Source organism: Malania oleifera, chromosome 1, assembly GCF_029873635.1.
Source record: "Malania oleifera isolate guangnan ecotype guangnan chromosome 1, ASM2987363v1, whole genome shotgun sequence".
Lineage (NCBI taxonomy): Eukaryota > Viridiplantae > Streptophyta > Magnoliopsida > Santalales > Ximeniaceae > Malania > Malania oleifera.
This window is the reverse complement of record NC_080417.1, coordinates 149,506,529-149,650,707: the sequence shown is the minus strand read 5'-3', so window position 1 is coordinate 149,650,707 and position 144,179 is coordinate 149,506,529. Positions and strand designations below refer to the sequence as shown.

At 36.3% G+C, this 144,179-nt stretch overlaps 3 protein-coding genes across 8 annotated transcripts; 2 read left to right on the top strand and 1 right to left on the bottom strand.

Annotated features, from left to right (window-relative positions):
* Positions 1-29,396: 29,396 nt before the first annotated feature.
* LOC131164416 (uncharacterized) lies at positions 29,397-64,664 on the top strand. Of its 5 annotated transcripts, XM_058121609.1 has the most exons (10): positions 29,397-29,849; positions 29,973-30,373; positions 31,097-31,483; positions 32,618-32,681; positions 32,866-32,925; positions 34,503-34,746; positions 42,370-42,526; positions 44,809-44,859; positions 48,889-48,981; positions 63,684-64,177. In XM_058121609.1, the coding sequence occupies exons 6-10, from the start codon at positions 34,544-34,546 to the stop codon at positions 63,753-63,755; spliced, it is 576 nt and encodes a 191-aa protein (XP_057977592.1). In that variant the 5' UTR covers positions 29,397-29,849; positions 29,973-30,373; positions 31,097-31,483; positions 32,618-32,681; positions 32,866-32,925; positions 34,503-34,543; the 3' UTR covers positions 63,756-64,177. The 5 variants fall into 5 exon arrangements, with proteins under 5 accessions (XP_057977592.1, XP_057977568.1, XP_057977577.1 ...); XM_058121585.1 differs by lacking the exons at positions 29,397-29,849; positions 29,973-30,373; positions 32,866-32,925 and adding an exon at positions 30,738-30,836 and having other exon boundaries at positions 31,097-31,246; XM_058121615.1 differs by lacking the exons at positions 29,397-29,849; positions 29,973-30,373; positions 31,097-31,483; positions 63,684-64,177 and adding exons at positions 32,227-32,356; positions 64,372-64,664.
* On the top strand, positions 64,511-98,615 carry LOC131164407 (condensin complex subunit 2-like). Of its 2 annotated transcripts, none has more exons than XM_058121572.1 (13): positions 64,511-64,600; positions 80,042-80,143; positions 80,258-80,375; positions 90,327-90,400; positions 90,468-90,528; positions 90,620-90,820; positions 90,923-91,209; positions 91,381-91,522; positions 91,615-91,871; positions 93,029-93,059; positions 94,913-95,064; positions 95,387-95,497; positions 98,017-98,615. In XM_058121572.1, the coding sequence occupies exons 1-13, from the start codon at positions 64,511-64,513 to the stop codon at positions 98,209-98,211; spliced, it is 1,821 nt and encodes a 606-aa protein (XP_057977555.1). In that variant the 3' UTR covers positions 98,212-98,615. The 2 variants fall into 2 exon arrangements, with proteins under 2 accessions (XP_057977555.1, XP_057977545.1); XM_058121562.1 differs by lacking the exon at positions 64,511-64,600 and adding an exon at positions 79,416-79,784.
* A 14,796-nt stretch (positions 98,616-113,411) lies between these two features.
* On the bottom strand, positions 113,412-115,088 carry LOC131164400 (probable glutathione S-transferase). The gene is made up of 2 exons (XM_058121548.1): positions 114,555-115,088; positions 113,412-113,856 (listed from the first exon to the last, which is right to left on the bottom strand). The coding sequence occupies exons 1-2, from the start codon at positions 114,882-114,884 to the stop codon at positions 113,491-113,493; spliced, it is 696 nt and encodes a 231-aa protein (XP_057977531.1). The 5' UTR covers positions 114,885-115,088; the 3' UTR covers positions 113,412-113,490.
* Between the last annotated feature and the right edge of the window lie 29,091 nt (positions 115,089-144,179).

Sequence of the window (144,179 nt, the reverse complement as noted above, 5' to 3'; positions counted from 1 at the left end):
TAAATAGGAATTTCCTTTACTTCCTCACAAAGTAACTTTAAATATCTCTCTCTCTCTCTCTCTCTCTCTAAACCTCTCCCTACTCTCTCTCTCTCTCTCTAGATTTCTTTGCCGATCGTTGATGGAATCGGGAATCTGAAGTTACCACGAGGATCGTGGAAGGATTCTCTACAATTTCTACAAATCGAAACATCGTTTCAAAGATTTTCAGGTTTTGGTGAAAAATCGAGGTAAGACTCGATTTTCATTTCTGATCCGGTAGTTTTGTAGGAAACTGTGTTGTGAGTATATTATGTACTGTGATCTGTAGGTTTTGGAACTCGGTTCGCTGTTTAGGGGCCTTGGAGTTCGGGATTTGTTATTCAGGGAAAAGGTAAGGGGAACTATGTTTATATTGGTTATTTTTGAAATCGAACTTGGTGGAACTGTGGTCCACGGTCCTGTGTATGTTTTAGCTACTCATTTGGGGGGATCTAACAGGGAAAACTATGGGTTTTTCATTATTACAGTTTTGGGAAAAGGGGGCGACGAGCTGCATCATTGGTTTTGTTGAAAACCGTGCGTATATGTTGATTTATACTGTGATATTGGGATGGTCGTGCCTTGACTTGTTTAAACTATATTTGTTTGAAAAACCATGATTTAGATTACCAAATGGGTGTGGTTTGTTTGGTTATATGAGCATGCATGTGTGTGTGTGTGATATGTTGAAATGCTAATAGGAACGCGGTTCTAAAATTGTTCTAGGTACTGAGAGTGTCCGTCTCTATATCCGAAGGCGTGTGTTTATCGCCTACCATATGGGCAAGAGTGTCCGACTCTATATCCGAGGGCGTGTATTTTACCGCCTGCCATTTGGGTAAGAGTGTCCGGCTCTATATCTGAGGGTGTGAGCCCATTTGGGCATATCAAGTCGAAGGGTGTGGATCCACCAATTATGCGTTGGTACGATGCTATGCGAGTCGAGGACTAGCCATGTGCCGGTGGCACCATGCTTCGCGAGTTGGCTACAGGCCAACGTCGGATTGTCGCGGACCGGCTTCGGGCCGAAAGGTGTGACGACACCAGGATTGTTGATCATGTGTATGTGTATGTGTGCGTGTATGCACTGTGTAAACTATATAACCTGTGTTCTTCCTTAGTGAGAGGTGTCTCGCCCCTGTTGTACGTACATTTTTATTGGTTCTTCGGGTAACCGGAACTAGCGTCTTGGTGTAGGGAGCATAGTGGGCGGTGTACCGCGTTTAGTGCTGGGTAAGTGCTAGGACTATAATTTTGGTGGGTTGCCATTTTTGGATGTGTTGGGCACCCGTTTGTACGTTTTGATAGAGCATTGTGTCTGCTCTTGTATAGACTCTGGTATGGTACTGCATATGTACATATGGTTTTTCTGCTGCGTATATGATTGTGTTTAGATGTGTTCAGGGTGCCTGAGAACCCCACGGGGTTGGACCCTCATCCTTTGTACTGTATTTGTGATGATTTGTATGATACAGGGGCAGGTTAGGTTACATTTTCACCCCTGGGTCCCATTTCGAGGTTCGGGACGTAACAGCTTGGTATCAGAGCTAACCAAGTTACTAGATCTTGTAGACTTGGTTAGGCTTAGTTGTGAGTACATACCAGAGTATAAGATGTGGATATGGGTAGAGTTGGTTAAGGGTTGTTCGATTGCTAGACCAGGATTTGTCGACGGTATTCCGTGTTTTTCCTGGGATGACGATTCCAGTAAAAGCAAGGCAGATCATTGATGACTTTCGTGTTGGTGTGATAGGACAGACCTAGACCTGGCAGGGAGTAGCTAATACGATTAGTGTAGATCATTGTGTTAACTGTATGTGTTGTAGGGATACTGATAGATTCCTATTGTGCTGCAGAATGGAGCCCAAGGATAATAACCTGGGAAGTGGCTCCGAGGAGACTGCGAGTGATGAGTCTCCTTCTGTGTCTCGAGGTTTGACAAGGCAGGTATTACGAGAGATCGGCCGAAGAATGAGGAGACGCGAGCGCTCTCCTACTGCTGCGGGGTGCACCATTGAGAGGTTCACACGCATGCATCCTCCGACGTTCTCTAAAGGACCTAACCTGATGATAGCAGAGGACTGGATGAAGAAGACTGAGAGGATCTTGGAGGTCCTGCATTGCACGGATAGGCAGCGAGTTCTTTATGCCACCTTCCAGTTGTCTAGGGAGGCGGGTCGATGGTGGACTGTGGTGAGTTTGCTGGAGAAGCATAGAGCTAGTCCTGAGGAGATGACGTGGAGCCGTTTCAAGGAGGTGTTCTTCAACAGATACTTCCCGGCTTCAGTACGTGATGCGAAGGCAGATGAGTTTTCTGCTCTGATTGAGGGGATTTTGACGGTGTAGGGGTATGCAGCTTGGTACATAGAACTATCTCGCTTTACACCATGTATGATCTCGAGCGAGTATGAGAAGACTCAAAGGTTCGAGAAGGGTTTAAGGAAGGATATCCGCAGACTAGTGGGTATGCTTCAAATCCGCGAGTTCTCAGTATTGGTTAATAAAGCCACAGTGATTGAGACCGGTATCCGAGAGGACGAGGTGGATCAGGAATCGAGGAAGAGGACAATACCTTCTGGTTCTCAGACAGGATCTTATCAGGGATTGTGGAAGAAGAGGAGTAAGGGCTCGGGTTATCGTCAGAATACCGAGCTCCGAAATTCTTAGATGAGCCAGACTAGTGGTCGTTGCACTAGATGTCACAGATGGTACGAAGGTGAGTGCTAGTGATTTGAGGGTAATTGCTATAATTGTGGCCGGCCAAGCCACATGTCTTATGATTATCGTGCACTGAGGCGACACGTGCCTGCAGTTAGTGGGGACCGAGGGAGCAATCAGATACCTTGGGGAACCATTCAGACAAATACAGCTTCGACCAGAGTATACTCTCTTACTCCAGCGGACGCTGAGCATGCAAGTAACGTGGTGATAGGTACCTTATTATTGCTTTCGAATAAAGCTTCTGTTTTGTTTGATTCGGGTGCAACCCATTCCTTTGTATCTGTGAATTTTGTGGGACGGTGTGGGGTTGAGACCAAAGATATGAATGAGGTGTTATTTGTTACTGCACCATCTGGGAGTGTATTTTTCTGTAGGAAGATGTTGGTAGACTGCCCAGTGGAAATTCAGGAGAAGCTACTACTGGCGAATCTTATTGTATATGACATGTCAGGATTCGATGTCATTCTGGGGATGGATTGGTTGTTCTCTAGTTATGTCGTGATCGACTGTCATAGGAAGGTGGTAGTTTTCAGACCTCTGGGAGAGCAGGAGTACGAATTCGTGGGATCGTGTGTGCGACCAGCGCCACAGATTCTGTCGGCACTACAGGTGAGGAGGCTACTCTTAGACGGATGTCAGGGATACCTAGCTTGTATAAAGGAACCGCCGCAGGATGAGTTGAGACTCGAGGATATTCGGGTAGTCAGCGAATTCCTGGATGTGTTTCCAGATGATTTACCTGGTTTACCTCCGGATCATGAGGTGGAGTTTGCGATAGAATTGCTGCCTGGTAAGGCACCGATCTCTAAAGTTCCGTACCGGATGGCTCTAGTAAAACTTCGGGAGTTGAAAGAGCAGTTGCAGGAATTATTGGACAAGGATTTCATTTGACCTAGTGTTTCACCCTAGGAGCTCCAGTATTGTTTGTTAAGAAGAAGGACAGATCGATGTGGATGTGCATTGATTACCATGAGATTAACAAGGTGACGGTGCAAAATCGCTATCCTTTACCTTGTATAAATTTTCTTTTTTATCAGTTGCGGGGCACGCAGGTCTTTTCGAAGATTGACTTGCAGTCAGGATATCATCAAGTGAGGATTAGAGCGGAGGATGTAGTGAAGATAGCTTTCCGAACCAGATATAGCTACTGCGAGTTCTTAGTCATGCCTTTTGAGTTGACGAATGCTCCAACGGTGTTCATGGATCTGATGAACAGGGTTTTCCATGAGTACCTAGATCGATTCGTAATGGTATTCATTGACAACATTCTGGTGTACTCGAGGAGTACGGAAGAACACGTGGAACATTTGAGGAATATTACAGATTCTGTGGGAGAAGAAGTTGTATGCTAAGCTGAAAAAGTGTGAATTCTAGTTGAGTCAGATTGCGTTCTTATGCCATGTGGTTACTGGGGATGGTATATCAGTTGATTCTAGTAAGATTGAAGTTGTGGTCGACTGGGTAAGGCCGAAGAATGTACAGGAGGTTCGGAGTTTTCTAGGACTAGTGGGTTACTATTGTCGGTTCGTAGAGGGTTTCTCTAAACTGACTGGACCTTTGACACGATTGACTAGGAAAGGAGTGCAGTTTGAGTGGATCAATAATTGCGAGCAGTGCTTTCAAGAGTTGAAGCACCCACTTGTTACTGCTCCAGTGTTGACCATTCCTTCGGGGAATGATGGGTTTGTAATTTATAGCGACCCGTCTCTGAAAGGCCTGGTATGTGTGCTCATGCAGCAGGGTAAGGTAGTAGTTTATGCTTCTCGGCAATTGAAGGAATATGAGAAGAACTATCCTACGTATGATTTGGAATTGGTTGCTGTTGTATATGCACTGAAGATCTGGCGACACTATCTGTATGGGGTGCGGTGTGAGATCTTCACTGATCATAAGAGCCTTAGATATTTATTCATGTAGAATGAGTTGAACATGAGGCAAAGGCAGTGGCTAGAATTGATTAAAGACAACGACTACATGATCAATTATCACCCGGGGAAGGCTAATATGGTAGCTAATGCGTTGAATCAGAAGTCAGGGCCTATGGCTGTATTTGCAATTTTAAATCAGTGTCACATTAGACGAGATTTGGAAAGCTCGGGTATAGAGTTGGTGGATGGTGATCATCAGACTTATCTTGCTAGTTTGGTGGTCCAACCGACCTTGTTTGAGCGTATAAAGGTCACGCAGGCTAGTGATGCAGAGTTGACAGAGGTTATGGAAAATGTAAAGACTCGAAAATTTAAAAAGATTAAAATAATTAATAAATAAATAAATAAAATAACAAATAAATAAATAAATAAAAGGAATGGCGTGGGAAAAAAAAGTAAAAAAATTAAAAGTAAAAAAATTAAATTAAATTGAGATTAATTAAATAATTAATAATTAGTTATTAAGTTAAACATTTTTTTTACGTTGGTTTAAAAAAAAACTAATTGAAATAAGAGAAATATATATATGTATATATGTATAAAGTAATGAGATAAGAAGGAAGAAGAAGAAAGAAGAAGAAGAAAGAGAAGAAGATGTCAGGCGGCAACCCCCCCTGAATATTTCCTACGCGCACCAACCACTTCCGTCCCTCTCTCTCTCTCTCTCTCTCTCTCTCAATTTCTCGGTGAGTTTGCGACGGATCGAAAAACGGAAGGTGCCATTGGAATCCTGGTTCCGCTGCCGACATTTTTACTCGAGGGGAATTTTCATGAGAACGACTTAGGTACTGCTCTTAGGGAAAGGTAATTTTTCCTCATTTTCTCAATTTCGCTATTAATATGTGGTTAAATCGACGAACGGACACCACCACGAGGTCCTAGTCGTCGTTGTCGTCATTTTGACGTAGGTAATTTTTCAATTGGGGTTTTCTAAGCCCTACTCCAAAGCGAGAGTGAGATTTGGAAAATTTGGCAATTTGGCTAAATTTAAGGATATTATTATTTATTTAGGAATTATGACCTTAGAAAATATTTAAATAATATTTTATTCAGGAATAATTTATTGGAATTAGGAATTTAATTTTAGGGTCCGGGTGAGCGCCGAAGGTATTTTTCGGAGTCCTTGTTGGCGTAGTTGAAGAAACCAGGTAAGGGAAAAAATGTATATTAAATCAGAATTTTTATGAATTTAATGAAAAAATAAATTATGTTATATGTACGTGTATATGTTTTGGTATGGGTAAAATGCCAACTATTTAAATTATATTTTTTTTGAGTTTAGGGTTGTTTATTAGACATGTATATGTGAAAATGAACTGATGAAAGTGAAAACATATTTTCAGAGTATTTATGTAAGAAATAAAAGGTATTTTTAGTATATAAACATTAAATGTTGGTTGGCTTATTTTACAGGCAGTGTATGAGTTTTATTGCTAAATTGTGTGGCATGAGTAAAATAGAATTTTGTGTGGAATTATGTTATATATACGAGATGCAAGATATACAAAAAATGAAATGAGCATGAAAATGATATATGAAATATGCTGCATGTGAGTGTTAATACAATCATGGAAACAACCACGATTGAAAAGATGCCGACCACGGCTGAAAGGATGCCGAAGCTAACCAATCACGGCTGAAAAGATGCCGACCACGACTGAAAGGATACTGAAGCGAACCAACCACAACTGAAAGGATGCCGAAGCTAACCAATCACGGCTGAAAAGATGCAACCATGGCTGAAAGGATGCCGAAACTAACCAACCACGGCTGGAAAGATGCCGAGTATTTATGAATTAAAATAAAAATGAGTATGAAATGAAAAGGGAAATGAATGGAATGGAAATGAAATGTGAAATGTGAACAATGTAAAATGGGAAAGAGTCACTTAAAGTGAAATGCAATGTAATGTTAAGCCATGAATATGAATAGATGTGTATAATTGAATAATGATAGAAAAAATGATGTATTTTGATATTAGAAGTATGTATGTACGTAGAACATGTTACGATTGGGCGAGGCGTACCTTTCGCCTAAGCGTTTGCTGAGTAAGGCGAGTGCACTAGTAGCTATAGATGTGGCAGTAGTCGCATAACGTACTAGGGCAGAGGGAACCTACTTGTATGGGTGGGTAGATTTCTCTATCCTTAGGGCCTTTTGTAAAAACCCCAAAAAGAGATATAAAAGATTAGTGAATTGATTTTCAAAAAAAAATAAAAAATAAAAAAATAAAAAAATAAAAAAAATAATATTAATTAATTAATTAATTAATCGGATTTAAAAGAAAAAGAAAAAAAATTAATTAAAATTTATTTATTTATTTATTTTTATAAAATATATTATTATTATTATTATTATTATTATATTAAATCACCTGAAGCTTCTTTGAAGCTTCAGGTGATTTCTTTAGTAAGATTCACGCCCCCCCCCCTCTTCTTCTATCTTCTTCTTCTTTTTCTTTATTTATTTATTTATTTTACCTGCAACCTGAAATCTCTCTCTCTCTCCTCACGTTCTCTCTCCCTCTCTCCTTGATTTCGTGACGGATTTTCGCCCGATCGAAAATCCGAAAATACCACTAGACTCCATTCGCCTTTGCCGTTATTTCTACCGGAGCGGATCGGTGGTAGGAGCGGCGTAAGCATATTCCCTGGGGTAAGCCATTTTTCCCTTTTTCTTTAATTTCTTGCAAAATATAAGTCCAATTGACGAACGGACACCACCACGAGAATCTAGGGATGATTCTCTACAAGTCTAGTGGGACGGAATTCTCGTGGGGGTGTCGGGCCAAAACCTCAAATTTGGGGTGCGGCGATTATTAAGGGGCTTATTTTTAATGAATTAGCATTAATTTAGAAATGCTAAAATATTAAGCATCTGAGACTGAAGTAGGATTTCTGAAATTTAGGGCTCGGGTGAGCGTCGCGGGTGTAATTTTGGGACCCGCAGGCAAAAATTTAGAAAATTAAGTAGGGATATTAAATAATAGTTTAAATATTAATTTGAGGTATATGGAGCCTATAGAAGTCTAGATGAGTATTATTTTGGAGTAATAGATTAATTAATCTGGGGAAAAATGTAAATTTCAGGAGTTGAATTTCGGGCGCTAAGGGCGTAGGATTTGGGTCCTAAGGAATTTCTCAATAGTCAGGTAAGGGAATAAACTAAAGCAGTAATTTTTCATACAAATTATTATTGATTATAAGTAAATTTATTTTCAGAAAAGCATATGTTATATTATGTATTACAAATGAAATGTACGATTGGGAAAATACTGCTATGATGATTAAAATGTATATGTATGTATGAGATGTAAGGAATTCACGATTTTAGAATATGAAGTATGACTTTTAACAGCATATGTGTGGCATGAATATTATTTTATGTGAAATGTATTATGATGTGAAAGATTTTACGAACCAAGCATGATTTCAGGTATTATGAAAATATGAGTTATGTTGTGATGGTTTTGACGATTATGTAATAAATGATGTATTTCCAATATATATATACCTGAAACAATTTGGTGCGAGGCCATATATTTATGTTATCGGAACGAGGCCGTATTTATGTTATTGGCGCGAGGCCATGTATTTATGTTATCGACACGAGGCCATATTTATATTATTGGCGCGAGACCATATTTACTATGATTTTGGCGCGAGGCCATATGTATGATTTCGGCGCGAGGCCGTATCTATGTTTTCGGCACAAGGCCGTAATGATGTTACGTGTGATCATGTATTATATGTTTTCACAATCAGGATGTTAGTTTAGTTCAGACCAGGAGCTCGGTACTGTAGCTGTGGGTTCATTTTGGCACGAGGCCTTATTAGTGCTACCGTCTCATGAGGGGATGGGAGATGGATAGTCGATGTGGCTTTCAGTAGAGTGTGGACGTCCACCTGGCAGTCCGGACCAGGGTGTGGCGGGCCCATCGTACTTACAAACATATTTGATTCGGCAGTGGTCGGCCAACCATTGTCGGGTCCCGCCTTCGGGCTACACAACCCGTCATGGGGGGTAATACATGACACCAGCTAGCTATTCATCCTGGGTTTGTTTTCAGTACTACAGTTATAACAGATGATTTTATGAATGATATGATTTATTAACATATGTGAAAATATATGTTTACCCAGTACGATATGATTATGTTTATAGAATTATGAAATGTACTGTATACGTACAAATGTATTAAATATTCATGTTGCCACACAACTGTATTTAGTTTATTTTCCCTTACTGAGAAGTGTCTCACCCCCAAACTTAATTAATTTTTCAGGAGCCCTCGAGAGACCGGCGGGTCAGGGCCGCCGTTGAGCTAGTGAGATTATCTTGTGAGAAGGGTAAGATTTTGTAATAGCGTCAGAGCTATTTTGTGTTTGACCTAGAGGTATTTTGATGTATGTGAGGATGTATAAAATGCTTTGGTTTTATATTTTATGATTGGATGTTTGAGATTTTATGTTTACTGCTGCTAGGTTTTCCGCTGTGTTTGACAGGTGTCCCCGCTACCCACGGGTTCGGGTTGACCACTTTATTTATTATGTGATATTTTATGTTAAAAAATTGAGGGACGTTACACCTTTGCTGGTAAGCTATTGTTGAACGGTGTGAGTATGAGATCAATTTATCACTTGAGGGCTTACTAAGTAAGGTGAGTGCTTTGGTATGCTTTAGCTGCGACCTTTGGGTTGCTTAAAAATCAGAGCAGAGGGGTGCTACTTGTATGAGCGGGTAATCACCCCCTATCCTCAGGTACTCTCGTGGGTTAAACATTTGCATGTGTTTGATTAGGTTCAGGGAATGATTTCAGAAATTATGTTAACAATTTTCAAATGTTAAATAATATGTCATATATAAACTCATGTTAGCCACACACTGTTTTAATATATTGTTTCTTCCCTTATTGAGATGTGTCTCACCCAAATATGAATTTATTTATTTTTTCAGGATTTCCTCGAGATCGAGCTTTGAGGGCTCGAGATTTTAATAGCATTATTGGGAAATAGAAAAAGGAAATGGTATATTTCTATGTTAATTTTGGGGAATGTAAATATTTATGTTTTATGCCTTTATGTTTTAAGGCTATTGAGTAAGGAATGATTGTGAAAATATTGAATTGTTTTGGAAGTTATGTAGATTTATGGAAATGCAGGTGATGGATGATTTAATATGGATTATAGTTAGAATTAGTAAACTCTGGTATATTGTTATATGGAGATTATGATTATGTTTTCCGCTGCGTATGTTATGGATCATGATTTATCAGGATATGATCAGGTATAACGCACCGGACCCAGATTTAAGGGTTCGGGGCGTTACAGAAAAGGTACAGCAGGGACTGGCTACAGAGTTTAACATCTCTGAGGGAGGTATGTTGACGTTTGGGACCATACTATGTGTTTCGAACGATGATAAGATCAGAAGGACGATTCTAGAGGAGACGCATCGTTCTTTGTATACGGTACATCTTGGTAGTACAAAGATGTATCGGGACTTGCGCGTGACTTTCTGGTAGTCTGGTATGAAGAGGCAGATTGCTCAGTTCATGGAGCAGTGTCTTACGTGTTAGTAAGTGAAAGCTGAACATCAAAGGTAGGCGGCGCCGTTGTAGCCTTTGCCTATTCCGGTGTGGAAATTGGAGCATATTTTCATGGATTTTGTGACCGAAATTCCACCAACGCTTCACGGGCAGAATGCTATCTGGGTGATCATAGATAGATTGACGAAATCTGCTCATTTCATACCGATAAAAGTTGGCTATCCTTTGAGTAGGCTAGCAGATTTGTACGTGCATAAGATTGTGAGAATGCATGGAGTACTAGTGTCCATAGTATCAGATCGAGATCCAAGGTTTACTTCTCGATTCTAGACAAGCTTGCAGGAGGCATTGGAGACGAAACTTACTTTCAATACAGTGTTCCACCCCCATACTGATGGACAGTCGGAGAGGACAATACAGATTTTTGAAGATATGTTGCGAGCGTGTGTATTAGACTTCAGTGGTAGCTGGATACAGTTTATGCCACTTATAGAGTTTGCTTATAATAACAGCGTCCAGTCTAGTATCGGGATAGCACCGTTCGAGGCTTTGTATGGTTAGAGGTGTCGATCGCCTTTGTGTTGGGATGAGGTTGGTGAACATCAGGTGTTAGGACCTGAACTTGAGCAGCAGGCGTCTGAGAAGGTGGGTTTGATCTAGGAGAGTATTAGATCAGCTCAGAGTCGGCAAAAGAGTTACGCAGATGTTCGCCACCGTGAGTTAGAGTTCGAAATGGGAGGTAAGGTATTTCTGCGTATTGCTTCGATGAAAGGGGTGATGAGATTTGGGAGGAAGGGCAAGTTGAGCCCGAGGTATATCGGACCATTCGAGGTACTTGAGCGAGTGGGTCCGGTAGCCTACAGGATTGGATTACCTCCAGCACTTTCGAGGGTCCACGATGTGTTTCACGTATCCATGTTGAGGAGGTATGTGTTGGATCCTTCACATGTTATTAATTATGATGAGTTGGATATTGGGGATGCTTTAGCATATAAGGAAATACATGTTCAGGTTTTGGATCGTAAAGTTCAGAAGCTTCATACCAAAGAGATACCGTTAGTGAAGGTATTGTGGCGAAACCACGAGGTTAAGGAGGCTTCTTGGGAACTGGAAACAGAAATATATCAGAAGTATCCACAGTTGTTTTGAGCACTTGTACATGATCCTACTGTGGGTTGGGATAGGTGGTTAGTCGTTGGGAGTGTGTGTGTATTGTGAACTTCTGAGATAGTTGTATATATAACCACGGTATTTCTCCGCCATAAGTGAGGGTATGTATGTGTATGTGTATGATGGGAATGTGCTGTAGTAAGCGCTAGTTTCTTGTTGGTAGTTCGTATGTGTGTATTCCGGATATGACTTTATGAATAAGAGATAGCAAATTTCGAGAATGAAATTTTTGTAAGGAGGGGAGATTATAAGAACCCGAATCGTGATAAATGGATTTAAATAAATAAGAGAGGGGCAAATTGGAAATTTGGCACATTTCATTGATGAAGTTAGATTTCGTCAATGAAGCCTTTGTTCTTCTCATCGACGAAATTCAGAAGCTCGTCGACGAGGAGAAACCGAGGAGTCTCGGAAAAATTGGTGATCTCAGATTCATCGACGAGGACACAGATTCATCGAAGAAGGTAGTGAAAGATTCGTCGACGAAGGCACCATTTCGTCGACGAATTGGGCCGGGTCAAAGGGCTATAAATAGGAATTCCCTTTACTTCCTCACTAAGTAACTTTAAATATCTCTCTCTCTCTCTAAACCTCTCCCTACTCTCTCTCTCTCTCTCTCTAGATTTCTTCGCGGATCGTTGATGGAATCGGGAATCTGAAGTTACCACGAGGATCGTGAAAGAATTCTCTACAATTTCTACAGATGAAAATCTCGTTTCGGAGATTTTCGGGTTTTGGCAAAAAATTGAGGTGAGACTCGGTTTTCATTTTTGATCTGGTAGTTTTGTAGGAAATTGTGTTGTGAGTATATTATGTACTGTGATTTGTAGGTTTTGGAACTCGATTCGCTGCTTAGGGGCCTTGGAGTTCGGGATTTGTTATTCAGGGAAAAGGTAAGGGAAACTATGTTTATATTGGTTATTTTTGAAATCGAACTTGGTGGACTGTGGTCCACGGTCTTGTGTGTGTTTTGGCTACTCATTTGGGGGGATCTAATGGGGAAAACTATGGGTTTTGCATTATTACAGTTTTGGAAAAAGGGGGTGATAAGCTGCATCCTTGGTTTTATTGAAAATCGTGCGTATATGTTGATTTATACTGTGATATTGGGATGGTTGTGCCTTGACTTGTTTAAACTGTATTTGTTTGAAAAACCATGATTTAGATTACCAAATGGGTGTGATTTGTTTGGTTATATGAGCATGCATGTGTGTGTGTGATATGTTGAAATGTTAGTAGGAACGCGGTTTCGAAATTGTTCTAGGTACTGAGAGTGTCCGACTTTATATCCGAGAGCGTGTGTTTATCGCCTGCGATGTGGGCAAGAGTGTCCAGCTCTATATTCGAGGGCGTGTATTTTACTGCCTGCCATGTGGGCAAGAGTTTCTGGCTCTATGTCCGAGGGTGTGTGCTTATCGCCTTCCATGTGGATCCACCAGTTATGCGTTGGTATGATGCCATGGGAGTCGAGGACTAGCCATGTGCCGGTGGCGCTATGCTTTGCAGGTTAGCTATGGGCCAACACCGGATTGTTGCGAATTGGCTTCGGGCCGAAGGGTGTGACGACACCTAGATTGCTGGTCATGTGTATGTGTATGTATGCGTGTATGCACTGTGTAAACTAGTAATGGACTGCATTTAACTGCGTGTATGTTGTATCATGATAATACTCAAATGTCACATACCGATATAACCCGTGTTCTTCCTTACTGAGAGGTGTCTCACCCTTGCTGTACGTACATTTTTACAGATCCTTCAGGTAACCGAAACTAGCGTCTTGGTGTTGGGAGCGTAGTGGCCAGTGTACCGCGTTTAGCACTAGGTAAGTGCTAGGACTGTAATTTTGGTGGGTTGCCATTTTGGGATGTGTTAGGCACCAGTTTGTACGTTTTGATAGAGCATTGTGTCTGCTCTTGTATAGACTCTGGTATGGTACTTCTTATGTATGTATAGGTTTTCTGCTGCGTATGTGATTGTGTTTGGATGTGTTTAGGGTGCCTAGAAATCCCACGGGGTCAGACCCTCATCCTTTGTGCTGTATCTGTGATGATTTGTAAGATACAGGGACAAGTTAGGTTACATTTTCACCCCTAGGTCCTATTTCGGGGTTCGGGGCGTGACAATATAACTTTGATTGCTTACTGAAAAAGGTAAGTGCCCTAATAGTAGTAATGGTACTAGAGCAAAAGGAAGCTACTTGTATGGGCTGGTAATCTTCCCTATCCTCGGCTAATTGTGTGTGTGTGTAAATTAAGAATGTTTTCATAAATGTGTTTATCTATTTAGTGAACTGGTAATTTTCTGTACACTAAATGCATGTTGGCCACACACTAACATTAACTTAGTATTTCCCTTACTGAGCTGTGCGTCACCCTTACTTTATGAACTATCTTTTCAGGAAATCTTAGAGATCGCGTCTAGCGGGCAAGAGGAACCGAGCTAGAGTGTAAATTTTATGTGGGTAGTGTGTAGATAGAGATTTTATTTTTGTTTAGTTTTATGGGATGAAGTCATGTGAAAAAAGATATATTTGTGTATAAAAATAGTTAGAACTCTAGTAATGTTATTTGAGGATTTTATATTTTATTTCCATTGCATATGTGTGTTTTATATTTGATGAATAAGGTATCAGGTACATTGACGTCACTAAAGTAGCACTCTGGGCCCACGTGGCGGGTCGGGGTCGTTACATCCCAAAACAAGCGTAAGTGAATAATTTAAGGTATTATTATTATTTTGAGGTATTTGGAGCTTAGGAAGTATTATAAGGGTATTTTTTTTTTTTCTGAGATTTGAGGAATTTGGAATTTTTGGAATACAGGGTCTCATTTTGTTTGTTTTAGGTCGAATCCCGAGGAGCAGGTAAGGGGAAATATTTTATAATAGCTTTTTAATAATTTTATATGACTAATTTTAGGTATAATTTCTATGCATTCAGGTATAATTTTTCTGAACCATACTGGTATTGAAAATACTATTTTTAAATAAATATATTATATTGGGAAAAATTGTGTAGTTGAAACCATTCTGATTAATTAAATGATTGTGTGCATTGTGGATTTGATGAACCATTGAGACTGCGAATATTGTTTGGCTGTAAATTTTTGTCTAGTTGAATTTACTGGTTGATTGCGAATACTAACGTTGTGTATGCTGTGGTAGAACTGTGGATGTGTTGAATAATTAGTTTGTTGTGGACTTGTGTTGTGGTTTATGTAAATTATGATATAGCGTTGGCAGAAAAAGGACCGTGGGGAGGTCCAATGTTATTTGTAAAGAAAAAGGATGGGCCTATAAGGATGTGTATAGATTACGAGGAAATTAATAAGGTGACAATCAATAAAAGGTATCATCTACCCCGTATAGACAATTTATTTGACCAGGTTCAGGGTACGTGGGTCTATTTCAAGATTGACTTTAGATCTGACTACTATCAGGTGAAAGTAAAAGTAGAATACATCTCGAAGACAGCTTTCAGGACCAGACATGGGCATTATGAATTCCTCGTTATGCCTTTAACGCGTCTGCCTATGAAGAATATCAAGTTTGAATGGGATAACGTGTGATGCCCCGATTTTTGTACAATTTTTTAAAATCAATAATAAATGAATTTTCACTCGTCATAAACAACATCCATAAATCGGTCACGTCAACAATCCTACTATCATTCATACGACCTAACCCGCATTGGGTATCAGGTAAAAAGTTATTTTATTTATAAAACCTAACAACAAAAGATAATACATGCTTAACAACCAGAATACAACACCCATAGTATCAACATACATATACAAATACTAACTCATACCCCAAAACAATACAACCCTAGGGAATCACACCTCCCTAGTCCACAAAAACTCACCCTGTGTGTGTCAGGGTCCCATCTCCCTATGGTGTCAGAGCTCTATTACTTGGCCTATCCCTTTTCCTTGAAAAATTTAGATAATTTTGGGTGAGACACATCTCAGTAAGAAGGAATAAATTATTTACAGTGTGTGGTCACATGAGTTCAGTTATAACATGCTTTACTTTTCAAAATAACATTTCACTTGAGAAAATACACTGGCAAATATATTCTCATAGTCATATAGATATACAACACAAGCTTTTATAAGTTTTAAAAATCATTTCTCAAAATCAATCATTCCAACACATTTTTACCTACGAAGTTCCTGAGAATAGGGAAGATTACCTGCCCATACAGGTAGCTTCCCTCTACTCTAACACGTTATGTAGCCGGGTATGACCACATCTGATACCTATCAGGGCACTCACCTTACTTAGTAAGCCCTCAGGCGAAGAGTTTCACTTCGCCTCAATTATTATATTGTTAATTCATACAGTACCATTTCTCAATTTTATCATTCTCTGTTTCTCAATTTCCATTCTTTCTTTCATTTCTCATTTTAACCAATTTTATCATTATTTCATTTTTCGTTTCCATTTTACTTTCCAGCTCATGAGTATCCTTGGTATCAAATACCAACATCGCGTCTATAACTCATGGCCACCTTGAGAATCTTTCTTTCCATTGCATACTTCCTCCCATGGTCAAGGTTGTGTGGCCTGAAGGCTGGATCTAACCGTGGTTGGCCGACCCGATTAGATCAAAATATCATATCGCGTTTGTAGTATGACTAACCAGCTTATAACCCTGATCCAGACTCAGGGGGCCCAACAATCCTACAAAATGGCACAGTCGAGTGTCACGCCACACGCTCCAAGAATCCTTGTGGTTGCACTAGACCACTAGCAAAGGTACTGTGCTCAATATCATAACCATCCATCAGGGTTCACAACCACGTATCCGCAATTATTATATAGTATTGGCATTTCATCAATCATATTCCAGTATATCACAATTCAGTTCAATATAAATATTCTCATCATTTTTTGTGCACATTTCATCATCTCGTAATAATATATATCATATTTCATGTATTTTCATATTTTCCCAAAATACTCATATCAATAATTTGTATAAACTCATTTCTCATGCAAATAATTTATACTCACATATAAATACCACATTTCATTATTTTCCACTAATCACATCAATCATTCTCATTTCAATATTTTCTCAGAAAATACTTATCGTTATATTTCACATTTTTCAAAACATGTCATGTGCCACACAGTTTTCATCTAATATTCATAATATATTAATTTCAGACTCCAAAGCATCACAAATTAATATTACTCAAATGCCACACAATTTATCTTATATTTATATTATAATAATTTTTAGGCAAAATAAAATATGCTCATTTTCATATATTAATTCAAACGGTAATTCTAAAAATACTGCTATAATTTATTCCACTTACATAATTTACTGAGAGTCTCGTTAGGACCCAAATCCTACGCCCTTGGCGCCCAAAATTTAACTCCTGAAATTTGCATTTGCCCTAGATTAATTAATTCATTTCCCCAAAATACTACCCATCTATCCTTCCCTAGGCCCCATGTACTCCAAATTAACATTCAACCCAATATTTGACACCCCTACTTAATTTTCTGAATTTTGCCTGCGGGTCTCAAAATTACACCCGTGGTACTCACCTAGACCCTAAATTTCAGAAATTCTACTTCAACCCCAGATGCTCAATATTTTAGCACTTCTAAATTAATACTAATTAATTAAAAATAAGCCCTTTAATAATCCCTGTACCCCAAATTTTGGGTTTTGCCCACGACAACCCCACGAGAATTTTGTCCCTCTAAACTTATAGAGAATCATCCCTAGATTCTTGTGGTGGTGTCCGTTCGTCAATTGGGCTTATAATTTGCAAGAAATGAGGTAAAAAGGGAGATTTGGGTTACCCTAGGAGATACGTCTACGCCGCTTCTACCACCAATCCGCTCCGGTAGAAATGACAGCAACAGAGAATGGAGTCCGGCGATATCTTCTAATTTTTGATCGTGCGAAAATCCGTCACGAAACTGAGGAGAGAGGGAGAGAGAATGAGAGGAGAGAGAGAGAGACTGCATAGGTCTCTAGAATGAAGAAGAAGAAGAAGAAGAAGAATGAAATCCTAAAACTTCTAAACTTCAGGATAAGATATAATAATAATAATATGTTATGACCGAAGGAGCCCATAGGTGGGCTTGATACACATGGGTGAACACCAACTTGATTCAAAAGCTCAAGCTATTTGGGTCTTGGGTCCATCCATGTATATAAGCACCCATCATTCACTTTAATTTTCTAATGTGGGACAAGCTCACAAGTAGAATTCTCAACAATCTCCCCCTTACTTATGAGTCCCAGCTGCTTCCCCTTGAACGGAAACCGTCTCCCTTCTGGGACAATTCTCCAACAGTTGCTCAAGTGGGTCTTACCACTAGCGCCTTACGTGCATTAGATTGCATTCCACGTGCCTCCGAACTAATCATACCTCTCACGTCTTGACCCTATTTAGATCCATCCATAGCCTAGATGATTCTTATTGGCCTTAGCCACACACTTGGTCCTCCAACTGTTAGTACGTCAGGAGAATTAGCTTCCTATCTCGACTTTTACGATGTCGCTCACCCAGAGTTACGAACCATTGGCTCTAATACCACTTGTTATGATCGGAGGAGCCCATGGGTAGGCTTGATACACATGGGTGAACACCAACTTGACCCAAAAGCTCAAGCTATTTTGGTCTTGGGTCCATCCATGTATATAAGCACTCATCATCCACTTTAATTTTCCAATGTGGGACAAGCTCACAAGTAGAATTCTCAACATAATAATAATAATAATAATAATAATAATAATAATAATAATAATAATAATAATAATAATTTATTAATAAAATAAAAATAAATTTTAATTATTATATTTTATTTTATTATTCTTTTCTTTTCTTTTCTTTTTTAATTTAATTAATTAATTTTTTTTTGGGAATCACTTCACTAATCTTCTATATCCCTTTTTGGGATTATTGCATAACGGTTGTGAACAAAACTTTTAGGAACTGAAACAGAGGTTTGTTACTACACCAGTGTTGATCATTTCGTTAGGGGGTGATGGTTACGAAATTTACAGTGACGCGCCTTTGAAAGGGTTCGGCTGTGTATTGATACAATATGATAGGGTTGTAGCTTATGCCTCCCGACATTTGAAAGAGTATGAAAAAAATTACCCTACCCATGATCTTAAATTGACTGTAGTGGTGCACGCATTAAAGATTTGGAGGCATTACTTGTACAGTGAGAGATGTGAGATATTCTTCGATCACAAAAGTTTGAAGTACTTTTTCACTCACAAGGAGCTGAACATAAGACAGAGAAGGTGGTTGGAATTTATTAAAGATTATAACTGCACCATTAGTTACCACCTAGGAAAAGCAAACGTGGTAGCTGATGCTTTGAGCAGGAAATCAATAGGACTAGCACTGACAGCTTTGGAGGTTCAGCATCCAATCTAGATGGATCTGGAGAGACTCGGTGTAGAGTTGGTAGAGAGTGATCCTTAGGCATTTATTGCCAACCTGGTAGTGCAACCTACTTTATAGGAAAGGATTAAGACAACTTAAAGAGATGACACCAAATTAGCAGAGCTAATAACTAAGGTACAAGACGGACACAAGGAGGGGTTCAGTATTTCAGATGACGGAGTTCTGCGATCCCGTACTAGATTATGTGTGCCTGCAGATGCTGATATCATAAGGACGAATTTAGAAGAGATTCACACTTTCTTGTACACGGTTCATCCTAGTAGTACTAAAATATATAGGGATCTGCAAGAGTCTTATTGGTGGAGCGGCATAAAGAAGGAAATTGTCGAGTTCGTACAGCAGTGTGACGACCCAAATAATAATGGTATTTAAATAATAAATAGGAAGGGAAATGGAAACAGTGACAGAAGGAGGCACTAGACTTCAAAGCGTTCGTCGACGACATTGCACTTTGGGAATATTAACCGAGGAAATTCATCAGGTTCTCGTTGACGAACATAGGGGATTCGTCGATGAGGGTACAAGAGGGCCTTGTTGACAAAGACAAGTTTCGTCGACGAGAAGATATTGAGAGATGATTTTGGGGAAATCTGAAATTCGTCAATGAAGGGGTAGGTTCGTTGATGAACTTTCTATAGGACTCGTCGACGAGGTGACGTGTCTCGTCGACGAATCTGACCCTATAAATAGTAAAATTTGGATTTTTAACGCAGATATTTAGAAAAAAAATCACTTTCTTTTTCTCTCCCTATGGTTTCTCTCTCCTCTCTCTTCAATTTCGACTCCGTCCTTCACTGGATCAACGATCTGAGGCCACCACGACGCTTCTGGGGAAGTTCTCTCCAAATCTGTTGGAGTGGATCGTTGGTGGAAGCAAGTTGGAATTCATCCCTAAGTTGAGGTAAGACCTTTTATTCGAAATTTGATCTTTCCATAGTTGAAAGAAATGATGTACTCGAATAAATACTGAAGTTTAGTTTTGGGAATTATCAATTTCAGGGTACTGCTTAGGGTTTCCTACAGGTGTAAAACTAGTATTATAGAGGGGCTTTTTAGTTGCCAGGTAAGGGGATAAATTAAAACAATTACCTTTCGTTGAAATTATTATTATTTAATAGTAGAATAATTTTCAGAAAGCATGCAACTATATATGAGTATAATTGAGAAAATGTAAGTTTGGGAAAATATTGCAATTGTACAGGAAATGTGTTTTCAAAACAAAATTTATGGTTTCATTTAATTCGTGTGGCATGAATATTATTTTATGTATATATTATAGCATGTTAAGTTAGATTTACTATATAAAGCATGTTGATAGATATTTTCAGGAATAACATGATAAACACAGTAAATTATGATTTCAGAATATATGATATGTTTGGCACAAGGCCGTAATTGATGATTGGCGCGAGGCCATATTTACTTATGTTATTCAGCGCGAGGCCGTATTTATTCATGTTTTCGGTGCAAGGCTATAATTATTATGTTAATGTAAGATTAGGAAAAATGCTATTAGTTGATTTGTGATAAACAATATATGTTTATGTACTATATGTTATCAAAACCTGGATGTTAGTTTAGTTCAGTTTCAGGAGCACGGTACCGTAGCTTATAGATAAGATATTTATGATCAGATTGGTGCTAACCACCCCACGAGGGGGTGGGAGATGGATAGTCAATGTGACTTTCAGTGTAGAGTGTAGACGTCCACGTGGCAGTCCGGACCAGGGTGTGGCTGGCCCATCATACTTACAGACATTTTTTACTCGGCAGTGGTCGGCCAGCCATTGTCGGGTCCTGCCTTCGGACTACCCAACCTGTCATGGGGTAATACATGACATCAACTAGCTATACATCCTGGGCAGTTTTCGGTATTATAGATTATATCAGATAATACATGATTAGTATGATTTCTTGGAAATATGAAATTATATGTTTAACTAACCATATTACGATTTATGTTTTATGCTATGTGAAATGTACGGTATATGTATTACAACATAAATACTCATGTTGCCACACATATGATTTTAATTTATCTACCCTTACTGAGAGGTGTCTCACCCTGAATATTAAATGATTTTTAGAAAATCAGGAAATACCGACAGGTTAGGGCCGCCGCTGAGTGAGTTGAGCTTTCCTGCTAAAAGGGTAAGTTCTAATCTAGGATCAAGAGATTTTTGTTGTAAGATCTTAGGTTTATTTTGGTATTTTTGGGAGATTGTATATAAACACAAATATTTGGGAGTGTAGATAACTATGGCGTTTAGATTTTATGGTTACGAAAATGTGATTTAAATTTACTGCTGCATAGGTTTCCGCTGTGTTTGATAGGTGTCCCCGATACCACAGGTTCGGGTTGATTATTTTATTTATTATGTTTTATTTTATATTAAAATAAGTAGGTCATTACAAGCAGTGTCTGACATGCTAGTAGGTAAAGGCTAAGCACCAGAGGCCGGCGGGCCAATTGCAGCCGCTTTACATCCCAGAGTGGAAGTGGGATCATATATCTATAGACTTTGTGACGGGTTTGCCACCGGTACCGCATGGTTAGAATGCTATTTGGGTGATCGTTGATAGATTGACGAAGACCGCTCACTTTATTCGTATTAAAGTCAACTACTCCATGGACAGACTGGCAGAGATTTATGTTCAGGAGATAGTCTGTTCTTATGGTATGCTAGTGTCTATAGTACCAGACCAAGACCCACGTTTCACATCATGGTTTTGGAGGAGCTTTTAGGAGGCTCTAGGGTCTCAGTTATATTTCAGCACGACGTTTCATCCTTAGACGGACGTCCATACTGAGAGGGTGATTTAGATATTAGAAGATGTGATGTGGACGTGTGTGCTGGATTTTTGGGGTAGTTGGACCTAGTATATGCCACTAGTAAAGTTTGCATATAATAATAGCTATTAGGCCAGTATTGGCATGACACCCTATGAGGCACTCTATGGTAGGAGATGTCGTTCTCCTTTATACTAGGATGAGATAGGTGAGAGGCGAGTGGTGGGGCCAGAGCTAGTGCAGTAGGCATATGATAAAGTTCGGCTCATCAGAGACATAATTAATGCAACTTAGAGCCGATAGAAGAATTACGCTGATACTCGCTGCAGGAAACTAGAGTTTGATGTTGGAGATCACGTGTTTTTGAAAATAGCTCCATTAAAGGGAATTATGAGATTTGGAATGAAGGATAAGCTTAGCCCTAGGTTTATTGGCCTGTTTGAGATTCTTGAGAGAGTGGGGTCAGTTGCCTACAGGCTAACCGTACTGCCCGTTTTGTTCATAATACACAACATATTCCATGTTTCCATGTTGAGAAAATACGTCCCAGATCCCTCTTATGTGATTAGTTATAGTGAGATAGAGCTTAGGGATACTTTGGCATATGAGAAGGTACCAGTGCAGATTCTGGACAGGAAAGAACAAGAATTGAGCAATAAGAAAATTTCTTTAGTAAAAGTCTCGTGGAGAAATCATACGATGGAGGAAGCTTCATGGGAACTCAAGAAGTAGATACGACATAAGTACCTGTATCTCTTCAGTGGGGATCAATAGTAATGTAGAAAAGTTATTGGTGAATATGTAAAATTTCTTTTGTGCAAGTTAGTTAAACGTAAAAAATTTTCTGGTAGTAGATAGTATTTTGGTTGTGGGAGAATTTTATTTTATGTGTATATGTAATCTCTCAGAACCTTGAATGTAACCACGGTATTCCTCCGCCACAAGTGAGGGTAAGTAATAAAATAAGTAACCCATTTTCTTTAAAGGATGGTGTCAATACAGATAGTAAATTTTGAGGACAAATTTTTTATAAATAGGGGAGAATGTAGAGACCCGAAGAATTATAACAATTAAATAATAAAAGAAGGAGAGAAAAAAGAATTTTCTTAAGGAATTTCGACAGGGTCTCATTGACGAGTGAAGAAGTGCTCGTTGACGAGTAGGGCTCTTGGCCTTGTCCGCGAGGACATGCATCTTGTTGACAAGAAGTTACCGAAAGGATTGTTTCCGGACTCTGAAACTCGTCAATGAGGAAAAGGTGTTCGTCGACGAGTTCCCTTCATTGACTCGTCGACGAGTCTATGTGGACAAGCTTTCTATATAAGTTTGAAAACTCATTTTCCTGCAAAGAAAATTTTACAGAAACCCTCTCTCTCTCTCTCCTAAGACTCTCTCCTCCTTCTCTTTAGAAATCTGGCCCCATTCTTCACTGGTTCAACGATTCGAAGCTGCCACGTTACTCTTGAGAGGATTCTCTACAAATCTGCTGGAGTGATTTGTTGGTTAGGCTACCTTGTGAACCATCCCAAAATTTGGGTAAGTTGATTATTTTAATATTTATTAAGGTATTTGATATTTATGGGTTGAGGAAAGGTATTAGATGAGTTTATACTGAAATTTTGTTGAGGCAAATGTAAATTTTAGGGTATTGAGTTAGGGAACACACAGGTGTAATTTTGGAGCAATTTGTGGGCTTTTCCATAAGTCAGGTAAGGGGATAAACTAAGTCAATATTTCCATGAAATTATTTATTAATATTCAACTTTTATTTTCAAGAAAATTATGTATGTTATAGAACTGAGTTTGGAAATACTGTTGTTAATAGGAAAAAAATTTTAATACAATTCAGTAGGGATTATGATTTTGTGTAAATTTTATGAATGGAACAATATTCACTTTTGTATGGCATGAATATGAAATTCTATGATTTTATGTAATATCAGAATATTATGTTTTTAGAATAAGCATATTATTACTGTTTTTCAGGAAGATATTAAAAATGGTACAGGGATTTCAAACTATGGATTTTATATGATATGTTGGCGTAAGAGCCATGGTTTTTATATGACATGTTATGCCGACGTAAGGGCCATGAATTTATATGATATGTTAAGCAAAATTTTATGAAAATATTATCATAACAGATACTATTATGAAATAGCCATGTATCATTATTTAGAAATATACTATATGTTATTAGAACTCGGATGACATAGTTTAGACTTTCATGAAGTACGGTATCGTAGCTATATGATCACGATCATGTATATGTTAGTACTACCACATGTCGTAAGGGACAGTGGGAGATCAACAGTCGATGTGGTTTTATGGTAGAGTAGGCATCCCTCTAGCATCTAGACCAGAAGGGGCATATCCATCGTACTTACAGACTTATGTTGATCTAGCGTGGTCGGCCAACCATTGCTAGGTCTCGCCTTCGAACCGTATAACCTAGTCATGTGGGGATAAGACATGACACTAGCCAGCTATCCATTTAGGGTGTTATTTTATGTACAGTTATATGAGATAATTTTTATGTATAGAAATTCAGTATGTTATACCATGTTATGATTGTAACGACCTGCTTATCTAATCATATAATAAAACATATTTATTATTATAGTCAACTCGAACTCGTCGGTAACGATGATACATTTAACATTCACAGCGAAAACCTAAGCAGCAGTAAATATAAATTACATTTTCATAACCATAAAATGCATAATACCAGAGTCAATTACATTCCCAACATATCATGTTTATATACAATCTCCAAAAATACAAAAATATTTACATATCTAGGAACCCACAACATAAATTTCATATCCCTAGATCAAAACTTACCCTCCTAGCGGGGTAGTATCAACCTATCTTAATGGCGGCCTCGATCCGCCGGTCTTTATGGGTTTCCTGAAAATTATTTAAGTTTAAGGGTGAGACACTTCTCAGTAAGGGAAAATAAACTAAATATAACTGTGTGATAACATGAATATTTGATGTTATAATACATACACAGTGTATTTCATATACCAGTAAATATTCATCATAACATAGTTGAATAGGCATATACTTTTGTATGATAAATCATACTATACATAAAATCTGCTATAACTAATAATACTATAATTTACCTAGAATGTATAGCTAGCTGATGTCATGCATTACCCCCATGACGGGTTGTGCAGCCCAAAGGCAAGACCCAAAAATGGCTGGCCGACCATTGCCAAGTTAAAAATGTCTGTAAGTACAATGGGTCCGCCACACCCTGGTATGGACTACCAGGTGGACGTCTACAACTTTACATTGAAAACCACATCGACTATCCATCTCCCACCCCTTTTACTTGCAGGGGCGGTTAGCACAAGTCTGAACATAATAATCTGATCTGTAAAACTATAGTACCGTGCTCCTGAAACTGAACTGAACTATCATCCGGGTTTTGATAACATATAATACATGATAATATACTTGTCTAACATAAATAGATTGATAGCATTTTCTATAATAACATACATACGACCTTGCGCCGAATACTTTTATATCTGCGGCCTTGCACCGAACATTCATAAATATGACCTTGCGCTGAAATCATACATAATACACGGTCTTGCATCGGCTATCAATCACGGCCTTACGTCGAACATTTCATACTTATCATTCTGAATAAATAATTCATTTATCATCTATTTTGAAATCATAACGTACTACATTATTTCATAATCTCTAAAAACATACCTTATTCGTAAAATTGTTATAACATAATACTTTTCATGCAAAATAATATTTATGCCACATAATGTTGAATAAAACCATACATTCTATTCTAAAATCATATTTTCTGACATTTCATAATATATATACATTTCAACATAATAGCAGTATTTTCCCAAATATTCATTTTTACTAATCTACTCATATATATATATATATATATAAAATAAATGCTTCCTGAAAATTTATTTGCTAATAAATAATAATAATTTGCATGAAAAATGACTGCTTTAGTTTATTCCCTTACCTGATTTTTGAAAAGAAACCCCTTAAAATATACTCGTCCTGCACTCGCAAGATTTCCCTTTCAACACCCTGAAAATGATAACTTTCAGAACTAAACTTTAGTATTTCTTCGTATAAAACATTTCCTATGACTATGGAAAGACCAAATTTTGAATAAAAAACCTTACCTTAAACCAGGAATGATTTTCAAACTAGCCCCACCGACGATCCACTCCAACAAATATGTACAGAACTTCCCCGAGAGTGTCGTAGTGGCTTTAGATCATCGAATTGACGTAAATCTGGCCCAGAAACTTAGAGAGAAGGGAGGAGGGACGAAGTGAGGAGAGAGAGAGAGAGAGAGAGAGAGAGAGAGAGAGAGAGAGAGAGAGAGAGAGAGAGAGAGAGAGAGAGAAGTTTTTGCACAATTTTTGGTAAAAAAATGAGAATTAGGCCTATTTATACTCTGGCCTTCGTCGACGAGTCACGTCACCTCGTCGACGAGGTTAAGAAGGTAATTCGTCGATGAATGTTATTCCTCGTCGACGAAATTCAGAGTTGCGAAATATATCCCCTCGGTATCTTCTCGTAGGCGAAGCGCACCCTCGTCGACGAGCCCAAAATGCCACGTCGTCGACGAACATGAAGCGTCCATTGATGAAGTTTGCTGCCGCCTTCTTTTACTGTCTCTATTTTCCTCTCTCTTTATTATTTAAATACCATTATTCTTTTGGTCATTACAATGATAAATTATGTTTTTTCCAGATATGATATAGACAGCTTTACCAAATATAATTTATGTACTGTTCTATGTACAATATGAAAATACTCATGTTGCCACACACTGATATTAGTTTATTTCCCTTACTGAGAGATGTCTCACCCTAACTTACAAAACATTTTAGGAAATTCAGCTAGACAGACGGACCAAGCTCTGCGTCAGTAGAGGCAGTTTATACCACCTCAGTAGGGGGGTGAGTTACTGAGTTAGGGTCAAATGGTTTTTGAATTATGATCCTAGACTTGTATTTTTGGTCCTTTGGGATGTATATATATATATATATACTTGACATATTTGTAGTACTCTGGTATTGTAACTGTTGGATGGTATGTATGTAATTTATGTTTCTCGCTGTTTAGGTATCAGAGTTGTATTTCAGGTATATCCCTAGTACCTATGAGTCCAGGTTAATTATGTTTTATCAGGATTATCATATTAAATGTTATTAGCATATAAAAAAAATTATGGTAAAATAGGTAGGTCGTTACAGTAACTCCCATCCGAACACAACTTATCATCTACTATGGGTTCAAATCTAAGATAAATTCTAGAGAATGTATTCTACCCCGAAAAAGATTGATTATTAATCAATTTGAAAATAACAAAAAGGATTAATAAACAAAAAAAAAAAGTTACTGGTGTAAAGGCATCAAATATTGACTTGCTCAATCAACTTGCCTAATCGAGCTCACTTGGACACTTGTGGCAACACGTGTGCGATTGAGTTGCCTAGCCACCTACTCGGGCGAGCTCCTTAGTTGACTAAATGGGCTAGCTACCTCGCCAAACTTATCATCAACTAAGCTCACCTCTAAGACCAACCTACTTAGTCAACTTGCCTTTTCCAATTTGCCTTGGTTGATCTGCCCTAGCTAACCTACTTTGGACTGCCCTGGCCGACCTCACCTGCTAAGCTCACCAAATGCTCATACACTCCATGTGTATACAACAACACATTCCATTAACTTAATTGTCCACCTTGTTGAAAAAATCCATGTGTTCCACGAAGTGAATTGGTAACTAACCACATTTTGACAAAGGGGTTTAGTCCTAAAGTAGTTAATTCTCAAGGAACCCATAAACAAAAAAGGGGAGAAAAGAATGCGATAAGTTCAAGGAATCAAGAGAAGAATGTTGACTCTAAGAAAATTGCTCATCTCTCTTTCTCACTTAATCTAAGACTTGCTCATTAACTTAGGCATTGCAGAAATTGCTCAGAGATCACTGAGACCTGCCAATAGCCTATTTTCATATTTACAAATTAGAAGTGACAAGAATTTGTTCACAAACCTTCTATTCAATCAACCTTTGAAGTGGTGATCTATTTTTAATCATCAACAACTGAAAATATAATCATGAAACACGAAATAAAGACATAATTAGGTGTCATAAACTTGAATATCTCGACACTTGAAATAGGCTAGGGGCATGGCACTTGTAGAAGACTCTTCCTCTACCAAGTCAACCGAAAAGTTGCATATAAAATCATTATCTCACACACCCTCGTATAAAGTGATAAATGAGTTATAATTCTCTCTCTTTTCGTTTTCCTTTTACATTCATGTCAAGAACTTGATAATAAGGAAAAGAGAGAAAGAAAACAGAGGAAGAAATCTGAAGTGAATAATTGAATTTTTTTTTAATAAATTTACAATTAGTAAGCTAATATTTATATACACTTGAAGTAATAACATAAATAACTGAAATAACAGATTCTGATTTCTCTGTCTTCTTTACTTTTAATTTTTTTCTATTTAATTTTAATTTCACTTTATCGATATGAGAGGCTATACTCCAAAAATTCACTTTGAAACACATAGCGTGTATATATTACTAGTCGTAATTTTATAAGTAACTTTTTTAAATAAAATCCTTATCCAATCATGAACTAAAAAAATAAGAGAATCATCTTGGGATATTATTGTGTGGAATTAATCTCGGGTTCTTGTGGAAAGACTTTACTGGTCAACGGCCATAATTTCATTGGCAATCAATACCAAGAGATTCCATAGGGCGTCCCAACATGACACTGGTTGAATAAGATACAGACCACAAATCGCACATCATAAGCAGGGATTCCAATTCCCAACCACCGCCCCCTGCGCAAACAGAAAGGACCAAAAGCTTATCACAATGCATTGTAATGGATGGACATTGGGCACGCCCAGTTCACCTCCCGCAACCAAACAGAGAACAAAGACAAAAGGAAATTTCCTGGGCGAGGATATTGTATCCAAACACATGTCTAGTCTGTGACTTAGCGAAAATACATCCAAACATTGAGGCCAAGTTGATAATGGAGGGACCCAAGTTTAAGACATTTATTGTGTGTTTGTTTTTCTTAAGGACCCATGTGAAGAATGCTTTTCCTTTTTAATTTAACTAAACAAGATCCAGAAACATTGGATTATATGATCAATTAGGGGTTTAAATTTTAATTAATGCTTTAATTATTTTAGAAGTTATGAGATCATCAAAGCTTATGAGATAAGCACAACTATATATTATGCTATGCTGGTGGGTCACTTCATTGATTAAACAGCGTGAATGATTAGCGCGTCACCGTTTTAGTTGAATGAAACGTGCAGAGGAAAGGTTAACGAGCAGCCCAACAAATGATGGTCTCACATAATCACTATAATTAGGTTTAGTCGACAAAAATGACGTGGATTAGCACTAATTGCTGATTCTTAACATATTTTTAAATTGCGTGAGACGACTGAGTGTCTGCATGGAATTATATTATGTAATTTTAAAATACTTTATATTATAATGCCGAGTCATGTATTATAAAGCTGAGTCATGTAATATGAAAAATTTGGTCAAAAATTGTTTAATTTTTTTAATAAAATAAAGCTAGAAATATGAGTAGTAAAATGGGCTAACGGGCTAAGTTCAGACGGATTCGAGTTCTGACTGATTCGTTTATTACCAGATGACAAATTGACAAATTTAAACCCGACCATTTAATAAATAGGCAGCCATTACCGTTTAAAATATAATTTATTTCTTCAAAAATTTTAAAAACATTTAAGAAGAGGACTTTGAATTCAAAAAACAATTAAAAAAATAATACAAAATTATGGAAAAATAAGAAATAATAATAAGAACTCAGATCTGGCACCGGAGTGGGTGTCCTCAGGCCAGCCGTAGGAGAAATGGAGAATTGGTGTCGGCCCAGTTTCGAATCTAGCGGATTCTCACTTCTCAACATCAATGCACTAACTACTGCCTCCTGGAAGCTCCATTCATGCCCACCTACGGAGTCGAGGAGGCATTCCATTCTTACTCCTCACTCAAGATCCTTCTCTCCCTGCTCTCAGTCAGTCCACGCCAAGGGGAAAAGGCTTGCAGACAGTGCGACTCCACTCTCTTCTTTCGGCCCTAATAGAGAAAACAAAAAACAAGAAGATTGCCGTTGTCGACCTGCTTTTTGTTGAAAACGGTGGAGATTCTTTGATTCTATTTCTTTTTGCCCAAATTCTTGGTTCCAGTTTATGGATTCATTATCTGAAGAGCACATTGTTGTTTTGCTAGAAGAGGAGGTGATTTTTGGCTGTTAATGCAGAGTGACGCGGCTTGATTTGAAGGTTTTTGGTGAAGGCGAGTGGGGGGTAGTCGGTAGACCGTAGAAGAGAGTCTGCACTCTGCCGTTTGCGAGTGTGAGTGGAGACTGGAGAGTGGCGTGGGGGGTACTACTGCTGCTGCAACGGGCCAACGGCGACGGCTGGTACTGGGTGAGGTGAGATCTGGCCATTTGGGTCTAGGTAGCACCATAGCAGGGAGAGGCTGAGACTGAGAGACGGAGAGGGACGGGTGCACCGTAGCAGGGAGAGGCTGAGAGGGACGGGGAGGTGACCCGACCCGAATTGCCAAACCCGTTTAATAAGCGAGTCAACTTATCATAAACCTAATTCCGATTTAAACGATTGTGTCACGAATCCCCATTTACCCACCCCTAACTATAAGGTTGGTTAATCAAAGCGTACAATATATTTTTGAAATTATGTTAATATTTAATATTTAAAATTTAAAAAATTATTTTATATGTAAGATAAGCATGTGTTATAAAAAAAAAGAGATTGCTTGAACTGTATAAACTTGTATTAATGTTTCTTAGTTTTCTCCATTCCGAACAATGTCAATAATTCTTTTTCATAAATTAAATAATTAAGTTTTACTCTATTAAAATATTTACTCTAATATCTATTGAAATGTTCTATATTATCACATGGGGGGGGGGGGGGGGGTGGTGGGTCACTTATAGAAGGGCCCTATGGTTGGTTGGTACAGTGCCCTTCTTCATGTGAGTGGTGTCCTTTTAATGGAAGCCCTTATCCCTTCCCCTGCACTCGTCCTTGAAATTCAATGTGCTGTCAGCTGCATGTCTGCATGGACGGTGATTTGCTTTTCGTGCCCGTCTCTGATTCTGGTGAGGATTGCTGTTTGGACTTTGTTTTGTTTTTTTACTTCCCTTTTTTAAAGCAAGGAAGTTAGGTTAATCACGTAAAACCACTTAATTGAAAATTTAGAGATTGTGTCATACATTTGAATTTATGTAAATTGAGATAGAATATAATGCTATATAGTCATGAATTTCATTTAATGTACAAAAATCCAAGCCCAAAATTCAAAATTTATGATCTGTTACTATGTGTAGATATCTGAATAATTATTGTTATTTAATAACAGAAGGAGGAAAGAAAAGTAGCGGGGATTCGTTGACGAGAATATACCGAGGGGATATATCGTAGTTTTGAATTTCGTGAACGAGAAGTAAGTATTTGTCGACGAATTGCCTTCTTGACATCATTGATGAAGTGACGTGACTCATCGATGAAGGTTAGTGTATAAATAGGCCTAAACCTCATTTTTTGCCAAAAATCATGCAAAAATTTCTCTCTCTCTCTCTCTCTCTCTCTCTTCAATTCGTCCCTCATCACTCTCTTTAAGATTTCGGGTCGAATTCTCGCTAATTCGACGATCTAAAGTCACCATGAGACTTTTGAGAAAGTTCTCTACAAATCTACTTGAGTGGATCGTTGGTGGAGTTATCTTGAAGTTCATCCCAAATTCAAGGTAAGACTTTTTATTCGAAATTTGGTCTTTCCATAATTATAGGAAATGTTGTATACGAAAAAATACTAAAATGTTGATTTTAGGATATTTAATAGGGAACCCTATGAGTGCAAGATCAGTATATTTTAGGGGATTTCTTTTTAGAAATCAAGTAAGAGAATAAACTAAAGCGTTGATTTTTCCATGAAAATTATTATGAAATTATTAGTAAATTTATGTTCAAAAAACATGTATTATATGTAAGTATCACTGAGGAAATGTATATTTGAGAAAATACTATTATTACACTATAATGTATGTTTTTAGTATAAAATGTCAGAAAATATGATTTCAGTATAGAATGTATGATTTTATTCAACATTGTGTGACGTGAATATTATTTTTACGCAAATTATATGATGCCAAGGTAATTTTGCAAATAAAGTATATTTCAGTGATTTTCAGAGATTGTGAAATAATGCAATACATTATGATTTTAAAGTACATGATAAACAAATTATTTATTCAGATTGATATGTATGAAATGTTCGACGCAAGGCCGTGATTAATAACCGGCGCAAGGCCGCAGATATTAAAGTAATCTACGCAAGGCCGCATTTATTTATGTTATTACAAAAAATGCTATCAATTTATTTACGTTAAACAGTATATTATTATGTATTATATGTTATCAGAGCCTAAATAATAGTTTAGTTCAGTTTTAGGAGCACGGTACCGTAGTTATAAAGATCAGATTTTTATAATTCAGACTTGCCCTGACAGTCCGAACCAAGGTGTGGTGGGCCCATCGTACTTACGAATATTTTTTACTTGGCAGTAGTTGGCTAGCCATTATCGGGTTCCGCTTTCGGGCTGCACAACCCATCATGGGGGGTAATACATGACATCAGTTAGCTATACATTCTAAGTAAATTAAAGTATTATCAGTTATATTAGACATTTCATGAACAATATGATTTATTAGAATTATGAATTTATATGTTTACTCAACCACGTTATGTTTAGTATTCTCCAATATGTGAAATGTACTGTATATCTACTATAATATTTAATATTCATGTTGTCACACAACTGTATTTAGTTTATTTTCCCTTATTGGGAGGTGTCTCACTCCCAGCTTAAATAAATTTTCAGGAAACCTAGATAGTTGGCGGACCGAGGTCGCTACTAAAGCAGTAGTTATTATCCCGCTAGGAGGGTAAGCTTTTGAATTAGGATCAGGAGATTTGTGTTGTGAGATCCTAGTTATATTTCAATGTTTTGGGAATTGTATGTAAATATGGTATTTGGTGGATTGTAGATAACTTTGATATTATGTATTTTATGATTTGATGGATGTAATTTATAATTACTGCTGCTTAAGTTTCCGCTGTATATGATAGGTATGCGTCCCCATTACCCACGGGTTCGGGTTGACTATATTATGTGCGTTTAATTATATGGTAAGTTAAGCAGGTCGTTACATTAGTAATGTGTAAATTGTTGAGGTTAGAGTTATATTTAATCTTATATTTATTTTAATTTTATGTTTATTTAAATCTACAAATGATGAATGTGAAATTGCTATTATCAATTTGCATGATTATTAAAATCAGTTTCAATTTTGAAGTCATCTGCTTCATATTGAAAATTTTTATTGTTATGGTTTTTAATTAATTTCATCATTATTTGAATATTAATTTAATTAATGTGTAAATTTTTTTGTTAGATTTTATTTCATCTTATGTTAATTTGAATATATAAATGATAAATGTGCAAATTTTATTTCAATTTGTATGATTGTTAAATGTAGTTTTAATTTTGAAGTCATATAAAGTGAGTATGTCATGTTGTACCTAATTATTTACAATTTATTGAATCTTACTAAATCACTATGATACAAGAAAGTATTGTGTATGTTTCAACAGTTTCAACAGTCTCTTCTTCATTTCCAACATTCATTGCAATTCCCTGCCTTTTGTAAAAAAGATAAAATACATTTGCATTCAAAATTTATTTCCTTTATAAATTAGATAAAAATTTATTCTCATGACAGAACTTCTTTAAAAGATAGTCTTTAGAAAGTTTCAGATTCAATTTCGTAATAAGGCAATATGAGTCAAAGCCAATTTCCTTCTAAATGATGTCAAAAAAGGTCATTAATTGACAAAATTGTGTTTCTAAAACTTGAATCTTTTTATAAACACAATTTGAACCTAAAAAATGAAAAACAAAGATACAAACTGCTAAGAGTCTATTTTATGTCGTTGTTGTTTCATATTTTTTGTTTTTATTTATTAACAATGAAAAAATAGATTAAAACATATTTGTTTTTGTCGTTAATTTTTTATTTCTGTTGCTGCTGGTTTTAAGTTGTTTGTTAAAAAACTGAAATAAGATTTTATGGTTTTTTAGTTGTTTTGACAAACTATTGCCAGAAATTGTAATATTTAAAAATATTTTTATAGATTAAATTATTAATTTTATACACTTTTAAATAAAAATAAAAATAAAAGACCATATAAATTTAAATATAATTAAAATAAAAATATACATAAATTTTAAAAAATAATAATAAAGTCAATCACAAAATACTTTTATCTTTTTTCAATTGTTATGTATAATAAGAATTTTATTGTAGAATAAAATTTGAAAGTAGAACAATTAAGTAAAATAATTATAATAAAATTTATTTTATCATAATATTTTTTCAATTTGTATTATTTGTAATTTTATTATTTTAATTATATTTTATTATATTTTGATTGAAAGATGGAAATGAGTTTTTTTTTATTTACTTTTTAATTTTTATTAGTGTTAGTTTCTAATTTTTAGTTTTTATTTTTAATTTTTAATTTTTATTTTTCTAATTTTTGTTGACAATAATAACCCTAACCCAACCCCGTCATGTTCGCAAGTATGCTACAAATGCTTCCCGAACTCGTGTTTTCAAACGCACTGTCTCATTATAAATCCTAATTTGATGTTGTATTTTCAAAAATAGATTTCAGCCAAACTAACCGCTACTTTGGGAATTTAGTGGGAACTGAAATTCGACGCTTTTGCACGCGGGGAATAAAGATGGCGGATCGCGCAACGGAGCACTTTCCTCCCTCGAGCGCTGAATTGCGAGGATCGATGGACGAAGTGATGACGGCCAGGGATGCGTCGACGAGTTCTCGATCATTGTCGTCTCAGCCGTTCCTTCCCTCTTCAAGCCTCCCTCTGCTCTCCGCCCTCCTCTCATTCTCTCTCGCTCAGTTTCTCAAGCTCTTCACCACCTGGTAGGTACTCTCTCTCTCTGTGGTCTCTTAATTTAACTTTTCTTGATTGTTGCGAGGCATATGTATAAATGTCAATGCCCAGTTAATCAAAATTTATACTTGCCTTCACTTTCCATGTCGTCTGAATTCGAATATATATATTTGGGCGTAGCGTGCGTTTAAATTTTTTTAGGGGGTGGCGTATTGTGCGTTTGATAAGGAAAAGGCTAAGGAGTGTCTGAGTTGATTGTTCAAGTGAAAACCGTGCATTTTCATGTCATTTCTCGTTTGGGATTTTAAGGGTTTGAGCTTGCAATTCTTGAAGGGTTTCGATCGCATTATTTTGTAAGATTTGACATGAACAAGCTCGTGTTAAAGCGTGTAAACTTACGAGTTGTGTATGTTAAAGCATATAAACTTATGCTCCACGCATTATCAAAATCTTAAATATCTGGAATTAGATTCCCATCAATGTAGGATTCCTATCTTTGGTTTGTTACTATTGTTTCTATGACATTTAGTCTTTTTTATTGCATTAGTACCATAGTTACCTGGAATGTGTATTCAGGGTTACGATATGGGTTTGGGAACAGGGTGTGCTTGTTAGTCACGCATGTGGCGGGGGGGTTGGGGGGTGGGGTGGGGTGGGAGGTAGGCTCAGTTAGTTTGGAGTTTTGGGTTGTGGTACACTTTGAAATACTTACTTGGGTTGCCTAGTTGGTATGCTATTTCAGATTGAAGCCTTGTATGAAAAATCATATTATACTAACAATAAACAAATAAATGTATATTCGGTTAAATGTCTATTTTTAGGAATAGAAGCGTCATAAAATAAGGATTTGATATCTTATAGAAGAAAATTTGTTGCAAAAATGCAAAAATTTCTATTAATTCATAACATGGAATTGTTGAGGAATGACCATTCCTATATTTCACCATGGGAAAGTCTTTTCCTATCCTATTCCATGTTGGATGGAATAATGAGTGGCTTTTTCAAAATTATTTTGTCCTAATGCAGTTTTTATTACATTACCATCTATCCTATTCCACCTGTAGAAATAGACATTCTATGAACTGTCTTATGAGTTGCTTCTTCTTCTTTTTTCTTTTCTGCTATATACATATTTTTTTGATTTTGTATTACACAATCAAAGTAACTTAATTAATTATTATCATTCTTCCACTCCACTTGGCTATGGTGTCAATTATGTAGGGGTACCCACATGATCGCATCATTCTGGATGTGAGCGGGTAAAGAAGTTAGTTCACAAGATTAGGGTTAGATTAGCAACTTCAAATATAGCGACACTCGCTGGTAAAAGCTTGGAGATAGTTGACACAATGATTAGAAAAAAAATTAAGATAGTATGCCTTAAAGAAACTAAGTGGGTAGGGGAAAAATTTAGAGAAATTGAAACATTAAGAATTCAACTTTGGTAGAAGAGAACGGCATATGAATTGGGTAAGAATCGTTGTAGACAAAGACGTATGACTCATTTGGTTTGGTAGAATAGTTATTCGTTGGAATAAGATGAAATATAGTTTAAATTTTGGTAACCAAGGGAATAGTTATTCCTAATTATTTCATTCTATTGTAATAAGAAAGGAATAGAATTCTCCATGATGAATTTTGAGAATAGTTATTCCTTGTCAATTGCTTATTATGGATTCATAAAATGTTTCACATTGTTATTTGTTTTATAGTAACAATATAATTTCTTATATAACTAATTATAACTAACCTACTAAAACTAATCTATTCTTGAGAATAGGCTTTCCGCAAACCAAACATAACTTTAGAATAGTGTTGTAGATATTAAAATTGTAGGAGATAGAATCATAAAAACCAAGATGATCTTAGGACAAGGGACAATAAATGTTATTGTGCTTATGCTCCTCAAATAGACTTTGTAGAAAACCTTAAAAGAGAATTTTGGGAAGATATGAGTGATATTATGCAAGGGATATTTGGGATTGAGAAAATATTCATAAAAATAGCAGATTTGAATGGATGCATAGGAAATGATGGCAAAAGTTATGGGAGGATACATGCTAGGCATGTACATGGAGATAAAAATGAGTCTAGTAATATAATCTTAGACTTTGCCATGTCATATGACCTTATTACAATAACTATAGGCTTTAAGAAGAGAGAAGAACACTTAGTAACCTTCAAGAGTGGATAAAATAAAAGTCATAGATTTTTCCTTAACCAGGAGGCTAGATCATTTATCATTTAAGGATTGGAAATTTATCAAGGTGAAAGTTTAACTACACAACCTAGATTTTTAATGTCAAATACATGCATTAAAAAATAGAAGAGAAGGGGTAGCATAAATTAATGTAAGAAAAGTATGTGGTGGAACTTGAAGGGAGAAAATATAATAAAATTTAAAGATAAAATAATCAAAATGGTGATTGGACAGTAAAGGATAGTGTAGATGTGAGCACTCTTTAGGGTAGGATAGTTCTATTAAAAAGAAAAAAAAGAAAGAAAGATTTTAGATGTGTTGAATAATTGGGTTAAGTGGAAGACCTAAACTCAATGATAGGTCTCTCCCTCTATATATAATATATGTCAAGTACAATTGGAATGACCATAGTACCCTTACTAACTTACACTTATAACAAACTTAACTCTTAACAATTAATAATAATGCTAAATGACTAAATAACTATTAACACTCCGCCTCAAGTTGGAGCATAATATTATATGTTCTTGGCTTGTTACAAATAAATTTCACACAAGCACCTCCCATGGCCTTAGTGAACAATTCAGCAAGTTAAAACTCGGACTTCACATGAGTGGTTGTAATGAGCTTCCGTAGAAGTTTCTCTTCGAATAAAATGGCAATCAACTTCAATGTGCTTTGTTCGCTCATGGAAGATAGGGTTGGAGGCAATATGAATAGCAGCTCGATTATCACACATCAACTCCATAGGCTGAGAATATGGAAAATCTAGTTCTTTCAACATGTTCTTCATCCAAACAAGTTCACGTGTACTGTGTGCCATAGCCCTGTATTTTGACTCAACCCTCAACCTGGCCACCACAGTTTGTTTCTTACTTTCTAAAGACACCAAATTACCATAAAAAAAGATACAATACCTGGTTGTGGATCTTCGGTTGGAAGGTGACTTGGCCTAATCTCCATCTATATATCCCTAAATATGAGTGTGACCTCGATCCTAATATAAAATACGTTTCCTTGGTGCACCTTTGAGATATCTCAAAATGCGAATTATTGCATCCCAGTGACTTGTTCTTGAGTAATCGAGAAACTGACTCACAACACTTGTTGCAAAGGATATATCTGGACGAGTGATTGTGAGATAATTCAACCTTCCAACAAGTATCCTATACCGACCTAGGTTAGGCAACAAATCACCCATATCTGACACTAAATTACTATTGGGATCTATGGGTGTATCAACAAATTTGGATCCCAATAGCTCCGTCTCATCTAAAAGATCAAGAACATACTTTCTTTGTGACAATACAGTTCCTATACGAGATCTCAATACTTCTATACCCAATAAGTACTTCAATGGTCTCAAGTCCTTGGTTTGAAACTACTCTGTAGGAAAAATTTTAGGTCTTGGATGCCTTGATCATCATCACTAGTGATCACAATGTCATCCACATACATAATAAGCAAAATCTTGCTAGATGGAGGATGACGATAAAAAACAAAGTGTAAAGCACATCGATGAAGGCTAAACTCAAGTACTACAACACTAAAACGGCCAAACCATACCGTTGGAGATTGTTTTAATCCATACAATGATTTCTTAAGTTGACATATTGAGCCTGACTCCCCTTGAGCAACAAACTCAGGTGATTACTCCATATATACCTCCTCGTGAAGATCACCATGTAGGAAAGCATTCTTTACATCCAATTGATATAGAGGCCAATGACAAGCGGTGGCTAAAGAAATGAACAGACATACTGAGGCAAGTTTAGTGACTGGAGAGAATGTGTTTGAATAATCTAAACCATACACCTGAGTATACCCCTTAGCAACAAGGCGGGCCTTCAAACGAGCCACAGAACCATTAGGATTAACTTTCACAGTATACACCCAACGACAACCAACCATAGACACTTAAGGAGGAAGAGGTACCAAATCCCAAGTATCATTATCATGCAGTGCACGCATCTCTTTAATCACTGCTGTTCTCCTCCCAAAATGGGATAGGGCTTCAGAAATAGATTTTGGAAGAGCAATGGAAGACAAAGTTCTAACAAAACAATAATAAAAGGGTGACAAGAAATCATAACAAATAAAATTAGAGATCATATGTTGGGTATAAGTGCATTTACCTTTTCAAATAGCTATAGGAGAATCAACATCATGGGAAATAAGATCATCTGATGAGGGAACTAGAGGCACAGTAGTAGAAGTTGAAGTAGGCACTTCCCCCTTGAGTTGCTGTGTGTATACCTACAATTGGGATGATCCAAGCAACGGGAATGACTCAAATTGGATGAAGATGTAGGAGGATTAGGCATAGATACTAGGTTTGGATCTGGAAGGTAAGGCAGAGGAAGAGACTCATTAAGGTCAACAAAACTCAAGGAATCTGAGTAGTATGGTGTAGACACAAAGAAGGTGACATCAGCAGAGACAAAAAATTGATGTAAAGTAGGACTATAACATCAATAACCTTTTTGAGTATAGGAATAGCCCAAAAACATACATTTGATAGCACGAGGATCCAACTTATCCATTCCTAGAATTAACTGATGGACAAAGGACACACAACCGAATATACGAGGAGGAAGGGAGAACAAAAGAGCCTTAGGGAAGATAACTGAATATGGGATTTTGCCGCCATGGACAGAGGATGGCATTTTATTGATGAGGGAGCAAGTTGTGAGCACAACATCACACCAAAAAACTTTGGGGATTTTCATTTGATACAATAGGGTATGAGTGACTTCAAGAATGTCTATTTTTCCGCTCTACAACCCCATTTTGTTGTGGAGTGTGGGCACTAGAGGATTGATGGATCATACCAGAGCTAGTCATATAAGTACTGAATTAGGCATTGAAGTACTCTTTAGCATCATCACTACAAAGTATCCTGACTGGCATATCAAAATGAGTCCTTATTTGGGAACAGAAGGCACAAAAGATATCAAACAACTTGGAACGATCTTTCATTAAGTATAACCAAGTCATCCTAGAGTAGTCATCAACAAATGTAATAGAGGACCGAAACCCCAACTTTGATGTGACATGACTAGGACCCCAAATATTAGAGTGGACTAGCATGAAAGGACTAACCACTTGTTTGTTGACTCAGGAAGCAAAGGGGACACGATGTTGCTTGCCCAATTGACAAGACTCACGCTAAAGATTAGAGACAAAAGTCAATGTAGGAACCAACTTTTTCAACCTGTCCAAGGATGGATGACCAAGGAGACAATGGATTTGAAGTGGTGTAGCTGCGATTGTGCAGGCAATGGGTGGAGAAGGCAACTCAAAGTAGTAAAGTCCACGAGCCTCACGCCCCGTGCCAATTGTCTTTCTTGTATTCAGATCCTGAATAACCACAGAATCAGACTAGAATGTGACAAAACAATTTAGTGACTTTGTAAGCTTACTAATGGACATAAGGTTGAAAGGAGATTTAGGAATGTATAAAGCAGAAGGAAAAGAGATGGAAGGAGTAGGATTTACTATTCCTATACCCTTAACAGCAATAGTGAACCCATCAGTAAGGGTGACTTGAGGTAGATTTTTAGGATATTGGAGATTAGAAAAGAAGTTGGTTGCGCCTATCATATGGTCAGTGGTAGTAGAATCGATAACCCAAGGACTAGTAGGAAGGATACCAGATGGCATGCAAACTGTAGGATTACCTTTCTGTGCAAAAGATGCAATGTGAGAAGATGCTTGTTGAGACGACTGATATTGTGGAAACCTTGAATACTCCTCCTCTGATATAGTCATAGTACGCGGTTCACTCAAACAAGTGATTAACGAAGGAACCATACTTTTGGGATTTGCGAACTCCATCCCAACATTCACAAACTCAGACCAATGACCACAAGATTAATTGTTGGAACAATCAAAACAACCATGAACAAGGTGACCAACCATGAACAAGTCACAAATAAATCAGTACAAGACTGCCACAGCACCAAGAAACTCAAACACAGCCCCAAGAAAGCAACTCACAGAACTGAAACAATTGGAGAAGTGAACCACTAAAACTACCATGGAGAAATCACCAAGTAACTTATATAACACTGCCATAGCCTCACAAAAAAAAAAAAAAAAAAAACAGCCTATGAGCACTGTCACTGCTCCAAGAAAGTCACCAATGACTGTTACTAACACTGAACAACAACTGAAAAATTACCATGAGTCCATGGTTAAACAAAGATAGGGTCTTTGAGCAAAACGCATGTCCAACAACTTGATATTTTGATATATGGAAGGAATTAGATCATTGAATAAAAAAAACACAGCAAATCCCACTGTTTCAGACCCAATAAACTCAATAACCATTGATTAACTGCTTCACGAAGCATCAAACAACCATTCCTTGGGTGCTGCACTTGACCAATTAAAAAAGGTGAGATATTTGTGCACAAAACATCACGAAAAACTCCAAAAACATGTTAATAGAGAGATTGGATCACTGCTGGATCATTTCAGGTCAAAACCATGCCTGAAAGTGGCTTCAGGCGACGGCGGGTGGGGTCGGCCCTGGTAACCTTTGTCTGGCGCGTGAGGGCACGTGAGACATTGGCTGGAGGTGGGATTTCAGTGGGGGGGATATCGGCAGTGTCTGTGGATGGCTATGGTGTTGGTTTTGACAAATCTATAGTGGATTTGATGTTCTCGAACTGGCAGTGTTGCCCAGAAAATTCCAGCTACTGGTCTGAATTTCTGCTGCTGCTGGCTTTTTTCTAGGGTTATAGTATCACTGAAAAATCTTCTATGATGATAGATATGCAGCGGATTTTGGGTTTCAGGCTTTGGTTTGATGGTGGTGGTAACACTTAGGGTTTAGGTTTTAGAATCGTGCTCTGATACCATGTTGAATAATCAGGTTAAATGGAAACTTAAACTCAATGATAGGTCTCTCCCTCTGTTTATAATATATGTCAAGTACAATTGGAATGACCATAATACCCTTACTAACTTATACTTATTATGAGTAATAATGCTAAATGACTAAATAACCATTAACAAGATGAATCTAGAGAAAGATTATTGGCTTGTAAAGAGAGTTGGTGGTGGGATCAAGTTATCATGATGTCCAAAAAGCTGTGAAGACAACAAGAATTTGGTTTAAGACAAGAAGAATTTCATTTAAGACATGGCAAAAATATAGAAAGATGGAAAACTTTGAAAGAAAGAGGAGAGATCTGGTTAGCACCATGTTTTATTGGACCTTGGAGGGATGTGACATTGCACTGGTTAATGGGCATATTACCAATTAAAACTGCTGCATCCATTGGTCAAAGTTGTGTTGCTTAAAATCTGTATTGTATGGCAAACTGAGTGGGTTAATGTTTGCAAAGCATTAGCAGATAGCAGGTTAAATGTTCTGGTTTCATCTTGTTCTCCTTTTTCCCAGACTTTTACTTGCTTGGTTTCTCCCTTTATTTTGAATGTGCAGGTTCAAGGAGAAGAGATGGGATTCCAAAAGGATGCTGGTTTCAGGTGGAATGCCATCGTCCCATTCGGCAACTGTGGTAGCTCTTGCAGTGGCCATTGGGTTACAAGATGGAACTGGAGGGTCAGCTTTTGCTGTTGCTGTGGTTTTGGCGTGCGTTGTATGCATTTGTTCACTTTTTTTTTTGTTTTTTTTCATTCTTTTGCATTGCTATGGTTACTTATGCTTATCTTTGTCATGTATCTGAAATGTATCAATTCTCAATAGAATAAATTAGCGACACTACTTCCTCTGTTGCCTACCATTTTGTATGGACTAAAGGCCTGTGATGTAGGATGAAGGAGGTTGTTGGATGGATCACTTTGACCAAATGTGGAGAACGATTTCCAAGAATTTTCAACCCAAATGTGTTTTAGTTAATTTGTAGTTGTTGTATATGTTTAGCTTAATTTGTAGTAGGCCTATCCACTTAGGTGTATTTGGGGTTTGTTTGTAATTAATATGTCTTTTAGGGATTCATTTATAATTTATTGTATTTTAGTCTTTCCTATAAACTAATGTGCGGACATTATGTATATACTATTTGTGAATTGTATTGGAAAACTTAAACGTGTGTTTCCCTTTATCTCCTTCTTCACCCTCTTTTCCCTCTCTCCTTCCTTCTTCCTCTTCTTCCCCTCTCCTTTCCTCTTTCCCCATTTCTTTCTTGGCTGCAACTCCAACTGCTGTTCTGCATCAGCTGGATATCAACCTTTGTCACCCTTCCCTAGGTTAGGAGAATTTTGTTCAAATTAGACCTTACTGTTGATCAAGCATCAAAATTTTGGAACTCCTCAGTCTTCTTTTAGATCTTAATATTTTCTGTGTCTTCCACTGTGGATACCCCTTAATGATGTGCATACCACATTGTGGATAACCCTTTATTATGTGCATGGGTTGATTTAAGTAATCTAGCATATGTTTTGTGCTATGCCCCAAAGAGATTGATTTGCTTGTTTAGAAGTCATTTTTTTTTTGTAAAGCTTTAAAATATCAACCTTTAATTCAGTTATTTTATTTAAAAAAATTCAGTTCGGCCACCAGTTGGTCATGGCACCTTTGAGTGAAATGAACAATTAATGGTGAGGAGCAGTTTGAGATCTCTGATCCTCAGTATGCCTTCTATAAAATCCTGTATTTCGTGCTGTAGTGCTTTGCATTTTTTTGTGGAGTGGCTAGGGGCATTCATATGGAATTCATAGGAAACCCTAGGATGGTGCCACTTCAAAGATGGTCGTATAGTCAGAGGCACTGGAACAATCTTGCCTTGGGAGGCCGGTTGGCGGTATATGTCTGTCAATGGCAAGGACAGTGGACTGAAGCTTTGTTTGGGGGTTTGGTTGTATGGTGTTAGGCATAGCTTCTGGACTGTTGGGGTAGATTGATACAAATGTCTTGGCCTTGGGAACTGTATTGGGGAAATATATGGTTGAGAATAGATTGAAAATTGAGGATGGATGGTGGGCTGGGCATGAAATTGATGAATGGGTTGTGGGCTTGGTCTTGCCCCTATATTGCTCCCCTGATTAATGACATTAACCTCTTCTGCCTCATCTCCACTTGTTGGTTTTTAAATTTCTTAATAATTTTGTCATTTCTCTGATCCTTAGTATGCCTTCAGAATGGAGCTACAGTGTTGAATTTTTTTAGCAAATTAGACATTTCTTGCAATTCTCTTCATTATTAAAAATAAAAAAGTTAATAGATCCTTGGATGAATTTGATGCATTCTATTCTTTGTCAGAGAATCTTTATTTTATATTGGCAGCTACCCTTAAATTTTTATTAACTATACAGCTCTCTCCCTCTCTCTCTCTCTCACACACACACACGAGCATGCACACACATACCGACAACAAACTAATCTTGCTTCTTGTGCTTGAATTCGTAAGTATTAATATTTTTACTCTATTGTTTTTATTTTTATAATGTTTGTAAGTTTTAAATTTAAAATATACTTACATATTCAATGTCATTTTAATTAATAGTATTTATCATTCTTATTTTCTTTTCAAGGTGGCGGGCCTTCAATTTGAGGGGTTAATTTTGTTTCTGATGAAATTCCTATTCTATTAGTAAAGAATGATGTGACATGCCCGAAATCATATTTTTTTATAAAATTAGCATGTGGTGAATTAGTTTTTATTGGTAAAATTAGAACTCTGGCATGTAGTGAATACTTATGTTGTCTTTCATTATAAAGGAGACGTGGTCAATGATATATGAACGACCTATATTTGAATATATTATCTTTATGTTATATAGCATGATTTGGATGTATTTATCCTTGCTAAACTGCCCTTTTCCAAGTTGGAATTTTCTGGTTTAATTGAACATTTATATTGCTGATTTATACAGTAACTGTCCTTGCATTCATATGGGATTTGGGTTTTGGTTTTTACAGGTAATGTATGATGCTACTGGTGTTAGACTACATGCTGGGCGCCAAGCTGAAGTAAGATTTACTCCATAAGAAAGCATTAACAAATAATTTTTGGGTGGCTTTATGTAGTTTGTAATATCTTGGTACTATCCTCCTCGACGATAATTCACTGGATGTGGCCTTCCAAACCACATCGCCCCAACTATGCTTTATCACTAGTGTTTGATGTTGACTAGTGACTTTTAATTCTATTACACCATTTTGCATGATCTAGTATCATATGTTCAGTTTACACCTAATAGCATCAACTATCATGTTCTTTCTATTTTTAACTCTTTTTTTTCCCACTGTTCTCCAATTAATTTCTTCATTAATATTATATCGCATTTTTTTATTTTGTAATTTTTTTCCCTGCATAATTTTTGTTCTTTTTGATGAATTATTTCAAATTAAAAAATTGAATTTTTTTATTACTTTTAATTCTTGTAGCTCACCATCAAGTTTTGATATACTTCTATTCACTGTTTAATTGGAGGGCTCAGGTAAAGTTCACGTGTAAGCATGCTATCCCGTTGCAATCTAAATTGAAATACTATGATCAAGAAAGATTGGAAGCAGCTTTCCTGTTGGATTTTATGTCCTCATGTTAGAAATTGCTAATAATGGAATTACTGATTCTGTGAATTAAATTGGCATGGATATTTGCAGTCATGTAATGGTCAGATAAAAGCAGATGGATTGTGGTGTTGGGAACGAAAAAGGAGAAGAGTTTGGGCTTGATCCGAGTATTGTTTTGAACTAGAGCTTCGTAGATGCAATTGAATCTACAAAGAACCTTTTGAGATTTAGCTCTAAAAGAATATGAGTGCAGGAAATTTCATAGAGCAACTTACTATTTGTTGTTTTGTTTCTGTTTTTTATTTTTTCAGGTGGCCCTCTTGTCCTGTTAGGTTGTAATTTCTCTTTTTAAATCTAATATACCTTCTTTTATTATAAAAAAACAAAAAATTCATAGAGCAACTAGATTTGGCCCAAGGCTGAAGATGGATGTGAAGAATATTTGGAACTGCTCTCCAACTACCCATGGATTCCAATCCCATTGCCCGTAATATGGTAAGAACTAAGAATAGAATGGAGAGGCCAAAGAAAAAGTCCTATGTATAGACATGAAAGCTCTAGCAATGGAAGCACTCTATCCTATTTTTATTTAAAGAAGAGCGATTCCACTCATCATGTCCTTTGATCCACCTCTCACAAAAACAACAAAAACAAGCCTTAAGTCCCACTTGGTGGGGTTGACTATATGAATCCTTTTCTCCAGTTCATATGATCAAGGGCATTTTGTTTGGCTAGTTTAAGAGTTACTAGATCCTTTCAGACTATCTCATTCTAAGTTATTTTAGGTCCACCTGGTCCCCTTCTACTATTAGTAACAATAACTCTCTTACCTCATTGGAGCACTACTTGGCCTACAATTCAAATGCCTAAACCATTTAAGTCGCCTCTCTCTTATCTTGTCTTCTATTGGTGTCATGCCTAACTTATTGCGAATATGCTTTTTCCTTAATTTAGCCTTTAAATTTATACTATTCACCTATTGACCTACCTTAGCATTCTCATTTCGACGACTTTTACTTTGTGGATATGCTATTTATTAGTTCCCCAACATTTAGACCCACGTAGTGTGGTTGCCATCGTACAGAACTTTCCTTTTAATTTTAAGGATATTCTATGGAATATGGTTACACAACACGCCTGAAACACTCCTCCATTTCACCTAACCTTCTTTAACTTAATGTATTACGTCCTCTTCAATCTCTTGCATGATAGATCCAAGGTATCAAAATCAACTAGTGCTATTAATTTCTTGATTATCAAGTTTAATCTTTCCTACTCTTACATGGCTGAAGTTACATTTATATTCTGTCTTTTTTTCCAACATTCCTAGTCATCAAGAAACACTTCACTCATTCACTTCAATTTACATAATTTTCATTAGTGAACAAAACACAATTGACAAGATAGACATTATTACCAATGAAAAGATGATTGCATGATTCTGGAAGAGAATATATGTCTGTTAGATTACCACTTTACCTAAAAGCTTAAGCTATTAGGTTGTGGGCCAACAATTTATATCAAGCTTTAACACTCCCTTGGGCCTTGCACGTGCAGTCTGACAGGTCATGGAGAGTTGAAGACATGATAATATCACCCGTTATAGGGAATACAATAATTTTTTAAATAGCACACAATAAGCGCGGGCAACAAGACTAGAACCCAAGACCTCCTGGTAACTAGCTCTGATACCATGTTAGATTTCCACTTTACCTAAAAGCTTAAACTATTAGGTTGTGGGCCAACAATGTATATCAAGCTTTAACAATGTCCATGGGATTCTCTCAATATCTTGTGGTTGCATCCTTGGGAGGCTGATGGTTCCAAGCTGAAACAAGCAATCAAATGAAAACCCTCCTCTTCAGGGGCTTGTGGTTGTGCTAAATTGGGTAATCAAATAGATTAAATGTTTTAAATTTGTGTTATTTTTTCTTCACACACGCACACTATTAATGAAAATAAGTTCAGGCAGTTTTTAACGTGCAATATTTGGTCATAATATTACCTTTAAACATTCACATATAACCACTTGAAATTAAATATTCAACAAAAGAAGTGCGCATAATTTAAAGATGAATATTTAATAAAATCACACATTTAACCGTATATACATTTGTAAGCGCTTAAAACTACTCATAACTTCAAAAGTTTTATAGTTTTTTGATATTAAATAGTGTGTGATACTTGCACAAGCATGGTGTGGGATCAATTGCTAGTATATATGGATTCAATGGGTTCGCTTCATGTTGTGAGCCCCATATTAAAGTTTGTTATGTTGTATGAAAATATATTCTACTTATGCGTGCTCATGTTCAAAATGCCACATGCAAGGAGATGCCTATTAGTTGTATTTTCGGAAGCAAATGCGCGTTGTGGGGCATTGATGCACTATGAAAGTGAAGGATGGCCTGTGGATTTGGCAATGAATGATGTAGATTAGTCAGCTGTCAATTCTTTGATCAAGGTGTGCTACTTAAAAGTCTTAAAGCAGCCGTTGTGCCTGTAACCATTCCACATTAATTTCTTCATCTCACCGTTGTGCCTGTAGCCTTTCTACGATAATTTCTTCATCTCATTTTTAATAAGGCTCAATAACATTCTCTGATTAAGGGAACTATGTTTGATCAAAACTCGAATGCAGTGGTAGTGTCAAAATTCTCAAGCATTATCCTAATATTGTAGACGGTTATTGATGAGTGCTAAAATGGCATGGTTGGACAGTTTGATCCCATTTGGAGGCCAAGACCAAAGAAAGGGTCCTGAAGCTTATTCCATAAGCCCAATCATCTAGGGTTAGGTTTAGCTGAATTATATTTGCATTTCACCATGTGGGTTTGGGAAATGATGCATCTTTGGGATCTTATTAGTGATGGATTTATTTGTAATTTCCTACAAGTTATCTCATAAGCAATACTAGTGGTTGTTTTAGGTTAACTACAATTGGTTGTTGGATTTTTTGAACTGATTAAGGTTTATTTTGCATCCTTTATGTTATCTCTTTCCATCTCTCTCTATACAACGTCAATTATGTTATCAGCATGAGAAAATGAGCAATCTGGAGAGCAATTAATTCTTGAAATTATGGAGTATATAAACTATTTTGCATAATTGGAAAAGGAAAACTTGACATGGTATTATCTCAACTGGCTGCCTCAGCTTAATTTGCTTTAAGCAAGCTATATTTTACCCAATTTATAATTTTAGAATCATCTTAACATAAAATTTGCATAGTCTTTAAGGACTTCAAAAATCGAATGTGGTTATTTTTTGCTTACTATCCCATTCCTTTTCCTTTTTCTTCCTAAAATGATTTTGTTTCCCTTTTATGTTTTTCAATTGTCATTTTTTTTTTCAAGAGAAGATGGACCCAATAATGTTTCCAAAATCCGTTGATATTCTGATTCTTAGGATTTGCTGTGTGTGTCTGTGTTCGTGCTTCATTTGTCATGATGCAGATTTAATTTTGTTTTATGCTTGTTGCAGTTATTGAATCAAATTGTGTGTGAGCTACCTCCTGAACATCCTGTCTCTAATGTCAGACCTCTGCGAGATTCTCTTGGTCATACTCCTCTTCAGGTGTGTTGTGTGCAGATTCATTTGGTCTCTTACCAAATATTTAGTGAATAGTAGTTATTAGCTAATCTCATGACTGTTTATGAGTTTACGTTTGATCTATAATATCATCTTAAGAGTTTCTAGATCAAAATCTATTTCCTCATTTATTGTCTTGTTGGATGGTGAATTATTTTTAGTGATGGCTTCATTTAATAGTTTGATGAACTGCCTTTGCTTTCCCTAGTGGTTGAATAGCTGTATGTTGACATTAGATTTTGAACAGAACCATTATGATTTGTCAGTTCGATCTGGCATAATGATTTTTGAACATTTTGGGAGGATATGTGTTGTTTGCATTGCATACAAAAATGGATTGGATTTCACATGAGAAAAATGGGGGTGGGAGTTGCATTGGTTGTTTCAAAATTTTAAACAAATTCAAATCAATTTGCAATGTGGATGCAACAAGCAACTAATCAAAATACATTGATACGTGCAACAAACAACATAAACAAATTAAAAGCAAGATAGGGAGGAGAGTGGAAACAATATTTATGGTGGCCCAGCCCACATTGAGCCTATGTTCGGTCCCCAAGATTCAAGGCCAATCATCTTATGGTGAATATCAAGCCAAGCATATGTTCTTTCTGAATGCTCTAACAAGGACACAACCCATCCCTAATCACTAAGGTCTCCTCACCTGCACGAGGATATTTGATCCTCAACCACTGCCCTCACAAGAACCTCACTTCCTCACTTTGGTTCTCCACCCAGTTATAAACAATGATGTGCCTCAACATTACAAGTATTGAAGTTCTCTCAACGACATTGGTCTTACAAATGAATGACCTCTCAAATATGAAGCTTATTAGGCTCAAGAAGAAAGCATGCAGGAAGGAACACTTTTGAAGTTAGGTTTAGATATTGAGCTCTTCTTGGAAGTCATATAATATCGCAAAGTTGATGCTCTTCTCTTCTTTCTTCTCTTGGTTTTCTTTTCACCTATTGCGTATTTGAACTCTAATCTTCAAGGCTATATCAGTTGTAACTTGAATTTTTAAAAATAGTCCTTTCAGACTTTACTAAATAATATATTCGTTGTAGTTCAGTTTGTGTACTAGGTTCCAATTTTACTGTTAGGTTAAAGTTGAATTGGGTCTACAATCTAGTCTTGTATTCAGAAATTTGCTTTAGGAAGCCATCAAAGCTTCCGATCAGGAAAATTTTCATTCATTAGCTGTAGATATGATTCGCATGTGTAGGGAAAATCCAACACCAAAAATTCCCAAATTCTGTGAGAAACAAAATAGAGAAAGAAACACATGCCAAAGAAAAATAATCACATGCACAAGACAATATTTACGTGGTTCGGCAATTTTTCCTGCGTCCACTGAGTTGCAGGGATTTCACTATTATTAGGGAAGAATACAGAGTGTGGTAGTATAGTTTCTCTCACTCTCTCTTGGAGAAAACTACGTGCACAAACCCTAATCACCAAAGCAAACAACTTTGTATTGCGCACACAAGAGCTCACAAATCTCTAGGCCACTCTACACACATGATCGATCATTAGACTTATATAACTTAGGGTTTACAAGGTTTAAACTTTCAAAATAGGAAAGTTTTGTCGAAATCTCGCACAGAAGATCGTCGCTTCGACCTAGTCGCACCCCTGTATTTCCATGATCGCGCCCTGGTCGAGGCTCGTGGGAAATTAGGGAATTTAAACTTCAGCATCCTCAACCTAGTCGCACCGTTAAGTCTTGCTGGTTGAGATGATGGTTGAGACTTGTAGGATTTCGTCCTTCAGGAAATCTCAGAATTTTGACTTGATCGCCCTTCAAGGTCTTCTTGGTTGAGCACTTAGGTAAGACTCTTTGTATTTCTGGCTCAGCTAGCCCAAGCCTTCTCCATGGATCAAACACAACTAGGCTCCACAAAGCCTAACAAATCTCCGACTTGGAGACTAGTTGAATCACCAACATCAACTGTAATCCTTCGAAAGAACAATCCCCCATCCCTGCAACTCATCCTCCTGTCCTTGGGCTAGAAGACCAACTGAAGCTGCACATAGCTTCAGCTTCTCAATAGTGACACCCTTAGTCAACATGTCTGTCAGGTTCTTAGATCCACAGATCTTCTCAAGTATTACTTGCTTATCTTCAACAAGATAACGAATAAAGTGATATTTTATCTGTATATGTTTTGACTTTGAATGAAAAGCCGAATTTTTAGCAAGAAAGATTGCACTATGACTATGACTGTGTAGAATGCCCATCTTCTGTTTCTTACCCAATTTATCTAAGAAACCATGTAGCCAAATCATCTCCTTTCCAGCTTTAGTTGTTGCTACATACTCGGCTTCTGTAGTAGACAAAGTAACAATCTTTTGTAGATTTGAGGCCCAAGATATAGCTGTACCACCCAGAGTAAATACAAACCTAGTAGTACTCTTTCTACTATCGGTATCATTAGAAAAATCAACATCTACATAACCCTGCAGTTTCAAACTTGCACCTGTGAAGCAAAGACATGTATCTGATGTACCCCTCAGATATCTCAAAATCCACTTGACTGCTTCCCAATGCTGCTTTCTTGGCCTACTCATGAATCTGCTCACAACTCCCACTGCATGTGCAATGTCTGGCCTTGTACACACCATAGCATACATCAAGCTGCCAATAGCTGAGGCATAGGGCACCTTGCTCATATGGTCCCTTTTTTCTTGTCTTTGGTGACTGTTCTTTACTTAGTTTGAAATGACTACCTAAGGGTGTGCTCACTGGTTTAGATTCATTCATGTTGAACCTGATGAGAATTTTCTTCACATACTCTGATTGTGAAAGCTTCAATGTACCGCCTTGCCTCTAATGATTCTCATTCCAAGGATTTGCTTTGCAGCTCCCAAATCCTTCATTGTAAATAGTTTTGACAATTGCTTCTTCAGATTATTAATCTCCTCAATGCTAGACCTTGCAATGAGCAATCATCTACATACAACAATAGAATGATGTAAAAATTGCCAAAGAACTTAACATAGCAACAGTGATCAGCTTCACATCTCTTGAACCCAATTCTATGCATAAAACTGTCAAATTTCTTATACCACTGTCTTGGAGTTTGTTTTAGGTCATACAAGCTCTTTCTCAGTTTGCAGACTAGATTTTCTTGTCCCTAGACAATGAATCCTTCTGGCTGAATCATGTAAATGTCTTCCTCCAAGTCACCATGAAGGAATTCTGTTTTCTCATCTAACTGCTCAAGATGTAGGTTTTCTGCAGCCACCATTCCTAGTACTAGTCTAATTGTTGACATCTTCACAATTGGAGAAAATATTTCTGTGAAGTCAATGCCCTCCTTCTACTGGAATCCTTTGACAACTAATCTGGCCTTGTAGCGCTTGCTACCATCGTGCTCATTCTTTATTCTGTATACCCATTTGTTGGGCAAAGCCATGTAAATGTCTTCCTCCATGTCACCATGAAGGAATGCCTTTTTCACATCTAATTGCTCAAGATGTAGGTTTTCTACAGCCACCATTCCCAGTACCAATCTAATTATTGACATCTTTACAATTGGAGAAAATATTTTTGTGAAGTCAATGCCCTCCTTTTGTTGGAATCCTTTAACAACTAATCTGGCCTTGTAACGCTTGCTACCATTCCCAGTACCAATCTAATTGTTGACATCTTCACAATTGGAGAAAATATTTTTGTGAAGTCAATGCCCTCCTTCTGCTGGAATCCTTTGATAGCTAATATGGCCTTGTAGCGCTTGCTACCATCATGCTCATTCTTTATTTTGTATACCAGTTGTTGTGCAAAGCCTTCTTGCCTACTAGCAATTCAGTTAGTTCCCATGTCTGGTTCCCCAACAAGGAATCCATCTCATCCTTCATGACTAACTCCCACGTGCTTGAATTTTCATCCTGCAAGGCTTCATCGTAACACTCTGGCTCACCACCATCAGTCAATAGGAGATCATTTAGAGCGGGTGAATAACACTGTGGAGGTCTAATGGTCCTAGAAGATCTACGGACCGCAGCTATAGGTGTAATTTGATGTAGCCGTGATTCTACATTCTTCTGGACAGTACTTTCAGTCAACTCATCTAAGTTAACAAACTCAAATTTCTTCTGATTTATCTCTGTGACATCTGGCACTGCAGTTGACTTGTCTTTGTACATAACCTGTTCATTAAATATCACATTTCTAATTTTCTACTTCTGATGATTTTCTTGTTTTGTTCATCCCAAAACCGATAGCCAAATTTCTCATCACCATAACCAATGAAAAAACATATTTTAGACTTTGCATCAAGTTTACTATGAGCATCGGAATCAATATGAACATAAGAAATACAACCAAAAACTTTTAAATGAGAAAACTTTGCCTCTTTATCACTCCAAACCTCTTGAGGAAGTCTGAACTTCATAGGAATTGAAGGTCCTCGGTTTATCAGGTAAGCTGCAGTACTAACAGCATCAGCTCAGAAAGTTTTTGGTAGTCCAACATGCAACCTCATACTCCTAGCACACTCATTGAGAATTCTATTCATGCGCTCAGCCACACCATTTTGCTGTGGTGTCCTAGGAATGGTTTTCTCCATCCTGATTCCATGTGCAGCACAATACTCATTGAACCCTCCATCTATGTACTCTCCTCCATTGTCTGACCTCAAACATTTTACTTTCAAACCTGTCTCTGTCTCAACCATAGCCTTCCACTTCTTAAAAGTTTCAAATACATCAGATTTATTTTTTAGAAGATAAACCCATACCTTTTTGGTTGAGTCATTAATGAAAGTAATGTAATACCTTGAACCTCCAAGGGATGCAACCGGAGAAGGCCCCCACAAATCAGACTCCAATTTTTCAGCCTTCGATGTCCTGCCAGTTTTCAAGAAACTCACCCTTTTTTGCTTTCCTAAGATGCAGCTTTCACACAAGTCAAAATCAGCTGACTTCAATTCCGGTAGTTTCCCTTTTGATAGCAGCATCTTCATCCCTTTCTCACTCATGTGACCAACTTTGCGGTACCATAAGCTTGTATCAGTACTTGTTTCAGCAACTGCAATTGTGTCTCTTGGACTTTAAAGTACCAGTCTTCTTTCCATGGGCCAATACTCTGGCTCCCTTTGTAACCTTCCAAGTGCCATCAGCAAACAACATTGCATGTCCTTCATCATCAAGTTGTTCAATAGAAATCAGATTCCTCCTCAGGTCAGGAATATATCGTACCTTCTCCAGTAACTAGACAGACCCATTGGGCAACAACATCCAGACGTTTCCCATACCCACAACATCCAAGGTTGTGCCACCAGCCAAATACACCTTACCGAAATCACCTGTAACATAGTTTTGTATGATTTCTTGGTGTGAAGTGGTATGAAACGAAGCTCCTGGGTCCAAAACCAAATCATCAAGTGGAATATTTATTGCAAGTAATGCATCCTGTACCTCCTCTATTACAACATTAGCAGAATCATCTTCATTCTTCTTCTTGAGACTTTTGCATTACCTCCTAAAGTGACCCGTTTTCCCACAGTTCTAGCATTGTCTTTTTTGGCCAGATCTAGATTTATTTCCATTCCTATTAGAATTTCTAGATTTTGATCTGCCCTGATTTGATTTTTGTCATTACCTCTGTCTCTTGTCTCAAGGTTTAGGGCAGAACTAGATCCTAAGGTTTCACCTGCATCCTTTTTGCGAATCTCCTTAGCCAGAACTAAATCTCGTATGTCATTATACTTTAGTTTTTCTTTTCCTGTGGAGTTGCTTACAACCATCCTCATTTCCTCCCAATTGTGTGGCAACGAAGCCAAAACGATCAGTGCACAAATCTCATCATCAAAATCAATTTCTACTGACGACAATTGATTTGTGATGGTGTTAAACTTGTTTAGATGTTGTGCTACTGATGCATTCTCTGTCATCTTCAAATTAAACAGTTTCTTCATCAGATGTACCTTGTTGTTTGCTGATGGCTTTTCATACATACCAGACAAAGCCTTCATCAAATTTGTTGTGGTCTTCTCCTTTACAACATTGTGTGCAACAAACCTAGACAGAGTTAATCTGAATACTCCCAGTACTTGTCTGTCAAGGAGAGTCCATTCCTCGTCCTTCATAGTCACGGGTTTTTCTCCTAAAAGCAGTAGATGCAACTTCTTCCCATAGAGATAATCCTCGATTTGCATCCTCCAGAATCCAAAGTTTGTGCCATTGAACTTTTCTATTCTAGGTGCCTTTTCTACTTCCTCTGCCATTGCTCCCACTCAAACCTAACATGGCTTTGATACTTGTTGTAAGGAAAATCCAACACCGAAAATTCTCAAATCCTGTGAGAAACAAATTAGAGAAAGAAACACACATCAAAGAAAAATAATCACACGCATAGGACAATATTTACGTGGTTCGGCAATTTTGCCTACGCACACGGAGTTGCAGGAATTTCACTATTATCAGGGAAGAATACAGAGTGCGGCGGTACAGTTTCTCTCACTCTCTCTTGGAGAAAACTGCGTGCACAAACCCTAATCACCAAAGAAAACAGCTTTTTATTGCGCACACAAGAGCTCACAAATCTCTACGCCACTCTACACACATGATCGAACATTAGACTTATATATCTTAGATTTTACAAGGTTTTGAACTTTCAAAATAGGAAAATTCTGCCGAAATATTGCACAGAAGATCGTCGCCTCAATGTAGTCGCACCCCTGTATTTCCATGATCGTGCCCTAGTTGAGGCTCGCGGGAAATTAGGGAATTTAAACTTCAGCATCATTGACCTAATCGCACCGTTAAGTCTTGCTGGTTGAGATGATGGTTGAGACTTGCAGGATCTCGTCTTTCAAGAAATCTCAGAATCTCGACTTGGTCACCCTTCAGGGTTTTCTTGGTCAAACACTTGGGCGAGACTCTTTGTATTTCTAGCTCAGGCAGGCTTGGGCCGATTCTCTCCATGGATCAAACACAACTAGGCTCCACAAAGCCCAACAATAAGGTTGCTTGAATAAGATGTAGTAGAGAGAAACTTGAATTTGAAATCCATTGCCAACTCATAATATTAGGGCGAATTTTGTTCCTTTTTTATTTTAAAAGAATTTCTTCTTTTAAAAGGTAAAAGTTGCATGTAACATGTTCCGTAGACAAAATTTTCAGCTTTTAAAAAAGTTATCTTTTAGCTTTTTAGGGAGCTTTTAGAAGTTGCGAATTTGAAGCTTTTAAAAGATAGAGTTGATTCCCCCCCCCACCCCCCCCAAAATAGATTCCATAGGCATCCTTAGTAGCAGTTGTTGTTGTGTGTGCTTTTTTATAGATAGTGCAAAATTACACCTGTGATTTACATTTCCAAGCATGACATATCCATTTTGGTTGTTTTCAAGATTTAAGGCTTCTTACAGCTTCTTTTCCAAATACTCAAGATCCCCTTTTTCTTTCTGGCATCTTGATGTATGACAGGAAGCGGGTAATTTGATGGATCACTTCGACCCATATGGATTGAAGAATAGGGTCAAGGGATTTTGGGTCCTAAACCCATATGTGTTTAGTTAATTACTAGTTCTCACTAGGTGAGGTTGGCTAAATTAATAATTTTCCACTAATTCACCCAATAAAGGGCATTTTTCTCAACTGCATATTCTTAGTCCTCTTTAATTTCTCCTTCCGCTTGCATAAAATAGATCCAATGCATCGAAACTTGCTAGTGCTATTGATTATTAATTTCTTGATTATCAAGTTTAATCTTATCACCAATATCCTCCTATGTGACTGAAATGACATTTCATATATTTGTCTTATTTTTACTTATCTTAAAACCTTTAGATTCTAAAGTTGTTTTTCATTGTTGTAACTTAGATTCTATTTTGCTCTTACTTTCATCAATCAAGATAATATCGTCTGCAAACACACCACAAGATCTAGTTTTGAATATTCCTAGTGAGCTCATTAATCACTAAAGCGAAAAGATAAGGACTCAAAGTAGAGCCTTAATGTACACCTATTGTGATTGGAAATTCTCTACTCCCCTTTTGTAGTCCTAATGCTAGTCATTACTTTATCATACATATCCTTAATGACCGTTGTATCTACTATCTACTACATACTCCTTTTTTTTCTTTTTATAAAACTCATTGAAGAACTTCCCTAGGTACTCTATCATAAATTTTCTCTAGGTCAATAAAAATCATATGCAAGTCCCTTTTCTTTCCCCTAAACTTTTCCATTCTTCTTAAAAAATAAATAGCTTTTGTTGTCTATCTCCTAGGCATAAAACGTAGTTGATTCTTTGAAACCTTCATTTTAAATCTTATTCTTTGTTCAATTATCCTTTCCCACAGTTTCATCACATGACTTATAAGTTTAATTCCACGATAGTTATTAAAATTTGGAATATCGCCTTTGTTTTTTTATATAGGTAGTAACATGATTTTCTTTCATTCTTCCAACATTTTCTTGGTTTTTTTAATAGTGCCAAATAGATTGGTTAACCATATACTTCCATTGTCCCCTAAACATTTCCAAACTTCAATTGGATGTTATCCAATCCTATAGATTTGCCATTTTTCATCTTTTTTAAAGCCATCTTAACTTCAGTGACTCTAATTTTGCGCATAAATCTCGTATATGTAGTCTTTTTGTCATTTGTCACTTCTAAGTTCAGGCTTTCAATTTGGTTTTCATTAAACAACTTATTGAAGTATCTCCGTCACCTTTCTTTTATGTCTTTTTATTTAATCAATACATTATCGTTTTTGTTTTTTATAAATTTTACATCACCTAAATCTTTGCACTTTCTTTCTCTAGCTCAAGCAAGTTTATATATGTCTCTTTCCCTTTGTATCTAATTTAGCATATAAAGCATTATAAGCTGTATGTTTAGCTTCAGTAATCGCCCATTTTTATTTTTTTCTTGTCTCTTTGTATTTTTCAAGGTTTTCTATATTACTACAATTTTGCCATGTTTTGTACCAACTTATTTTTGTCTTTATGACTTTTTGGACATCTTGATTCTATCACCTACTTTCTTTACTGCTCAAGAATCTTTTTTTTTTGGATTCACCTAGAATCTCTTTTAGCTATCTTTTTTAATAGAACTAGCCATCCTATTTCACAGTGTGCTCACATCTACCTTATCCCCTACCATCCAATCACCCCTCTTGATCATTTTATCTCTAAATTTTACTATATTTTCTGTTAGATTTTTGCTTTACCTAAAAGTTTAAGTTGTTAGGTTGTGGGCTAACAATGCATTGCATACCAAGTTTTAACATTCCCTCGCATATGCAGCCTGATAGCACATTGAGAGATAAATATACAATAATAACACTCATTATCGGGAGTGCAATAATTTTTAAAATAACACATAGTAAACGTGGGCAACATCCGACAAGACTAAATCCTGGGACCTCCTGGTTACTAGCTTTAATACCTGGGTTCTAGTCTTGTTGCCTGCATTTATTGTGTGGTATTTTAAAATTTGTTGTATTCATTGTAATGGGTGTCATTGCCGTGTCATTGTGTCTCTACATGCTAATTGAGTTGCATGTGCGTGGGAGCATTAAAGCTTGGTATACATTGTTGGCCCATGACCTAACAACTTAAGCTTTTAGGTAAAGTGGTAATCTAATATGGTATAAGAGTTGGTTACTAGGAGGTCCTGGGTTCTAGTTTTGTTGCCCGTGTTTATTTTATGGCATTTGAAAAATTATTGTATTCCCTATAATGGGTTTTATGTCATGTGTTTATCTCTCTATTTGCTATTGGACTTGCCTGTGTAGGGGAAGGAGTGTTAATGCCATGGTCTTAAATTTCCACGAAATTGTCAAAATTTCCGTCAAAATTTCCAATTGCCGTCACCCTCGAAATCGAAATGGTAGTCGATTTCCGTCTTGCATAATTTACGTCGAAATCTCAACGAATCATCCAACAATTTTTGAAATCTTGAAATTTTAGCAAAGCTTGTCACAATTTTAACTATACAATGAAATTTCGTCAGAATTCAAATGAGAAATTTAGGAGTGAAGTGAAATTTCTATCTTAATTTATTTTATTTATTTTATCGAATAAAAAGATTATTACAAGTGTTTTTGAAATTATATGAAAAAATAAACATAGAGTAACATTTTATTTAATCATTCATGTCCAAATTATCATTTTTTGTATAATAAATAATATTTAAATAATTTATGTATTTCATTTGTATTAATTGAATATGTTTAATGTACATTATCTCACAAATATTTTTTCTGATACATATACTATTTTGCAACTCTTCCACCTCATACAAAACATATATGTATTTAATTTGTAATATATTAGTCCTAAAACTTATATTATTATGTTTGTTAACCATTTCTAAAGTTTCACAAAGAATTCCATGCTTTACTACTAATTTCCGTTATTTTTTCAAATCGAAATTAAAATCGAAATTGCATTGAAATCGAAATTTCCATTGAAATTTCTGTAATTTTGGAGCTTCAAAATTTGAGTCAAAATTGAAATTTAATACCTTGGTTAATGCTTGGTATAAATTGCTGGCCACGACCTAACAACTTAAGTTTTTAGGTAAAGTGATAATCTAACAATTTCTTCCTACAAGCCCCATGATCTAGTCCTCCTGTGTTGATTTATTTTGCCTTTTATCTTCCAATTTTTAGTACATATATCTAATACTGGGATTCTATGTTTTGTAGTCAAACTTTTACATAACTTACAATCCTTACATGATAGTTGATCTCCTCTCCTAGTTAAGAGGAAATCTATTTAGCTTTTATTTTGCCTGCTCTTGATAGTTATTTAGTGTCATTCTCTTTTCTTAAAGTAGGTATTCAATATAACCAAATTGTAAGACATGGAAAAATCTAAAATTGCATCACCAGGTTCATTTTTTATCTCCATATCCAAGGCCTCCATGTATCATATAATACCTTTATTGTCCTTTCTAGTGTCTCCATTCAAATTTGCTCGTATGAATGGTTTTTACACCTTGGTATCCCTTGTATGAATGTATAATACCTTCCAAATCTTCCCAAATTGTATTTTTAAGGTTCTTTGCCAAGCTTAGTTTGGGGGAGTGTATGCACTAATAACATTTATTATCTCTAGGCCTAGAGTTATCTTGATTTTTATGATCCTATCCCCTATTTTTTTAACATCTACGGCATTATCGTTTAGGTCTTTCACTACAATGATTCCCACTCTAATTTTTATGTTTTTCTTTTCTAGTGTACCAAAGTTTTAATCTTGATTTTTCAATTTCTCTAGCTTTCTTCCTTATCCATTTAGTCTCTTGAAGGCAGATTTAGTTAATTTTTCTTTTGAACATTGTGTCCACTATATCCATACTTTTGCTTGAAAGTGTTCCTATATTCCAAGTTGCGAATCTAATCCTAGTTTCCTGTAACTATCTTCTTAACTCTCCCCTGTCTAGAATGACCGAGCCTAGCCCACACTTGTCCATTTTTCAAGTTGTCAATCTAATCCTGTTTCTTGTACTATCTTCTTAACTCTCTCCTGTCTAGAATGACTGAGCCTAGTTCACACTTGTCCATTTTTCACTGCGTCCGGGTGGTATAAGTGCAATGTGTCACTTGTCGGGGACACCCCTGTGAATTATTTGGTAAGGATTCATGTCATAAAGATCTAACAAGTTTTATGCTGGCTGTCAGCTACCTAATGCAACCCTCTTCTCTATCTAAAATTTTGTGAAGAATTGCTGCAGCTCTGTATTGAAAATTATAAAGTCATATGCATAATTTTTTGTTAATCCAGGGTGGAAAAATGACTAGTGCATTAACTGAAATGCATAAGATGTGAAAGTTCTAACTTGAAAACACAGTGTGAATTGTTTTTGAAGAAAGAATGCTGTTAAAAACTTAAATGCAAATGTTTAACTTGAAAACATAATACCCTAAGTCAGTGAGTGGTTGATGCAAACTGTTTTCAAAAATTCAATGCAAGCAAAACTAGAATCCCACATCCTATTCTAAGTAATCTATTAATTCCCTAACCTGCGTCCAGTTCACAATTATCTAAATAATGCCCTAGATCCAGGTCTAGAAACCACAACATATATATCAATGAAATGAAAAAATCTAAAGCATGTGAGTTCAAGGTGTCATTTGAAGCTAGAATAAAATCAAAACCTGTGCATAAGTAATTATGAGAATTAAAGTAGACCCAAGAGTTGTAAATGATTTGTGTCTTGAGAATTGAGATCAGAAAATGTGAAGTTTAATGCATTGTTAATCCTACAAATTGAAACACAAGACCCAATCTGCCAGCCAACAGCTACAAATTGTCCTCCGGATTCACAGAAAGAGATAGGATGTTCGAGAGATGGTAGTCCAGATTGTGAGAAAAGAAAATCGAGAAGAGAGACAGATTTTGAGAGGGAGAAGATCTCACTGGTAAGTACCTTTTTGACGTAGGAAATTTGATGCTGCTAACATTAGTCGAAGAAAATTTAAGCAATGAGGGATTGCAAGAATTCTTCCATCTAAATTGAAGAATCAAATCCAAGAATATTGAATAAACAAAACAAGCATATTGAATCTAAACAAGATTCTTCAATCTAAATTCAAGAATCAAACTATAAAATCTTTATTGCTTCTTCATGATTTTAGGGCTGAAGAAACAAGAATCTTTGGATTTGTTTGGGTCTTTGGGAGAAAAGAAAGGAAAAGAAAGGAAAGAAAGGCGGTTTAGAGAGGGGATCTGCTTGGTTAGTGAGAAAACAAAGCCAAAAAGAGAGAACAGAATAAAGGAAAATGAAAGAAAAGAAAAAGAAAAGAAACCTTTAGAAGTAGAAGTAAAAGAAAGAAAAAGAAGAGGAATTTGAGTCAAAGTAGATGAAAGAGAGGAGAAGTGTTAGGAAAAAGGAACCTATTTGCGAAGTAATCGTAGATCCAGATCCGGTTGAGGGGGGGTGGCGCAGTAGAGAGACAGCTGCAAAAATAAAGAATAAAAGCAATTTGAAAATAAAAAAATGCAAGAATGTGTCATCCTGCAATATAGGATTCCGGAAAACTGATCCTGGTGCTGCTGGTGACTGGCGACTTGTGACTGGCGATTTGCTGCGGGTTGCTGCCTTCAAAAAATTGAAGCAAATGAAATCTGAAATTTTCTCGGCGAATGGAACATGTACTGGATGAAACCGTGGAAATGCAAAAGCCATTGAAGTTTTGGTGGCTCAGAATTGAAACTCTTCAAAACGGGAGATTCCCCTTGAACAATATCACAAAAAACACACTCACTTGATTCTGTTCTCAGAGCCAAACAATAGACGGCCACCATCGTTGGCACCAGCAACACAATTGAAAGTTGAGACAAGCACGAATGGGCAGTGAGAAGTCAGGCGAAGATGAGTGTTCTGCCATGTTTGAATGCTTTCTCCAAATGTAAGACAGAGAAGAAGAAGAAGTCCGATTTCGATCTAAAATATAAACAAAAAACATCAAAGGCAGGTATGTTGGGTATAAGGTGCAATAAATGTAATAAATAGCAACCATAACAAACATATTCAATTAATATAAATGAAATTCAAAAATCATTTCAAAATATTGTTTATTACACAAATACAGATAATTTAGACATAAAAGGTCAAATAAAATGTTGTAGATAATAATGAAGTTAATAAAATGTTGCAGATAATAACTAAGTTCAGTTTTTCATGTACGTTCAGAAGTATGAAAGCTATAATTCATATGCCCTGTAATAATCTTTTCAACAATAAAAGAGGGGAGAAATCTCAAATTGGGTTTTAAATCTTAAATTTTAAATTCAGGGAAATTTCATTCCATAGTTGAAAATTTGACAGATTTTGCTTAAAATTTGAGATTTTGATAAATTTTGATGGTTTGTGGAAATTTTGACGAAAATTAAAATGGAAATTGGCTGCCATTTTGATTTTGAGGGTGATGGAAAGCAAAAATGTTGACAATTTCAAAGAGATTTAAAGCCATGATGGTGGCTGAATATTTTAAATCTATATTAGTGTTCCCCTACTATAATGAGCACCCATTTCAAGAATGTGTCATTTTTTTCACAAAAGATTCACTTTTTCAAAGAAAGGATTCTTGTTATTTTTTCCCCAGCTAACACTGGCATTCAATCTTGCTGAAGATTGGAGAAACCAAAGCACCCAAAGCATCCAGAAGATAACTCACAACACTGCAAAAATATCATTCCATTCCATATCAAATCATTAGTCATACAATTATCAAGGGAAATGTGAGAATTTTGTATTGTCAAATGACTCAAATCACTCATAAAATGGCCAAAACTGCAGAATACCATAATCTCCTCTCCTCCCAAAACCTTTAAAAGTAGTCAAAAGGAAAATTCCAGAAGAGTTGGGACACACTAAACACTCACCAAATAAACAAGCTTGTCTCCAAGACTTCAACACAACAGCACAGTGAATAGATGAACATGAGTCTCACCACTAGTAAAAGCACAATACACTGGAGGCAAAGCCTTGTGGGGCCTTCTAGTTTGCAACAGATTGTTGGGTTGAAGTCTATTGAGGACTGAACGTGAGTAGGTTATCTGCTCTTGAAGTTGATCCTTTTGCACCCAGAAACAAAATAGAAGGGGAATCTAATATTTTATCGATAAAAAGGTATGACTTTGTATGAATTCCAGAATAAATTATCTTGATCTACATAACACCATTCATTCTTGCAAAAAAAAATCTGTGTGTTGTGATTGGGTGCAGGTTGTAGCTGGGGCTGTGTTGGGATTTCTAGTGGCCTACCTTATGAGAGGCTCCAGTTCAAAAATTTTATAGCCAATGGCATTTCTTTAGAGTCTTTTTCTGGACATATACCTGGCATTCAAGGAGTTTCGTAGTTGCAAAAATGAATCAAATTAAAATGAAGTTGTTCCAGTGCAGAGAGGCAATATTTAAGTGCAGGAACTGGGCAGATGTTTGCGCTTACCAGGGCATGTTCACTTTCTTCTGCTGTTCTGCACCCCACATACTAGACCAAAAATATGCAGTTGTGCCTGGAAAGGTTCTGTCCCATCCATGTATTTTCCATACTCTGAATGATTTGAAATTTCCTGTTAAGCTCCATGGACCGTGATACTGAAATTTTTCAAAGCAATGGTGAATTGTGATTCCAATCTGAAATTTCCTGTTAAGTTCTATTGTGCCAAGATATTGAAATTTCTCAAGCAATGGTGAATAGTGATTCCAATATTTAAAAACCTGTGGCCCCTGTTGATGTGAAAGCCTAATTTTCAATTGATTTGGAATTTGGTGAAGGATTAGGTCTATTTTTAGTGTCACATTGTTATTTTTCTTGCTGTTGAACTTTCATACCTTCAAACAAAAGTTCATATTATCTGTGCAGTCAATTGGTATATCTGACCGGTTGTACAACTTGATCTTTTGTAAATAGCTTTGTGCCAGGTTTTAGAGTCTGCAGCTACGGCTCTAGGTTGTTTGGGAGTACCTGCTACTATGACACCGAGTGAAGGTTGATGGATTAGAATATAAGGTTGAGTTTCGGAGCTCGAATTTGATTTGTGTGGATTTGGATGAGAGTCAATACAATTTTTGTGTTGAATTTGATTCAAATCTTCGTGAATATAAGTTCAAATTTCATCTTCCATGCTATCAAACATGGGGTGAGTGCTTATTTTGAAGTTATATAAATTATAATGTTATCATATTGTTATTGAGGATTACTCCCCTTAGTTTTCTCACAAAAATAGTTACATGCGGCAAAAGAAAGCATAAATTGTCTTTCAATTGAACGTACCAAAATGAGTTCATCATATGCCAATAAATAAATAGGTAAATGAACAAACCCCATCTTCATTGAAATTGGCACATTGGATGTACTCTAGTTGGGCTTTATGATTTTCAATAATTATGGTCACGAGTTTTTCAGGATATGTGAATTATGTCTCACATATTAAGGGAAAACATGAAAGAAATCAAGGTGCATTAAGGCAGATGAAAACCGTTGACGATTTGGCTCGGTACAGACTGCACAGATTTTGAATTTTGATTTGTTTGGGCATTATTTTGGTTGAGTTTCGAGGGGAAACTTTCGAGGACGCTTATATATACACAGAATAAATTCTATATAGTGTGCCTCTTGTGCCTTGGTGTGTTTTTGTGCCTTTTGTGTGCCAAGGGTATCAATGGTTGATTGAAAGTATTCTTGAGAGGATTCATCTATTGTTCATGTAACTTGGACAAAGAGATAGTGAATTCTTGTCGTTTACTTTCATTGATGTAGGTTTTGCTAACCACGTAATTCCTGGTGTCATTGTTCTTATTATTGCTTTCTTTATTTTATTATGGTTGTGGAAGCATTCTGTATTCGCTATTTAGATTGTTGCAAGTGTATGTTTGATCCTTTAGATAATATACATATTCCACTGTGCATTGTTTGAGAGGCATTATTTCACAATAGGATGCGAGTGAGAAAAATAAGAAAAACATGTATTCAAATAGTTATTTATAGATTTTTTTTATTGTAAACTTATTCATCATTTGAAAATTCATTTTAATTTTGAATTTAAGGGACTTCTTTGGAATACCATTGAGAAAAAAGTTACATGGAGTCTTTTTCACAAAATTTTTAACGTTTTTAAAAAAAATATTTGATATGCTAAAATGAATTGTGAGTGTAATAAATAAAAAAAATATATGATAAATATGTAAATACATTAAGATTAATTTTTATTTGTTCTATTTTATTTTTGCATATCATTAATCGTAGCGATGAAGAAAAAGAAAACAAGAAATGTATAATTGTACAGTAGTATTAGCATCTTTTTCCCTCCCTAATTTTGTATAGACAAACAGATTTTCATATAGGAAAATATTTTTAGTATTATGAAGATTGTACTCTGAAGTTATCATTTTGTTTTCAACAATATAATATGTGAAATTGGTTAATTCATTGAGAGAAAAAATTGCAATGAGATAAGTCTGATATCCATTTAGACTTAGCAAAGTAGACGGGGTTGGATAACTCGTGACGGGTGAGATAAATTATTGGGGTGAGGAAATTACAATTTATATTCGACTCAATTAAGTTACAAATTTACGGTGATTCAGTTTGTGGCGGATGATGAATAATCTGTCATTTCCATTATAAGTATAATTTTTTTGACCAACTAATAAAAAATTATTTCGTAACATAATAACTAAATTAATTTAAAATTATAATTTGGTATTTTTTAAAAATTTAATAAACCAATCATAAGATAAAAGTATGTCTTAATAATTATAGTAAATTGTAAATTAGTTAATAACCAATCACAAAATTGCATACATATTTTTTTTTTTATTTTTTAGGTTATGAATTCAAGATTTTTATTTTGATCATGAAAGTATTTGAGCTTAAGCTTAAGTGAGGGCTAACCAATTATAACTCGATTTAAATTCGGTTTGAATTAATGAATTTTTACTTGATTTGCTAGGTCTATATTTATCTATTAACTTTTTTTTTTGAGATAAATCATATTTTACATCCATTTAGATCAAGAATTTTATTTGAAAAAATGAAAAGAAAGGAAAAAAAAAAAATTTCATTTTCGATTATATTTTCCCTTTATGAAAAATACTAAAACAAATATAAATTTATTCTAATATAGTTAAATAATAAGAAAAGTCAATCATTAATAATGTTTAAAAATTCAAAAATCTAGTAAATGATTTATTATATGTTGCGGGATAAAAATGATTGGGACCTGCGATGTTGCTCTCCGGCTTTTGACAAAAATTATATGTTGCGGGATAAAAATGGTTGGGACCTGCGACGTTGCTCTCCGGCTTTTGATGACCTGAAAAGGGTGAAAATAAAGTAGGCTTGGAGGACCCGAGGTGTACTCCGGGGGATCACTCTAATGCCTAAGTAAGGAAACGCTTCAAAGAGGTTGAATGTAACAGTAAATTGGATTAAAAATGACTTACCTTGGCCTCTTACCCGAGTGCCTACTTATAGTGGCTGAAGTTGACTCGAGGGTGTATGGCCATTTATTGGTTAGTTATGGCATGGACGTGAATTGCTCTGGCTTTTAAGGAGTCGATAACAACTTTCGATGGCGCAGGCGTGAATCGCTCTGGCCTGCATGGGGTTGACCCCTTCAGAGCAGTTATCCTTGAGCGATAATGGCTTTGATTGCTGTTGCACCTTAATGCTCCTTTATGACAGATGGACTGTTTTGCCCCTGATATATATATTTAGGGTATATCAGTTGTCCACCCTTAGTTTCAAATTTTTGGAACTTGTTCTTGAAAGTTCGAAAGTGGTCCCATCTTCTTTTTCTTTTCTTTTTTTATCGAACCGAAGTGGAGGGAGATGGCTGATCCAAGCTGATGTCAAGCTAAGTTCGACTGATTTGAGCCGATATTAAGACGCACCCAATTTTGACGAGCCGGATTGGAGGAATGCGTCTGATCTGAGCCGATGCTGAGTCGATGTCGAGCCAGATTAGAGAGAAACGACTAATCCGAGTCGATGCCGAGCTAAGTTCGACTGATCCGAACCGATGCCGAGCTAAGTTCGACTGATCCGAGCCGATATTAAGATGCACCCAAATTTGATAAGCCGAATTGGAGGTATGCGGTTGATTTGAGCCGATGCCGAGCCGGATTAGAGGGAAATGGCTGATCCGAGCTGATGCCGGGCTAAGTTTGGCTGATCCAAGTTGATATTAAGATGCACCAGGCTTTGACGAGCCATATTACCGAGCAGCTTCTTTGGGAACTTTTGTTCCAACCAGCTTTTCTCGAGAATTTTGCTGATCAACTTCTCTTGGGGAACTTTGTCCCGACCAGATCATCTTGAGAATTTTGCCGAGAAGCTCCTCTTAAGGAACTTTGTTCCGACTAGCTGTTCTCGAGAAATTTGCCGAGCAGCTTCTTTGGGAACTTTTGTTTCGACCAGCTTCTCTCAAGAAATTTGCCGAGCAGCTTCTCTTGGGGAACTTTATCCCGACCAGTTCATTTCGAGAATTTTGCCGAGTAGCTCCTCTTGGGGAACTTTGTTCTGACCAACTGTTCTCGAGAAATTTGCCAAGCAACTTCTTTAGGAACTTTTTTTTCGACCAACTCTTCTGGAGAATTTTGCTGAGCGGCTTCTCTTAGGGAACTTTTCCTAATGACCCATGCTCATCTTTTGGTGAATTTGTTATGGCTTCATGAGCCTTAGCTGATCAATTGGGCCGGTCGTCTTTACCTAATGAGCCGTACTCATTTTGTTGGGCATCTTCTTTGGGTCTCATAAGCGTTGCACATCAGTTGAGCCGATCTTCTTTGCCTAATGAGTTGTACTCATTTTTTGGACATATTTTGTGTCCTTATGAGCCTTAGCTCATCAGTTGGACTGGTCTTCTTTGCCTAATGAGCGGTGCTCATTTTTTGGGCATCTTCTTTGGGCCTCATGAGCATTGCTCATCAGTTGGGCCTGTTTCAAGACGGGTTTGCCCGTAGTGGTATACTTTTGAAGTTCCAAGAGTCTCCATAATTTCGCTTTCACCTGCAACTTTCAAAATTTTTCGTTAAGTGAGTCGTACCTTTGGGGTATCGTGATTTTCCTCGGCATTTCACGTCTTTTAAGTGTCCCATCTGATTGGGAGGCGTGCGTGTAGGGAGCCTTTGTTAGCATGCGAGTATTGAATGATATCTTCTTCGGGTTGCGAGCCCATACGGGGACTTGCAGCCTTTTCCTCGAGAGATGGGATAATTAATGATCCTTCCTCCTCTGGATTCGCGCTTTTGTGGAGATTCATGCCAACTTTGCTCTATAAAAGGCGCTTGTTGGCCCATTTGCTCCCTGTCTCAACGGAGAGAGGTTCCCTTGCTATTAGGTACGCTCTCGCTCCACCCTTTTCCTTGTATCTTTTCCTTCTTTATCTTGGCTTTGTGTGCTGATTTTTCTACTATGTTCTTCATACGTTCATAATGTTCTTCATATCATGTTTGAATGTTCTTCGCGTTCTTCATTTCCTTTGGACGTGTTCTTAGCAAACTGTTTGAAATATGCACTACTGATCCAATTTTTTGTATTGTGTAAGTTGTTTGTCCTTTTGACACTGTAAAATTTTGACTCCATGACTTCTTCCGAGGCTCAGTCCAGATCTTCCGTAACCATTAGGAATGCTCGGTCTAACCTTACCCTAGTAGAGCTGCAAACCGTACATCGTTTATTCGTTATCCCTGACACCATCCACCTTAGGCTACCCACCAGCTCCAAGTCCGCTCAACAGCCCGGTCCAAATGAGATCTGTCTATATACTGATTACCTTGACCTAGGTCTTAGGCTTCACTTCTTAGCTTTCTTTTCCAATGTGCTTCGTTTCTACAATGTTGCTCCTTCGTCGTTGGCCCCCACTTCTTATTTGAAGTTGACGTGTTTCTCCATCCTTCTCCTCAAAGAAGGTCATCAAGCCCACTATGCCTCTGTTTCGGAGCTGTTAGCAAATGAGGAGACATACTGTAGAGAAGAACTTGTATTATTTCAATGCCCTTCCTGACTACAAGCTGTTCACCCTTTGTAGCTCCTCCATTCATGATTGGAAGTTTCAGTTCTTTTTTGCATATGGGGGAGCTAGATTATCACGGGCCCCGTGTGTGGTCCACTCCTCTGGATGGTGATTTTCTTCCTTTTATGCTTTATTTATTCTGCAGAAGCCTAAGTTATATTATTGTATAAACATACCCTTCGTTTCAGCCCGCTTGCGACACTTAGCTCCCACTTTGTAACGACCTGCTCCTTTTTCACATATATTTTTTTTTATATAAATAAATTATCATCACATCATACATTCCAACTCAGCAGGTCACAATCCACCTGGGCCCGTGGGCACTAGGGATATAACAAAACATACAGCAGAAGCCTACGCAGCAGAAAGTATAAAATCATATACATCTCATCATAATGTGCATAACACATACCAGAGTCACTACAATTACTATCTCACAGTATATACATCTCAAAAATGAAATCTAGGGACAATCCCCACAAAACCTAACTGTCCCTACCAAAAACTTACCCTTCCAAAGAGGGCAAACAACTGATCTAGATCAGCGGGGCTTTTCTCGCTCTCCTATTAGGGGCTCCTGAAAAATGTATAAGATTTAGGGGTGAGACACCTCTCAGTAAGGGAAATAAACTAATACTAGTGTGTGGCAACATGAGTATTCTGTGTTCTACATATACCATACATAACATATTCAATACTGTTTATCAAATTTGGGAAAACATATGCATATCAAAACATGGTAGAACATACTGCATTTTCATAAACATTTCTCATCTCATATCATAATAATAATAACATAAAAACAATCCTAGTGGTTAGCTGGCTGTTGTCATGTATTACCTCAACATGATTGGGTTGTGTGGCTCGAAGGCGGGACCTGACAATGGTTGGCCGACCACTGTCAAGTCAAACAGTAGTCTGTAGGTCCGATGGGTCTACCCAGACTGGTCCGTACACCAGGGGTGATAACAGCACACTTCTTGAAAATAACCACATCGACCATCCAATCTCACACCACTCTGTACAGCGGCGTTAACACAGATATCATGATCACGAGGACCATGGACAAATAGCAACGGTACCGTGCAAGTGCTAGCCTAGACCAAGCCAACCAGGTTCTGATATCATATACATATACTAAAACCATGATACATAAATATCTCATATCATTTATTTTCACATCAATCATATCATTTCACATATATACGTGTATCATGAAAATCATCGGCCTGTACGCCGGTATTACACATTTTATCATAGCTCGGCCCGTACGCCGGCAAATCACATAGCACAGCCCGTATGCTGGCAAACCACATAGCACGGCCCGTACGCCGGCAAATCACATAGCACAGCCCGTACGCTGGCAAATCACATAGCACGGCCCGTACGCCGGCAAATCACATAGCACAACCCGTACGCTGGCAAATCACATAGCACGGCCCGTACGCTGGCAAATCTCATCCACATAGCACGGCCCATATGCCAGCAAATCACATATACATATAAAAATATCTCGGCCCGTACGCCGGTTTTCCATCATAGAAATCCATATCGTCCCCATTCCAAAAAAAAACAGTATTTCACAACATTTTTATACTCATGCCACACTAAACAAATTTTCTACGTATTCAACATATCATCATTTAAACAGTATTTTCCAAATATAAATCATATATATAAATATATTTATTTTTCTTGAAACCAGATGCTACATATATATACATACATTTTTTCAAAACAAAACTAGCTTAGTTTATCCCCTTACCTGATTCCTGAAAAGCCCCTAAGAAAATCTTCCCCGTACCCACAAGGTTCTCAACTCAACACCCTGAAAATGAAAACTCGCAGAATTAAAGTTTAGTATTTTCGTACGTACAACATTTTCTATAACTACCACTAAATCAAATTCGACTTAAAAAGTCTTACCTCAACTTAGGGATGATTCCCAACGTTCCCAATCAATACCCTGGAACTGAAAATTTCCAGTATTAAAGTTCAGTATTTTTACGCGTATATCACTTTCTTCAACTGTCGAAAATTCAAATATTGAATATAAAGTCTTACCTTGGATTTAGAATGAAATCCAACTTCGTTTCCCTGATGATCCGCTCCGGCAGACTTGTAGAGAAATTCGCCAGGAGCGTCGTGGTGGCTTCGGTTTGTCGATTCGGCGTAAAACTAGCCCGGAATTGAAGAGAGAGAGAGAGTCGTAGGAGAGAGAGAGAGGAGAGAGAGAGAGTGAAACGAGAAGAGAGAGAGTGCACTCACGCCCATCAAAATCCAATTCAATTTGGATTTGACTTTCAAAGCTTCTTAAAGAAGCTTGTGTTAGTTTATATATATATATATATATATAATAGTAAACCTTAATTAAAGTAAAGCTTCTTGAAGAAGCTTTCATACTTTATATATATATTTACCTTTAACCTATATATTAAATGCATATCATAATAACTTACTTATATATATATATATATACACACACACACACACACACATATATATATATATATATATATATATATACATGCTTTAATATATATATATATATATATATATTTGTTCCTTATCATACTATTCATTTTACTTGTTAATTTAATTAATTAATTTTATTTTATTATTTTATTATTATTATTATTTTTTTAAATTTTATTTTTTTCCTGGTTACTACACACTTTGTCTCGATTAGAGGAAGCTATCATTTGAGAGTTGCGGGCCAGTGCTCAGCAGGGGCTTATTCCCCACGAGCAGCTACTCAAGGAGCGAGTCCTTGTGTAGTGGGGGCTGAGTCGCGTTTCTCATGGTCTATGCTTTTCTCAAGCTTTTTGCCTATTATATGTGTACAATGTTTTATTTAACTTTCGCTTACCTTTCCCTTTTTTATTTTCGTAGCTATGGACTTTAATAAGTACGAGGCCATAATGGCCGAGGCCAAAAAGCAAAGAGCAAGCAAGAAGAAGAAGAAGAGGCTAGACTTACTAGGTGAGTCTTCTCAGATAGAGGAAGCTCCTGTTGCCCAAAACGAGCCTCTCCCTGTCTCATTGGCCCCACCCATGGCCACTTCTTCTGGAGGACCTATCTTCTATGATCCTACTCTGTCTAGTCCTACCCTTCGTCGTGCGATGCACGTAAGACCTTGTGGAGGTGAAGCTAACCCTTCCCGAAAACCTGCTCTCTAGTATTCGACATACCACCTATCAGGTAGCTTAGGTCTTGAGATTTGATTTTACTGCTCATTGTTGTGTATTAATTTCGATCTTGCTTGCAACTAGCTACTATGTCCCTAGCTGCTGAGGATAAGGTGGCCGAGATGTACCGGCTCTCCATCGAGTCACGTGAGAAATACGTTGCTGCCCAGAATGAGCTATTTGAGGCAAAAAGTACTGCTAACCGTCGCGAGAAGGTTCTCCAAGAGGAGATAGTGAGGATTCGAAATGAGGAGATTCCCGTTGCTGCTACTGCGGTTGCCAGTGCTGCAGTATTCGACTACCGAAGCTCTAAGAAATTCATCCTAGACACTTCCAAGTCTTACCAAATAGGCTTTCGGAGATGCCGAGAATAGGTGAAGACAATGCACCCTGACGTTTCTTTAGTCGAGGTAAGCTCATATGACTATGAAAATGAGAGCCTAAAATTAGGGGATGAAATGGATGAGACTGAAGAGTTTGTGGAGGAAGGCAGAGAAGGAAGCAATGCTGGTGATTAAAGATTATGAGTTCGATATTTTATTGCTTTTAAAATTGTACTATGGCTTTTGAAGCCTTTTAAAACTAATTGTACAACTTATGCAACGAAACTTTATGAATAGTACTTTTTCAACATATCAGAGTTCCATGTGTGTTTTATCTTCCCTCCCTCTAAGTCCTACAAGGTGTATGTTCCCAGCTTGACTTCTGTCACCACTCGGTATGGCCCCTCCCTATTCGGCTTCAGCTTGTTGGGTCTAGACTCTGCTGGGTTGGTTCGCATCTTTTTGAGGACCAGTTCTCTTGGGTGGAATGTTCGTGCTTTAACACGAGTGTTGCAGTACCTGGCCACTTTTTGTTGGTACATGACTATTCTCATATGTGCTTGCTCCTGCCTCTCCTCAAGGAGGTCTAATTCCGCCCTTAGTTATTCACTATTACTCTTTTCGTCAAAATGTTGCCTTCGCTAGGAAGGGATCCCGACCTCAGTAAGAATGATTGCCTCTGCTTTGAAAGCGAGCATGAATAGTGTTTCACCTGTTGCTGCTCGTCGGGTCGTGTGGTAAGCCTAGAATATAAAAAGGAGCTTTTCCACCCATCTGCCATGTGAAGTTTTGAGTCGCGTCCTCAAACTGTGCAGTATCGTACGATTTATGTTTTCTACCTGACCATTGCTTTAGGGATGTGCAACTAATGCGAATAGAAGTTTTATGGACAGGTCAGCGCAAAATTTCTAGAAGCACTCATTGTCAAACTGTCTCCCGTGATTCGTGACTATGGCCCATGGGATTCCGAATCAGTAAACAACCAAAGCCCACACAAATCGGGTGATGTTTCACTCGGTTATGTGAGCTAGGGCTTAAACTTCTACTCACTTGGTGAAGTAATCGATCGCCACCAACAAAAACTTCCTTTGTCCAATCGCTTGAGGCAGTGGTCCTAAGATATCCAGTCCCCATTGGGCGAAAGGACACGGACTGGGTAGGGGGGAGAGAAGGCTGGACGACATGTGTGGTGTTCCTGCGCACTGCTGGCAGCTGTCGCTCCATTTGACTGTCTCGATTGCATCCTTCCTTATCATGGGCCAATAGAATCCTTGTCGTAGGGCCTTGTGGGCTAAGGCTCTGCTAGCAAGGTGATTTCTGCATACTCCTTCATGAATTTCCCTTAGAATTTATTCTCTCTCTCCGGTACTTAGGCACCGTAGGTATGGCAGTGTCAAGATCTCCTGTACAACTTTTTGTCTGTGAGCGTGTACTTTGCCGCCCTCCTTCTTACCTTTATGGATTGCTTCTTGTCTTCTGGTAAGGATCCATCGTGAAGGTACTGCATCAAAGGGGTCCTCCAATCCTCTTCGTTATCTTCAACTACCATCAGGTTGACACTGAACTCCTCATAAGAGGGTTTTCTAACCCGCTCCAAGTAGGCTGCACCCTTCTAGTCTAGTTTTGTAGCTGAGGCTATTCGGGCCAATGCATCAGCCTTTGCGTTCTCTGTTCGTGGCACGCGCTCTATCTCGAACTGAGCGAACACTTTGATGTGTTCTTGGGCTTTGGCTAAGTATTTCTTCATTTTCTGATCCTTAGCCTTAAGCTCTCCCTTCACCTGTTCCATTACTAGCTGGGAATCGCTCGCTACATGAATTCGTGCTACCCCCAGTGCCTCCGCCAAGCGTAGCCCTGCTAACAGGGCTTCATACTCGGCATCATTGTTGGTTGTTGCGAACTCTAATTTCAGTGTGTATAATGTCTCCGCACCTTTTGGTGCTGTGAGGATTAGTACTGCTTCTCCCTTGGTAGCATTAGACGACTCATCTACATGTAATGTCCACACTTCTGAGTTCTCTTTTGTTTCGTAGAATTGTTCTGCCATGAAGTCAGCCAATACCTGGGCTTTGATGGCAGGATTTGGCTGATATTGTATGTCAAACTCCCGTAACTCAATCGACCACCTCATCATTCTCCTAGAGCTCTTTGGCTGTTGTGAGATCTGTCTCAATGGTAGGTTAGTCAGCACGATTATCCTGTGCACCTGAAAGTATGGTCTTAGCTTCTGAGCTGCACAGATAATAGAGAAGGCTGCTTTTTTCGCTGTGCTGTAATTCACCTTAGCTCTGTTCAGCACCTTTATGGTGTAGTAGATTGGTTTATGCTGCCTTTCTTATTCTCTAACCAAGATTGAGTTGACCGCATGTGGAGTTGAGGTCACATATAGTTAGATATCTTCTCCTGCTTTCGCCTTCGTTAGTAGTTAGGGGGGGGGGGAACCAAGGTAATGTTTGAGTTGATCGAAGGCTCTGCTCTGCTCCTCCCTCAATTCAAATCCTCCTTTATTTCACAGTGCCTTGAAGAAAGGTAGATCTTTATCTCCCGAACAGGACACAAACCTGCTGAGGGAGGCAATTCTTCCTGTCAAGACCTGGATCTCCTTCTTTATTCGAGGGGCTTTCATCTCCAGCAACGCCTTTATCTTGTCGGGGTTGGCTTTTATCCCCTTGTGTGTCACCATGAAGCCTAAAAACTTCCCTGTAGAAACACCAAACACGCATTTGGAAGGATTTAATTTCATTTGATACCTGTGCAGTAGTTCGAATGTTTCCTTCAAATCCTTGCAATGCTCTCTTGCTTTCAGGCTTTTCACCAGCATATCATCTACATACACTTCCGTTGTTTTTCCGAGTTGGTTTTTGAATATCTTGTTCACCAGCCTCGAATAGGTTGCTCCTACATTCTTCAATCCAAAGGGCATCACTCGGTAGCAATAAAGTCCTCTCTCTATGATGAACGATGTTTTCTCCTCATCCCTTTGGTACATTGGGATTTGGTTATATCCCGAATACGCATCTGTAAAGTTCAAGAGCTTATGTCCAAACGTCGAGTCCACCGGCTGATCAACTTGAGGAAGGGGGAAGCTATCTTTTGGACATACCTTGTTCAAGTCCATGAATTCGATACACGTCCACCACTTTCCATTCGATTTCTTTACCAAAATCACATTGCTCAGCCACTCCATATAGTTGACCTCCTTGACGAATTTGGTCTGCACCAGTTTCGTTACCTCCTCATCTATCACCTTGATTTGCTCCAATGCGAAGCTTCTCTTCTTCTGCCTTACGGGCTTATGGTTGGGGTCTACCTACAACTTGTGTTCTATGATTATTGCAAGGTCAATCCCCGGAATATCATCAGCTGACTAGGCAAACACATCCGCAAACTCGTTCAACAGTTTACTCAGTTCCGTTTTCATAGGGTCGAATAGGCGACTTCCGATCTGCACACACTTCTCTTGATTACCGTTTATTAGTATGTGTGCAAGGTCATCATCAAGCGTGCTAATTTGTGGTTACTCTCCCCTCACCTCCAGGTCTTCAATGGTCAAGGTTTCCCTTGCTTTAGTTTTTCCTTTTAACGTCATCACGTAGCAATTTCGAGTTGCTGCTCGATCTCCCTTGATCATTCCCGTCCTGTGTGGGGTATGAAACTTCATCTTTAGGTGGTAAGTGGATGTTATGGCTTGAGCCGCATTGAGCGATGGGCGGCCCAGTATGATGTTGTATACTGATGGTCGATCAAACACCAGGAAATCCGTCAATGAGGTGATTTGCTGTGGGGTCGTCCCCATGGTCACTAGTAGCGCGATTGTTCCCATGGGATGTACTACGTCTCCACCAAACCTAACCAATGGTGTGGAGATTGGTTTGAGGCGTTCCCTATTGATCTTAATTCCTTTGATCACTGACCAGAACATTATGTTGGTTGAGCTCTCGTTGTCTATTAGTATGCGCCTCACTTTGTAGTTGGCCACTAGAAGGGATACTACTAGAGCGCCGTCATGGGTCTGTTGTACTCCTTCTTCATCTTCACCACTGAAGGTGATAGCGTCTTCCTATTTTAATCTTTTTCCGTTTGATTTTATTTTCTCCGTCAAGAGCACCTGCTTGGCATACCTCTTTCAAGCGCTTTCACTGTCACCGCCACTAGTGGAGCCGCCAAAGATTAGAGCGATTTCTCCAACGATCTATTCTTCTTTATCATTCTCGTTTGGCCTTTTCTGCTCACGAGCTTCCCCTTGACGATCTCCTTTCTTAACGAACCTTGATAGATGACCTTTTTATATCAAGGTCTTAATTTCATTTTTCAGTTGAATACACTCCTCGGTATTGTGCCCGTGATCCCTACGGAACTTACAAAACTTTGACGTATTCCGTTTATATGAGAGTGTTCGCATAGGTTCAGGCCATGAAACATACTCCTTTTTTATGTGCATCAACACATTGGTTCGCGGTGCGTTTAAGGGGGTATAAGTTTGAAATTTACTGGTGTGCCCCATAGCCTGAGAGCTGGCCTGCAAAGTGCTGTTTTCTTGTCTTTTCCCAGGTCTAGAAGGTTCGCCGATCTCTCTGTTACCCTTCCTTTGCTACTCAATCCGATTTCCTCTCGTGTCCATCATCTCTTCCAGGTTGACACATTTCTGTGCTCTGGCCATCAACTCTCCCATGTTGGTTGGGGGCTTCTTCCCCAATGAGTACAGGAAATTTCTTGGCTAAAGAGCCGTGGTCAGGGTTGCTAATGCCACTCCTATGTCCAGGTTGCGAATCTCCAGGGTTGCGGTGAGGAAGCGGTGCATGAAGTTTTTCAACGTCTCCCGTTCTCTTTGGACCAAGCTCATCAGATGAGCCAACGTTTTGACAATTCCCTGACTGCTGATAAAATGGCTGGTAAACTGCTACTCCATCTCAGAGAAATAGCCAATCAACCAAGCTATAGTGTTCGGTACCAATCCTTGGCACTACTTTCAAGGGTGGCTGCAAATGCCCGGCACATGATGGCGTCAGGCGCGCCTTGCAATTGCATCAACACCTTGAAAGTGTCCAGATGATCAATTGGGTCAGCCAAGCCCTCATACCTTTCGAAAGTCGGCATTTTGAACTTGCTAGGGAGCGGAACCTCCATCACTTCTTTGGTGAACGGCGGCTTCGAGGATTTTAAAAAGGTTTCTCCGTAAGAGGGGTTGGTTTGCCCCTCTTTCATCATCTTCTCTATTTGATCTATTTTTTTGATCCTCTCCTCTAACTCATTTGATCTTTGCTCATTTACTCCTACACTGTTCGCGTCTTCCACCTTCTTAGTGAGGTTAGTTTTTTCCTCACTCTCTTTCGGGTTCTCTGCTTTCTTAGGTGAGCCGGGGTTGACCTGTTGTTGGCAGGGGGCATGTTCTTCCTTACTCTTTTGCTGTAAGAGTAGGTTGAACATATCCTCCATCTTCTTTTGAGAGGCCTCCATTCTCCTTTGGAAAGCAAGGAATTCCTCCCTGGTGACCCTCGAATGATCTCCAAGTATGGAATGAATGGACTGGGGTGATTCTTTACCAGCGGCAAGGCCGGAGCTTGAGTCGTGGGTTGTTGTCATATTCGAGAATCGAAGGTCAAAAGCAAGATGAGCACCTCTCAGAAGCGGTTGCCACGGACGGCGCCAACTGTTGCGGGATAAAAATAGTTGGGACTTGCGACGTTACTCTCCGACTTCTGATGACTTGAAAATGGTGAAAACAAAGTAGGCTTGAAGGACCCGGGGTGTACTCCGGGGGATCACTCTGATGCCTAAGTAAGGGAACGCTTCAAAGAGGTTGAATGCAATAGTAAATTGGATTAAGAATGACTTACCTTGGCCTCTTGCCCAAGTCCCTACTTATAGTGGCCGAAGTTGACCCGAGGGTGTATGACCATTTATTGGTCAGTTATGGCGTGGACATGAATCATTCTGGCCTTTAAGGAGCCAATAACAACTATCGGTGGCGCAACGTGGATGGCTCTGGCTTGCATGGGGTTGACCCCTTTAGAGCAGCTATTCTTGAGCGATAATGACCCTAATTGCTGCTGCATCTTAATGCTCCTTTATGACAGATGAACTGTTTTGCCCCTAATATATATTTAGGGTATATCGGTATATTTTTTTCCTTTATCATTTTTTGTAATTTATTTTTCCCTTTCCTCATTATTTTCAAAACTTCAAACGAGGCCATCAAATGGTATAGTTGTGATGTGATTAATCATTCACAAGAACATAATCATATTCAATTGTCGTTGAAATGGCTTCCCATCAACGCTTATACTGGTATCTAGTGTGTAGGCAAGCCACACCATAACTTTTCCGCTCGGTTTCAAATAAAGGGAGGGAACAACGGCATCGATCTTCCCAAAACGTCATAGTTTTACTTGATCTTTTCCCTAAACGACAACGTTTCATTTTAAATCCTTCCGGAAAATCCCCTCTATGTGCTGCGAGTAACTGCTCCCTCCTTCGCCGCACTCTTTCCCCTCACAATCGATTGCAGAGCGTTTGGAAACAATGGCCGAACCCCTGAGCCCTAACCCTTCGACGGCGGCACCGAGGCAGAAAGCTTCCGTCGCGATGCGTCTCCAATCTCCGACGAGCCCATTCTTCCTCGGCTCTAATGACGACCAACTCGAACGCGCTCAAGCACGCGCCGCACGCGCCGCCGCTATTCGCCGTAAACCTGTTGCTCGCTTCGCCGCTCCTCTCTCCCCCCCCGATCCTTGTCTCTCCAGAGAACAGATTATCGATTTGTTCCAAAATTGCGTTAAGCTCGCTAGTGAAAATGTCAGTAGTTTCTTCCCTCTCTCTCTCTCTCTCTCTCTCTCTCTGTCTCTCTCACACACACACACACACACACACACACACACACACACACAAATGTGCAAGTCTCGCCTTACCATATTTAATAGTCGAGTAATTTCCTTATAATTCCTCTCTCTCTCTCTCTCTCTCTCTCGTAATTTGTAGAGTTTCCACTCCATCGTTGTTGTTGTCTTTCTTTGTAATGGCAATCGTATTGCATTGTATATTTGGTAATGCAGAAAATAAACCAGAAGAACACATGGGAGCTGAAGCTTATAGACCATCTTAGCGAAATTATCAAAGTCGAAGTAGAAAATGACGCAGAGACTAACTTCCAAAAGGTTCGAACCATTTCCATGCAAATTTGTGGGTACAGATATTTTGTGCTACATGTTATTGATTAGGCGTTGATTAGAACATTTAATCAATTAACTAAATTTTCCTTTAATGGGAAGGCAAGCTGCACGTTGGAAGCCGGCGTGAAGATATACTCCTTGAGGGTGGATTCGGTGCATGCGGAGGCATATAAGGTCCTTGGAGGGATCAATCGAGCTGCTCAAGAAGACGGACATGGTTAGTCCCACATTATCTACTAACCAATAATTAAATAAAATTAAGCCATATTTAATTTCATGTCTTATTGTGAATTGCATATGGTGGCCCTTTATTTATGGGCGTCCAGAAGTTTTTTGTGTGTTCCAATCTTCTACACAATTTGGAGGTAATGCATGGTTTGTAATTGGTTATTTAGCCATATGCAACTATATTATTGGTTCCACACTTTATCCTACTGAAGTAGAAATTTCTATTTTTCCGAGGTTGAGGGAAAAATTTATAGTTTTAGTGAATAAAATTCTGTTATTTAGATCTAAGTCAATTTTCATCCATCCCATGTAATTTTGACAGTTATTTCTTTCTAACTTCAAACTTGATTTGTGCTTCACAAAAATCCCAGCTTGCTTGATTGACTCTAGTTCACCCCTCAGTGGCAGCAAAATGTATCTTAATTTTGAAACTTCTAGATATTATTATGTGTGTGTGAACACTTTAGGTGTTGAAACTGTATCGGTGTTCACTTTGATTTTTTTAGCACTTGGTTTTTTTTTTGTTTTGTTTTGTTTTGTTTTTGTTTTTGTTTGTTTGTTTTTTTTTTTCACATGAACATTGGTTGTCTCAAGACATTATAAAACAAAGTTTAAAAGCCTACTTGCACTTAGTTTCTAGTTTTCTTTTTCTTTTGGAAGGAAATATTTGGCCTTCTCTGAAAGAAAATCAGTGTCAAGTGTGTAATTTTTTTTTACATAAACAAAGAAATTTATTAAGAAGGAAGATTTTTTTTTTTAAATTTTATGTGTAATTACATAAAAATGACAAAATGACCTCCACAATGGAGAAAAGAACAGTAAAGACAACATATTGGTGAAGCACAGCACTCCGATTCCTTTTCATATCTACCAAAGACAGTCCTTGAAAGCCAGTGAAAGGAAGAATCCCAAGTAAAGCAAGAAAAATAATTATACTCTAAAGAGTCTAAACCAAATTGGTACCCTCTTTTCTCCTTTAAAAATCCTAGCATTTGGCTCTAGTCCAGTACACCAAATAATCACTAAAACACCCAATCCCAAAAAAGCTTCTTTGCTTTACAATTGCCAAAATCCACAAACTACTGAAACCCCTCCAATGAAGATTGGTATACTTAACTCTCATAATGAATAACAAACATGAAACAATCTATTGAACATATTCTAAGAGAAAGAACAAGGCAAAAAAAAAAATAAAAAAAATATGAGCATTGGTCTCGCAATTCAGGAAAAAAAAAAGAAAGAAAAAGCAATTCCAGAGATAGGGCTTTATTTGGCCTTTTTACCTGCAACAAATCATTGGTGTAATCCAATTAAGAACAACAGACCAAGTGAAAGCCCTGATTTTCAAAGGGGTCTTAGCTTTCCAAATAAAGGAGTATAAAGGTAACAGTCAAACACTATTTTGATGTGGTAAATGAAGGAAAAGCAATTAGCAAGAAAAAACACCCTGTAACGTCCAAGGTCCAAACCCTTTTGTCAAAATTTTGGAGGGACAAGCTGTAAAGATATGTCCCACATGAATGTTGAGATATATTGCTCATATGATAAGGGTAATGAATGGTCAAGTTTATGGATTAACTAAAGAGATTGACTTTTAAAATACTGTGAGATTTAATGATTGGAAGTTGAAGAGTTTTCCTATATGACTACAGTTATGGGGAGTAGCTGAATGGTAATAAAATAATAGAGATATAGGAATTGTCCTCTCTCTACCTATGCTCTCTTTTCATCAGCATTTCTCCCATATAATTTGGTGAAGCACAGAAAGAGATCGGGTTAAGTGAGACCCATTTGTATAATAGTAAATTGATAATGGTGGCAATGTTATGAACCCATTTGTATTGGGTGAACAATTGCATTTATGCATGCATGGGCTCCCGGATTTTACATAAAAGTAAGCAAGTAAAATTCTCATTGTGGGAACTTAATTATCTGCTTTGAACTTTGACAAATTTTTGCTGTGTGAGTTATCAATCAATGTTTATATTATGGTTAGCATGTTGTCACCAAAATGATCTTGGTAGGAAAAGTTATAAATATTGAATTGAATTATGATTTTGCAAAAATTATTACGGAATGATTATTTGATTATTATGGTTGACCCAAAGGTGCACCAACTTTCAAGTAATCATTAAATTAATCAGGATAATTGATAGAATGATAGTGAGATTGAAATGGACGCCCAAAGGTGACAAACCAATTGAACTTTTAGGGGTTATCAATTATGCCTAGGTGGGTGAAAATCACCATTAAATGTGAATATTAGTATATTGCATAAGTTAATCCAAAGATTGAACGCAATTTACTAATGGAAATGTTTTTCTCAAAGCATTAATGTTGTGATCATTTTATTGCAGTGTCATTCATGTTTCACTTCATTCACTTGCTTCTTTTGTTCCAATCTTTAATGGAACTAATTTCTCTGACCGGAAGGAACAGATTCAGTTTCACCTTGGTGTTCTGGATCTTGACTTAGCACTGCAAATTGATAAATCGGCTGCTATTACTGAAACAAGCAGTTCGGAGCAACAAACTTTGTCTAGGTCATGGGAAAGATTGAACAGATTAAGCATTTTTTTTATGCGAATGTGTATTGCAAATAATATTAAGTCAACGCTTCCTCAAATTGAAAATGCAAAGGAATATTTTAAGGCTGTGGAAGATCGGTTTCATTCAACGGACAAGTCCCTTGTAGGGAGATTGATGGCTGAACTTACCACCATGAAGTTTGATGGTAGCCAAGGAATGAATGAACATGTCCTTGAAATGACCAATCTAGCTGCCAAACTCAAATCTCTAGGTATGAATGTTGATGAAAGTTTCCTTGTTCAGTTTATTTTGAATTTTTTGCCTCCTCAGAATGAGCCATTTCAGATTCACTATAACACTATTAAGGAAAAGTGGAATGTGAATGAATTGGCGAGTATATTAATTCAAGAAGAGGCAAGACGTAGACAACAAGGACAACATTCAGTTAATGTTATGAGTCATAGAGTTGGAAGTAAAGGAAAGAAACCGAAAAAATTTTTCAAGAAAAATCCATTGAAGGTTGCGGGACCTTCTCATGGCAATGAGGCTCGCAAGGGGGAACATAATGAACCGAAATATTATTTCTATCATGACTATGGACATTTAAAGAAAAATTGCCCGAAACGTAGAGTTTGGTTTGAAAAGAAAGGTAAGCTATTAGCTTATGTGTGTTTCGAATCGAATGTGACACAAGTTCCTTCTAATACATGGTGGATTGATTCTGGTTCTACTATTCATATTTCAAATTTGAGTCAAGTCTTGGGAAATGGAAATCAAGTACCAGTTGTTGGTGTTGGAACTTTTCGTTTGTTTTTAGAGTCAAGTCACTGTTTGGACCTATTTGATACTTTTTATGTTCCAACTATTTCTAGAAATTTAATTTCCATGTCAAGACTTGATTATGATGGTTATGCTCTATATTTTGAACATAAAGGTTTTCGTTTGTTGAAAAATGGCTTATGTGTTGGTTCTGGTGTTTTATCTGAGGGGTTATATAAATTTAATCTTAATGAAAATCTTGCTGAAACACTGCTCACCCTGCATTATAATGTTGGAACTAAATGTATCAGAGTTAATGAAAAATCCTCTTTCTTGTGGCATAAAGACTGAGTCATATATCCAAAGAAAGAATGAAGAGATAGGTAAAAGATGGAATTCTTTCAAACCTTGATTTTACTAATTTCGATGTATATGTGGATTGCATTAAAGGAAAGCAAACCAAACATACAAAGAAAGGCGCCACAAGAAGTGGAAAACTTCTGGAGATTGTCCATACTGATATTTGTGGGCCTTTTGACTCATCGTCTTTTGGTGGAGAAAAGTACTTTATCATTTTTATTGATGATTTTTCATGTTATGGTTATGTTTATTTGTTGCATGAAATGTCTCAAGCAATAAGTGCCTAAAGACATATATTGCTGAAGTTGAGTGACAATTAGATAGAAAGGTGAAAATCATTAGATCAGATAGAGGTGGTGAGTATTACGGAAGATATGATGGAATAAGACAATGTCCAGGACCGTTTGCCAAATTCCTAGAAGACCATGGTATTTGTGCACAATACACAATGCCTGGTACGCCTCAGCAGAATGGTGTAGCTGAAAGGCGTAATTGTACTTTTATGGAAATGGTTAGAAGTATGTTAAGTAACTCCTCAGTACCCATTTCATTGTGAATGGAGACCCTTAAGACAGCCATTTATGTGCTTAATAGGGTTACCAGTAAGGCAGTTCAAAAAACTCCTTTTGAATTGTGGACGGGAAGGAAACCGAGTTTAAGACACTTTCATATTTGGGGTTGTCCAGCAGAGGTTAGGATCTATAATCCACTTGAAAAGATGTTGGATTCTAGAACTGTAAGCAGGTACTTTATTGGTTTCCTAGAGAAGTCCAAAGGGTATAGGTTTTACTGTCCTAACCATAGTATGAGAATTGTTGAAACTGGAAATGCCAGATTCTTTGAGAATGGTGAAATTAGTGGGAGTGATGTATCACGTAATGTGGTCGTTAAAGAAATTCGGGTTCCTATACCGATGTCTAGACCTTCAACAGAAATTGTTGTTTATCTAGTTATTGAATAGTATGATAACATAGAACCACAATCTTGTGATCAATCACTCCGTAATGAGAATGTTACTAATGAACCAGTTGCAGAACAATAGCAAGGAATAGCATTAAGGAGATCTCAAAGAGAAAGGAGGTCAGCTATTTCAGATGATTATTTGGTATATCTGCAAGAATCTGATTATGATTTAGGGACAAGTAAAGATTCGGTTACATTTTCACAAGCCATTGAAAGTAATGATTCTACAAAGTGGATCAATGCTATAGTTGATGAGTTGAAATCAATGGAGCAAAATAAAGTTTGGGACGTCGTTGATTTGCTTGAAGGTTTTAAAACAGTCGGGTGTAAGTGGGTTTTTAAGACCAAATACGAATGCAATGACAATATTGAACGATATAAAGCTAGACTTGTTGCAAAAAGTTTCACTCAAAAAGAAGGCGTTGATTACAAAGAGACGTTCTCTCTTGTATCGAAAAAGGACTCTCTTAGGATCATAATGGCTTTGGTGGCTCATTTTGATTTGGTGTTACACCAAATGGATGTGAAAATTGCTTTTCTGAATGAGAATTTAGATGAGGAAGTTTATATGGATCTAACTGAAGGTTTCTCGATTGAAGAAAAGGAGCATATGGTATGCAAATTAAAGAAGTCAATTTATGGATTTAAACAAGCTTCCAGACAATGGTATCTTAAGTTTAATGATACCATCACGACCTTTGGATTTAAGGAAAATACTGTTGATAGGTGTATATATCTAAAGGTCAATGAGAGCAAGTTTATTTTCTTTATTCTGTACGTTGATGATATATTGCTTGCTAGTAATGATCTTGGTTTACTAAATGACACCAAGAGATTTCTTTCTATGAACTTTGAAATTAAAGATATGGGTGAGGCAACTTACGTGATAGGAATTGAAATATTTCATGATAGATCACGTGGATTGTTAGGGTTGTCTTAGAAGGGATATAGCAATAAAGTTCTAAAAAGATTTCATATGGCTGAATGTGCGGCCACTCCTACTCCTATTTGTAAAGGGGACAAGTTTCATGAAAAGGATTGTCCACAAAATGCATTAGAAAAGAAAAGAATGGAAAATATTCCTTATGCATCTGTTGTTGGAAGCTTAATGTATGTGCAGGCCTGTACGAGACCGGATATTAGTTTTGCAGTTGGAATGGTCGGGAGATACCAAAGTAATCCTGGAATGGAGCATTGGAAAGCTGTAAAGAAGGTTTTGAGATGCTTGAAAGGAACAAGACACTGTATGCTCACGTATGGAAGGTCAACTCAGTTGGAGGTGATTGGTTACTCCGACTTAGATTTTGCTGGTTGTGTTGATAGTCGAAAGTCAACTTTTGGTTATTTGTTCCTATTAGATGAAGGAACAATATCATGGAAAAACGCCAAACGAACTATCATAGAAACATCTACTATAGAAGCTGAATTTGTGGCATGCTTTGAGGCCACAATTCATGCTTTGTGGTTATGAAATTTTATCTCGGGACTTGGAATTGTCAAGAGTATTGCTAGGCCACTGAGAATTTATTGTGATAATTCTGCAGCAGTCTTTTTCTCCAAAAACGACAAATATTCTTATGGCGCTAAGCACATGGAGCTCAAATATTTGGCCGTTAAGGAGGAAGTTCGGAAACAAACAATGCTTTTTAAACATATTATGACCGAGTCCATGATAGCAGATCCTTTAACTAAAGGGTTAGCACCAAAGACATTTAAGGAACATGCTGATCACATGGGTCTTTGTTGTAATCCCTAATGTATATTTGTGGATCTTTATGTATTGTTTTATAACATTTATAGAGATATTACTAATGGTGTTTCTGACATTTTTCCTGCTTACCATCAATTACGTAATTATGGAGATGGGTTATTGATAATAGGAATTGTCTTTGACAAAGACATTATGGGGACATTACAGTTACTTCTTTTTATGAATTATAATTAAGTAATTTGCTAGCATTGTAGTACATGGAAGGGAAGATGTCGCTTTATTGATATTTACCACCATGACTTTAGTGAGTTATTTAAATATGATATTATTGTAATCTCACTATAGTATGGATAAGTTAATGTTATGCCCATATTATGGTTATCTTGTTAATCTGAATTAATGTCATTCATGTGGGCCAAGTGGGAGAATGTAAAGATATGTCCCACATGAATGTTGAGATATATGTCCCATATGATAAGGGTAATGAATGGTCAAGTTTATGGATTAACTAAAGAGATTGAATTTTAAAATATTGTGAGATTTAATGATTGGAAGTTGAAGAGTTTTTCTATATGACTACTGTTATGGGGAGTAGCTGAATGGTAATAAAATAATAGAGATATAGGAATTGTCCTCTCTCTACCTATGCTCTCTTTTCATCAACATTTCTCCCATATAATCTGGTGAAGCACAGAAAGAGATTGGGTTAAGCGAGAGAAATGATTTCTACTTGTGTTCGTCCCGATTGATTTACATCATGGCTGATCCCGGTATGTTGGTTTATGGATTTATTTATTTTCCGCATAAAGGTAATACATATGAAGATCATGATAATTAAACATCATATTTCGGCAAATAACAGCAAAATAATAGAATAAATTCTTACATAAGCCAAATCTAGGGCACACAGCAAATGGACAAGGAGCATTTGATTGGATGTATCATTTGCTCATGAACCAAAGGTGAATAAAATCAAATTCTTGTGTTGTATACAGGGTATCATATAGAAAATTGTGTCATACCCCAAAAAAACAAAGCAAACTTAATTTTGGTCTCCCACAATAACCCACATGATTTGACAAAATTAATAGTCTAGATTTTAAATCCTTAAGAATGAAGAATGCAAGAAAACTACAAAGCCTATAGTTATTCGAGAGTGGAGCTTTAGTTTATAACTGGGTGTTTGGTAGACATAACCTGTGCGTATATAACATTCTAAAAAGAGCAGATAATTTTTAAATAAAAGTAATGTTGAGTAGTTTTAAGTGGTTACAAATGTGAGTGGGTAGTTTTTAAGCAATTCTTAATTAAGTTTTATCCTTTAGATTCTGTTCCTTCTCTCTCTTTGATATTACTTTAGGGGAAAAAATAGTAAGGATACAAGGGAGAGACCAAATATCATCCCTTTCTATAGGATTATAGATTATACCATAGAAGATTTCCCTTTGGCCTTCGAAATTATGAATGTCCTCCTATCCACTAGTTACACTCGCAGGGGAAAACTTTGGCAACCAGAGGTGGCTTTTGTGTAGCCAGCTGGGTCCCAAAATAAGCTCAACACCCCATAAAACTAATGAAAAAATAGGGAACAAACCTATGGAGGGGGTTTTGGGATTCTCCAACAGACAATTTAGCCTAGAGTTTTGGCTGAAAGAGAAAATAAATATTGGCAAAAATGTGAGAGGATTTAGTAAACTTACATGCCTCTTCTCTCCGTTTCTTTTTATTCAGTCCCCTTTTCTCCTAGGGATTTCCTGAATCGTTATCTTTTTTCCTCTGGTTCAACCTTTTTAAACTTTTTTTTGCTAGCAGTTTATGGGGGACATGCATCATCCCTTTTGAGGGTGGTTGTACATGCATCTTAGTATGGACCTATGGGATAGTGCTGCGTCCCTAATTTGCTTGGTCGTTACAAGGCATTGGTGGTGAATGGTGAGCATCTCTCTTCTTGGTGACATTTCCTTGCCACATTTGAAGAAGACTGAACCATTCTTGGGAGCATGTCTCTTCTTTGTCTTCTTCGGCTTAGTTGCCAAAGAAGATTTCTATGGCAGAAGGAGACACCAATAACGATGGGCAGTGCGTGGCAATCCCACCACCATACATCATTTCTGACAAGTAGAATGTATGAAAATATATAGCGGAGTTAGTGCCTGCTGTTCTTTTTATTCACACTGAGGCACACAAGTTATTTCTTTGCACAATGGTCATAAATTGTCCAATTTCTAGAATTTAATTTCATTGTTGATATTTTTATTGATATTATCAACTAGACAAAGATGGGAACATTTGATAGGATAAAAATTTCCTGACAATTCCACCAGGCACTGGTCAACTTCATTGCACATTTGCACCTGATGGTACATGGAATGATTTCTTTCGGAAGAAGTCTAATTACTCCATAATAATGTCTCTTTGGAGCTTCTCTCGTTGTATCTGTGCCATTGGGCCTTTTTAGAATATTATGCAAGGAATCAATTTCGTAATATTTGAGACTTTTATGGAGGTAAATTGATCAAATATTCAATTCTTTGAGGTAGACAAGTATGTGCAAACTCACCAGTAAATAAAACAATTCCTGGGAGCATAAGAAATCCTCCCTTTACAACAATAACAAAAAATTACACTAGGAGATATCATAATCTGAAATCCAACTCAATGAAGCAGAGCCAAGCAGTCCTTCTTGAGAAACATGACGGAAACATCCATTAGCCAATGCCCAGAGTGACGCAAGATAAACCACTCTGTTCCAAACCCAATTATTAGCTGTGGCCACCCCTTGGAAAATTCTGGCATTTTTCTCCAACCAAACACACCAAATAGTGCATCGCCACTAGGCTTTCCTATCCTTCCCTTTTCAAAAACCTCTAAAAGTGATGCAGAAAAAAGGCTTCAAAGTTGAGGGACAAATCCAGTCTTCACCATATATATCAAATAATTTATTATAGACTACTCAAGTAAAGGGGCAATGGAGAAACAAGTTTGAGCAAGTCTCCCCACTACTCCAACAAAGGACACAAACATCCGGTGACAGGGCCTTATTAGGCCTTCTTTTCTGAAGCACATCATTAGTATTAATTCTGTCAAGTACCACAGTCCAAATAAAAGATTTTATTTTTGAGGGAGCTTAGCTTTCCAAAGCGAAGTTTACAAATCAAAAGGATCCTCACCAGGCTTGTGAGTCAAATAAGAGAAAAACATTTACAAGAGAAATCCCCAGAAGGATCAAACTCCAGACCCTTTTATGATTTCCGAAATGAACGTTAAAAGAATCAAGCAAACTGGTTAAAAGAACCCACTCATCAATCTCTCTATCATTGAGATTTCTCCCAGAATGGAAATTCAAAGAGAAACTATCCTGTTGCCAAAAAAAAAAAAAATCAGAAATAGGGGTATCATGAGGAATGGAGACTCGAAAAAGATGGGGAAAAGCAATAGCCAACGGCATCTCCCAAATCCAAAGTCCCTCCCAGAAACAAATTCGCTTCCCATTACTCACCCATGTTCTGGGTTTTAGGAAAGAAATAATCATAAATCTGAGATATAAACTTACTGAATTTTCCTTGACCTTTTTGAATCTTCACAGTTTCAGTTTCCTAATGTTCTAGTTGGTGGCAGAAACTATGGCAGAAGGTGGCAACAGTAATGATGGGCAGGAGAAGGATCGGCCTAAGAAAGAGTTGGAAAGGAAGGTTATTATTATGGTTTATTTAATGTGGTAATATAATTGATTGCAGACTCAATCAAAATCTTTTCCAGGTTTCACCTTTGTCAACCCTGGAGTCATCTTTTGAGTCTATCAATGTCAAGAAATTTGATGGTTAGGCTCTAGATTACCTCTTTTTTTTTGCCAGTTATAGAGCCCCTTCCTTTTTCTTGATGTATGTTTAATTTTCCCACTTGTCTTCCAGTTGCATTTGCAGTGGATCCTCTTTATCATCAGACATCTGCACAGTTTGATGAAGGTGGAGCGAAAGGTCTTTTATTGAATAATCTTGGAGTATATGGAGGATGTCGAGTTCTTTTTGATTCCCTAGAAATACCAGGAAAGTGCATATCATGTTCAGTCCAAAATAATTATTCGGATATGGTTGACATATCTTTTGCCAAAGGTACATGAGATTGCTACTGAGATTGATTGAATTTTATTACAACATGTGCTTACAGGTCCAATTAATTTTCCTGCTTTATTTATGTATTTGTTTTCTTTACAGATTCCATTGAGCAGATGTTGATTAACACATCTAGGGATACTGAAATATCTCCAACTCTCAGGGATTTAGTTGGTCAGTTTGATGAAGATAGTCGAAGGCCATCGCATACATATAACGAAGGCCAGAATTATGAGGGAAATGATGATGCAATTGATGATAATGGGGTTGTTTTGGATGGAGATCCATGTGGAAACCATAAGGCATGGACATTTCTACATGATGAGGCGACAAATGTGGTTCATGAGGGATTCAGTTATAAAGATACAAGTGGTCAAAGTCATCATGAGGTATTTCCTAGATGCTACATCACCATGGGCTCATGTCATTTGGATTATAATATTTTTATATTGCAATTTTTTCTCTTATTTGATCAAAATCTTGAGATTATTTAACAAATTCCCTTAGGGGGTAAAATGAGAATGGTGGAGCCCTTGAAGAAGTCTGTTTTATTTGTGTAGGATAATGATCCGTTTGGATCTTATGAACCTGATATTGATAGATTCGAGAAAGTTGCATCATTTTTGTTTCAAGGTTTGGGACTCGTTTCAAAGCAGAATGCATGGGCGGGTCCTGAACATTGGAAGTTTCGGAAGTCTAAGGGTTCGTATTGGGATGGAAAAGATTTTACTTTCTGTTTCCCCTTTTTTGGGGATCAATTAATTTGGCTGTTTAGCGTGATATCTCTTTTGTAGGTTCAGAGGATGTTCCTGATACAGAACAAGAATCAGTCTTTACAACAGAGAGAACAAAGAGAAAAAAACTAGCCAAACTTGACATTGATTTTACAGCAGCTTTGGGCGCTGAAGTGCATGACAACTTTGCTCCCCCAAAAAATTCAAAGTTGCTGTTGCGAAGCACAAATAGGGTGCCTTGTGGTAACAAACTTCCAGAAGATTGCCATTATCAACCAGAGAATCTAGTTAAATTGTTTCTTCTGCCCAATGTTATGGTAAATATAAATTTACCTGTAAAATTTATAAAACTGTTGTTTGGTTGCTGTTTTACAAGGCTACAAGTGTCTAATTTTGTCCTGGCCGTGCCATGCTGAGCTCATCCAGTTGCCAATGCCGTCCACAGTATTGCTTTCCACTTCAGTCTGAAGTAAATGAGCTTTGGGGTGGTTTGGGCTGATCCAAGTTTAATGCCCCATAGCAACACGATATTTTGTCTATACAGAAACATAATATATCATAATATAGCTAGTTGTAGACCTATGCGATGCACAAGTTTTATTTATTTTGTTTTTGTGTTTTTTGTAAATTTATTTTTATAATATCACTATTTATGTGTGTTTCTAACACTTAGTTATAAATAGAACTTTGTTATATTTAATGTATTTGCTTAATATAAATCACATTGTGCCTTGTGTAAATATGACAGCCTCTGTTCAATTTTTTTTGTTTTCGATACATATATTATATATGTAAAATATAAAATAAAGAAACATGAATTGTTTTCTTCTTAATAATATCATTGCTTCATTAAAAAAGAAAAAAGAACAAGGAAACATGGCACACTAAATAAATTGGAGGTTATGAAACTTCACATAAAATACATTGAATATTTAAACTATATGTCAGCCTTTTGAGATTTAGTCATAAAACAACATTTAAACATAAACATTATTTAATACATACTTATTGTAGATAATATTGAAGAACATTTATTATAGCTTTTAGGAGCATCTAATGCACAGTTAAACAAAATTCAATCTAAATAACATTTCATATATATTTAAATACTATTTAATATAAGCAACATTTAAATTTTGATTTGTGGAAACATTTAATTTATATGTGTGTGTTATACTGTATATATGTTTTTATAATTTTGTATGATATAACTGTATGTCACCTATAAGCGCATCAAATGCCAACCGTTACGGTAAAAAAAGTGGTGCACTTTTTGTCTTATGTCAAAATGAATCCACTTGAAACTTTTGTTTGCTATATTGAGCATGAGCTTGTACTAGTCTATCCATGCTCGTGATTGAGTGGACTTGGGCATCCCTGTTTATTTTATCGCCTTCTTTTGGTCACTGTTTCTGTTTATCAAATTTTTTATTGTTAACTGTGGCTGATGACAAAATGTATGTTTTGGTTGTAGTGCCTTGGGAAGAAAAGAAGGAAACATTCAGGTATGGATTTTTTCGTAGTGTGAGATGCTTTAGTTTGTATCCATACAACTTCCAAGAAAATTATTTTAGTGCTTCATTAATGTTAGTATTGGCAAACTATTCAGATTATGAGCAAGCAATGATAATTTGTGTCCAAATAAGTTGCTAGAAAATTATTTTAGTGCTTCATTTATGATAATAGTGGAAAACTATTCTGATTTTGAGCCTTGGTACAGCACAAAATGGTCCTTACTGCTTCTCCGGCTTAAGAGATTTCAGTTATTGATTTCTTTAAGTTTTTTGTCCCCATTTGAGCCAAATTCTCATTTTTAGAAGTAAGAGCTAGATTTGATGCATTTGGCGAAATGCTTTTTTAGCTTTTAAAAATCACCTTTTAAAAGTTGTGGAGCTTTTACAAACTTAAAAATTTGTGGCTTTTTAAAAGCAAAAAAAAAGGCAGTTTTTCTAGGCAAGAATTATTCTGTTTCATCAATATCCTTTTTTTTTTCCCAAATATTAAAAAATTGCCTTTTTATTAAAAGACTGGACAGAGTAGCATTCTTGGCATATTTTAGGTGCATTTGTGTGTTTTTATTTTTTTTTTTGGGGGGTGGGGGGGTGTGGGGGTTTGTCACTGTCCGATCTTCAAAGAGAGTGGAAGGCAGCTCTATTGTAATTTTCTTGGATTTTTCTCTTTGCTTTAAGGAGGACATGTTATACTCCTATCTTTATACCTTGTTTGTTCTCAATTAGTATATATTTTTTTGATAGCAAAAGATATTTATTAAGAAAGAGAATAGAGAGGATTACAACCTAGAAGAGGACAAGATATCCTCAAAGCAGAATAGTTAATGTAATTTTTTCTTATCCAAAATTAAAATACTGTATAAATAATATGTTCCTTTTAGTCATTTCAAACATTTCAGGAGGTTATAACTTTTTTACTGAGCATTCAGGTTTCAGGAATATATATATTTTTGAACAGCTACTTTTTAAATGGGCAGTCAAACAAGTATTACACAACCTTAATCATCTCCTTTTCATCAGCCACATGGGGCCTAACTAAGCCTGCAGCTCATTACCTCAACTTATATGTCATATTTTGATATTATATTTGAACAATGTCTAAACTACATAATAAAGTGGCGCGTCCTTAAATTGTGAAATTAGTGTATTATTCATTTGCATGTAGGGTGTTGTTCGAAAATTAATTATTTTAATTGTTTTTTCGTAAATTATTTTTTTCCCAATTACATTTGATTATTACGTATGTGTATCTTGAGTAATACTAGGTATTATTTCATGCTTTGCAATAAAAATAAATCATTTGGGAGCATGTATTTCCAGCCTTGATTGTTATTAGAAACAAATCAAATTTGTGTAAAATATTTTTTAGATACTCTAATGCTGCATTTGGGAGCATGAATTTCCGGTCTTAGATTTGGATTTGCGTGGATTTGGACAAAATTCAATACAATTTGTATTACATTTTGTCTAAATCCACACAAATCCAAATCTAAGGCCTCTCTCAGACGCAGGGTAAAAGTGATTTTAGATATCTTTTGTTTAATATAATCTTTACTAAGAATGTTTGGTCTTATTTTTTGAAAGACAAGGGCATTTTTTTCAAGAAAATGATTTGCACTATTTGTACTTTTTTATATAGAACATATTTGTTTCTATATGTTTTCAGAAGTTATGAGATTCATGCAACAAAAATTATAAGGAATTAATATTTTCATTCCCTTTGGTGCATTAAGTTAATCTCTGCTGATGAGTTGAGATTCTGTGAGAGCCGCTTATAAAACTGTAAATATTGTATGAAGCATATGGATTATGCTCCTTGATGATATTCTTGCTTTGTTCATTTTCAGGTAATAACTCATGGCAAAGAAGCAATGGTTCTGATGAACCGTTTCCATCCTGGGATAATGGAGGTGTGGCTTGTGGCCAGTATGATGATGATGGATGTGTTCATAGTGATGATCTGGAAGCTTCTGCTGCACTCGTCTCTCCGCCTCGTCAGGTTTGTTTATATTATCTTGTCTTGATAATCTTTTTTTTCCGGGGTACAAGCAGTCAGCATCCTTTAGGCCATTAGGTGTAGTTAGAGCTGTTTTGCAATGTTTAAGTGTAGTGAGTAAATGTACTCTCTCTCTCTTTCTGCAAGAGGAGTCATCTGTAAAATGGAAGTCTCTATCCTTACCAAAAAATGTAGCATATATGATTAATGTTCTTTTGATTATCCATGAAACTTCTTAGCTTTAAACAGTTCATTATTGGGCTTCATTTGTTAAAATTTACCTTGTAGTTTGAATTGATTATCTTTTTTGTTTGGATTAATTTAGGTAAATAAGATTGAAGTTCAGTATGATAAAACTTCTACACAAGTTGATGTACACGCGCTGAAAGAAACTCTTTGGAATCACATTCAAGATTCTATTCACATGCCTGAAATGGTGAGCCTACTTTCTGCACTTGTTTGAGATTTAACCCACATTTTTTTTTTCATTATTTTTCTTTGGTGCTAAGAACTTTAGAGTCAATTTTTTCTTAAGATCTATAGGAATCTGATGTGCTCCTCTTTTATCAAATAATCAAGTTAATGAGCATTATATCATATTTTACACATTGAAAACCTCTTGTGGAGCATACATTTGTTGGTGTAAATACAGACCTGATTTATTTCTTTAATCCAAATTTTAGGAGCCAAAGAAATCCTGAATTTTGAAGGCAATATAATCTTTTATTATTCTGTGTAAAATGAAGTGTGCATTGCAAAAATAAGATGATCTGGATGTTCTTCAATAACATGAATAAAAATTGATTGAGCAGAGGCCCTGCTGAACTGGTTAGGATGCTGGTTTACTATTATAAATTTCAGTAATTCCTAATAAACATGCAGATCTGAAACAATTATAAGAAGTCTATTTTAAGCCATTTCCCCTCATTTATCTTTTTTTTTGGCATTGAGGGCGGGCCTTGGATCAACGGTAAGGTTGCTCCTTTGTGATCGGTTGGTCATGAGTTTTGAGTCCAAGGAAATAGCCTCTCTACATAAAAGTAGGGGTAAGACTCCACTCATTGTGATGATCCTCCCCTTACCCTTGCGAAGCGGGAACCTTATGGCCCGGGGACGCCCTTTATCTTTTTTTGTCATTCTCTGTTAATCTTTGCTCAGAAACTTGATAGTCAAGAAATCAATAACACTAGTAGATTTTGATATCTTAGATCTATTATGCAAGCTAAAAGAGAAATTGAAGAAGACGTGACGCATAGAGTCAAGTAGGTTTGGTAAAATGAAGAAGTGCTTTGAGTGTGTTGTATAATCATAAAATACCCTTAAAATTAAAAGAAAAGTTCTATAGGATGGTAGTAAGACCAACAATGCTATATGGATCAAAATGTTGGGCAAATAAGAGACAACATACTAAGGAGTAAAAGTTGCTGAGATGAGACTGCTAAGGTGGATGAGTGGTATAACATTAAGAGATAAATTAAGGAAAAATATATTCGTAGCAAGTTAGGCATAGCTCCCATAGAAGATAACAGAGGGATGATTTAAATGGGTTAGACATTTGCAACGTAGACCAAATAGTGTGCCAATGAAGAGTGAGCTAGTTATTGTGATGGGCAGTAGAAGGGATAGGAGTAGGGGTAGACCTAAAATTACTTGAAATGAGGTAGTGAATAAGGATTTAATAGCTCTGACTTTGTTGGAGGAAATTGTCCATGATCGCGTAAATTGGCAAAAAGTGATTCATATAGCTTACCCCACCTAGTGAGGCTTAAGGCTTGGTTTGTTGTTGTTGTTGTTGTATACCCTTGGCATTTCACATTTTAGATCATGGTCCACAATCCTATTCTTATTCCATGAACCAGAATATTTCCACTTCTGACTAACATTGACATGGAACTTAAGATCATTTTGCTGGTGAAGAAGTAGAAACTGAATGGACAGGAGTCACAGGACTAAGTGAAAGACAAGTTCTTAAATGTTTAATGCATTTTCACAACATAAACGAGTGAGTTCCTAATTTATTGCGACATAAGATGTTCAATTCATGATTTGTTATTTCTTTTTTGTTAAATCCATGCTACAGATTTCATTAGTATATTTCGGAATTAAATTACTCATTGCTAACCATTCAAGACCCAGCCCAAGTCTTGAGGCACCTTTGTATGAATAGCATATGATTTCCTGCATTATCTAGTGCATATGAAACATAGAATGAAGATTTTATCTTCAAAACTGCCAATTTCATTTACTTTAGATGGAGTTAGAAACTGCTGGAACTATAGTCAGAAATTACTGTTGTCATAAATGTCATAAACTTAAAATGGTCAGGTTTAAAAGTGGTTCAGTTTTTGGACAATTAATAAGCTTTGTTGTTCTCAGGTTTTCACATGAATGGAGTCTAAACACCTAGATGGCTGTTCTAACCATTTTGCTTCAAGCATTAAACATTTTTATTGATTCGGCGATGGTTTTCGGGGTTGGCTTGTTGAAAATTATTAACGCACCTCAGTTTCTTTCTTAACAGAGTTTTGAAAGGGATTGATGTTGCTTACTGAAACTTTCATGACCATTTTAGAGTTTAATTCCATTCTTATATACCTTTTCAGCCTTATTTAAATTTTAATTTTTTTAAACATAATATTTGGAGGCAGTATAAATTATTTCAGTTTTATTGTTTTGATTGCATCCAGAATACCCTGTACTGAATAATTGCATTTATGGATTTAACACTGCTTTTACACACCATGGTTTGAGTCATATAATTCTTAAAATGGGATTTGAGTCATCTGAGATGATTCCAAATGTTGTTAGACATCATGATTCGAGCCATATAATTGCATTTATGGATTTTACGCTTCTTGTATTTGTATGTTACTTTATTCTGTGATTAGGAAGGGCAGAGGTATACTGCGCGGCTAATTGCAAAAAATGAATTTATTTTGGATTTCTTATCTTCAGGTGTGCAAAGAAACAATATCTTTCAAACATGTTTTGGCCAGATTCCCTGGTTTCTGCCAAGCTGCGGCGCTGGAGGATATTTCCCCCCATCTGTGTTTCATCTGCCTTCTGCATTTAGCCAACGAGCATGGCCTGAGCATTAGTGATTGTGCCAGCTTGGATGATCTTAGCATACGAGTCCCCTCTGTGTGCTGAAACATGGTGGAGTTATTTGGGCGATGACATAGTGATGATTTTGTTCATTTTAAAGAAAGAAGTGGGACAGGAAATGTAGAGTTTTTCTAATACCAAGCTTTTGGGGCCTTGGAGGCAAAGCAAAAGGGGAATGCAAGCCCAGTAGGCCAACCTAGTTCCGCTTTGTGTAAATTTGTATGAAATAGTGTAAATGGTGCGTGAAAAGAAAATTGGCTAAGTTGCTGGGTTTTTGGTTCAGCATATCTGGTTTACATATATCTGCAGCTTGATGCACATTTCGTGCAAATAAGCCAGTCTACTAGTTCTGTAATTGTTTGATTGTAAAGGAGTGTAATATTATTGTAAATCATTGATCTTAAAACATCATGCAGTGAAGCGATATGGAATAAAAAAAATTCATTCATGTAAATTTGTTATGCATATAAATTAATTAATTAACTATATTTATTTACTTATTTATTTATTTATGAATCAGGGAAAGAGATGGATCCCCATCCCCATTTCAAGTCTTTAGTTTATTTTGCTTTATTTTATTTATTTGACATTGTCAAACGTCGTTAAAGAAAAACTCGTCGTGGTTGGGAGTTGGTGGTACAGAGGAGCAGGGGTAATATTTGTTGTGTGGTGCAGGGGATGGTGATGGATGCCATCACTGTCCCATAAAGCATTAGAAAATAAAGTAGAGAAAGATGTTGAGAGAGAGAGAGAGCAGGGTGTTGTTATTTTTGTGTATATAATCTACTAGGAATTTGTAGAAGGTAAGCATGTGAAAAGGAATAAAGGGGAAGACACTTCGATTACAATGGTGATTAACTTACTATTATCCATTGAGATTATCTGTCTTCCACTCCATGCCAGGAGAGAGAGAGAGAGAGAGAGAGAGAGAGAGAGAGAGAGAGAGAGAGAGAGAGAGAGAGAGAGAGAGATTATCTCAACTGTTTTTGTTTTTGGTTTTTTTTATAGAAAAAAAATTGTGAATCTCTAATCTGAGAGATGTGAAATACAAAAGGGATTTGAAGATCATAGGGCCTTTTTGACTGAAAACCATTCATTTGAATAAGAATGTAGTAGCCGAGCAGGTTTTGGGTCCAAATCCTTTGTCATCTAACTTTTCAACCAAGGATAAAAAGGCGGTACCCTGTGGGCCCTTCTAAAAAAAAAAAAAAAAAAACAGAAAGACAATTACATATTATCTTTAATTTTAGGGTAAAGTATAGATATTACTTATAAAAACACAAACTAAAATTTGATAGTTTTAGGTGACAAATCAAAATCTCAAAATTACCCTTATGTTTAATTCAAAAAAAAAAAAAAAGAAATTTCGTTACCAACTCTTAGAATGCGCAAATCTTTCATCTTTCTTGTTTTGTCAATAACCTCCTAACTTTCACACTTCTTCAGTTGAATCAGACGGTTATGGTGTAAGATATTTAAAAGTCTCACATTAGGATCTCAAGTGTCCTATCTTTAAGGGAAAAGTTAAAAAATTTTATATATATATAAGTGAAACTTCTTTGTATTAGGACTTTTGTTTTGCATCATCATAATATTTTTTACTTTTATATTGCAGCTCCCAAAGAATTGATTAGGGAAATACTAGCAAGAAATAGATGATATACAATTTGTTTAGTTTGACTCTATTTCACAGTCCTTCTCTTTCTTAGGACTTTTGTTTTGCATCATCATAATGTTTGTTTCACTTTTGTTTTGCTACGTTCAAAGAACTTATTAGGGAAACCCTAGCAAAGGACACATGATGAAGAATTTTTCTGATTTGACTCTATTTCACAGTTGGATGATATATTTATGTTTTTTCCAGTAAGACTAACTCCTTTCAATTTCGAATTTTATGAGTGGCTATTGAGTTTTTCCATTGTAACAATAAATGTCTCGTTGACGAGACATGTGTTCCCGTCGACGATCCCAACAAGCCACTTCATGGTCGAAGCGTTCGTCGACGAGGACCTGGTGTGACCCCCCCTTTATAATTTCCTTTTCTCCCTATTTTATTATTTAAATACCATATTTCTTTGGGTCCCTACACCTTGTCCTCGACCACGAGATGTGTTCATATTCATTTTAGGGAAAGTGGTTGAATCAGTTGGACGAGTTTGGTGATATTTTGTCAAAAGTTCGTTATTTTGTTTTGCAACAAGAAGACATGATATGAGTTAAGAATATTTACTAAATTTCCTCTTTTTATATTGTTGCTATAGGAGCATATTAGTGGGACGGAAAATAGTAAATATTTTTTCAAGCATTTATCAGTAATATTTTCACCACATAATTTTAGTTTCAAGCTAATTTTATACAGAGCTGAGTTATATTCACTGTCTGTTTTAAAATCTTCCAACTACAGGTGCAACCAATTATATTGAGCTTTTGGTAAAATTTGATTGTAACGACCCCGACCCGCCACGTGGGCCCGGAGTGTTACTTTAGTGACATCAGTGTGCTTAATACCTTATTCATCAAATATAAAACACACATACACAGCAGAAATAAAATATAAAATCCTCAAATTACATTACCAGAGTTCTAACTATCTTTATACATAAATATATCCATTTTCACATAATTACATCCCATAAAACTAAACAAAAATAAAATCTCTATCTACACACTACCTACATAAATTTACACCTCTAGCCCGGCTCCTCTAACCCGCTAGACCTGATCTCTAGGATTTCCTGAAAAGACAATTTGTAAAGTAGTGGTGAGGCACAACTCAATAAAGGAAAGACTAAGTTAATATTAGTGTGTGACCCGTATGTATTTATTGTACAGAAAATAACTAGTTCACTAAGCAGATAATCACATTTATGAAAACATTCTTATTTTACACTCACACACACAATTAGCCGACGATAGGGAAGATTACCTGCCCATACAAGTAGCTTCCCTCTACTCTAGTACCATTACTGCTACCAGGACACTCACATTTCTCAGTAAGCCCTCGAAGTTATCATATTAATTAACTGTATTCACATAAATTAATAGATATGCATATAAGATACTCCCTGTGACAAACACGCTATTTACATCCCCATGGCACGGGTTGTGCAACCCGAAGGCTGGATTAAGCCTGGGTGATCAGCCCAAACAAAGTAAAAAACAACATCCTCTACAAACATATTTGAAGGCATCTACAACAAAGCTGCAGGTCCGACGCCCTTACTTCAACCTCAAGCAGACAGTCGGCTGGACCCCTTACACTTCTATCCAGACAGTGTGGGGGCACATGGTCTAACTAGCAACGGTACGGTGCTCACAATACACTGGTCCCCAGGGTTCCTAAAGTATATCATGTAATTTAAATAATAGAAATCACCATTTAAAATATTAATTCATATATATTTCCATTTATTCCAAACACCTGGCCCCCAACCACAAAATATAACTCGACATACAGCTATCAATTAAAATACGGCCCTCGGCCATCAAATAATAATCCTGGCCCTTGGCCAATCAAATAACACTCGACCATTAGCCATTAATTCAAACACCTGCATTTCATAAACAATTTCAGTATTTTCACGAGCATTTCCAGTATTTCTCAACAACTCCAGTCAAAATCTCAAATCCAGATATACAATAATCCATACAAATTAAGTCATTTGCCACACAATTTTCCACATTTTAACATATCCATATAAATAAACAAATTTTTCACCGTTCATTTTATTCAAAAATACCATACCATATATCTTAAGTTTGTAAAATCAATTTCGAATGGATGGTGTAACATCCTCAAAATTCTTACCATTTATATATATATATATATATATATATATATATATATATATATATGTATGTATATCTACATCCATACCTAAGCAGTGGAAACACAAATCATACAACCATACACATATACGCTATACAATACTAGAAACCAATATATACAGACCATAGCCATACAAAATACTCCTCTAGCATCATCTACTCAAAAATATACACAATTCTGTCAAAAACTCACCCTATAACTAAGGTAATCAAACTACTCTCTATCCGCGAGCCAGATCTGCTCGCTTAACTGTCTCACCTGAAAAATGATAATATAATGGGGCGAGACAATGTTCAGTAAGTGGAAATATGCAATTACTAGTGTGTGGCAACCGAGTCATAAAATTATAATAATAATATTTAAAACTGCATGATTTGACAATCTATAAAACACATGTATAAAAACTTAAAACATTTGTATCATCTGAGCTTTCTACCATTTATACTACTATAACATACTATATACAATAAAAACTATAAATCTGTATACTTATGTATATAATTGTGTTCTTTCCCCGGGACTCTGTATGTCATGATTTGACCCCTTATGACAGGATTGTGAGGCCCGTAGGCGGGACTTAACCTGGTCGGCCCTCCAGGTAAGTCATTATACTTTATACTACCTTAGCTCAGCCAAACTGCATCCACTCCTAAGCACGGGACTGGCTGCTACCTCGTCTAACCGGCCCCCTCTACCCAGTGTACTGGGGAGCTGCATTCTCTCTGAGCACGGTTAGACGGTACCCACACACTATCTGAGATATGTGGTTGCTGTAACGACCTGCTTAATTAAATGGGGTTTTTTTTTTTTTTTTTAACACTAATATTCTACATGCTCTGATACCATACTGAGGAAAACCCATTCATAGACCTAAGCAGCAAGAAGCTGAAATCATACAAACATAACCATAACCATTATATACAATACCAGAATTCTGAAATGTTTTCCAATATATACAAATATAACTGTATTCCCAAAATATCCTCAACTGGTGAGGGCTATACAAAAACGCTCCCAAAATGATACTCATTCTCTGATAGGGCACTACAGACGCCCCTCTATTTGCGAGCCTGATCTGCTCGCCTACCTGGATCACCTGAAAAATATTTCAACACTGGGGTGAGCCAACGCTCAGTAAGAAGAAATATATTATTACTAGTGTGTGTCAAATGAACTACTATATATCATGAAATCTGTTTTCATATAAACATGAATAACTAAATACGAAAGTACCGTACAAATAATAAAATACACCACCCCTTTTCCCTGTTGCTTCACATAACAGTATTATGGTTATAATTCAAAGTACTTCTAGTGTACATAAATATGGTCCTTGTTTCTGTAAATCCGTAAGTAAGTAATAGTAACTAAAACTGTTCCCTGTGGCTATCTGTGTGTCATGACTTGACCCCCCCATGACAGGGTTGTGCGGCTCGTAGGCTGGATTTACCCTGGTTGGCCAACCAGGAATAAATCACTGAACTCTGTCAGTCAACCTGCCCACCTCAACCCATATCTGGATGGGGAGCCTAACCTCTTCAAGGGCCTAGGTGGTCGACCTTACCACGTACTATCTGAATAGGTGGTTGCACTGAATAAGTAACATAGTATCTGTAGCAACGGTACCGTACTCTATAGTTGCAAGTCCAACAGGGTCTGATATCATATAATATTTTTCTATACATATCTATCTGATTTACCATGATTCTGAAGTATTCGTAATAAGCATGCTGCTACATAACCGTTCTGTAATTCATATATTGTAATGCTGAAAACGGAATAATCATAACACTAAAACTGCATAATTATAATACTGATATTCGTGTGATCATGGTATTGAGATCCGTATAATCATGGTACTAAAATCCATAAAATCATGGTACTGAAATTCGCATAATCATAATACTGAAATTCGTAAAATCATGAAACTAGCATTCGTAAAACATATACCTGTACCCTATTCATATTCACAAGCCACACCATACATAAATACATAATTTTCATAATTAAATAAGCTGCATAGTATTTTAAGAAATACCTAGCATAGCATATTTCCCTTACCTTAACTTTGGAAAGCCCCTAGGAAAAATAGCCAAACACCTGCAGGGCCTCCTACAAAACACCATGAAATCAACATATGTCAGAACAAAATATCAGCATTTTTCCGTCTATATCATTTCCTATAACTGCCAAAAAGTAAAAAACTAGCTAAAAGACCTTACCCTGAATTAAGGATGAATTCTAACTTCGTTTTCCTGACGATCTGCTCTGGTAGTCTTGTAGAGAACTCCACCAGGAGCGTCGTGGTAGTTTCGAATCGTCGATCCGGCGACTGGTGGGGCTGGAAACGAAGAGAGAAGGGAGAGAGAGTCGTAGGAGAGAGAGAGAGAGAGGAGAGAGAGAGAGCGGCGAGAGAAATGAGAAATATCCTGGTTTTCCTCCTTATATACTGCCAGATTCGTTGACGAGACACATCACCTCGTTGACGAGTCTTTCATAAAATTTGTTGACGAAGCCTTGTATTCGTCGACGAAATTCAGAGCAGCCGGAAACCTTTCTCGGTATTTTCTTGTCGACGAAACCCTGTGTTCGTCGACGAAATTCTGAAGACCTTCGTCGACGAGACCCTGTGTTCGTCGACGAAGCTGGGCAATTTCCTGAAATTTTAATTATTTAATATTATCTCTAAAATGTAATGTCATCGAAGAAGTCTACGGCCTCCTTCTATTTCTGTATCTATTTTCTCTCCCTCTTGTTATTAAAATGCTATTATTCTTTGGGTCACTACAGTTATACTCTAACTGTATATAGCAACGGTACCGTATCCTGTAAACTGTATCTGTCTGTAATATCTCCACAGGGATATGATACCATATAAGTACATCTATATATATATACACACCTTTGCTGTTTTCATTATGTTTCCAAAATAACCATAACGCTATAATTCTGTACTGTAAATACTAAAAAAATTGAATAACTATTGCATCACGATGCTATAACTGAAACGCCCCGAACCCTTAAACCCAGGCTTGGCGCGTTATACCTGATCATATCTCTGATAAATCATGATCCATAACATACGCAGCGGAAAATATAAACAAAATCTCCATATAACATAATACCAGAGTTTACTAATTCTAACTATAATCCATAATAAATTGTCAATCACCTGAATTTCCATAAATCTACATAACTCCAAAAATAATTTAGTATTTTCACAATCATTCCTTATTCAATAGCCTCAAAACATAAAGATATAAAACTTAAATATTTACTTTCTACAAAAACATCATTAAAATGTTTATACCCTTTTTTCCTATATCTCTCAATAATGCTATTAAAACCTCAAGCTCTCTAAGCTTGATCTCGAAAAAATCCTGAAAAACAATAATATATTTATATTCGAGTGAGACACATCTCAGTAAGGGAAGAAACCATATATTTAAACAGTGTGTGGTCAACATGAGTTTATAGATAACATAATATTTAACATTTGAAAATCCTTAACATAAATTCTGAAATCATTCCCTGATCCTAATCAAACACATGCAAATGTTTAACCCACAAGATTACCCAAGGATAGGGGTGATTACCCGCCCATACAAGTAGCACCTCTCTGCTCTGATATTTAGGCAACCCAAAGGTCGCAACTAAAGCATACCAGGGCACTCACCTTACTCAGTAAGCCCTCAAGTGATAAATTAATCTCGTACTCACACTGTTCATACAAAAGTTTACCCGAAAAGGCCCTAAGGATAGGGAAATCTACCCGCCCATACAAGTAGGTTCCCTCTGCCCTAGTACGTTATGCGACTACTGCCACATCTGTAGCTACCAGTGCACTCGCCTTACTTAGCAAGCCCTCAGGCGAAAGGTACGCCTCGCCCAATCGTAACATATTCTACGTACATACATACTTCTAATATCATAATACATCATTCTTTTCTGTCATTATACATTCATGCACATTCATTCATGTTCATAACTTAATTTTGCATTTCGTTTCACTTTAAGTGACTCTTTCCCATTTACATCATTTACCTTTCTCATTTCATTTCATTGTCATTTCATTGCATAACATTTCATTTCATTACTTCGTACTACAGCTGGTCTTTAGCTATCATCAGTTAGTCTACGTAGAAACGTGCTAGATCTGCTAACACAGCTCCTTTTAACTGTCATAAGTTAGTCTACACAGAAGTGTGCTAGATCTGCTAACATGGTTGTCTTTCAGCTTTCTTACATTTACATGGTTGCATTTAACATACACAGGCAACATTGTCCATATCATATTTTATTTTCATTGCTTTACTTACTTAGCCTGTATCTCATACATTTAACATATATTTGCACAGATTCTCATGCCACACAATTTAGCAATAAAATTCATACACTGCCTGTAAAATAAGCCAACCAACATTTAATGTTTATATACTGAAAATACCTTTCATTTCTTACTTAATTATCTTGAAAATATTTCCCACTTTCATCAGTTCATTTCCGCATATACATATCTAATAAACAGTCCTAAACTCGAAAAAAATATAATTTAAACAGTTGTCATTTTACCCATACTGAAACATATACACGTACATATAACACACTTTATTTTTCTATTAAATTCATAAAACTTCTGATTTAATATATATTTTTTCCCTTATCTGGTTTCTTGAATTACGCCAACAGGGACTCCGAAAAATACCTGCGGTGCTCACCCGGATCCTGAAATTAAATTCCTAGTTCCAATAAATTATTCTTGAATAAAATATTAATTTAATACTTCCTAGGGCCATAATTCCTAAATAAATAATAATACCCTTAAATTTAGCCAAATTGTCAAATTTCCTAAATCCCACTCTTGCTTTGAAGTAGGATTTAGAAAATCTCAATTGAAAAATTACCTACGTCAAAATGACGATAACGACGGCTAGGACCCCGTGGTGGTGTCCATTTGTCGATTTAACCACATATTAATGGCGAAATTGAGAAAATGGAGAAAAATTACCTTTCCTTAGGAGCAGTGCCTAAGTCGTTCCCATGAAAAATCTGCTCCAGTAGAAATGTCGGCAGTAGAGCCAGGATTCGAACGGCACCTTTCGTTTTCCGATCCGTTGCAAACTCACCGAGTAATTGAAAGAGAGAGAGGCACGGGGGTGCGGGGGCGCTAATTCTTCTTCTTCTTCTTTCTTCTTTCTTCTCTTCTTATCTCTTCTGTCAGTTACTTCATATATATATATATATATATATATATATATATATATATATATATATAAATCTTATCTTATACTTATTATTGTATATATATATATATATGTATATATATATATTTAAATATTATATTAACGTACTATATAAGTATATATATATTTCCCTTATTTCAATTAGTTTTTTTTTTAAAAATTCAATGTAAAAATATTTAATTTAATAACTAATTATTTAATTCATCTTAATTTAATTTAATTTCTTTAATTATTATTATTATCATTATTATTTTTCTCACTCAATTTCTTTTATTTATTTATCTGTTACTTTATTTATTTATATTTATTTATTATTTTAATCCTTTTAAATTTTTGAGTCTTTACAATAACTGTATAATCTGTCTTTATAACTGTGTGTTATGGTATTCAGGAAAACATAGCATTCTATAAAAATTATGATATACTGAACTAAATAAAATTTATATAAATCTATCTGTTAATCATCTGTGAATAACTATATAGACATGCTATATAACATGATATGCTGAAGTACTGTATAAATTTTATATCAGATAAATATCTACTCAGGCCACATAACATTAAAATATTCATTCTGTAAAAACTGCATAATAACTGGTATATATGTATCTATGAAAACTTTGTTAATATTTTTAAAACCCTAGCATAGTATATTTCCCTTACCTTAACTTTGAAAAGCCCTTATAAAATTCTGGCTTTATACACGCAAGGTTCCCAGCTCAACATCCTAAAAACATAATCCCTCAGAACAGAACATCAGTATTTTCTTACTTACAATATTTTTCATAACTAAGGGAAAGACAAATATTGAATAAAATGTTTTATCCTGAAATTGTGACGAAATTCAACCCAACTTTTCCAACGATCAGCTTCGGTAGACTTGTAAAGAACTTTACTAGGAGCATCGTGGTAGCCTCAGATCTTCGATCCGGCAAGAAATAGGCCCGCAAACGAAGAGAGAAGTGAGAGAGGGACATAGAGGGAGAGAGGAGAGAGAGAGAGGAGTGTTGAAAATGGATAAAATCTGGGTTTTCCACTATTTATACTGCGGCCTTCGTCGACGAGACACGTCATCTCGTCTACGAATCTTTCAGTAATTTCGTCGACAAACCTTATTCCCTCGTCAACGAAATTCAAGCTGTCCCAAAACCTCTCTCGGTATTTTCTCGTCGACGAGACGTTGCTTCGTCAACGAATTTCCTTATGCAATCGTTGACGAACCCCTGTATTCGTCGACGAGTCCTGACAATTCCTTAAAATTATTATTATTATTATTATTTCCAAAATGCGATGTTGTCGACGAAGTTTACGGCCTCCTTCTGTTCATGTTTCCATTTTCTTTCCCTCTTTATTATTAAAATACTGCTATTCTTCGGGTCACTATAATTGGTTTTCAAAATAGCCTTTAAATTCTCAAATGAATAAACAAATAATTAAATAAATGAACAAATATTTATATTTACGTAAACATAACAATTTAATTGATTCAAATTTTATAAAATTGCTTAATTAACTTAATTTCCTTTCCTGATTCTTGAAAAAGCCCGATAACACCCCAGCCTACGCCCCAGGTGTTCAAAAACCCCTGAACCATGAAATTCAAATTTTACCATATTATTCGTCATAATTTCTAGAGTAACTTTCCCTAAAATTTTCCTAAGTTTTGAATACCCTAAATAGCCTAATAAAAGCCTAAATTATTAAATTTACTCCCGATTTAGGATTGGTACCCCGGAACTCTAATTCAAAAACTCGCTCTGTCTAGATTGTAGAGAATCTCCTCATGAGTCTCCTGACAATTTTCTTTCGTTAATGGGGCTTATAGTTTAAGAGAAATTGAGGTAAGTTTGAGATTTGACCTTACCCATGAGATATGCCTACGCCGCTCTCACGATAGATCCGCTCCAGTAGAAATGTCGGTGGCGGCGAGCAGAGCCCAATGGCATTTTCAAATTTTTAATCGGCCAAATAACGGAGACGAGATGAAGGAGAGTGGGAGAGAGAGAATGAGGAGACGAACACAGACTTCTATGCACACAAAATGAAAAAGAAAGAAAGAAAGAAAAGCTTCCTGAAGGATCCTTTGATCATTCAAGATAAGTTAACACACACACACACACACACACACATATATATATATATATATATAAAATATTTTATTATCATATTATATTATTAATTATTTTATTTAATTAATAATAATTAATTTATTTATTATTTTTAAAAAATTTTAATTTTAATTTTAATTTTAATTTTTTTTAATAATAAATAATCATTTCCTTTGATGTAAGTGGAACAAATTCAATTTTGCTTATGTTCAACATGTGAATAGATTAACAATAATAAGGCAATTTAGAAAATATAATGTAAAAACTGAAATAAAACTGAGATAATGAAATAATTTTTTATTTTATTTTATACTGTAACATTTATAATGCTCTGATACCAAACTGAATTAAACACAACCATCAACCTAAGTAGCGAGAAGCGGAAATCAAATAAACATAACCATATATAATTATATACAATACCAGAGTGCAAAAAGGTTCCTCAAAATATACATATAAGACTGTTTCCCAAAATACCCTCAACTAGCTAGAGTTATACAAAAAAACTCCCAAAAAATACTCACTCTACTGTCAGGACAATATTGAAGCCCCTTTATCTACGAGCCTGATCTACTCACCTACCTAGATCACCTGAAAAATGTTAAAGTAATAGGATGAGCCAACACTCAGTAAGACGAAATATGCTATTACTAGTATGTGACAAATGAGTTACAATACTGTGAAAATCTATTACTATATAATCATGTATCACTGAATTTGTAAATACAATACCAGTAATATCAACCATTACCTTTATCCTCTTGCTTAACATATCTATATTTTAGGTTTCTACTCAAAATACTTCTAATATATATAAGTATATTTTCTGTCTCTGTAAATCTGTATATACATAATAATAACTGAAAACTTCCTTGTGAATAATTGTGTGTCATGATTTAACCCCTCATGACAGGGTTGTGTGGCCCGTAGGAGGGATCTACCCTGGCTGGCTGACCAGGATAAACCACTATACTCCATCAGTCTGATCAGCCCTCCTCAACCCATATCTGATGGGGAGCTTATCCACTCGTGGGTGCTATACGGTCGACTGTTAATCCACGTATTATCTGAATAGGTGGTTGCACTCTATATACTGTATGTAGAAACGATACCGTGCTCTGTAATCTGTAATAGTCCATCAGGGTCAGATACTATATAATACATTTCTATATACAACTATCTGTTTTACCATGATTCTGTAATAACTGTATAAACCATGACGTTGTGATAAACTGTATCTGTATTAACTGTATTTCAGAAATAAACTGTAAAACTGTATGTCATGGTACTGTAAATTGTATCTATATCAACTATATAATCATGGTATTCTGTAATTACTATAAAATATATTCACTGTCTATATAATCTATAAAACATAGTTTTGAAGAATACTGTAAAGCATGTCTCTGTACTATATCTATATTCTCAAGCCACATAGTAATTTAAAACATATTATTCATAATTGATAAACTGTATAAAGTTCTGCTATGAATATTAATCTGGTAAAAATATACATTGATAAACTGTATAAAGTTCTATTGTGAATATTAATCTGGTAAAAATATACAATTCATACTGAAAATCATTTTAAAACTGTCTAACATAGTATATTTTCCTTACTTGACTATTAAAAGCCCTTATCGTATACCGGTCAGAATATCAATATTTTTTTGCCTACATCATTTCCTACAACTGCCAGAAGGCCAAAAATTAATTGAAAGGCCTTACCCTGATTCTGGGAAGAAATTCGACTCGATCCCACCGATAATCTGCCTTAGCAGACTTGAAGAGAACTCCACCAGGAGCATCGTGGTGGCCTCAGATCGTCGATCCGGTGACTGACAGGGCCGAAATCAAAGAGAGAAGAGGGAAAGACCGTAGAGGAGAGAGAAGAGAGGTTTTGGTGAATTTCCTGCGCAGAAAAATGAGTTTGACACTATTTATATTGTGGCCTTTGTCAACGAGCCACGTCACCTTGTCGACGAGTCCTGTAGAAAGTTCGTCGACGAACTTGCACCCTCGTCGACGAATTTCAGACTTCCAAAAGTCCACTCTCAGTAACTTCTCATCAACGAAACTTGTCTTCGTTGACGAGACCCTATGTTATCCTCGTCGACGAATGCCCTGTATTCGTCTATAAGGCCATCAGAAAATTCTTGAATTATTATACCCCAAAGTGCAACGTCCGCATTTGTCGACGAAGTCGGCTTCCTCCTTCTGTTACTGTTTCTATTTCCCTTCATTATTTAAATACCATTATTCTTCGGGTCGTTACATATAATCTCTTCAGGAGGACTATCTTACTATCTCTTTTTGGAGATTGAAAGCAGTATCAATACACATCAATAAAACTTGTCATCAAGGCAGTATTAATAATACTTCTCTTGTATAGCATTATCATACCCTGTTATTGTATTTTAAAATAATAAATTATTTATAAAATAAAAATAATATTATTATGTTTTAATTATTTTAATATATTGATTAATATTCAAACACTATATTTTTTTAATTATTTCAATTAAATTGATTATTTAATTATTTAATTTTAAAATTTATAATTATTAAAATTTTAGAACCAAAATTAATTAGGACAAAAAATACTAACCTCTCTTGAAGTTTGGCAAAAAGATTCTAACCTTTCTTGAGATTTCAAAAACTTCACGAACCTTCTTGAGGTTTGTGAAAAGGAGAAAAATCTTTCCTTATAATTTGTAAAAAGATAAATATTTTGAGGAGTATAAGGGTTATATTGAGTTGAGTGTGGAACTCACCAAAAAAAAATTCATCAAAAATATGTACAATATTTGGAGTAGCAGGATTCTAAGAGCTACACCTACTCAATAGTAGGTCTTGAGTCCAAATAAATAATATTTGGGGGGTTAATTCAACTTCATTTAATTTAAATTTTTTACTTTGAAGCTAATTTAAATAAACAAGATTAGACTCCTAAATTTCTATCAATATCTTCTAAAAACTCATAAAATATTTTAAAGCATTAAGTTGATTTATAAAAGTCTTATTTTGAGAATTTGAGGTGAACCTTAATTATTATTATTATTATTATTATAATTATAATTATTATTATTATATTGAATCCTAAATTCTGAAATAAATGATTGTATTATATTGCGAGAAAAATTTTCTATAGCAATCCAAATAAATTTAATATGGAATGATTCATTAACATGAAAACAAGCCAAGTGCATTTGTTAAGTGTATCTTTTTTCGAAATGAATATAGAGAAAAAATAACTCTTTTTTTTTTTTTTTATTTTATTAGTACTCCAATGCTACGTATAAAGTAATAATGTAATAATTTATGACTATAAATGGATAATTGCAAAAATTTTAATCCTATAAAATAAAGAAAATTTTCAAAAATTTGTTTTATTTATGGCGCAAACCACTCAATCACTAGTGGCTTTAGGTCTTGGATTTGCCGTTGAAAAGGTCTGTGAGATTCTTGAAACCTTGGAGAAGGTTTGTGAAGTTTTTGAAACCTCAAGGGAGGTTAAATCTTTTTGTCAAACCTAAGGGAAGATCAGTGTCTTTTTCCCATTTAATTACTTATGCAATCTTAGTAGTTTTTGTATCTAGAATATAATAATTTTTCATATATTGGTTACACATGTGTCAAGAATAAAATAGTTCTCATTGGAATGTTTGCTTACACTGGATGTTGAACCAAATATTAATATGGGAAGAATATATAATATTCATATAATGCAAATATTTCATTCTCAAGACTAAGATTCTTGGGAAAGTTATTTTCATGAAAATATTTTATGCTGCAAAACAATATCAAAAATATTCTCATAAAATTCTTAAGAATAGTATGCATGTCTCATGAAAAAAATATAAAATTGTTGTATGAAATTCCCAAAGAGTCATATGAGTCATTTAAATTGAAACTTTTTGGGACTAATTTATCATTTTGGTCATTTAAAGATATATTAGACAAATTACAAATTTTATTTTTCAATTTGAAAAATAATTTTAATAAGAAAAATAGTTTTTTCATAAGTGGTTCTAACTTCGAAATGATTACCTAAATAGGCAGATATAAAAATGTAACTCGTAGCATTTCTTTTTATTTATTTAAAAAAAACAGTAGGGGCAAGAAAGGAAATAAAAAAGATAGATCAAGAGATCCTGAGAGGGGTGAGGACTTCTTTGCGCCAGCGGAAGTAGTCGAGCATTTTGTCCCGCGGCGGCAATTTGTCTCTGATCGCCGGGTGGCCGAGAAAGTTGTTCTTCCACGCTGCAATGGCCGGAAATTTTAGGGGGTCTAAGATCTGCATCGACCCAGCTTCCTCGAAAACTGGGAGCCAGTGAGAAACCCACCCAATTGCAAGGTCCAAATACCCAATGCTGTCTCCTCCAAAGAACTTCTCCCCTCTTTGTTTGAGCTCCCCTTCTACTCTTTCCATGGCTTCTGCGGCTAGTTTCAGAGCAAGCTCGTGTTCCTCACCCTCCGAGCAGAGAGCGACCCAGGCTGCTTCGAATAGCTGATACGATCACAGTTATCAACGAATTAAGATTAGTAATAATCCCCATAGAACATTTTCTCCTCTGGGATTTCGAAAAGGAGATTTATAATTGCTTTTCTGGGCAATATGCGAAAAAAAAAAAAAAAAAAAAGAGAAGAAGAAGAAGAATTTGGAGACCGAAATTGGGAAATTCTTATATTGCTACTCGCTTCTGACGATGTCAAGATCAAGTTTGGTGCATGCCACAATTGTGAGAGGAGTGACATAAGCTGAAAATTTATGTAGAGCTTCGCGTTTTGCAGTTCTGCTGCTTTTGATTTTGGTTTTGTTGGTTTATAGTTTCTATTCCTAGCATTTGGTTCTCTGGGGAAATTCTACATAAACGTGGTGGACATTTGGATTCACTGGAACCCATTATGTTGCAGAACATTTTAAATATGTTCAAAAACAGGAGAGGGGCGGAACAACACCAAGTTTTGCAATAATTGATGTAACAAAGTATGAATTATATATTTGCCACACTTAATTTTACGCAAAACAGCAGCAATTTATGAAAAAGGAAGAAGGGAAAAAGCACCAATACCTAATGCAAAAAATGCAAAGCAAACTACCACGCAAATATGCCTTCGACAATAAATTAATATTACAAGAGGAAAACCACATGTAAAACTGAAGAGATATATTAAATGTTGATGATGAAGTAATGAATAAGTCACCTTTTCTTCAGCAAATTTAGTCCAGAAGCGTGCCATGGCTTTCTGGTAAGGATCTTGAGGCAGCAGAGGGTTCTGTTTCCATGTCTCGTCAATGTACTCCATTATGACAAAGGACTCGGGTATCAACTTGGGGCCATGAACCAGAACTGGAACCTTCTTGTGGACAGGGTTGAGCTCCTGAAGCTGAGGGCTCTTGTTGAAGATATCTTCTTCAATGTACTGGTAATCAACACCCTTCAGTTTCAGAGCCCACTCCACCCTCACCACAAAGGGGCTGACCCAGAACCCCAGCAGCTTCAGCGTTACCCCATCATCTTCTGTGCTCCCCATCCTATTTTTGTTTTAATTTTTTCTTCTCTTCTTGCTTGTGCATGTGCTTAGTTAGCTCCCCCTTTCTTCTTATAGACAAAATCAGAACTGGAAGAAAATCCAACAAGGAAGACAAAGCTGCCGGCTTTTTTTGACTTTGTTGGACATGTTTCGTGTTCTCTTTTTCTTCTTCTTTATTTATTTATTAATCACCTTTTTTTTTTTCCAAATTTCTTTAGGTTATCTCATTATTTTATACTGTTTAATGGAAGAAAAGTAGGCGGGAATCAAGGGGGATTGTAGTTGGGAGTTGGTGGTATCAAGAATAATGCAGGGTTGGATATATCCAAAGCATATGTCACATATGAATGATTTGGGTCTCACCTGAATGTTATGTGTCCCATTCGATAAGATTTGGATTAAATGACTTACTTTAAAAGTGTAAGAGTGAGATGAACAATCAGGAAGTTGAAGAATTACCTATATTTTAGCTATTATTATGAGGAGCAGCTGTAGAGAGTTTATTTTCCTGCATGCTTAAGATTCTCGTGCATGCTTGAGAGAGTGAATTAAGAAAAGAAATAGGTAGGATTGTCCTCTCTCTACCTTAGTTCTCTAATCATTAGCCATAATCTCATAAATCTGGTGAAGCATAGAAAAAGAGATCGGGATGAAACAAGAGAAACAATTCTAGTTGCGTTCTTCTCAGTTTGTATACACCATGAACGATCCCGGTATGTGTATGTTATCATTTTTCTTTTATTTTCAGCATTAGAGTATATATATATATATATATATGTATGTGAAGAACATGATAGTTAAAGATCCTTACAGCATATAAAATTTCTTACATGTGGTATCAGAGTCATGGTTGAAATTATCATGATCTTACTTTCATGATAAAAATTGTTTCTTTTAACTCTTTACGATCTTGTTATGGGTTCGTATGAAAGTTTATGTTCATGATATTTTCTATAATCGAACTGAAAATTTGTATGGTAAATGATTTCTAAAAATATATGTGATATTTGATGGATTTATGTGGTTTTTTTTTTTGTTGATATAAAAATTATATTTTAAACTATGAGGTTGCTATTCAAACAAAACCGTCAATAGTTTTGTTCGACTCTTAGAAAGCGTCGACGGATTGAGATATCGAGAGCAGATTTTCTGAGCATCAGAAAATCGTCGATAGTTTGTCTGAAGCAGTTTGAAATCGTCGACGATTTTTCCCTGTATGGTGATATTAAAGTAGGGCTGCTGAATGATATGCATGAAGATTATTTTATTACTTGATTAATTATGGAACGTTCACATGTTATGCGTGCATAAGCTAGTGAATTTTACATGAAAGTAAGCTAATAAAATTCTTATATTGGGGAATTGATTATCTGCTGTAAATATGGATAATTTTTTGTTGAGTAAGGAATCAATCAATGTTTCTATTATGGTTAGCATGTTATCACAAAAGCGATCTTGCTAAAAAAAAAAAATTGTAAACATTGAATTGAAATATTATCTTGCAAAAAATATAACAGAATGGTTATTTGAATATTATGGTTGACCCAAAGGTGCATCAAATTTCAAATAATCATTGAATTAGTCAGGATAATTGAAAGAATGGTAGTGAGATTGGGATGGACGCCCAAAGGTGACACACCAATCGAACTTTAATTAGAAAGGTTATCAATTATGCCTGGGTGAATTAAAATCACCATTAAAAGTAAATGTTAGTATATTGCATAAGTTGATCCAAAGATTGAACGCAATTTACTAATAGAAATGCTTTACTCAAAGCATTAATGTTGTGTGTGATTATTTTATTGCAGTGTTTGTTCAAGTATCATTACATTCGCTAGCTTCTTATGTTCCGATCTTTAATGGGACAAACTTCTTTGAGTGGAATGAATAGATTCAGTTTCACCATGGTGTGCTAGAGCTTGACTTAACTCTGCGTATAGATAAACCGGCTGCTATTACTGATACAAGCTGTACGGAACAACGAGCTTTGTATAGGTCATGGAAAAGGTCGAATAGATTAAGTATTATGTTCATACGGATGTGTATAGAAAACAATATTAAATCAACACTTCCTCAATTAGATAATGCAAAGGAATACTTTAAGGCCATGGAAGATCAGTTCCGATTAGCAGACAAGTCTCTTGCGGGGAGGTTGATGGCTGGACTTACCATAATGAAGTTTGATGGTAGTAGAGTGATGAATGAACATGTCCTTGATATGACTAATCTAGCTGCTAGACTTAATACTCTAGGAATGAATGTTGATGAAAGCTTCCTTGTTCAGTTTATTTTGAACTCTTTGCCTCCTCAGTACGAGCCTTTTCGGATTCACTATAACACAATTAAAGAAAAGTGGAATGTGAATGAATTGGCAAGCATGTTGATTCAAGAAGAGGCAAGACTTAAACAATAAAGACAACATTCAATTAATGTTATGTGTCATGCAGTTGGAAGTAAAGGAAAGAAATCAAAGAAAGGTTTAAAGAAAGATCCATTGAAGGTAGCAGGTACTTCTTATGGCTATAAGGCTTGCAAGAAGGAACATAATGGGCCAAAGTGTTACTTCTATCATGGCTATGGGCATTTAAAGAAAAATTGCCCAAAGCGTAAATCTTGGTTCGAAAAGAAAGGTAAGCTTTTAGCTTATGTATGTTTCGAATCAAACATAACACAAGTTCCTTCTAACACATGGAGGACTGACTCTAGTTCTACTGTTCATGTTTCCAATTCAATGTAGGGATACCTTACGATCCAGAGTATAAAGGAAAATGAACACTTTATAGTCTTGGGGAATGGAAATCAAGTACCTGTTATGGGCGTTGGAACCTTTCGGTTGTATTTAGAGTCAGGTCATTGTCTAGATCTGTATGATAATTTTTATGTTCCAAATATTTCTAGGAACTTAATTTTCATGTCCAAATTAGACAATGATGGTTATGGTCTATACTTTGAATATACAGGTTTTCGTTTAATGAAAGGCGACTTGTGTGTTGGTTCTGGTATTTTGTATGAGGGGTTGTATAAATTTAATCTTAATGAAAAGTTTGCTGAAACACTCCTCACCCTACGTCATAATGTTGGAACTAAACGAAGTAGAATTAATGAAAATTCCTCTTTCTTGTGGTATAAGAGACTGAGTCATATATCTAGAGAGAGAATGGGGAGATTAGTAAAGGTTGGGCTTCTTACAAACCTTTATTTTACTGATTTCGATATATGTGTTGATTGCATTAAATGAAAGCAAACTAAACATACAAAGAAAAGAGCCACAAAAAGTTGAAATCTTATGGAAATTGTTCATATTAATGTATGTGGACCTTTTGACTCACCATCTTTAGGCGGAGAAAAATATTTTATCAACTTTATTGATGATTTTTCACGTTATGGTTATATCTATTTGTTGCATGAAAGGTCTTAGGCAAGAGGTGTTTTAAAGGCATATATTGCTGAAGTGGAGCGACAACTAGATAGGAAGATGAAAATCATTAGATCTGATAGAGGTGGTGAGTATTATGGTAGGTATGATGGAATAAAACAATGTCCAAGGTCATTTGCTAAATTCCTAGAAGAGCATGGTATTTGTGCTCAATACACAATGCCTAGTATGCCTCAGCAGAATGGCGTGGCTAAAAATCGGAATTGTACTTTTATGGAAATGGTTAAGAGTATGTTGAGTAATTCCTTAGTACCCATTTCATTATGGATGGAGGCCCTTAAAACAAATGTTTATGTGCTTAATCGGGTTCCTAGTAAGGCAGTTCAGAAAACTCCTTTTGAATTGTGGATATGGAGGAAACCGAGTTTAAGGCACTTTCATGTTTGGGGTTGTTCAGTAGAGATTAAAATCTATAACCCAAAAGAAAAAAATTTGGATTCTAGAACTGTGAGTGGATACTTCATTGGATACCTAGAAAAGTCTAAAGGGTATAGGTTTTATTGTCCTAATCATAGTATGAAAATAGTTGAAGCCGGTAATGCAAAGTTCCTTGAGAATGGGGAAGTCAGTGGGAGTGATGTATCACGAAAAGTGGTCATTAAAGAAATTTGGGTTCCTATCCTGATATCTAGACCTTTAACAGATATTGTTGTTCCTTCAGTTATTGAAAAGTATGATAACATTGAACAACAACCTAGTGATGAATCACTTCGCAATGAAAATGTTACCATTGAACCAATTGCAGAACAATCACAATAAAAAGCATTAAGAAGATCTCAAAGATTAGGGAAATAAGCTATTTCTAATGATTATTTGGTATATCTGCAAGAGGCTGATTATGACTTAGGGACTAGTAAAGATCTAGTTACATTTTCACAAGCCATTGAAAGTAATGATTCTGAATAGTGGATCAATGCCATTAATGATGAGTTGAAATCTATGGAACAGAATAAAATTTGGGACATCATTGATTTGCTTGAAGGTTTTAAAACAGTTGGGTGTAAATGGGTCTTTAAGACCAAACATGACTATAATGGCAATATTGAATGGTATAAAGCTAGACTAGTAACAAAGGGTTTCACTTAAAGGGAAGGTGTTGATTATGACGAGACATTTTCTCCTGTGTCCAAAAAGGACTCCCTTAGAATCATAATGGCTTTGGTGGCTCATTTTGGTTTTAAAGTTGCACCAAATGGATGTGAAAACTACTTTTCTAAATGGGAATTTAGACGAAGAGGTATATATGGATCTTCTCGAAGGTTTAATGATTGAAGTAAATGAGCATATGGTTTGTAAATTAAAGAAGTCAATATATGGACTTAAACAAGCTTCCAAACAATGGTATTTTAAGTTCCATGATACCATCATGACCTTTGGATTTAAGGAAAATACTGTTGATCAGTGTATATATCCAAAGGACAGTGGGAGCAAGTTTATCTTTCTAATTCTATATGTTGATGATATTTTGTTTGCTAGTAGTGATCTTGGTTTATTAAATGATACCAAGAGATTTCTTTCTATGAACTTTGAAATGAAAGATATGGTGAGGCAACTTATGTGATAGGAATTGAAATATTCTGTGATAGATCACGTGGACTGTTAGGGTTGTCTCAAAAAGGATATATCAATAAAGTTCTAGAAAGATTTCATATGGCTGATTGTAAATCAACTCCTGCTCCTATTTGTTAAGGGGACAAGTTCAGTGTAGCACCCCAACCCTCCACGTGGCTCGGAGTGCTAGTAAAACATACATAGCTCTCTCTTATACCAATTGTAGCATATATAAATGTAACCCGCCCTAACCAGGGAATCTCAGGTGCACCTATCATTACTAAAATTAAACCAAACAGCAGAAGATTTCTAAAACATCCAAACACTTTACCAGAGTTCTATTTGTTCCCAAATACATACATACCACTATCTGTCTACATATTACAATCCCAAAATAACAAAATAAGATATCTGGTATCTCACCAATTCTAATAACCACTCCCAAAAGTCTAATCCCAGCCCCGAGATAAGCTAGGTATGGTTCCTTGGAGGACCTGAAAAATAATTTATATGATGGGGTGAGACACTTCTCAGTAAGACGGATTATATTAATATCAGTGTGTGGCTAGCATGAGTTCTCATGAATATAAGATTTCCATTATTTAACTGTATATGAAATGTGTAACAACCCGACTCGCCATGTGGGCCCGGAGTGCTACTTTAGTGACCTTAGTGTACCTGATACTTTATTCATCAAATATAAAACACACATACACAACGGAAATAAAATATAAAATCCTCAAATTACATTACCAGAGTTCTAACTATCTTTTTACACAATAGTATCCATTTTCACATAACTACATCCCATAAAATTAAACAAAAATAAAATCTCTATCTACACACTACCTACATAAATTTACACCACTAGCCCGGCTCCTCTAGCCTGTTAGATCAGATCTTTAGGATTTCCTCAAAAGACAGTGTGTAAAGTAGGGGTGAGGCACAGCTCAGTAAGGGAAAGATTAAGTTAATGTCAGTGTGTGACCAATATGCATTTAGTGTACAGAAAATAACCAGTTCACCAAACAGTTAAACAAATTTATGAAAACATTCTTATTTCACACTCACACACACAATTAGTCGAGGATAGAGAAGATTACCCGCCCATACAAGTAACTTCCCTCTACTCTAGTACCATTACTACTACCAGGGCACTCACCTTTCTCAGTAAGCCCTCGAAATTGTCTTATTAATTAACCATATTCATATAAATTAACAGATATGCATATAAGACACTCCTTGTGACAAACACTCCATTTACATCCCTATGGCACGGGGTGTTCGGCCCGAAGGCTGGACTAATGTCCTGGGGGATCCACCCAGATAGTAGTCATCCATACTCTCCACTAACATACTCCACGGGTAAACGTAGCTCCAACTGCTAATCCGATTGCCCTCACCAAAGGGTGCATTCTCCTCATGTAGGCAAATCGGATAAGGCCACCCTACACCTCTCAACACAGGTGTGGGCGCACACAGCCACATAACAAATCTCTAGCAACGGTACCGTGCTCACACTACATCGGTCCCTAGGGTTCCTAAAGCATATTATGCAATTTAAATAATAGGAAATATCATTTAAAACATTAATTCACATATATTTCCTGTTATTCCAAAACCCGGCTCCTGGCTAAAATTACAATTCGGCATATAACCATCAATCAAAACTCGGCCCTCGGTTGTCAAATAATAATCTCGGCCCTTGGCCAATCAAATAATACCTGACCACTAGCCATTAGTTCAAACCCCTGCATTTCATAAACAGTTCTAGTATTTTCACAAGCATTTCCAGTATTTTTCACAACAATTCTAGTATTTCAAAATTCCAAATCCAGATATACAATAATCCATACAAATTAAATTATCTGCCACACAATTTTCCACATTCTAACATATCCATTTAAATAAACAAGCTTTCCACCGTTCATTTTATTCAAAAATACTATTTGAACAGTTGGTTTCCAAAATAGCCTTTAAATTCCCAAATGAATTAATAAATAAATTAATTTATATAAACATAACAATTTAATTGATTCAATTTTCATAAGATTACTGACTTAACTTAATCCACTTACCTGATTCCTGAAAAAGCCCGCTAATACCCCGACCTACGCCCTAGGCGATAAAAAACCCCTGAAATCCTGAAATTCAAATTTCACCATATTATCCGTCATAATTTTTAGAGTAACTTTTCCTAAAATTTTCCTAAGTTCTGAATACCCTAAATAGCCCAATAAAAGTCTAAATTATTAAACTTACCCCTGATATAGGATTGGTACCCCGGAGCTCCGATTCGAAAACTCGCTCCGACTAGATTGTAGAGAATCTCCCCACGAGTCTCCTGACAATTTTCGTTCGTTAATGGGGCTTATAGTTTAAGAGAAATTGAGGTAAGTTTGAGATTTGGCCTTACCCCAGGAGATATGCCTACGCCGTTCCTACGACATATCCGTTCTAGTAGAAATGTCGGTGGCGACGAGTAAAGGCCAACGATATTTTCGGATTTTTGATTGGCCGAATAACAGAGACGAGATGGAGGAGAGTGGGAGAGAGAGAACGAGAAGACGAAGAAGGGGGGGAAGTAGGTTTGCTTCCGCCTAAAGGATCCTAAGGATCCTTCAGGATATATATATATATCATTATAATATTATAATATTATAATATTATATTATTTAATTAATAATAATTTATTTATTTATTTATTTAAAAATTTAATTTAATTTAATTTTTTAATAATTAATATTTTTTATTTTTTTTCATTTTATTTATTATTTATTATTTATTATTTATTTATTTATTTATTTTTATGATCACTACATTCTTCCCTTCTTACAAAAATTTCGTCCTCGAAATTTGTTAACTATTATTAGTCACATTCTTAACTCACGATCCCTGTCTATAGAAAAGTCGATAGCCACCCACATAGCGGCCCCGTCTCCAGTTTATTAGTTACCCTAACTTATGGCGGAGGAATACCGTGGATACCATACTACCTTTGGGAAATTACAATATCAATAACAAATTTTTCCAAAGACTATCCATAATTAAAACTATACAAAACTAACCATACAACCTACTCTAATTCCTCTTTATACAACCACACCCCTACCTGTCTAGTACTAGTCCTTGTTGAACAGCTACGGGTACTTCTGGCATATCTCCGTTTCCAACTCCCAAGAAGCTTCCTCAACTACATGATTTTACCACAGCACCTTCACTAACAGTATATCCTTAGTACGCAGTTCCTGTATTTTTCTATCCAAAATTTGAACCGGTACTTCCTCATATGCCAGAGTATCCCTGATCTCCAACAATTCATAACTGATCACATGCGAGGGGTCTAGAACGTACCTCCTCAACATGGACACGTGAAACACGTCGTGTATCCTGGACAGTGCTGGGGGTAGTGCTATCTTGTACGCCGCCGAACCAATCCTCTCCAGAATCTCGAACGGTTCAATGTGTCTAGGGCTTAGCTTGCCCTTCTTTCCATGCCTCATCACTCCCTTCATCGGAGCAATCCTTAAGAATATCATATCCCCTATTTCAAATTCTAGCTGTCGTCAACGAGTATCTGCATAACTGTTCTGCCGACTTTGAGCTACTTTAATCCTTTCTTTGATAAGTTCAACCTTTGTAGAGGCCTGCTGAATAAGTTCTAGTCCCAAAATCTGCCGCTCGCCTACTTCATCCGAGTACAACGGAGATCTGCACCAGCGACCGTATGCAAACTCAACCAACGGCAGATAACTGCCCCAAAAATCTAATACACATGCCCGTAGCATATCCTCGAGAATCTGAATGGTTTGTTCAGACTGTCCATCTATTTGAGAGTGAAATGCAATACTAAAAGTGAGTTGAGAACCCAACGCTCCCTGCAAACTCTTCCAGGATCGGGAAGTAAATCGCGGATCCTGATATGAAATGATGGAAATGGGCACGCCATGTATTCTGACTATCTCCTGAACATAGAATTCTTCCATCTTATCCATGGAATAACTGGTTCTAACCGGAATGAAATGGGCAGTCTTCGTCAATCTGTCAACTACTACCCATATGGCATTCTGCCCATGCAATGCTGAAGGCAATCTCGATACAAAGTCCATAGATATGCTCCCACTTCCACGTAGGGATGTCCAGTGGTTGAAGTGGCCCCGCCGGCCTCTGGTGTTCTACCTTCACCTATTGACATGTCAAGCACTAACCCACAAATTTAGCAATTTCCTTCTTCATGTTACTTTACCAGAATGATTCTCGCAAGTCTCTATACATCTTCGTGCTACTTGGGTGACCAGTATAGAGAGAGCAGTGAGCTTCCCCTAGAATCGTCCTTTTTATCTCTGCGTCATCTAGCACACACAATCGAGTGTGAAATATGAGAACTTCATCCTCATCAACATTAAAGTCAGTGTGCTGCTCATCCTATATCTTCTCTACAATCTCCATCAACTCTGCATCTTTCAACTGAGTTGTTTTGATTCTCTTCCGTAAAGTTGGTTGAACCACCAGACTAGAAATGAACGTTTGATGATTCCTTTCTACCAATTCTACACCCAATATCTCTAGGTCCATCATGATTTGGTGCAAAGCCATAACTACTGAGGCTGATGTAGCCCTAGATTTCCGGCTCAATGCATCGGCTACCACATTCGCCTTTCTTGGGTGATAGCTAATGGTACAGTCGTAATCCTTTTTTACTCGAGCCATCTGCGCTACCTCATATTCAACTTCTTCTGGGTGAAGAAGTACTTGAGACTCTTATGGTCAGTAAAGATCTCGCACCTTACACCATAAAGATAATGTCGCCAGATCTTCAATGTAAACACAATTGCTTCAAGCTCCAAGTCATGCGTAGGATAGTTCTTTTCGTACCATTTCAATTGACGAGATGCATATGCAATGAATTTCCCCTACTACATTAGAATACAACCAAGTCCTTTTTTGTGATGCATCACTGTAAATTACAAATCCACCGTCACCTGATGGAAGGGTCAACACTAGGGTAGTGACTAGACGCTGCTTCAACACCTGGAAGCTTTATTTGCATTCATCGGTATAGTCAAACTTCACATTCTTCCTCGTGAGTCGTGTCAAAGACCCTGATAATCTGGAAAACCCCTCGACAAATCGGCGAGAATATCCAGAAAGACCTAGAAAACTTCTAACTTCCTGCACGTTCTTCGGCCTTGCCCAATCAACTACAACCTCCACTTTGCTCAGATCCACTGAAATCCCTTCCTTGGATACCACATGACTTAGAAATGCAACCTGCTCTAGTTAGAATTCACATTTCTTAAGTTTAACAAATAACTTCTTTTCCCTGAGCACCTGAAGTACTAGTTTCAGATGAGCTTCATACTCCTTAAGGCTCCTCGAGTAAACCAAAATATCATCTACGAAAACAATAACAAACTGGTCTAAGTACTCGTGGAATACCCTATTAATCAAATCCATAAATATCGCTGGAGCATTTGTCAACCCGAACGGCATAACCAAGAACTCTTAATGGTCGTACCGAGTCCGAAAAGTAGTCTTCGATACATCATCTGATCTAACCATCACCTGATGATATCCAGATCGTAGATCGATTTTAGAGAAAATTTGTGTACCCTGAAGCTAATCAAACAGGTCATCAATTCAAGGTAATGGATAATTGTTCTTCAGCGTTACCTTATTAATCTCTCGGTAGTCGATGCACATCCTCATTGACCCCATCCTTCTTCTTCACAAACAACACCGGTGCACCCTTGGGCGATACACTCGGTCTGATAAACCCCCTGTCGAGAAGTCCTGTAGTTGCTCATTTAACTCCTTTAATTTAGCTGGAGCCATTCTGTATGGGGCTTTGGAGATTGGTGCAATCGTTGGGATCAGATCAATTGCAAATTCCACCTCCTGATTAGGAGTCAACCCTGGTAAATCCTCTGGAAAAGCATCCGAGAACTCCCTTATCACTGGGATATCTTCTAACTTGAGTTCCTCCTTCGGCGCTTCCTTCACCATTGCTAGGTAACCCTAGCATCCCCCCAAAAGCAACCTCTTTGCCAAGATAGCGGAAAGGATCCATGGTTTCAAATGCACACACGACCCAACAAATACAAACCCTTGCTTCCCAGGAGGTTTGAATACCACCTCCTTCCTGTGACAATCAAAGCTCACGTAGCTGGATGCTAGTCAGTTCATGCCTAGAATAATGTCAAAACCATGCATATCAAGGACTATCAAACTAGCAGGTAGCACTCTCCCCTGAATATCTACTAGATAATCCCTGATCACCCTGCTACATATTAACACTGACCCTATCGGTGTGCCCACTCCTAACTCAGTCTCTAAAAGTTGAACCCCTAAACCACATAATTTAACAAATCCCCGAGATACAAACGAGTGGGTTGCACCTAAATCAAATAATACTATGACACTATCTAACAATATGGAAATAGTGGAATTGATATAATATACGGGTTCTAATTTAATAATTCATATTCCAATTCTATCACAAAACCATTAAGGTAAAAAAAAATCTCCATCGTAGCATTAACTTCACACATATACCCACTCATCATAACATTCCAACCTAAATTTCTTGAGTTCAAGTCCCTTAACCTAGAAATGAAACCATCGATGAATTTACCATGATTTTCTGAAACTCGCAACTGATTTAGAAAATCACAGAAGTCTATCAATAGATTTCTGCCTCCAAGCTTCCAGACCAAAACTCATCTTAACCTACCCAATCCTATCCATATCTTATCTCAACCTATACTCTAATAATTATCAATCCTCGAAGTTTGTAGAACCTAACAAACCTACGCTTTGATACCATCTGTAACAACCCCGACCCGCCACGTGGGCCCAGAGTGCTACTTTAGTGACGTCAGTGTACCTGATACCATATTCATCAAATATAAAACACACATACGCAGCGGAAATAAAATATAAAATGCTCAAATTACATTACCAGAGTTCTAACTATCTTTTTACACAAAAGTATCCATTTTCACATAACTACATCCCATAAAACTAAACAAAAATAAAATCTCTATCTACACACTACCTACATAAATTTACACCACTAGCCCGCCTCCTCTAGTCCGCTAGATCCGATCTCTAGGATTTCCTCAAAAGACAGTTTGTAAAGTAGGGGTGAGGCACAGTTCAGTAAGGGAAAGACTAAGTTAATGTCAGTGTGTGGCCAGTATGCATTTAGTGTACAGAAAATAACCAGTTCACCAAACAGTTAAACACATTTATGAAAACATTCTTATTTCACACTCACACACACAATTAGTCGAGGATAGGGAAGATTACCCGCCCATACAAGTAGCTTCCCTTTGCTCTAGTACCATTACTGCTACCAGGGCACTCACCTTTTTCAGTAAGCCCTCGAAGTTGTCTTATTAATTAACCATATTCACATAAATTAACAGATATGCATATAAGACACTCCCTGTGACAAACACGCCATTTACATCCCCATGGCACGAGTTGTGCGGCCCGAAGGCTGGACTAATGTCTTGGGGGATCCATCCAGACAATAGTCATCCATACTCGCTAACATACTTCGCGGGTACACGTAGCTGCAACTGCTGGTCCGATTGCCCTCACCAAAGGGTGCATTCTCCTCACGTAGGCAAATCGGACAAGGCCATCCTACACCTCTCAGCACAGGTGTGGGCGCACACGACCACATGACAAATCTCTAGCAACGGTACCGTGCTCACACTACACTGGTCCCTAGGGTTCCTAAAGCATATCATGCAATTTAAATAATAGAAAATATCATTTAAAACATTAATTCACATATATTTCCTATTATTCCAAAAACCCGGCTCCCGGCCAAAAATACAATCCGGCATATAACCATCAATCAAAACTCGGCCCTCGGCCGTCAAATAATAATCCCGACCCTTGGCCAATCAAACAATACCCAACCACTAGCCATTAGTTCAAACCCCTACATTTCATAAACAGTTCCAGTATTTTCATAAGCATTTCCAGTATTTTTAACAACAATTCTAGTATTTCAAAATCCCAAATCTAGATATACAACAATCCATACAAATTAAATCATCTGCCACATAATTTTTCACATTCTAACATATCCATTTAAATAAACAAGATTTCCATTGTTCATTTTATTCAAAAATACCATACCATATATCCTAAGTTTGTAAAATCCATTTTGAACGGTTGGTTTCCAAAATAGCCTTTAAATTCCCAAATGAATAAATAAGTAAATCAATTTATATAAACATAACAATTTAATTGATTCAATTTTCATAAAATTACTGACTTAACTTAATCCCCTTACCTGATTCCTGAAAAAGCCCGCTAATACTCCGACCTATGTCCCAAGCGTTAAAAAACCCCTGAAATCTTAAAATTCAAACTTCACCATATTATCCATCATAATTCCTAGAGTAACTTTTCCTAAAATTTCCCTAAGTTCTGAATACCCTAAATAGCCCAATAAAAGTCTAAATTATTAAACTTACCCCTGATTTAGGATTGGTACCCTAGAGCTCCGATTCGAAAACTCGCTCCGACTAGATTGTAGAGAATCTCCCCACGAGTCTCCTGACAATTTTCATTCGTTAATGGGGGTTATAGTTTAAGAGAAATTGAGGTAAGTTTGAGATTTGACCTTACCCCAAGAGATATGCCTATGCCGCTCTTACGACATATCCGCTCCTATAGAAATGTCGGTGGCGGCGAGCAAAGCCCAACTATATTTTTGGATTTTTGATTGGCCAAATAATGGAGATGAGATGGAGGAGAGTGGGAGAGAGAGAACGAGAAGACGAAGAAGAGGGGGGGGGGGACGCAGGTTTGCTTCCGCCTGAAGGATCCTCAGGACCTTCAGGATATATATATATATATATATATATATATATATATATATATATATATATATATATATTTATATCACTATAATATTATATTATTTAATTAATAATAATTAATTAATTAATTATTTAAAAAATTCTAATTTAATTTAATTTTTAAATAATAATAATTTTTTTATTTTTTCATTTTATTTATTATTTATTTATTTATTTATTTATTTTTATGATCACTACAAAATGACATTTTATAAATTTACTACACTATTTATATCTGAAAATACAAAATATCATAATAGTAAACTGTCGGCTCAATATAGCCCATTTTATAGTAAATTTTCCTATATATGCATAAAAATAAAACCTAGACTACTATATTATCGTCATGACGCTATCATATACTCATACGACATGCTTCCCCCCATGACAGGTTGTGCGGTCCGAAAGCTGGACTCAACATATGGTCTGCCGACCATAGTTGAGTCAAAAAAGGTAGTAAGTATGATTGTGCCTACCTATGGTCATTCAAAACTACATCGGATGGGCCCGTCCGACACTTTCCTCGAGGGAGTACTATGCCCATGTGACCAATCGTCTATCCATCATCACACTATCATCCCAGTGTGATTGCAATCCCTGCCACCACATAGATACAATACCGTGCTCAATATATCACATCTCATGTCCACATGGCTCTAGAATCATATATGACAATTTACATAAGAAAACTGTATTATATCTCATTTCATATAAAACCTATCATTTCATAACTCTCGTCCCCTGGCTGTTATATCAAATCTCGGCCCTCGACTATCATATTAAATCTCGGTCCTGGGCCGTCATATCAATTCTTAGCCCCCGACCATCATATCATATTGTGTATTATCAATAAAAACATTTTGCTCATATATACCATTTAAAAACTGTTCTCATGCCACATAATTTTTATTTGATAAATCATAAATGAAATAAACTAACGGGGAAAGACATAAGTTGCTGAAAACATGGGTATGAGCATCTCCAAGGTTTTATTTTACTCAAACTATGTATTTTATAGAAAATAGGAGACGTTCAACCCATTCACGTTAATTTCCCTAAAAACGTATAACAGTCGAAACCACCCTTTTATATACCCAATTCATTTAGAAAATCATATATTGCAATTTAATCGATCCATATTTCAAAATTAACTGACATAATATAATTCCTTTACTTGGCTTACTAGAAAATCCTAAATCTACGCCCTGCGGCGTTCAAAAATAAAAACCCTGAAATTACATTTTTCCCAAATTAATCAACTTAACTCATAGAATATTTCTCATTTAACATTTCCTAGACCTCATATACTCCAAATGAACAATAAAACCCTAAAATACCCTACTTACCCTGGTTTTGGAGTGGTGCCTGGAAAGCCCAGTTCAAAAATTTGCTTGGCTAGACTTATAGAGAAACACCCCTAAATCCTCGCAATGACTTCCGATCGTCAATTCGGGTGACGAATGTCGAGAAATCGAAGAGAGAAGGGGTGAGAGCGTAGGCTAGAGAGAGAGAGAGAGAGAGAGAGAGAGAGAGAGAAATTAAGTTTCTTAATGAAGACGCAATTGAAAATTCCATTTGTAGACTATTGACCCAGCACAATTCGTTGACAAAATGGAGCCTTCGTTGACAAAGTACAGGGGACGTTCGTTGACGAAAGAAGGGGTTCATCAATGAATTGTATGCCTGAAATTCCTTTCAGTATCTCTTCGTCGACAATGCCTGAATTTCGTCGATGAACCACAGAAGGACATTCGTCAACGAAAGCAAGGAATTTGTCAACGAACTGCTACTTGCCTTTAAAATTTTCCCTTCTTCTTTTTCTTTATTTATTTCCTTATTTCTCGGGTTCGGGTTTCTACAATCTCCCACCCTTATAAAAATTTCATCCTTGAAATTTGCTAATTGATTTCCATTAGAACCACTAAATTATAATTGATCTGCTGATACGACTCTAAGAAGAGCCGACGGCCACCCATGTAGCAGCTCCGTCTCAAATTTATTAAATACCCTCACTTATGGCAGAGGAAAACCATGGTTACATATACTATCTCGGAAGATTACAATATCCATACAAAGCTCTCCCAGAGACCATCCGTAAACCATAACAATAAACAACTGATAAAACTAAACAACCTACTCTAAGAAACCTATATACAAAACCAACACTTACCTACCGCTCTACTTACTAGTTTAACGCTGAGCCTCTCCAAATAGTTGTGGATACTTCTGATGTATTTCTATCTCTAATTCCCATGATGCTTCCTTCACTGCATGATTACGCCAAAGTACCTTTACAAGCGGAATCCTTTTTGTATGCAACTTATGTTCCTTATAGTTTAGAATGTGAACCGGTATCTCCTCATATGCCAAAGTGTCCCCGAGCTCCAAAGACTCGTAACTGATCACATGCGAAAGATCTGGAATATATGTCCTCAGCATGGACACGTGGAATACGTCATGAATCCTAAATAGTGCTGGGGGTAATGCTATTGTTGCACCCCAAACCCCTTGCGGGCTCAACGTGCTACTTTAGTGACGTCTATGTACCTGATACCATATCTATCATAATAAATGCAGCGGAAGTAATGAAACATTCTCCAAACATACATTACCAGAGTTCTAAGTTTCCTTTTATACATATAAGTTTCCAAATCTCCATAATACAAAACAACCCAAAAAGAAAGCAACTAGTTCAGTCCAATGACCATTACACAAGCCTAGAGGCATACAATATAACTACTCACATTAGAGTTCTCGCAAACACTCTAAAAAAGAAACTATACTAGTCTTCACCCCTTGGCTCCGCTAAACTCGATACCTGCTAGATCCTGAAAAGATGATTTGTATATTGGGGTGAGATACTTCTCAGTAGTGGTGATAAAGTTAATATTAGTGTGTGGGCAACATACATTAGTGTTTACAGAAAACATCCATACTTTAGATAACCGAAGATAACTATATTTACATCATACGTACTTATACAGTTAAAAATACTTATTTCATTTTCCTGACATAAACAGTTCATTAATCACATAACATCATTTACATAAATATACAAATATGCATAAAAGACATCTCCTGGGACTAACGCCATGTATAAACCCCCGTGGTCAGGGTTGTGCTGCCCGAAGGCTAGACTAAGCCTAGGGTGATCAACCCAGACAATGTAACAACTTGCCTATTTTTTTCGTATATATATTTTTTTCCACATAATAACATACATAATAATCCTGCTAAGTTGTTGTAGTCGTGATCAACCTGGACCCATGGGTACCAAGGATATATCTGTCATACAACTCTGATACCTAAGCGGCGAAAAACATAAAATTATATACATGCCATTAAACATCAGAAACCATACCAGAGTTCTAATAAATCTGTCACATACATATACATACATCCCAAAAGACCAAAAAGTATCTTAGGGTCATAACCCAAAAAACCATCTGACCCTAGCTCATCCACTTACCCTACAGCCAGGGTAGCTCAGTCCACTTCTATTATTGTGAGGCTCTATCCGCCCTCCTACTTGGATTTCCTAAAATGTTTGTATAGCTGGGGTGAGAAACCTCTCAGTAAGGGAGATAAACTAATATCAGTGTGTGACAACATAAATATTGTTCGTGATATACATATAAACAGTACATAATTCATAACTAGTATAAACAGTTGTACCATATCTAAATAAAACATGATTTATCATAACATAGCTTAACATACTAAATTTCTATACTTGGAAAATCATCTTATATAACCATATCATACTTGAATTATTCCCCAGGATAGATAGTTAGTTAGCTATTGTCAGGTCCTACCCCTCCCCCCCCTATGATAGGGTTGTGCGGCCCGAATGCGGGACCTAACAATGGCTGACCAACCATGCTAAGTCAAACATAAGTGTGTAAGTACGATGGGCTTATTCCACCTGTACCGGACTACCAGGGGAACTACGACACTCCCATAAAGCCACATCGACTGTCATCTCCCACACTCTATAGAAGATGTGTTGTAGCATTAACATATTCATAATTGTAAACATATAGCTACGGTACCGTGCTTCATAGAACTGAACTAAGTTATCTGTGTTCTGATAACATATAATATATTCCATATTAAAACATAACTATTTTGTAACTCAAAGTAATATTTGACATAAATATATTTCATGATTTCTTGCATATCATACATAATCACAGCATCAATACTGGCATAATTCATAACGTAAAAATCATGGCATTTACGCCAGCATAATTTATAACATAAAAATCGCGGCATTTACGCCGGCATAATTCATAATGCAATAAACGTACATTCTTGCATTGTTTATCATAATATTAAAACCATAGTTCCTATACTACTTTTAGGGTTTTCCTGAAAACTACTATAACATGCTTATCTTAGAAAAATCATAATATTTTAGAATAACATAATTTTCATGAAAATATTATACTCATACCACACAAATGTACATAATCTTATAAACTCATAATTTATTCAGAAATCATATTTCCATATAAAATGTATTAAAATCATTTCCTTATTCAATAGCAGTATTCTCAAACATAATTCTATATCATACATATTTTCCTGAAAATAAATACTATTTAATTCATAATAATTTCATGAAAAATACTAACTTAATTTATCATTTTACCTGGCTTATTGAGAAGCTCACAAAATATTTCAAATCTACACCTGCGTGTTCCCCAACTCAACACCCTGAAATTATATTTTTTCCCAACAAAACTTCAATATTATTCTATCTAAAGCATTTTTTTTCAGTTCAGAAAACACCAAATACCTTATAAAACTTAAAATACCCAACTAACCCAGATTTTGGGATGGTGCCTAAGTTGGCCTAACCAACGAACTATTTCAGCAGATTTGAAGAGAATCTTCCTAAGAGTAGCGTGGCGACTTCCAATCTTCAAACCGGCGAGAATTGAAGCCGAAAATGAGTAGAGAAGAAGAGGGAGATGAAACTTAGAGAGAGAGAGAGAAAAAAAAAAAAACTTGCTACATGAAATTTCATTGAAACCTCGAGCTTAGGATATTTGCAAAATACGGATTCGTCGATGAGACTGGTCACCTCTTCGACGAGTCCATGAAGGGAGTTCGTCGATGAACAGTTATTCCTCGTCGATGATTTTCAGGCCCTGAAATCAGCCTTCTCGGTAATGTCTCGTCGATGAGACACGCGTACCCGTTGATGAGCCCAAGAAGCCTATTCGTCGACGAGCACTCTGCACTCGTCGACGAGACCCTGCTGAAACCCCTTTTTGAAAAATCTTTTTTTCTTCTTCTTTTTATTTACTTAATTTTTATAATTCTTCGAGTCTCTATGTTCTCCCCTCCTTATAAAATTTCGTCCTCGAAATTTACTATTTGTATTGAACACCATCATTTGAGGAAAATGACCTACTTATTTTATTACTTACCCTTACTTGTGGTGGAGGAATATGGTGGTTACATTCAGGGTTCTGGGAGATTACAAATACATAAAAGAAAAATTTCCCCAAAACCAAAACACTACCTACTAACAGAAAATTATTAGATATACTAACTAACTTGCACAAAAGATACTTAACATACTTATCTGCATCTTTTCCTAATTACTGCTTGTGATAACCCAACCCCGAAGGGTCTGGAATATTTACTTTTTACCATTGATTTAAAGCGAAAGTAAATAAACTCAATTATTACTAAACCAGAGTGCTAATTATCAATATTACAATCATTTATTTTAGAAGAAGAAAAATTACAAAAGCATAAATATCTGACATCATACTAATATTTCTAATAAATCTTTATTATCCCCATCCGCATGTTTGCTAAACCTAATTTCCAACATGCCCTTCAGAGTTATCTGAAATAAAAATATGATTGGAGAAAGACGACGCTCAGTAAGTAAATAAGATTATTATTAGTGTATGGCCAAAATGAGTTTTTTTAAAAATTTTGTAAAACAATATTTAATACTATAACTTCAGAACTGCTTCTAGAATAAATATAAATTTAAAAACTTATGCATAAAACTTTTACCATCAACTATAACAGTAAAATTTTATAATCATATACTATAACTGTTAAATTAAACTTTTAACTTTAAAACTTTAAAAATATTTAATGATAAATATACATATACTTTTCCTTATATGTTTTCTTTAGATTGTCATTTAAGCACCAGAATGATCTTTTTCATGTAAACTTACACTTTTTCCTTCAAATCATTAGTAATTTTATACACGTAATTAAATATGTATAAACATATATTGTAAAAACCATCTTTAGGCCTATTTGCCGTAAGTCATGTTTACCCCCATGACTGAGTTGTGCGGTCTAAAAACTGGACTTAGCTGGTTGGCCAACCAAATTAAATCAACTTACGTAAACATTAAGTGGGATTTTTCTTATTAAGTCTTGGTCCGGAACCAAGTGTGCACTCAGGAGAAATCCACTAACATAAATAACCACTCTGTAAATAGTGTGGATACACTCTGATTCGTTTAAACTTTAAGCTGCGGGACCGAACATCTGTAACTTTGAACTTTCGTTGCCATAAGGGGTTTTAAAAATCATCTTATTATAATTTATGCGATTTAAAATAATATCGTGAAAATCTCATATTTACTCATATTTTCATAAAAAATGCAACATAGAAATAAACTCATGCCACACAATTTTTGTGTTAAAAATATATATAATTTTTTTTAATAGAAAGAAATGCTGAAAATTACCCGAGGGGATTAGAACATTTCTTAACCCAAAATAAATGCAAGTATATTAAAGATAAAACTGGTATAATTAAATATGCATAAAAATAAATTCAAAATTTTTTTATTAAACTAACATAATCGAAATTTATTTACAAATAAATTCGGGTATGAATTTTAAATAAAAATAAACTAACATAATCAAATTTACTTACAAATAAACTCGGTTATAAATTTTAAATAAAAATCCTAACATAATCAAATTTACTTACCTTCTTCTTTTACCGTGTGTAATGAACACAATAATTATCTTTAAGAAATGAGATCAGAAAGAGTGGGTGAGTGAGAACTTACCCAAAATTCTCTCTCCATCACAAATTCCTTCACTCACTAATCCTTCTCTTACATAAAAAAATTGTTGTGAAAAATGAAGGTTGAGAGTATTCTATATATAGGAAAATTTTGGGAAAGAAATGAAATTTATAAAAGTATGGGGAGATGGATGAAATTATAATTTTTTAAAATTAAAGAATGGACAAGGAATTGGTAAAGTATGAGTTGAGTATGAGATGGGGATGGAGGCCATGTGGGTGTGCTTGCCACAATTTTCATTAAATAAATTTTTAATTAATTACTTACCTAATTAATTAATTAATTAGTTAATTAATTATTTAAATATTTTATTATTTTATTATTTTTCTTAATCATTATTATCATTATTATTATCATTGTTATTACTTTTAAACTATTTTTAGTATTTATTTATTTTATTATTTATTTTTGAACAAAAATTAAATTTAAATTTTGAAAACTCATGTGAGCCCTACATGGTCTTGTGGGCCCCACACAATTTCGAGACCCAAATGAATCCTATGTAACTCCAATAATCCTCATACAATTTTATGAGCCCTACGCAGTTTCGAGACTCGTGTAAACCTCTGCACGGCTTCGGGACTCATGTGGGCCCCACACAGTCTTGTGGGCCCCGTATACGATACTTATATTATTATTATTTTATCATATATTTTTACAAATTATGTCAGTCAAAACATTATTTTATGTACTTATTTACGTATATAAATAGTGTCTATCCTGTTTATCCTATGAAATTCCATTTTGATCAGGCCGACCTCTAAGGAGCGACTGAGCGACAATGGTCTCTGAGCACTCGCTAAGACAAGGTCTTTTTTAGGCATCAAACATGGAATCAACGATCCTACAGAAAAACACTTTTGTATTGATATTAACTTAATGACCATTTTTATTATTTTATTATTATTGTGTTTTAATCGTATATATATTTTTGGGTCATCACATTCTCCTCTCCTTATAAAAATTCTATCCTCGAAATTTGTTAATTTAAAATGAGTACTGTATAATTGGTTGCGCTATTTAAAAGAGTACATTGATTAACGATTTGACTAAGTCTTAGAATAGATTGAGGGTCAATTTGGCGAAATATTTTATTTTGGGAATTGAAGTGTGAATCGTTGGTCTAACAGAGGTTGAAATGGAAAAGAAATTCAGAAGATGTGGAAAAAGATAATTATATATATATATATATTATACATGTCCTATAAATTAAAAATATATGTATAAAAATGAAACAAAATCTGGCCTTTAAAGCCTTAGATCAACGTCAACATCTATCGAAGTACTAGCGGTGTCACTGCTAACCGTCTAGGTTCTTTCCTGACAGAGTTGACCTCTTGTAATGTTGTCGGCTTGGGTCGGAAAAAGGGAGAGAACACTCGTTTGTTTGGCGAGGGAGGAAGAGCTGCCCTCTTCCCGAGTTATTGGTGGACCGTATATGAGTCTCAATGCGTATTGGATTTCCTTGCAATGGTGGAGTAGGCCAGCATTATCCAAAACCCTTAGTGTGGTGATTGCGATATTGTCATTGTAAGGGGTATGGCTTATTGGTGTGATATTAGTTGTAAGTTTCATAGTCGGAATATTCTCGATAGGGAAGAGGGTTGGAAGAATGGCAGGGGCACTGCTCGGGACGGTAGTAGCGGAGGAGGTAAGATGGAGAATTGATGGGGCAGTAGTTGAGATAGTGGCTTCTCCAACTGATTCCGGCCTATGCCTACGGTTCTCAAACCAAAAGCGCACATTCCTCGGCTCGATTGGACCATACCTTCGAAGTCGTGCTGCAAGCAAGATTGTCCGCTCCACAAAAGGCAGTTCCCCTTTACTGCTGCGAAAGGCCTCTTCTAAAATCTCTAGTTGTACCTTGCTAGATTTCCATCTTTGGATTGGCGATCTAGTGCTGCTCTTAGTAGCTTGAGGAGTTGGGTGATTTGGAAACATTTTCGAGTAATGAAACAAGCAAGAGAAAAGTTGGGAAGAACTAATCTCTGCAAATCGAAATGTGGTTGTTCAAGATGGTAGAAAGCTGTGATGCTTAGAGTTTGAGGAGGGCAGACCCTTTTTATAGGGGAATGCCTGCATGTTGTGGAAATCGTGAGAGAGCGACGTGTGCTGCGAGAATCGAGGGAGAGCGATGCGTGTCACAGATATCGAGTAACGCATTTTGCACAAATCGAGGGAGAACAACGTGTGTCGCGAGAATCGAGAGAGAGTGATGCATGTCACGGATATCGAGGAACGCGTTTTACAAAAATCGATAGAGAATGATGTGTGTCGCAAAAATCAAGAGAGCGACGCGTGCCTCGAGTGATGCATTTTTCAAAAATCGAGGGAGAGCGATTTGTGTCGCGAAAATCAAGCGAACAACATGTTTTGCAAAATTTGCGGATTCAAGGTTCTTTTTATGTTTCTATATCTTAATTAATGCTTTAACTATAATTAATTTCATCCTTAGGTCACCACTTGAGTGGGTGGCCTAGTGGTAAGGAACCGGCCGTGCATCTATATGATCGCGGGTTCGAGTCCCCACTATGCCCAAGTGGTCTCATGTCCTGACCTTACTTCGGGGGTAAGTGAGCTATAGCCGATGATTTCCACCCATGAGACTTTTTTTTTTTTTAAACTACAAGGGTACCCCTTATATATATATATATATATATATATATATATATATATATTCCATTATCATTATTATTATTATTATTATTATTATTATTATTATTATTATTATTAGATCAAATATATGTTGGGCATGTTTAGCCGATTGATGATTTGACATTGGTTAGTTATTTGAAAGAAATTAGTTAATTTTATATTGCTTTCATTAATGGAATTTTTACTATATAAAGTTTTTTTTTTTTATATAGAAAATTTAAGTTGTATTAACTTTTATAAATTTATACAAAATTTAAAGATTTTATCAAAATTTGTACTCCTAAATCAAACTTGGATACTTGATGAAAATTGACTATACAATGGGAAAAAAAAAAATAGATATACATATTTAACTTGTACATGCTAAGAGATTTTATATATATATATATATATATATATATATATATTTGAATTTAAATATAATAAGTAATATTTAAATTATATTTAATTCCTTATAAACTAATACAAAATTAAAATTAAAGATTTTGTCAAAATATATATTCCTAAATTAAGCTTGAATGTTCTGTTGATAACTATATGTAATGAAAAAAATACATATTCATATCCAACTTATACATGAAATTTTGGATAAATTCAGATTTCATAATAGACCGTTTATTTATATCTATTTGTATGTGTAGCACTTCTAAACTCCGTAGGGTCTAATGTGTTATTTCTTATATATTTAGTGAAAATAATAACAGTGAAAATAAATAAATCTCAGATATTATTATTGTATTTATATATATATAAATTTTAAATTATTAATGCATCTGACAATTAATTATGAATAATCAATATGAGTACGTGTTTCTACAAACATAAATAACATATTTAAATTAATTAACGTGTATTCAATAATACTATCATTTTTCTTAGAGAATTTATGATTATTACCTGTTCTTGGGAGTCTTCACGTTAATCTCATTTGCTCCAATGCTACTATCTTTAGGATCCATTCTTAAACAATGATCAAATGTTATTTTAAAATCATAAATCTATTATTAACATATAATAATCTAACAAACTAAAATAAATATTCTAAACTACCCAATCCTACCAAAATCATGTTTTATACTTATGCTCTGGTAAAATTATTTCTTAAAGCCTACAGAACCTATAACCTTTTGCTCCAATACTAAATGTGATACCTCAACCCCGAAGGGTTTGAGATATTTACTTTTTACCATTGATTTACAGCGAAAGTAAATAAACTCAATTATTATTAAACCAGAGCGCTAATTATCCATATTACAATCATTTATTTCAAAAGAAAAAAAATTACAAAAGCATAAATATCTGACATTATACTAATATTTCTAATCAATCTTTATTTTTCTATCCCCACCCGCATGCTTGCTAAGCCTGATTTCCAACATGCTATTCAGAGTTATCTGAAATAAAAATATGATTGGAGTGAGACGACACTCAATAAGTAAATAAGATTATTATTAGTATGTGGCCAAAATGAGTTTTTTTAAAAATTTCGTAAAATAATATTTAATACTATAACTTCAAAACTGCTTTTAGAATAAATATAAATTTAAAAATTTATGCATAAAACTTTTACCATCAACTATAATAATAAATTTTATAATCATATACTATAACTGTTAAATTAAACTTTTAACTTTAAAACTTTAAAAATATTTAATGATAAATATACATATACTTTTCCTTATACGTTTTCTTTAGATCGTTATTTAAATACCTGAATGATCTTTTTCATGTAAACTTATACTTTTCCTTCAAATCATCAGTAACTTTGTACACGTAATTAAATATGTATAAACATATATTGTAAAAACCACTCTTAGGCCTATTTGTCATAAGTCATGTTTACCCCCATGACTGTATTGTGCGATTTGAAGACTGGACTTAGCTGGCTGACCGACCAAACTAAATCAACGTACGTAAACATTAAGTGAGATTTTCCTTATTAAGTCCTGGTCCGGAATTAGGTGTGCACTCAGGAGAAATCCACTAACATAAATAACCATTCTGTAAACAGTGTGAGTGTACTCTGATCCGTTTAAACTTTAAGTTGCGGTACTGAGCATCTGTAACTTTGAACTTTCGTTGACATAAGGGGTTTTAAAATCATCTTATTATAATTTATACAAATTAAAATAATATCATGAAAATCTCATCTTTATTCATATTTTCATGAAAAATGTAACGTAGAAATAAATTCATGCCACACAATTTTTGTATTAAAAATATATATAATTTTTTTTTAATAGAAAGAAATGTTGAAAATTTACCCGAGGGGATTAGAACATTTCTTAACCAAAAAATAAATGCAAATATATTAAAATAGAACTGGTATAATTAAATATACGTAAAAATAAACTCATGAAAATTTTATGTAACTAACTAACATAATTGAAATTTACTTATAAAATAAACTCGGGTATGAATTTTAAATTAAAAAAAAAACTAACATAATCAAATTTACTTACAAATAAACTCGGATATAAATTTTGAATAAAAATACTAACATAATCAAATTTATTTACCTTCTTCTTTTACCCTATGCTACGAACACAATAACTATCGCTAAGAAATGAGATCGAAAAGAGTGGGTGAGTGAAAACTTACTCAAAAATTCTCTCCATCACAAATTCTTTCACTCACTAATCCTTCTTTTCTCTGGAAAAATTGTTGTGAAAAATGAAGATTGAGAGATTTCTATTTATAGGAAAATTTTGGGGAATAAATGAAATTTATAAAAGTGTAGGGAGATGGATGAAATTATAATTTTTTTTAAATTAAAGAATGGGCAAGGGATGAGTAAAGTATAGGTTGAGTATGAGATGGGGATGGAGACCATGTGGGAGTGCTTGCCACCATTCCCATTAAATGAATTTTTAATTAATTACTTACCTAATTAATTAATTAAATTAATTAATCAATTAGTTAATTAATTATTTTATTATTTTATTATTTTTCTTAATCATTATTATCATTGTTATTGCTTTTAAATTATTTTTAGTATTTATTTATTTTATTATTTATTTTTGAATAAGAATTAAATTTAAATTTTGAAAACTCATGTGGACCCCACATAACTTCGAGACATAAATGGATCCTACGTAACTCTAATAATCCTTATACGATTTTATGAGCCCTACATAACTTTGAGACTCGTGTAAACTTCCACACGGCTTCGGGACTTATGTGAGCCCCACACAGTCTTGTGGGCCCCGCATAGGATACTTAAATTATTATTATTTTATCATATATTTCTATAAATTATGTCAGTCAAAATATTATTTTATGTACTTATTTACGTACATAAACAGTGTCTACCCTATTTATCCTATGAAATTCCATTTTGACCAAGCCGACCTCCAGGGAGCGACTAAGCCGCAATGGTCTCTGAGCACTCGCTAAGACAAGGTTTTTCTTAGGCATCAAACATGGAATCAAGAAAAACACTTCTGTATTGATATTAACTTAATGATCATTTTTATTATTTTATTATTATTGTGTTTTAATCATATATATATTTTTGGGTCATCACACGTGACGTGAAACATGGGTCCCGATCTAATACTATAGACACTGGCACACCATGTGATCGTACTATCTCTTGAATATATATTTTTATCAGTCTGTCCATGGAGTAGTTGACTTTAATAGGAATAAAATGAGCGGTTTTCGTCAGTTGATCTACAACCACCCAAATGGCATTCTGCCCCAGTCATATCAGCGGTAAGCCAGACACAAAGTCCATAGAAATGTGATCTCATTTCCACTTCGGGATGTAAAGTGGTCGTAGTTGGCTCGCCGACCTCTAGTGCTTATCCTTAACCTTCTGGCACATCAAACACTGCTGCATAAACTCAGTAATCTCTCTCTTCATACTACTCCACTAGAAATACTCTCGTAGATCCTTATACATTTTAGTATTGCCTGGATGAACCGTGTATAAGGATCTGTGAGCCCCCTTAAGGATCGTTCTTCTGATATCCACATCTGCAGGCACACATAACCTGGTACGAAGCCTCAGAGCTCCGTCACCAGAAATATTGAACTCCTCTCCCTGTCTGTCCTGTACCTTCTCTATCAACTCCATCAACTCTACATCATTCTTTTGGGCTACTTTAATCTTTTCATATAGCGTAGGCTGCACGGAAATCAATCTCTACTAACTCCACGCCAAGCCTCTCCAAGTCCATCTGAATCGAGTGCTGAATTACTGCTGCTAACTGTAACGTCCCTCAATTTCTTAATATAAAATATCACATAATAAATAAAATGGTCAACCCGAACCCGTGGGTAGCGGGGACACCTGTCATACATAGCGGAAAACCTAGCAGCAGTACACATAAAATCTCAAACATCCAGTCATAAAATATAATACCAGAGCATTCTATACATCCTCACATACATCCAAATATCTCTAGGGTCAAACACAAAATAACTCTGACGCTATTACAAAATCTTACCCTTCTCACAGGGTAATCTCACTAGCTCAACGGCGGCCCTGACCCGCCAGTCTCTCAGGAGCTCCTGAAAAATTAATTAAGTTTGGGGATGAGACACTTCTCAGTAAGGGAAAATAAACTAAATACAGCTGTGTGGCAACATGAATATTTAATGCATTTGTACGTATACAGTACATTTCATAATTCTATAAACATAATCATATCGTACTGGGTAAACATATATTTTCACATCTGTTAACAAATCATATCATACATAAAGTCATCTGTTATAACTGTAGTACTGAAAACAAACCCAGGATGACTAGCTAGCTGGTATCATGTATTACCCCCCATGACGGGTTGTGCAGCCCGAAGGCGGGACCCGACAATGGCTGGCCGACCACTGCCGAATCAAATATGTCTGTAAGTACGATGAGCCCGCCACACCCTGGTCCGGACTTCCAGGTGGACGTCCACACTCTACTGAAAGCCACATCAACTATCCATCTCCCATCCCCTCGTGGGACGGTAGCACTAATAAGGCCTCGTGCCAAAATGAACCCATAGCTACGGTACCGAGCTCCTGGTCTGAACTAAACTAACATCCTGGTTGTGAAAACATATAATACATGATCATACGTAACATCATTACGGCCTCGTGCCGAAAACATAAATACGGCCTCGCGCCGAAATCATACATATGGCATCGCGCCAAAATCATAGTAAATATGGCCTTGCGCCAAAAACATAGATACGGTCTCGTGCCGATAACATAAATATATGGCCTCGCGCCAAAATCGTTTCAGGTATATATATACTGAAAATACAACACTTATCACATAATCGTCAAAACCATCACAACATAACTCATATTTTCATAATACCTGAAATCATGCTTTGTTCGTAAAATCTTTCACATCATAATACATTTCACACAAAATAATATTCATGCCACACATATGCTGTTAAAAGTCATACTTCATATTCTAAAATCGTGAATTACTTACATCTCATACATACATATACATTTTAATCATCATAGCAGTATTTTCCCAATCGTACATTTTATTCGTAATACACAATATAACATATGCTTTTCTAAAAATAAATTTAGAAATAATCAATAATAATTTGTATGAAAAATTACTGTTTTAGTTTATTCCCTTACCTGACTATTGAGAAATTCCTTAGGACCCAAAATTTCACGCCCTTGGCGCCCGAAATCTAATTCCTGCAATTTACATTTTTCC

Excerpts from the sequence above, each read along its gene's own strand:
- LOC131164416 (XM_058121609.1), top strand. The coding sequence starts at position 34,544 with ATGGCGGATCGCGCAACGGAGCACTTTCCTCCCTCGAGCGCTGAATTG. Across the intron at positions 34,747-42,369 it reads CTCAAGCTCTTCACCACCTG|GTTCAAGGAGAAGAGATGGG; the intron begins GTAGGTACTCTC and ends TTGAATGTGCAG. Across the intron at positions 48,982-63,683 it reads TTGGTCATACTCCTCTTCAG|GTTGTAGCTGGGGCTGTGTT; the intron begins GTGTGTTGTGTG and ends GATTGGGTGCAG.
- LOC131164407 (XM_058121562.1), top strand. The coding sequence starts at position 79,512 with ATGGCCGAACCCCTGAGCCCTAACCCTTCGACGGCGGCACCGAGGCAG. Across the intron at positions 90,529-90,619 it reads CAATGTCAAGAAATTTGATG|TTGCATTTGCAGTGGATCCT; the intron begins GTTAGGCTCTAG and ends CTTGTCTTCCAG. Across the intron at positions 95,065-95,386 it reads TCGTCTCTCCGCCTCGTCAG|GTAAATAAGATTGAAGTTCA; the intron begins GTTTGTTTATAT and ends GGATTAATTTAG.
- LOC131164400 (XM_058121548.1), bottom strand. The coding sequence starts at position 114,884 with ATGGGGAGCACAGAAGATGATGGGGTAACGCTGAAGCTGCTGGGGTTC. Across the intron at positions 113,857-114,554 it reads CTAAATTTGCTGAAGAAAAG|CTATTCGAAGCAGCCTGGGT; the intron begins GTGACTTATTCA and ends TGATCGTATCAG.